We start from the raw sequence: 144,179 nt of genomic DNA, 5'->3' as shown, positions 1-144,179 counted from the left end.
CAGTGTGGGAGCATTGGCAGCCGAGTTTCTTGTGCAGTTTATGCTATCTCTTGCCCTCTCCCTTGCTCACCCTCTCTTTCTCTCTGTGGTGTTAAAGGATTGGAATAAACCTTTGGGGATATTCCACATGGATTCTTTCTGCTGTGTGCAAAGCATACACTGAGAATGCAGCAAGGATTAAATGTGAAAGTGCAGATTTCAAAGCGAGTACAAGAAGGAAGAGTATACCTCAAGGTATCCAGCCAGGATCTACCACTGTGATGGTGGTGACTCAGCATCAAACTATACTGCTCTGATGGAGGTCAGGGAAGAGAGAGCTAGACAATACCTGAGAGATAATAGCCAGAGATACATACTCCTGGGTTGGGAAGGCCAATCCCAAGTGAAATCACAGATTGCTACAATGCAGAAGGAGGCCACCCTCTCCAGCCCTACCACAGCTGACTCTTCAAAGTTTGTGAGAAGATTTGTAGCTCGGGTGCTCGTTGTTGTGGTTCTGTTCGCCGAGCTGGGAATTTGTGTTGCAGACGTTTCATCCCCTGTCTAGGTGACATCCTCAGTGCTTGGGAGCCTCCTGTGAAGCGCTTCTGTGATCTTTCCTCCGGCATTTGTAGTGGTTTGAATCTGCCGCTTCCAGTTGTCAGTTCCAGCTGTCCGCTGCAGTGGTCGGTATATTGGGTCCAGGTCAATGTGCTTATTGATAGAATCTGTGGATGTGTGCCATGCCTCTAGGAATTCCCTGGCTGTTCTCTGTTTGGCTTGTCCTATAATAGTAGTGTTAACCCATGTCCCTCTAAACCTTTCCGATTCAAGTACTCATCCAGATGTTTTTTAAATGCTGTAATTGTACCAGCCTCCACCACTTTCACTGGAGCTCATTCTATACACACACCACCCTCTGCATGAAGAAGTTGCCCCTTAGGTCCTTTTTAACTCTTTCTACTCTCACCATACACTTATGCCCTCTAGTTTTGGATTCCCCTACCCTTGGCCATTAACCCTATCTATGCCCCTCATGATTTTATAAATCTCCATAAGATCACCCCTTATAGATATAAATATGGTTATATTTATATTGTACTATATCACAATTTCAGCTTGTTTTTTTTGAAGTGTTTTCTCGTAATGACACTTGAAGCGCAGCCAATGGCTTATCAATCATTTATTTGCCTCTGGCCACTGACAAGCATTTCATGAACCAGTCCCAAATACTTTTAGAATAACAAGACTCAAAACAATATTGTCACTAACACAGCTTTCCTGCCTAATCAGGTGAGATTGCATCTTTTGCAAAGAACAGATGTGAGGACTGTAACGGAGCTTCTAAACATTACTTAATAAAGAATAATAAAACAAAAGTGAGACTTTTTCAGGTAATTTCTTTTCTCACTCCTCATCCTATAAATTCTGTTGCCAACGATCCTCACTGTTTGCAACGTGATCACCTGGATCTGGATTGATTCTGTTGAGAGATTGCAAAACAGGCACAAAATATTAACAGTGGAACCTCAGGAGAGACCATGGCACAATGCAAAAGGCCATACCACAGTAATCATTTGCATTTGATTAGTGTCTATCCGCCTGCAAAACACTCCCAGGGTCTTTGTCTTGGTGTCAGTTCTCATCCAACTGTGCAGCTGCAAAGAGGAAGATGTTTGTAGACACAGAAGAAAAGGCTTGACCCAAATGTTAGGTTTTAATCAACATCATCAAGAAGGAGAGAGTGATAGAGAGGCAGCCATTCATGGACAGGGAAGTCCCAAGCTCAGGCCCATGAGGACTGAAGGCATGGCTGCCAATGGTGGGATGTAGGAAGTATCAGGGTATGCCAGGAGCCTGGTTTTGGAGGGTAATAGAGTTGGAGGAGATTAGAGGGAGGTGTGTGTGTTGCTGAGTGGGGTGGGTTGGCCCTGGGAGATGCCATAGAGGAAAGTGTATGAGAAGTTTGAAATTGAAGCATTGGCAATCAGGAGCCAGTGCAGTTCAGCAAACGGAGAGGCAATTAGTGAATAAGGGTTTGGTGTAAGATATGAAAAGGGCATCAACATTTCTTAATAAATCACAATGATACACAAGTCTCTTTTATTTTGAAATGGCCAGAAGTTGATCATCTCTAGAAATACTCGTGCTCACAAGCTAGAAATATATCAACCACTGTTGTCTAGTCAGAGAGAAGTTCCCACTGCTAAATGGGTGAAGAACCAAAGGGCCAAAGTGAAAGCGAGCACTCCAGTGCAGTCCTGAGGGAGTGCTGCATTGCTGGAGGTGTCATTTATCAGGTGAGGTAATAGGCAGAGATTTGTTTACACTTTCAGTTTGATGTCTAAAATTCCACCATTTTAAATAAAAACCAGTCCTGGTCAATATTAGTTCCTCAACCCACATCACAAACTATCTAGCCAGTATTACATTGCAGTCTCTGGGAGTTTGTTTTATGTGTTTTCCACATTACTCGCTTCAATACATCATTGGCTCATTCCTTTAGCTAGAAAGGTCTTTGTTACATCCTTTGTTTATAGCAAGTCTTTTTTAATTGGGCTACGTAGATGGAAATTTATATACGGCCACAGAATGCTGCTTTAGGGCTACAGTTAGCTTTGCAAGAAGACACTAGCTAAAACTACGTTTGGTGCGAATGAAGGTGAAATAATAGACATTGACATTGCTTTGACACTGAATGAAATAGGTGTCAGGCAGCTAAAAGCATGGCATCAGTGGTGGGCAGATCAAAACAGACAAATACTAGGGGCCAGATTTTGAGAAGCGCACATACCTTGGGGAGTTGAAGGAGATTACTGAGATAGGGAGCAGGAGAATCTGTGAAGGCATTTGAAACCATGGATGAAAATTTTGAAATTAGGCATTGCTTAATGGGAACCAGCAGGGGCAAACTTCAACAGGTCGAAGAGAGTCCTTGAATATTTAAAAGCTCCAAAAAGCCAAATTCCATAAGCAGTGCTATTTCCCAAAGCCATTTTATTTTAAAGGAAGTTGGATAAGTTAGGAGTTTAAAGCTTTTCTCAACATTCATGAATCTCTTCTGTGAACTTTCCAATGCAAGCATTAGAGACAGAAAATGCTTGTTAGCACACCATGGAAGATATTGTGGTCATACAGCTTTAGGCAATAAATACCTATCATCCAATCAATTCTGATCATTGTCATCAACATGAAACATGAACTTTCTTTCACTCTCCATAATTGTTGCTTGAATGGTTCTGTATTTCATTCTTTCTGTTTTGAACATTGCAGTGAAATGATTGCCCATAAAACTGCGCTCTAAAATATTAACTTATACTCAGTTAAAATTACTCTCTGTCCTCTGTTGGGTTTTAATTTATTTCACAATAATCCCACTGCTGTACCTTGTGTGATAAGGAATTTCAAATCAACAGAATACTATCATAAAATCCAGCAGTGTGGAGGCAGGTTATTCAGCCCATCACTGAACCTCCAAAAAGCATCCCACCCAGACCCACACGCTTATGATTGCCAACCCACCCAACCTACACATCCTTGGACACTATGGGCAATTTTCCATGGCTAATCTAGCAAACCTGCACATCTTTGGACTCTGAGAGGAAACCAGAGCACCTGGAGGAAACCCACCCAGCAACACAGAGAATGTGCAAACTCCACACACAGAGTTGTCCAGGGCTGGAATTGAACCTGGCACTGTAAGGCAGCAGTGCTGAACCACTGTGCTGCCCCCACAACATCATTTCAGGCACTAAGTTGGGTATCTCTCTGCACATCCTACCTGCTGCCTGTTTTTAGTAGACTTGCTTTGGCTCACCTCGTGTTACAATTTCTTTAGAAATATGAAAGGCATCAATGATTTCCTATAGTGAGCAGCGAATTCTGATTGATACAGAATTCTACCTTTTCATGTTCTGTCTTCAGTCTTGGGTGAAAATGCCACCAAACTTATTTTTAACCATTGACTCACCGACTACTGATTCTGTGGCAGCACTTCCAAACTCTGGTCATCACGATCGCTTTCAAAGGGGCACATCCCCTGATGTACAAAGCAGGTGTGACCACTGCATTTAATCGAGGCAGAATTTTCAGAGGGTCTAAGCCATCAGTTCTAAATCTCAAACAGAAGCGTTGTGAGAATGAGCAAATGATGACGTTTAGAAAGATAGGCATCCAGAAGATGAGAAAGCAACTTGCCACGATGATGATGAGGTAGAGTGAGCTTCTCTTGTTCTCTCTCTCTGCCGAGGGTGGCTCTCTTTCCAGCTGATATTTGGCAATCAGATACAGCTTAATGTTCAACCCTATCATGATGATGTATGTTATTAGGTTGCAGATCAATGAGCCAATGCCACTGATTTTCATGCCAATTGTAGAGGTGACTAGGTTCTGTGCGCCAACGACTGCATAGGCGTAGATCCACAGACAGACAATGACAATCCCAGTTTTGGCACGGGTCATTCTCATGGCATATCGAAAGGGCGAGATGACAGCGTGGTATCGGTCAGCTTGCGCTGCCAAGGTGACCAGGTAGGAAAGCCCCATGAAGGTTGGAGCGATGTAGTAGGTCCCATTCCTCGGAGGGAATGCATCCAAGGCATCGAAAAGGCCAGAATAGTACCAGGAAACGCCTGTCCCCAAATCACTTACACACGTACTCAACATGAACAAGAACCTGTTCTCCTTCAGGACAAACCTTCTGATCAGCAAAGCAAGCAGGACAGACACATTGATCACCACTATGCTTGTGGCTAAGCAAACATGGAATATGAAGAGAATTATGTAGCCCGCACCTCCAAACTCTAATATCAATGCAACAGGCATTTGGCCAAGAGAGTACTGAATAATGGCTTTCCTGGATTTTATAGTCATTCCAATCTATTTTTAATCAAACTAACTGCCTTTTGCCTCAATGGAATTATAATTAGTGAACTTCCTTATGTGTGGCTGTCAGTAACTGGAAATTCCTAGTGGGCCAATTAAAGTTTAATATATTTTAAGTACAGACTGCTGTGATCTTGGGGGCAAATTTGCTCTTTGTTTCATAAATCTACGAAGTTAAAGAATGGTGTTTAGGAATATCGCATCCATTCCTTTCCCTCATATTCCTCAGCATTCCTAAGGTCTGAGGATTACAGTTTGGGTAAATTCATCTCCAGTGGATTTATAATGCAACTATTTGGATAGACATAATTGTTCACCTGAACCAGGGGTTTTTGGAATCATCCCTCAGTTTAGGACTTAAACATTTTGCAAGGCTGATACTCCAACTTGTGACTGAAGAAATCCTTCAGATAACATGTTAACTTGAGATCCAATCCGTCGATTCTTTCAACTATCGTGAATGATAAAGATTTCATGGAAATGCCAGAGTAGAATTTGAAGATTTGCCAGTTTCCTAGCCAGCACTGGACGGGAATATGAATACGAGACAGTGAGGATTGCAGATGCTGGAGATCAGAGTTGAGACTGTGTTGCTGGAAAAGCACAGCTGGTCAGGCAGCATCCGAGGGGCAGGAAAATCAATGTTTTGGGCCGGAGCCATTCATCAGGAATACGAATCAGGGTATATGAATAGGGAGAGTTTGGAGGAATATGGGCCAAGTGTTGGCAAATGGGACTAGATTAAGTCAGGATATCTGGTCAGCGTGGACGAGCTGGATTAAAGGGTCTGTTTCCACGCTGTACAACTCCACGACTACTCCCCAAAACAAGACTACCAGTTTAGCTGATCATTTAATTAACTATGGTGCATGGGTTCTACTTTATGCACATCATGGTGTTGACTGCTCTCTCACTGTTACGATGCATAAGATATCACAAATTGGTTTTAGTCACAACACATACCAGTATTTATAACAATTGGTCATTTGTCTTCAGGGAGTGGAACAAGAGGTCTAAGCCACTCAATTCAAATACAAGTTTTCCTGGGATTGATTTTCATTTTATGGCAACTTTTCTTTCTGTTTAGTTCAAACACGGAGCTCCTTAAATTTTCTTGGTCCCTGTCATTTTTGGGGAAGTTCTTCTTAACCAGTTTGGTTCAAAACTCTTTCCACTTGGGGCTGATGGTTCCCAGTGTTGTAAGGTTCTAGCTGCTTCCCTTACAACACTGGGAACCAACAGCCCCAAGTGGAAAGAGTTCCTTTGTTCCCCACTTTCCAGCTGAGTTCTGAAAGAAAAGGATTTTGCCATGAGATAGCTGCCAAAATGGATCTCTCTGCTATTTTCACCTCTTCGCTAAAACTCACACAGGCTCTCACCCGTCTCCAATCCCTTTGAGTGGGACGGGTCATCAGAGCACATCTGTTGAATGCTGACTATATCCATACCTTGAGTATTGTGTGCAGGTTTAGCCTCCTAGTCTGAGGAAGGACATTCTTGCTATTGAGGGAGTCCACCGAACATTCACCAGACTGATTCCCAGGCTGGCAGGACTGACATATCAAAGTAATCTGGATCGACTGGGCTTGTACTCGCTGGAATTTAGAAGAACGAGGTGGGGGAGGTGGTTGGGGGGTATGTCACAGAAACATAAACAAAATGTCCTGATGGGACTGGACAGGCTAGATGCGTGAAAAATGTTGGGGAAGTCAAGAAATAGAGGTCGCAGTCTAAGGTTAAGGGGTAAGCCAAAAAGGACTGAAATGCAGAGATGTTTCTTCACTCTGAGAGCTGTGAACTTGTGGAATTCTCTCCCACAGGAAGTTGTTGAGGCAGTTCATTAGATAGATTCGAGAGGGAGCTGAGCATGGCCCTTGTGGCTAATGAGATCAAGGGGTACGGAGTGAAAGTGGAGTGGGATACTGAGATTGCATGATCATAATGAATGCTGGTGCAGGTTCACGGGGCCAAATGGACTGATCTTGCTCCTATTCTCTACGCTTATTTACCCCACCCCCAGCTGCTTTCTCAAAAGCGATGTCATGTTGTCACTCTGACTCCATAGCAGTTTCTGAAATAGGTACATTCCAGGCACATCTTCATCCAAGGCTGCTGTCAGCAATTCTCAGCTTCACCAGGGTGTGTGCTATTGAGACATCAAGAGGGAGTCAATGAGCATTGCTACGTTTACTGTAGTAACACGTGGAAATGTTATGTTTTGTTGAATGTAGTGTAATTTATTTTTCTTAATAGATATTTTTATTGAAAAAGAAGATTTTAAAGATTTTTTTTACAAAATTACAAAAATAATACCAACTAGTATATTCCATTTTACAATATAATAACAACACCAATATGAGATTTTTTAAAAAACTACCAATCTATTCTACAAACAGCCAAAACAAAAAAAAGGATATCATACATTACTAACAATAAACAAATAGATGAATAAATAACTAAATACATACTCAAAATAGATTTATATCAAATCACAACAAAACCCGTATTTACACAGGATTCCTCCTCCAGCCCCCGAACCAACCAGAACCATTACCACGGCTAAACAAAGGCCCAGAACAATATGGCTGAAATATCTGTGTCCGTACAGTTCAAAAAGGGCTGCCATGTTCTATGTAACCTTTTAAAATTGAGCTAACGTCATAAAGTCATCAAGACACCCTTGCTGACTCTAAACTAATTGCATTTATTTGTGAAATTAGATTAGATTAGACTTACAGTGTGGAAACAGGCCCTTCGGCCCAACAAGTCCACACCGACCCGCCGAAGCGCAACCCACCCATATCCCTACATTTACCCCTTACCTAACACTACGGGCAATTTAGCATGGCCAATTCACCTGACCCGCACATCTTTGGACTGTGGGAGGAAACCGGAGCACCCGGAGGAAACCCACGCAGACACGGGGAGAACGTGCAAACTCCACACAGTCAGTCGCCTGAGTCGGGAATTGAACCCAGGTCCCTGGCGCTGTGAGGCAGCAGTGCTAACCACTGTGCCACCAATGAGAGAACAAAATCCACATTTCCTTTGTGTCAAAATACTTTGCTAAATAATCAGTAACTCAAGGCTGAAACCCATGTTATTTTAGCCAAATGTGAGTTTGTTTGGAAGCCTTTTCACCATGAGACCCAGCAGGTCTTCTCATTGTATTTGACCAAACTCGGACCATTAATGGCCTGCATAGTCCCTCGCGCTCAATTTTAGCCACACTTGACCATGCTTCGTTCCCAGAACAACTCGTCACTGCCATGACATACCAGAATTAATTATCAACATCCTGGTGGTTATCACTGACTAAAAACTCAGTTGGACTCACCAAGTAATTCAACTCCTGACTTCCCAAAGCCTGCCCACCATCTACAAGGCACAAGTCAGGAGTGTGATGGAATATTGCCCACTTGCCTGGATGGGTGCAGCCTCAACAACACTCAAGAAGCTCGATACCATCCAGGACAAAACAGCCTGCTTCATTGGCACCACATCCACAAGCATCCACTCCCTCCACCACTGATGCTTAGTAGCAGCAATGTGTAATATCTACAAGATGTACTGCAGAAATTCACCAAAGAAACTCAGATAGCTTCTTCCAAACTCACAACCAATTCTATCTCAAAGGACAGGCAGATACATTGGGACATCACCACCTACAAGTTCCCCTACAAGCCATTCACCAACCTGACTTGGAAATATATCAGCGTTTATTCGCTATCACTGGGTCAAAATCCTGGAATTCCCTCCCTAATAGCATTGTGGGTGAAGACACATCACATGGACTGCAACGGTTCAAGAAGGCAGCTCACTGTCACTTTCTCAAGGGCAACTGCGGATGGACAATTGTCTCAGCCAGCAACGCCCACATCCTACAAATCAATTTTAAATCTAGCATCCATTGCACACCTACCTTCTTTAAAAGTTGAATGTGCATCTGGACAAGTACCATCAGTTCGGAACTACTTATGGTCCCCATACTTTTTACCTACTTAGGGTCTCCATTGTCAGTTTTTCCTTCTCCCTGACTTATATCAACTATCCCTTTGCTTGCCTAGCTGTAGTTGTCTCTCTCTGGGCTTTGTCCCAATCTATCTGCCCATTCTCTTTCTCCATTTATCACCAACACACATCCTCCCACCCCCTATCTTCAGCCTATATACCGTAATTTCCTAGTTACTATCAGGTCCCTGAAATAGTAGAGTCACTGGAGTTGAAACGTTAACTCTGCTTTCTCTCCAAGAATGCTGCCAGACCTGCTGAATTTCTCCAGCATTTCCCAATCTCCACTGTCCACTGTATTTTGCTTTTATTTGTATCAGAAGAAGGATGTTGGTAATCCAGAATTGGAGAAGAACAGCAATCTCCGAGGGTGGTAGAGCTGGAAGAGGTTACAGAAATGTGCAGGAGTTGGGGGCGGGGGCGGGGTGAGGGGGTGGTGGGGGGAGGAGGGGAGGGGGGGGAGCCATGATTTAATTATAAGAATTTGTTACATCCTTGCAATATCAGGACTGCACAGAATGAAGGGTGGGGAAAATCCTATCCATTTTGGTGCACATTAAAGTGACAAGAGCTGAATGTTTGAGTTTCTGTGAAGGAGCAGCTCAGTTTGGCTAGTCATGTAATGACTTACAATAGTGACTACATCACCCCGCCTACGTGTTGGATACTAACAGGATGATGATGCACTTAGTAGCATCTGTTCCTGCAGCTCTGTAAACCAGCAAGGATCAGCAGAGAGAACATTGTTACCCTGTTTATGCCAAGCACACAGGAGCGATGACGTTACTATGAGCCACCAGACATTATTTGCCAAGCACTCTACATGCAAACTAGTATCGAGTCACTTTGACATCAAGCTCTTAACTCATGGTAACTTCATAGCTTAATAGATTCAAAAGAGTGTCTGCATAGCATTGTGAATACTGTGAGCCAGATGTTACCAATATCTGCTTCTAATTACTCCAAAACATTCCACCTTCCCAAGGCTGACACTAGGTCAAATGATTCATTGTTGATGAGGTCTGGTCAGACGAGTATCTGATGCTGCCTCTGGGAGTTTGTCTGTGGAATTGTCGTAATCATGCACAGCAAACATTTTCCCAAAAGGCATATAAAATGGGTCAGATTTTGCTTTCAGCGATGAACAAACAGTGCCAACTTTAGACATTTCAGGAAAGTTTGGAATTCGCAGTGGTGAGAAAGGCATTGTTAACCTTTACAGGGATTACGTGAAGAAATAAACAACTCTGTGTCTCCCACAACAATTGCTTTGAAATTAGCAGACACCTGGTAAACGTTCCCATTGCTGTTCATAATTATATTGCAACACGCTTTGGCATCTTTCCCTCTCGTGCCACACCCATCCCATTTCTTCACATCCCCCTTAGCTAAGAGTCCATGCCACCTTGTCTTCCTCTGCCATCCTCACCTCCCTTCCATATCTCCCAAGTATTCATCCTCCCAAACCGTTTCCCTGTCCCACTGTCCTACTCCTTGTCCCTTCCTTTCCCTTGCCAATCCTCTCCCACCGCTACCTTCCTTGCAGAGTGCTGGGATGTTGTTAAGGTTATTTGGCAAGGCTCTTAATCATCACTTATGGGATGACATTTAGTGTGCTGCAGTGACCAGCCTCACTCCCCCCCCCAACCATTAATGGGCCAAAAACAATTGTGTTTAGCTTAAATAAAGGGAATTACAATGAAATGAGGACAGAGTTAGTCAAAGTGAACTTGACAGATAGATTAGCAGGAATGACAGTAAGCAAGCAGTGGCAGGCATTAAGGGAAGTAATTCATGGCGGTCAGCAAATGTACAACCAGTAGAGAGGAAAGATTCTAAGAGAGGGCTAACCCAACCATGGCTAATCGAGGATGTTAAGCAGAATATAGAGTTGAAAGAAAAAGAACAGAAGAGGCAAAAGTCAATGACAGCCCAAAGATTGGGATACATTCAGAATCCAATAAAGGAAATTAAAAAGACAGAGAAAATAAATTGCAAGAACAAACTAGTGAGTAACATAAAAACTGACAATAAGAGCTTCTTTAAATATATGAAAAGGAAGAGTGAGGTCAAAATGAACATAACTCTTTAGAAAATAAATCTGGGGAAATAGAAGAGAAGATATTTAAGCAGATATTTTGCATCAGTCTTTATGGTTCGAACATTCAATTAACACAGAAGAATATGGGGAAGGAATTAAGTCAGTAGAAAAGTAGTTTTAGACAAACTAATGGCGCTAAATAAGCCCCCCCCACCCCACCCCCCACCTCCCCAGCTCTAATAGCTTGCATCCTAGGATCGTAAAGAGATAGCTACAGAGTTAGTGGATGCATTAGCTGTAATTTTCCAAAAAAGTTCTTGGAGTCTGGAGAAGTATCAGAGGTTTGGAAAACTGCTAACAATGACATCCCTATTCAAAAAGTGAGAGAGGCATAAAGCAGGTAACTATAGGCTGATTAGCCTAACATCTATTGTTGGAAGAATATTGGAACAAAGTATTAAGGAATTAATAGCAGACTATTTGGAAACTCATAATTTAGTCAAGCAGAATTAGCATGGTTTCATGAAAGGAAAATCATGTCTGATTAATATATTAGAGTTTTTTGATGATTGTGTTGAATAAACTGTCAGAGAAATTGGTGGATGCAGGTACAGTTACAACATTTAAAATATGTTTGGATATTTACTTGAACAGGAAAGATTTGGAGGGATATGGACGAAATGCAGGCAAGTGGACTAGTTTAGTTTAGGAACATGGTGGGTATGGACTGGTTGGACTGAAGGGACTGTTTCAGTGCTGTATGACTCTAAGCCTCAACCAGAATGGATAGAGGTGAACCAATAGATATGTTTTATTTGTACTTCTAGAAGGCGATCGACAAGACACATGCCAAAAGGTTAAGTCATAAAATTGAACCCATGGTGTTGGAGGTAGTACATAGGTATGGATAGCCTTTTGCTAATGGGCAGAAAACAGCAAGTCGGGATAAGGAGTTCTCTTTTGGAAGCAGAGTTAACTTTTCAGGTCCAGTGATCCTCCTGCCTCTGAGTTTCTCAACCAATTTCTTTTTTTCTCATTCATCATCACTGATGTGAGCAGTTGACACACTGTACGCTCTGAAGGTACTGGATTAAGCTTGGAGTCCACACCACTAGGTTTTAAGTAGCATCTTAATGGAGGAGAGCACGTTGATAAGAAAGAAAGGTTTATTGAGATGATTCCAAAGCTTGGGGTCTGGGCAGTTGAAGGCATGGTTGTCAATGATGGAGCCATCGATCTCCTTGGTCACCAGTCTTAATGTCTCCATCTGTGGCTAATATCAAATGTTGTTTAATAAAACCAATATAAAGCATGTTGGCATGTTTCAAGGCATTAATGTAATTGTATGTTAGACTTGTTCTTGGTGACTGCATCGTTGATGTACAAAGCCAGCACAGCATGGTGTTTCCAGAGAGTTGCAAAGCTAGAGGCAGTTACAGACATTTATGAAGGTGAGGTCTCTTATCTAAGGAAAGATATATGTACTGGCATTGTAAGCCATCCATTATAGGGCAGTTCATTAGGCTGATAGCAGGTGTGGAGATGTTGAGTGGATTGGCTTTGCACTCATTAGAATATGGCAGAATGAGAGGCAACCTTATGGCGGCACGGTGGCTCAGTGGTTAGCACTGCTGCCTCACATCACCAGGGACTTGGATTCAATTCCAGTCTCGGATGACTGTCTGTGTGGAGTTTGCACATTCTCCCTGTGTCTGCATTTCCTCCTACAGTCCAAGGATGTGCAGGTCAGGTGAACTGGCCATGTTAAATTGCCCATAGTGTTCACGTGCATTAGTCAGAGGGAAATGGGTCTGGATGGGATACTCTTCGGAGGTTTGGTGTGTACTTGTTGGGCCAAAGGGCCTGTTTCCACACTGTAGGGAATCTAATCTAATCTTATTGAAATGGGTAGATCCAGAAAGGTTGTTTCCCCTTGAGGGAGAGTCTAGGACTAAATGGCATCATCTCAGAATAAGGAATTTCTTTTCTCGGAAGGTGGTGAATCTGGAATTGCTTACCGCAGAGGGCTGTTGAGGCTGGCTCATGAAATTTATTCAAAGCTGAGATAGAAAGATTTGTAATCAGTAAGAGAATCAAGGGTCATGGTGAAAAGGCAGGAAAGTGGAGTTGAGGATTATCAGATCAGCCACAATGTGTTTCAATCATACAGTAGACTCAATGGGCTGAATGGCCTACTGCTGCTCCTATACGTTATGGTCTGGCTAGGGTCATGAAAACAAAGATGAGAATTATAAAACAAGTGTTAATACAGGTCAGTGAGCACAGGATTGACTGGGGCTGATGGGTGAACATGCTGTTGTGTGAGGCATGTAGGGGTAGTAGAGTTTTTAATTAGCTCATGTTTACAGAGGATTAAAGATAGAGGTGAATGAGGAGGGTAGTTTTGTTATTGTTCTACATTTGCACCTTCACTATTCTGTGTTTGTTTGTTTTCAACAGTGTGCAGGATAAAACAGGGTATTTCTGTGATAGGACCAGGATCTCTAAGTCATTTTCAGCTGTATCCACAGGCTTCGAACAGGCTTAAGGCTCATAAATGCCCCACAGTGCCCTCAGCTCTCATGTGTACCCCCAAGCAGCTGGTAGTGCATACCAACGGATATAACTTGGGCATCACTTCAGCTGACAAACTGAGTGAAATGGCAGCATCATCACATTCATCTAGAGTCAACTGGGAACTGACATGTCTCTAAGGACACAAAGGAAGAGGCAGATGACCCCAGCACAATGATAATGGCTTTCAGGATGATCACCAGTAAGATGTGTGATATCTCCTGGCAACTCTCCGAATGTAGCCGACTCATAGCCAGACACATGGAAAAATTGGAACCTTACCATCTATCATTCCCATAGTTAGGGATGAAACCTGCTTATAAAAATGCTGTTGCTTACATTTGTCACACTATTTCATCAACCAGCAGCAAGAGGAAAGGACCTGAAGAAGGAGAAGGCATGACACAGAGGAAATAGCCACATTGTAAAACTATTAGGCTGAGCTGTTTTTCAGTTCGCTTGACTACAGCTTCTGATGTGGTGTCAACTGAACTTACTGAATAAGATGTTTCCGTTAGATATGTGGCAGCTATATTCAGGAAACATCTGTACATTCCAGTGACAAGATGAATTCCATTTTTTTCTGAACTTTGGGAACTATTTAGCTCTGACTGTATTTATTGTCCATTGTGTTACAGTCAGGACTGTTTGAAATAATTGCACAAATTTTAGCATCATAAGAATATAGAAGGATTAAAAATACTGCACTCTTGTCTCAGAATTTGAATGCTACCATCTATTATCCTCTGTCATGATCCCAGGTAATGATATAGCTGAACATGTCAGTCAGAGTGAGACGTGGCTTGGTAGACCATAAGGTTTAATTTTGCAATTTTATCAACAGTGACCAAACATAAGGGGCTGCCGGAATGTGTGTACGTGTGTAGGTCCCCTTACTTCCATCATTCACGTTCATACTCTCCAGCGCTGACCACTGATCAAATCAGAAGACTCAATCCTAAGTGGTGGGACTGGTGTAAAGAATCCATGTAACCTTTGCCCTCCCTGATGCAATACAGTGTCTGTAGTTCAGCTTTCAGCTCACAATCTCTGAGGTGAAGCTGCTTGAATGTCAAAACAATTACTACAGATGTGTTTACCCTGGATTACAATATATCCAGCACTGCCACAATGCTACAACCTCAACACTTCACTTGAACTACCATCCTTAAAACATTGAATTATTTAACTATTTTATTCCCTTATTCATTGCCTTTTGTATATTTCATAAACTTTACCACTAATTGTCTGTGTGGAGTTTGCACATTCTCCCCATGCCTGTGTGGGTTTCCTCCAAGTGCTCCAGTTTCCTCCCACAATCCAAAGATGTGCAGATTAGGGTGAATTGGCCATGCTAAATTGCCGATAGTGTTCAGGTATGTGTAGGTTTGATGTATTAGTCAGGGGTAAGTATAAGATAATAGAGCACAGGAATGGGTTACTCCTCGGAGTGTCAATGTGGACTTGTTGGACCAAAGGGCCGGTTTCCACACTAAGGGATCCTATGATAAGAGTTCTATGAATTCATAACTATGTTAAAACTCAAGAGTAGAAAATACCTTTCTACTGCTTTCCAGTGACTTGGTTATATAACAAGAACCAATTCCAATCAGTTCCAATGAGTTTAGCTCCATATTTGACTGCCTGCCTCAGACTCTTCACCTTGCCTGCTCTCCCATTCTAAAGGCACTGACAATTACCAAGCACAGGTGCTCCTCTGCCAACTCCCTGCAGGAAGTCCGCACACTCACCTCTTAGGAATGCAGCCCAGCTGAATGCGTGACATTCGGGGAATCAGCCTGGTTAGACCTGATCTTGTGCTCTCTGTGAGCATGCTATGGGCAATGAAAGAAAGTGCAAATCTTGCCTCATGTTTTTCCCCTTATCCTAGGGAGATTGAAATCCACTGTTTTGTTGACTGTTTGGGAACAGCTAATTCTGCACAGATTAAAAACAGCAAACAAGGACATTGTGACAGCGAAACCTATAGAAATTGACAGTCCCCAAAACAGGACACCACCAAAGAATGGGGATGATTTACATCCTAATATATACAAGAATCACTCTGAAACCAAGGACTTGTACATTAAAAAACTATAGGCAGCCTTTGATCTGCAAGCCACTTTCCAAGCTGAGGATAATATAGTCGAAAATCTTTCAAGTAGCAACTGTGTGGTGATTGGACGGCCATGCTATCTTTGCTTGCACAGTGTACTTCAAAGGACCTGTGTGGTCAAAGAAAACCACATTTTGACCTAACGAGAAGTGTCTCTTGGAGCTAACAAGGTTTAGTTTATTGCACATTAGAACCTCATTAAAAGTTACTTTGATAAAGTAGGCATCATTACAAGGTGAGGTATTAAGTCTCACTCCTTTTTAGATCTAACTTACTCTGCTGATAAGTTCATATGACATCATCATAGAGTTAAAACTTACTCAAGACCAGGTTATTGTCCAACAGGTTTATTTGGAAGCACCATCATAGTGGATTATTCCACTGGTATTATTCAATCTTTCACACCCATACACAGCATGTCTAAGTCTGGAGACTGTGATGACCCATGTATGGGTGTGAAAGAGTATGGTGACAGGGAGCGCGAGGGAGTATTGCTTTAAATTGAGGGGTGATAGATATAGGACAGATGTCAGAGGTAGTTTCGTTACTCAGAGAGTAGTAAGGTTATGGAATTTTAAGTACATTTAAGTCATCATTGGACAAGCATATGGACGTACATGGACTGGTGTAGGTTAGATGGGCTTCAGATTGGTATGACAGGTCGGTGCAACAGAGGGCCGAAGGGCCTGTACTGCGCTGCAATGTTCTATGTTCTTTATATCATAACTGTCTTCTTCTGTGCCCATGCCAGGACTAAAAGGAAATAAGGAAAAAATTGCATCTATATAGTGAGGCTATATTCTCAACACTGGCAGAAGACTGAAAGTGCTTTCCAGACTATTAAATACTTTTGAAGTGTCATCACCATTATATTGCAGAAAACTTGGCAACTTGCATACATCAAAGCTCCCCAAACAGCAATGAGATAATGAGAAGCTAATCTGTTTTTGTAATGTTGGTTGAGGGATAAACATTGGCTATGACACTAGGGATAACACAATTACTCATTTCCAAAATAGTGCCATGGGATCTTTCATATCCCAAGTAAGCAGATATAGTTTGAGTCTAATATCTCATGTGAGAAAACAACACCTCTGAGACTGCAGTATTCCCGTAACCTTGCACTGGAGTGTCAGGATTAATTTTTGTGTTCAAACCCTGGAGCTAGAAATTGAAGTCAGAATGTCATGGCTCAGAACCAAGCGTGATACCAACTGAGTCATGACCGACATCAAACCTTGAATCATTCAATGCTCCCACTTGCAAAAACAACCTATGGGCAGCACGGTGGCACAGTGGTTAGCACTGCTGCCTCACAGCGCCTGTAGACCCGGGTTCAATTCCCGACTCAGGCAACTGACTGTGTGGAGTTTGCATGTTCTCCCCGTGGCTGCGTGGGTTTCCTCCGGGTGCTCCGGTTTCCTCCCACAGTCCAAAGATGTGCGGGTCAGGTGAATTGGCCAAGCTAAATTGCCCGTAGTGTTAGGTAAGGGGTAAATGTAGGGGTATGGGTGGGTTGCGCTTCGGCGGGTCAGTGTGGACTTGTTGGGCCGAAGGGCCTGTTTCCACACTGTAAGTCTAAGTCTAATCTAATCTAACCTTGCTGTCAACCAGTACCAACAGGTAAGTATGAACCCCATCCCAGACAAACCCAGAAGGTTTCTGTCCCTACACAATAGGTGTGTCATTAGGAAGAGGGTGTGGAGGAGCCGGTGTTGGACTGGGGTGGACAAAGTTGAAAATCACACAACACCAGGTTATAATCCAACAGGTTTGTTTGGAAGTACAAGCTTTCAGAGCGCTGCTCCTTCATCAGATGGCTAGTGGAGTAGGATCATAGGACACAGAATCTTTTGCAAAATATCATAGTGTCATACTCTGATGCGATATATTGAACAAACCTAGATTGCTGTTAAGTCTTTCATCTTTTAGAATGGGTTGCAGATTTCAATTCTTTAAATATATAAATCCCAGATAAGTATATAAATCTTGTAAGTCACATTCCCAAAATAACTTAAGATTTTATAAAAAAAGGTGACATCTCAGCTCAGCCAATGCACTAAAGGTATGATGTCAGAGTTTGTCTGTATCCCAATCTTGAGTCAGACTGGTTTCCCAAAGTAGGAATTTATAAAAGATCACATGGATTATAAGAAATATTGACTGCCTACAGGTTGTGTGGTTTTTGAACAAAGTAGAATGTATCTGTAAATACAATCCTGCAAAAGCAAATTCACCCCATAGACTTATATGTGTGTGAGCATGCGTGTGAGGGAGGCAGAATGAGAAAGAGAGAGAGAGAGCGAGTGTATGTGTGTGTATGCTTGATACTGTACATGAATGTAATGGAGTATATGTCTGTGAGAAGGTGTGTGTGTGTGTGTGCACGCGTGTGTGTCTGAGAGGGAGCATATGTATGATAGGTATGTGTAGGTATGTAAGACTGTGTGTTATGTGTGTGTATGTGCTTGTGTGTGAAAGTGTATAGTCACCTGTGGTGTGACATGAACCCAAGGTTCCAGTTGAGGTCATCCTCACAGGTAGCAAATTTGGCTATCAGGTTCTGCTCAGCCAAACATTGTTGCGTAACCCAAAGTCCGCCTTGGAGGACGATTCCCGGAAATCCGAGGCCAAATGTCCCTGACCGCTGAAGTGTTCCCCGACTGAGAGGGAACAGCACTGTCTGGCAAATGTTGCAGGAAGACAGTCCACTGTGCAAACATCATATAGTTGGTCCGACACATGACACATCAGTTTTGCCATTATTATCTGCTTCTAACAACTTGGCATTGGTACTGCTGTTTGGAGGCTGACTTGAACTTCAACTATTTCTTTATGATTGTGGGGAAATGTTCACAGTACAAACAATGACCATTTTTAAAATAAGCAGACCTGTGAAAATAAGGATTGGTGGTGACAGTCCCCTAGCTGTCTTTGAATTCAAACTTTTACTGTAACAGATTTATGCCCCAGGAAAATCCATGTTTCAAAAACTTAATAGGACTAGAGGCAATAAATCTACACATAGCTTCAAACATTACAAAAGTATACAAGAATTTGAAGCTTTTCATTTTGCACTCATCAGACACAGGCCACAAGAAACAGATGTGACAAAAGAAATGCCAATTTATACAGCATGAGAAGCACGACTGGTTGGGCCATCGTTGACAACGGAGCTGCAGCAGGAGCAGCTAACTGTCTCTCTTAGTTCTCAACCAGGTAGATTGACTACGATTGCTCAGGTTGATGTATGAGAACGCAGCAGAAATTGGCAGTATCCAAGAATCCCCTTCTTCAACTGTAATGATTCAACACATGAATGAATTCCCTTTGCCATATCAAACAGAGTCCTATATATTATTACTTGTGCCTTCCACTATGACAGTGTGTTGTGGAGTACTTGTGAGTTTTAAATCAAATCTCTCTCCCCATTCTCACCACCTGCCCGTAAGCAGATTGTGATTTAACTTCTTTCCCCTTTTAGAAGAGTGAAGGGAAGGGGGTGTTGCCCCCACTCTCTTTGCTTGTGGACTCTTACTCTGTAAGGTCCATATCATCATAAAGCCAAACCTGAAGTGTCACGCAAAGAGGGATGAGGGGGAGTATATCAAAACATACAAGGAAGAGCTTAAATTGGAAGGGAGACAAAGAGATCATTCAATTAGCAACAGCGTTGATCATGCAATAGCAGCTAACCTACGTTTGATCTGGAATCCATGAGATACCATTTTGAAGACAATGCCAAGAAAAATTCTGGGAACCACCATCAAAGAGTAATTAGGGATCCAGAGGGAATAGTGACATTGTGGGAATGTTATCTGACTAGTCATCCAAAGCCCCAGGCTTTAGAGTCATCAGTTTGAATCCCACCATGGCAGATACTGAAACTTGAATTCACTAAAATAAAAAAAGGCTAGCATAATGGCGAACACGTGTCCACTGGTGATTGTTGTGAAAAACCCATTGAATTTCTTTAGAGAAGGAAATCTGCTACCTTTACCCAGTGTGATCTACTGTGGTTCCAGAATGTCCTTAACTCTTAACTACCATCTGGATAATTAAGAATGGACAATAAATACCTTTGAGTCAAGGTAGAACCTCGGAACTCTTACAGTGTGGAAAGAGGCCATTTGGCCCATCAAGTCCACACCAACTCTCCAAAGAGCATCCCATCCAAACCCAGCCCTCTACCATATCCCATAACTCCACATTTACCATGGCTATCCATCTAGTGAACACATTCCTGAACACTATGAATAATTTCAGTATGACCAATCCACTTAACCTACACATCTTTAGAATGTGGGAGGAAACCAGAGCACCCAGAGGAAACCCACACTGATACGAGAAGGTGCAAACTCCACACGGACAATTGTCCGAGACTGGAATCAAACTTGGGTCCCTGGTGCTGTGAGTCAGCGGTGCCAACCACTGAGCCACCGTACCATCCAAAATAATTACGTTTTAACTGACTCAGCCATTAGCTTATACAGGGAATAAAACCTAAAGAACTTCAGATGCTGGCAATCAGAAACAAAAACAGAAGTTGCTGGGAAAAGTTAGCAGGTCTGACAACAGTTGAGGAGAGAAAACAGAGTTAATATTTTTGGTCCAGTGACCCTTCTTCAAAACTCAATTCTGAATCTGTCCTGAAGAAGGGTCAGTGGACCAGAAACCTTAACTCTGCTTTCTCTCCACAGATGCTGCCAGACCTGCTAAGCTTTTCCAACAATTTCTTTTTTCTGAGTTTAGATGGTGCATGTTGCCAAGTTGCAGTGAGCTGGAATAAGCTATTCACACTAGAGGAAACATGGTCAGAACGTTTCTCATTACCTGTGGAAATGTTCATTGAACTTTGAAAAAGAGCTGTAATTTCTTCCTGAGTTATGAATAGGCCAAGACTAGTTCAATCTACAATGATAATCATGTGATTAATGGGAGCCATTTTGTAGCATTCTGTGCCCACTTCAAAAACAGATTAGCCTTCCTTACAAAACATGTGACAATGCAGTGACACAGTTATGACAGAGTGTAGAAGATTGAGCAATTATCTGGTTGAATTGTTTAAAGTGATAAAATAGGAGGATAGATCGCTCAAGAGAAACACTTTGCATGGGCATTAGCTTAAAATTAGATCTCATCTTTTTTTGAGAGCGAAGAGCTGGAATTGGGGATTTCAGGAATCACGTTCCACAAAGTAAAAAACTGGAACTCCCTCCTGTAAAACTGCTGAAGGTGCAGTCAATTGACAATAACAAAATAAGAAATGATAGATTGTTGTTTTACACAAGTTTAAAGGTTACGGAGCCAGGGCACGGAGATGAAGATGAAGATGAAGATGAAGAAGAAGATGAAGTTGAGACACAGAACAGCCATGACCTACTGAGATGGTAGAAGGGGCTTGAGGGGCAAATTACTTACTTTTAATCTTATGTTCCATTTGTTAGTTCCATGTCATATTTGACTGATCTAGCAATGGTCCAGGTTGGAGGGGAAACCTAGATTATGTGCACAAGTTCTTGAGTTCACTTGAGACCATTAGGGGAAAGAATGACCACCAATGGGATGGAAGGAGAGGAGAGACATATTAGTAAAATTCAGCAGCACAAGTTGGAAAAAAAGGCTGGGTTAGTTATGGAGTTCAACTGGGCAAGCTAATGTGGAATTTATCAGTGAGAAGGAATGCTTTGAAATCAGTCTGTTGGAGGATGGGGAAGGAGTGCTTTCCTGGCATAGAAAAGGAGTGGTAAAGGTCTTTGAGTAGAAATGAATACACGTAATGGATTACTACATGATCCTGCAGTTCCAGTATTTTAAGCAATTTCAATTGCTTCAGAATATGGAAGGACACAGTATAACACAAAGTTGAAGGCTTTTATGGTATGAAAGTAGTGCCCATGCCTTTGATTCAGAAGACCTGGGTTCAAGTCCCACCTGCTCCAGAGATATGCAATAACATCTCTGATCAGGCTAATTAAAAACTATCTATAACACAGTCTTTTAATTTTCTTTCTTGACTTGCAATGTCTCAAAAAAACAAAGGTAAAAGTTGGAAATCTGAGACGATGGAAGTAGAGGTAGGATGCTTTCTAAATGGATATATAAATTATTGATGACAGTCTGCATGTGGTGATTTGAAACTCTGTCCACACTGGATTAGTTATGACTCTGACTTTCTCCACTGTGGGTTTTAATTTAAATGGGAATCCAAAAGTGGGTGTGAAATCTGACAGTTCCTTGATTATTAAGTTCTCATTCTTGAGTTCAAATCACACCTGCCTCTCCAAAACCATGGAACATCTTACAGCCACAAAAACTGCATCAGCTCTGGCCTAAGACTGTATGACACAGGGGGAAAAGTAAACCTTTCTATCTGTCAAGTCAGCTCCGAGATCATGCATGATCTGATAATCTCAACTCCACTTTTCTGCCTTATCCCCACAACCCCGGATTCCCATCTGGATTAAAAAACCTGTCTACCTCAGCCCTGGATATGCTCAAAAGACCCAGCATCAACTGCCGTCTGCTGCAAAGAATTTGACAAATTGCTACCCTCTGAGACAAAAAAAATCCTCCTCAACGTCACCTGAAATTGGTGACCCATTACCCTGGGATTAGGCCCCAGTCCTAGATACTTTTGCAAGGGGAAGTAAACTGCATTTAGTCCTGAGAATCTCATGTTTCAGTAATATCTCCTTTCATTCTTCTAAAATCCACTGAATACAAATCCAACCTACTCAACATCTCCTCATACGACAATCACTTCAGAGCAGAAATCAACCAAATGAACCTTCCCTGAAATACCTTCAATGTCACTCTATCGTTCCATAGATAGGATGACTGAAACTGTTCTCAATAGTCTAGCTGTGGTCTGACTGGTTAGTTCTGACCTCCCTATTTAATACTCAATTTACTTTGAAATAAAGGTCAACAATCCATTTTGTCTTCCCTATTGCTCACTGAACTTGTATGCCAGCTATTATGATTCATGTACAAGGACCCAAATACTTGCAGAGCCATAGTCAGAGAGTCATTCAGCAAGGAAACAGGCCCTTCGGTCCAACCAGTCCTTGCTGAACATAATCTCAAATACAACTAGTCCTGCCTGTCTGGTCATGACCCTTATTCCTCCAAACCTTTCTTATTCATGTATTTATCGCAGTGTTTTTCAAATGTTGTAACTGCGTCCACATCCACCACTTCCTCAGGAAGTTCATTCCACACACGAACCACACTCTGTGTAAAAGATTTGCTCCTCATGTCTTTTTAAAATCTCTCTCCTCTAGTATTGCAGCTTTCTGGAGCCTTGCCCCATTTAAATAATACTTAGTTTTCTATTCTTCCTGCCAAATTGCATATCAGCACATTTTCCCATACTATGTTTCACCTGCCAAGATTTTGCCCAATCATTTAACCTGTCTATATCCTGCTGCAGACTCTATGTATCATCCTCACCACTTGTTTTCCCATCTACTTTTATGTCATCCGCAAACTTGGCAATAATACATTCACTTCCCACATCCAAGATGTTAATATGTATTGTAAATAATTGTGGTCTTGGCATAATCCCTGTGACACTCCTTTAGTTACAGATGCCATCCTAAAAATGTTCCATTGATTCTAACTCTCTGTCTTCTTTAAGTTAGCCAATCCTCAATCCATGCTAATATACAATCCCAAAAACCATTTGCACTTAACACTTGCCATAAGTTGTCTTATCAAATGTGTTTTATAAATCTAAATACATCTGATCTATTGGTTCCCCTTTAACCTTCATGCTTGTTACCTCCTCAATAAACTGTAGTAAATTTTATCAGGCATGATTTCCCCTTCAGGAAGTCATGATGAAACGTTGACTTCTCCACCTCCTGATGCTGCCTGGCTTGCTGTGTTCTTCCAACCTCTTGACTGTCTGCCTTGGATTCCAGCAACTGCAGTTTTTTAGTCTCTAACTGGCCTTTTGGTATCTGTTTTTGTCTCCTTCCCTTAATGAATAAGGCAATTTTCCAATCCTCTGGGCTTTTCCCCAAATCTATGAATTCTCAGAGGATCATAACCCTCAGCGGATTCATTATCTCCATTGTGCATTCCCAATTTCCTTCTCTTTATCATTGATTTTAATGTATTCAGTTGGTTTGGTCCTAAGCTCAGGAATTCCCTCTTTCTTCTCTTTTCAGGTGCCCTTTGAAACAGGCCTTTTTGACAGCACCTCGCACGGCTTAATATCATTTTTTTCCTTTGATTTCCTTCCTGAGAAATGCCTTAGAATGTTTTACCACATTAAAGGTGCTGTACAATGACAATTTGTTATTATGTTTAAGTACAATGTATCTAAGCCACAACAGGAACTAGATATATTAAAGGATCTGAGGATGGAATTTGAAGGCAAGGTGAAGACGACTCTGTAAATACAGGGGGATAAATCCTTCATGGGATGTGCTACGTAAATGGGAATACAAGGGAATACAACCAGGCAACATTGTCCATAGAAACAGGCAAGGAGGAAGGCAACAGTGGAAGATAGAGTGACTGGCCATATCAAAGTTCACAGAGAGGACAAGGAAACCTTGCATGTCTATGTTACATGTCCACTCAGGATTCGCATGTGTGCCAAAGAGTAATAACACACTGTGGTCACAATAATGGCTTTGCTGGTGCGTTCAGACATAATGTCTCAGGCAGGATAGAAGCCAAACCAAAGGCATTTAAATAAGGAAGGGACAAGTTTAGTCTTTGCTGAAATCATAAATATAAATATTGGATCAGCTTCATGATGCTATGACTACAATTGTCTTGGATCAACTTCTGAAACAGATATAACAGAGTTTTGAGGAATCATTGCTCATAATAATTAGCGGAGGTTGCTGAGTTGCCACACGGGAGGTAATGATGAATTTGTTTGTCTATGTTTGCCTTTTGTGAAAGGACCCTTCCAGTGTACTGAAAATGGTCTCCATGTTCTAGGGTCTTGCCATTGATTTTAATCAATTAAGACCATAAGACATAGGAGTGGAAGTAAGGCCATTTGGCCCATCGAGTCCACTCCGCCATTCAATCATGGCTGATTGGCATTTCAACTCCACTTACCAATTGAGGAGATGTTGTGAGCATACACAGAATGAAAGATTTTTATTGGATGTTTAGCAATATGCTATGGAGAAGGAGTCAATAATGCTCTGATACAAAAACAAAAATTGCTGGAAAAACTCAGCAAGTCTGGCATTATCTGTGGAAAGAATTCAGAGTTAACCTTTCAGGTCCAATGACCCATCCTCAGAACTGATGGTAGCTAGGCAAATGTTGGTTTTTGTGCAGAAGATAGGTAAGTGGAAGGGCTAGGGAGTAAATTATAGATGAAGATACTGCCTAAAGAGAGACAAGAACTTTCTTGATTTTATGTTATATTGAGATATGCCTCTTGATTAAACTTAAAAATATAAGCCATAAGTATTAATTTAACCTGGAGCAGTGTTTTGTACAGGAATAAGACAGAGCTATTTTCTGGGTCTATAGATTGAAAGAAGCAAAAATGGCCTTTAGTAGAGTGATATGCTCTTCTTGTCAGATGTGGGAATTTAGAGAGAGCTTATATGTTACTGAGGATTATATCTGCAATAAATGCCATTGGTTGCAAATCCTATCAGATTGAATGGATTGGTTGGAGAGACAGTTGAGGAATTTACAAGAGCAAGGGGATGTGATGGATGGCAGTTTTGGAAGGGATAGAATCGCATAGATGGGTTAACTCCAGGTAAGAGAGGTAGGCAGGTAGTGCAGGAGTCTTCTGCGGCTATCCCCATTTCAAACAAGTATGCTGTTTTGGAAAATGTAGGGCGGGGTGAATTCTCAGGGAAACGTAGGACAAACAGCCAAGTTTTTGGTATTGAGACTGGCTCTAATAAAATGAGGGGTATGTTGAGTTCCAAGAGATCAATTGTGTTAGGGGATTCACTAGTCCGTGGTACAGACAGACGTTTTTGTGGCCAGCAGCAAAAAATCAGAATGGTGTGTTGCTTCCCTGATGCCAGGATCAAGGATGTCTCAGAGAAGGTACAGAATGTTCTCAAGGGGGAGAGGGGCCAGCAGGATGTAATTGTACACATTGGCCCCAACGACATAGGAAGGGAAATGGTTGAGATGCTGAAGGGAGATTACAGAGAATTAGGCAGCAAGTTAAAAAGGAGGTCCTCAAGAGTAGCAATATCTGGATTACTCCCGGTGCTACTAGATAGTGAGGGCAGGTGTATGGGAGAAGGATTCACATTTTTGGATCATTGGAATCTCTTTGGGGATAGGCGTGACCTGTACAAGAAGGACGGATTGCACCTAAATTGGAAGGGGACTAATATACTGGCAGGGAAATTTGCTAGAACTGCTTGGGAGGATTTAAGTTAGTAAGGTGGCCGGGCAGAGGAGGTGGGGGTGGGGTGGGTGGTGGAGGAGAGAGAGAGTTGGGGGAGGTCTGGACCCAGGGGGATGCTGAGGAAAGAGATCAATCTGAGATTGGTACAGTTGAGAACAGAAGTGAGTCAAACAGTCAGGGCAGGCAGGGACAAAGCAGAGAACAAGGTAGGACTAATAAATTAAACTGCATTTATTTCAATGCATGGGGCCTACCAGGGAAGGCAGATGAACTCAGGGCATGGTTAGGAACATGGGACTGGGATATCATAGCAAATACAGAAACATGGCTCAGGGATGGACAGGACTGGCAGCTTAATGTTCCAGGATACAAATGCTACAGGAAGGACAGAAAGGGAGGCAAGAGAGGAGGGGGAGTGGCGTTTTTGATAAGGGATAGCATTACAGCTGTGCTGAGGGAGGATATTCCTGGAAATACATCCAGGGAAGTTATTTGGGTGGAACTGAGAAATAAGAAAGGGATGATCGCCTTACTGGGATTGTATTGTAGACCACCTAATAGTCAGAGGGAAATTGAGAAACAAACTTGTAAGGAGATCTCAGTAAGAATAATAGGGTGGTTATGGTAGGGGATTTTAACTTTCCAAACATAGACTGGGACTGCCATTGTGTTAAGGGTTTAGATGGAGAGGAATTTGTTTAGCGTGTACAAGAAAATTTTCTGATTCAGTATGTGGATGTACGTACTAGACCTACTCTTGCAAAACTTGACCTACTCTTAGGAAATAAGGCAGGGTAGGTGACTGAGGTATCAGTGGGGGAGCACTTTGGGGCCAGCGACCATAATTCCATTAGATTTAAAAGAGTGATGGAAAAAGATAGACCAGATCTCAAAGTTGAAGTTCTAAATTGGACAAAGGCCAATTTTGACGGTATTAGGCAAGAACTTTCAAAAGCTGATTGGGGGCAGATGTTCGCAGGTAAAGGGATGACTGGAAAATGGGAAGCCTTCAGAAATGAGTTGACGAGAATCCAAAGACAGTATATTCCTGTCAGGGTGAAAGGAAAGGCTGGTAGGTGTCGGGAATACTGGATGACTAAACAAATTGAGGGTTTAGTTAAGAAAAAGGAAGTATATGTCAAGTATTGACAGGATAGATCGAGTGAATCCATAGACGAATATCAGGGTGGCTCAATCAGGGTGGCTCAGTGGTTAGCACTGCTGCCTCATAGCACCAGGGACCTGGGTTCAATTCCAGTCTCAGGTGATGTCCGTGTGGAGTTTGCGCATTCTCTCCATGTCTGTGTGGGTCTCCTCTCACAATCCAAAGATGTGCAGGTCAGGTGAATTGGTCATGCTAGATTGCCTATAGTGTTAGTTGCATTAGTCAAAGGGAAATGGGTCTGTGTACGCTACTCTTTGGAGGTCGGTGTGGACTTGTTGGGTCAAAGGGCCTGTTTCCAGACTGTAGTGAAACTAACTTATAATTGCAGTAGAAGTATACTTAAGAAGGAAATCAAGAGGGTGAAAAAGGGACATGAGATAGCTTTGACAAATAGAATTAAGGAGAATCCAAAGGGTTTTTACAAATACATTAAGGACAAAAGGGTAACTGGAGAGAGAATAGGGCCCCTCAAAGATCAGCAAGGTGGTTTTTGTGTGGAGCCACAGGAGATGGGGGAGATGCTAAACAAGTATTTTTCATCAGTATTTACTGTGGAAAAGGATATTGAAGATATAGAATGTAGGGAAATAGATAGTGACAGCTTGAAAAATATCCATATTACGGAGGAGGAAGTGCTGGATGTCTTGAAACACATAAGAGTGGATAAATCCCCAGGACCTGATCAGGTGTACCCCAGAACTCTGTGGGAAGCTAGGAAAGTGATTGCTGGGCTCCTTGCCAAGATATTTGTATCATCGATAGTCTCAGGTGAGGTGTTGGAAGACTGGACGTTGGCTAATGTGGTGCCACTGTTTAAGAAAGGCAGTAAGGACAAGCCAGAGAACTATAGACTGATGAGCCTGACCTCTGTGGTGGGCAAGTTGTGGGAGGGAATCCTGAGGGATAGGATGCACATGTATTTGGAAAGGCAAAGACTGATTAAGAATAGTCAACATGACTTTGAGCGTGGAAAATTATGTCTCACAAGCATGATTGAGTTTTTTGAAGAAGTAACAAAGGGGATTGATGAGGGCAGAGTGGTGGACGTGCTCTATATGGACTTCAGTAAGGCGTTCGACAAGGTTCCCTATGGCAGACTGGTTAGCAAAGTTAGATCTCATGAATTACTGGGAGAACTAGCCATTTGGATACAGAACTGGCTCAAAGGAGAAGAGAGGGTGGTGGTGGAGGGTTGTTTTTCAGACTGGAGGCCTGTGACCAGTGGAGTGACAGAAGGATCGGTGCCAGGTCCTCTACTTTTCATCATTTACATAAATGATTTGGATGTGAGCATAAGAGCTACAGTTAGTAAGTTTGCTGTTGACACCAAAGTTGGAGGTGTAGTGGACAGCGAAGAAGGTTACCTCAGATTACAACAGGATCTTGACCAGATGGGCCAATGGGCTGAGAAGTGGCAGATGCGAGGTGCTGCATTTTGGGAAAACAAATCTTAGCAGGACTTATACACTTAATGGTAAGGTCCTAGGGAGTGCTGTTGAACAAAGAGACCTTGGAGTGCAAGTTCATAACTCCTTGAAAGTAGAGTCACAGGTAGATAGGATAGTGAAGAAGGCACTGGTATGCTTACCTTTACTGGTCAGAGTATTGAGTATAGGAGTTGGGAGGTAAAAACAATGACTGCAGATGCAGGAAACCAGTGTCTAGATTGGAGTGATGCTGGAAAAGTGCAGCAGTTCAGGCAGCATCCTTGAACTGCTGTGCTTTTCCAGCACCACTCTAATCTAGACCATAGGAGTTGGGAGGTCATGTTGTGGCTGTACATGACATTGGTTAGGCCACTTTTGGAATATTGCGCACAATTCTGGTGTCCTTCCTATCGGAAAGATGTTGTGAAACTTGAAAGGGTTCAGAAAAGATTTACAAGGATGTTGCCAAGGGTTGGAGAATTTGAGCTACATGGAAAGGTTGAATAAGCTGGGGCTGTTTTTCCTGGAGCGTCGGAGGCTGAGGGGTGACCTTATAGAGGTTTATAAAATCATGAGGGGCATGGATAGGATAAATAGACAAAGTCTTTTCCCTGGGATGGGAGAGTCCAGAACTAGAGGGCATAGGGTTTGGGTGAGAGGGGAAAGACATAAAATAGTCCTAGCGGCAACTTTTTCACGCAGAGGGTGATACATATATGGAATGAGCTGCCAGAGGAAGTGGTGGAGGCTGGTACAATTGCAACATTTAAAAGGCATTTGGATGGGTATATGAATAGGAAGGGTTTGGAGGGTACATGGGCCGGGTGCTGGCAGGTGGGACTAGATTGAGTTGGGATATCTGGTCAGCATGGACAAGTTGGACCAAAGAGTCTGTTTCCGTGCTGTACATCTCTATGACTCTATGAACTGTTGGACAGTGAAATGAGTGGATAACAATCAGGCTAGTGGGATGAATATTTATTAATGGGGTCTGTAAGAGGCAAATAATGCAATCATATATTAACGAGGTCTGGGAACGAGGTTTAGGGTAAGGACGTGGGTGAAGTTCAAACCCTGAAGGTGTTGAACTTGATATTGAGACCAGAAGGCTGCAGGAAAATGGGATGTTGTTCTTCCAGCTTGCGTTCAGCTTCACTGGAACACTGCAGCAAGCCTGAGACAGAGATCTTGGACAGCGAATACGTTGGTTTGTTGAAGGTCTGTAATGCCTAATTTTTTAACTTGGATGCAAAGTAATAAAGAAACAAAGATTTTTTTTATCTAAGATGGTGCAGTGTGAGGTGACATTAGGCACTTTTCAGTGGCGGGCAACTGATACTTAGTTTCTAAGTGGCCATACGCACACAAGCAACGTCTATGCACTGAAGCTCAGTCAATGAAGTCGGAGTGATTTTGCGTTTAGACTATGTTGGATAGTTCTCTTTCTGTTTTGTAAACTGCAGGTTCAGAGAGGGAGAAATAGGGCAGGTAATAATCATATTGGAAAGGTTCATGATAAGGGCATAATTGATTATTTGACAGAGTGATGAAGGTGTACGGCAAAAACATATGAAAACAGGACATATAAAAACACAATAGATCGAGAGGAGATGTAAATGTTGACAGCAGAATAGCAGAGTGGTTGTGAAGTGTGCAAAATCTGACAGACCAGAGAGAGGTCCCATGGCCCTGGAGAGCAATTTAGAATGAATGCAGGATCCTAGGGCTGTGCACCCTCTGACAAGGTAACCAACTCTCATAAAGTAACATAAGGGTCACTCTGACCTTCGAAGGGGTAGAGCTGCAGGTAAACATGGAGTGGGAGCTGGTTTTTTGACAGTGACAGGAGGGGCTGTGAGAATTAATTTGCAGGGCAGAGACTTTCAACATGAGAGTTAGTGGGGAGATGAGTCCACAATAGCTAAGGTGGGTAGAGGAGTTGGGAAGGAATGTTTATAATCAATTTGAACTAACAAATCATTTTGTTTTGATTTGATTTGTTTAGATTGATATAGAGTGAACATTATTATCAGGGTTCTGGTGAAGAATCACTCGACCCAAAATGTTGACTTCGCATTCTCTCCACAGATACTGCCAGGTCTGATGTGTTTCTCCAGTAATTTCAGGTTTTTGCTTTCAGATTTCCAGTATCTGCATGTCTTTGTTTTATTTTATTGTCTTTTTGGAGCCCAACTGACTCACTTGCAGCCCCTGACAAACTACTCAAATTCATCCTGAAGACTCCCAGGTTGTTTCTCAGAGGGAAATAAGTGACAAAACAAGTTCCTCATGCACACAAGACAGATCGCCAAAGTACAGGATGGACTCATCAAAGACTGTTGAACTTTTAACTTAGAATCACAGGTGTATAGCATTGAAACACACCCTTTAGTCCAACTCTTCCATGTCAAGATATCCTAAATTAATCTAGCGTCATTTGCCAGCACTTGGCCCATATCCCTCTAAACCCTTCCTGTTCATATACCCATCCAGATGCCTTTTAAATGCCGTAATTGTACCAGCCTCCACCACTTCCTCTGGCAGCTCATTCCATATACACACCACCTTCTGCATGAATTCCTTTTTTTCTACTCTATATTAAGAAGGACTTTAATCTTAACTATTATCTTTTTTCTACATATTCTATGTAGGTCTGTAATGCTTAATGCTTAACTTGGATGCAAAATAATAAACGAATCAAAGATTTTTGGACTTAAGATGGTACAATGTGAGGTGACATTAGGCACTTTTCACTGTACTCCTATACTTGAGTACACGTGACAATAAAATCTAAAGTCTTCAAAAATAGTACAATTGTTCATTCACCTTGCCTTCTGGCCATGCATTCACCCATGAGATAATCTCCATGCTGAACTCATCAGGCACACGTCCTGTCTCAGTGCCTCTGATGTGATGACATGGATTCATGTCTGCTGTCTGACAGAAACTTGCTGAGATTGAAAATCTAAAATTGTTGAATTTTATTTCTCTCCGCCCCCGGGAAGGTAGAAATGAATATAGTTAAGACTGGGCCTGGCTAGCTGCATGTTAGCCAGATTGTCGGAATGACTGGCAGTATCTGAACTTTCCTGACCTCAGTTTCCTCTTGGCTGCCTTTAGTGCCTTTTTAGGTTACTTTTTTTCCTAGGGCCCAAAACTAACCCTATATTACCTCCCTACCACCGCCACGCGAGTCCCCAGGGGACGGACGGCTGAGTGTTCCCAACACATTCTGCTTCTTCGGAACAAAAATGTTGTAATGTGACCAGCTGCAGTTGCCGGGAAATCCACAAGGTGTCAGGGAATTCGTGTGTTTCTGACAAAGTGGGCTCTTTGGGGGTTGGGGGCGGTAAGGGGTGCGGATAAGTTAGGTTGCATTTCGGCGCTATTGGTTTAAACAAAACGAACAGATCCCATGATCTGCTTGGGAGTATTCAGTCTCTGCACAGTTCTGACAAATCATTGCTAAGACAAAATTGCAGAGGAATGGGTTGAATAGTGTGATCAGCATACGGTTTCACTCTCTCGCTTCCTTTTACCTTAAAGGGGATTTTTGGAAGTGGGGCACAAAATGCGTGTCACTTTATGGGTACTCCTCAGGACACAGTGCTACCCTCCTCCCTTGAATGAGATGGGGGGTGGGGGCATTTTCACCAGGAACTCACGCACACGTGTTTCAGGACAAGGATGGTGCTTTTCAGATTAAACTATCGACAACCCCTCGTCAATTCCACGCGGCAGGCACCAATTTTTGCCACCAAAAGAGAAGTGTTGCATAACATAAAAGGGTGAATGACTAATCCCAAATACGGTGTGAGATTACTGCTGACGATGTGTAACAGATAGTGGCTGTAACCATACACATGAGCCGGAGATACTCAGAGCGCCCAAACAACCAATCCTAGCGACTTATGGGCGGGTTTGCAAGGGTTGGGGGGGATTCAATGATTTCATTTCCGATGGGAACATCTGTGAGCTTATCTTTTGTTTGTTACCGTAAGCACTTCAATAGCCTTTCTGCACAATTACCCCTGCACGCCCCCCCCCACCTTTTCAGCGTTGCTGGTGTATATAACAACCTTTTAGCAAATTAAACAGGAGGGTCAACCTTGCAACGCCTCTACTTATTTGATTTATTTTTAAAGGGCATTGTAAAATTTGTACATGTATGTAAGAACGCCAGAACACTTTTTGTTCCAAACAGCCTGTAGCACGGGATTGCTAAACGCAAAAGAAATATGCAGGTCATGGCATGAATGGTACATTGCAGCTGCCTTGCCCTTGGGAAGTGAAGTTCTTCCATGAGTAGAACTGAATAAAATTAATACGAGAGTGGTGTGTGGTGTGTTTTGGGGGGGAGGGGGAAAGGAAGCCTATACATTTATAATTTCAATGTTGTTTCAGTCCACAGTCCCCGGGAATACAAAGTAACAATAAACAATCCCAAATTTGATACTAAGTAGCAATATTTCTAAGCCGTAACAATGTTGATCAATTGAGGAAAGTTGCAACATTTGCAGATCAGGGTGTCAGCGTCTCATGTTGTCCAACTGGCACAGACGTTTCTCTCTCCGTGTCCGTCTCCTCTCTTCCTGCCTCCCACCTCCTATGTGTGTGTTTCTCCTTCTCCCTCTTTTTTTGCTCTTGGCTTCTATTCAAATATTGGGTCAGGGGTGAGATACCAACGTCACTAGCTAGCAAGATGGCGGTGGAAAGACTGTGAGATGAGACCTGGTGTGGTACACTGAAAACCTGGCGGATGTCTCAAGGTATCCTTTCCAACTTTGCTTTTCTCTCTCTCTGGTCCGGTCTGTTCCTTTCTGCTCTGCTTGCGGCGGGGGCCAGGGGTGTCGGCTTTAGGGCGGCTGAAGGTTTGCTCCGTTCTGTGAATTGGTGTCAGTAAAAGTGCAGGATTCTATCTCTTGTGTTGTGCCTACTCCTGAAGCCAGTAATACCAGCTTGGCAAGCTGTGGTCATCATGTCCTCGGTTTCTTTGCTAACCCTGTTGTTGAACGGAAGAGAATTTTCCCCTCACCCCCCCCCTTTTCGTTTACCCCGTTCCCTCCCCTCCCCACCGACCGAGAGACATTCCATTCCACTTCTTCCCCCCTCTTTTTTTTCTGCATGATTGAAAATCGATCAAATGCAGTTGAAAATTTGGAGATTATTCATTTTCTGACTGAAACAATGTGTTTTTTTAATTGAAATCTATGACGGACAATTTGCTTGAGTAGACTCGAGCTAGAGTGAGCGCCATCATCCAAAGCAAGTATTGATCAGAAAAAGCTTCAAGTATAAACTTTTTTTGCTTCGTATGTTTTCCATTGCCTGTTTCCAATCTGTCGATACAATTTATTTTAAAAAAAATGTACGTTTTTTTAACGTTAAGTACACTGGAATTTTTTTAATCTCCGAATGGCAGCGGTGGTTTTAAGTATAAAATGAAACATTCTCTACACAGAACATTGCAATCGAATGCTTACATTGTTCCTTTTTTTTAAAGGATGTATATAAATTGCTCAATTCGGACAAATCTTGTCCCGTTTTCCTGCTCCACCTCCCTTCCCCCGCCCGCCGCTTTTGAGTTGTCTTCTGTAGCGCACACATTACATCGCTAGGGGAATATACAATGCCAATCAGAAGGTAAAATTATTAAATTCAATTATCTCTCAGTCAGTTTAACCCTGGTTTCTTGGCTAAAGGGCAGCTTGTGTATAATACCTTGATACAGATTACTCGCTTAATCAGATCTTTGGCCAAAGTATCTCACTAATATGGGTGCCTCTTTAACCTTGTGGGACATGAAACTAATATAGTTTCAATAGTAGGATTTAATTTCCCACAAAAGTGACAACAGTAAATCGTCCTTCAACTACTCTTTCATATTGTCTGGGTCAGTGTTGCTATGCATTTTTAAAAATATATATTTTTAGTTGCAGAAATGTGTGACAATATATATCAATATCCAATACTGCAAAATCAGCATTTATAGCTGTGAGGGGAATTCAGAACTTTAGGTTACTGTAGAATGGTGCAAACTTGGAGAATAGCTGTTGAAAATAAGAATTTTCTGAGGATGCCTTTTAAAATTAATTTTTCTATGAGACTTGGGGAAATAAACATTTGTATGTGCTTGTTAAAACTAAAACGTAGCACTTAATGATTTGTATCTAATTTGAAAAATATTTAATTGCAAACCCAAGTTTTATTGCTATCTCATTAAATGTAAACTTCAATAAGAGATGATTGGTTTTTGTTTCAATGTAAAGGATTATGATGAAGCACTATTTCAGCCCTATATCCAAATATTGTTTCAGTTCTCACAAATCACTTTTCATTGCTTCGATCTCCGTAAGGATGTATAACCAAGCTTCTTTTTTCCCTCTGTATCTCATAACTGAGTGTACATTAGATGACTTTCTCCTGGGGAAAAAATTGTTGAAACTCTTGTTAAATTTGTAAAATTATGAGGTTGAGCGCACTTTTTTTTTGAGGCTGAATAATTTGCAATAAAAGTTAAACTTTACACTTTGAAACTCCTGAATCAAGAGATGACTATTTATTGAAGGATCACTAATTGGCTCTTTCTACGACATGATGTGTTAGGTTGTCCTGTGTGCGGTGCTACAGGCGCAATCAATCAGTCAATCAATTCATAAATAAAACACGATTTTAATAATAAATCCTGAACACGTGCCATTTAAAAAAAATCAAATTGGGATTTTCACTTCAGAGGGTTTTTTTAAAATCCATACTCTTGGGATAAGATGCACCTTGTATAAGACTGTGCACAGTCAGAAATTTGTTCTGCGTTTTTGATTGAATAATTCAGTGAATTGCTACATGGAGTATTGACTTCTGCTCCGCTCGGAGTTTCATCTACTGTAACATGTCTTGTGGGAAAACACATTAAAGTTACTTTGTTGTCATTCCCCGGCAAAAGACACACCAACAACAAAATAATTGAAAGATTTTCTAAAAGTCAATTCAGAAAATTTTTAAAATGTTTGAAAGTTATCATCTCATTTTGATTGTTGCAACAATCTTTATTTTAAAGCATGCAATGTGAGCCATCGCTAAAAGCTGACTGGTTTTAAAACATTTCCACAAATATTAAATTAAAGTAGGAGCATACGTATGTGTTTGTGAATATTGGCAAGTTCATCTATTTGCAACTCTGTTCAATTTTTGGATCAGTGCAACTGATTTAAGAGTAGCAGAGAGAACAGCATTTTGAGATTTTTATACTACCTGTGCTTGCTGTTGTTTCTCTAAGCAACATACTTTCCTTCTGTTGTTGTTACTGATTATTAATAAGCATTGCAAGGAAAGGGAGTAACCCAGCTAGTTTGTCATTTACATTTCTTTCAAATTAACTACCTTTTTCTGTGAATCTAACTTTACAAAAGCATGCTCCTGAAATTAAACTGTTGGCACTTTGTGTACTAATATTGGGTATTATTAATGAACATATTTTCAATAAATGCTACACCTGATATGAACTGCAAACTGACATTAGTATTTACAACCAGTGTAATTTTTTTTTGTTTGAAAGTGGCACTTTTTTTATAGGAGTGATGTCCAAATAATTATTTTTTGGGGTGAACAGCAGGCAGTTTTGTCAGTTCAAACCAGATATCTTTCCTTTTGCTACTCTGAACTAAACGTAAGAGTGAATTAGAATTGATGCATACTGGCAATGCTTGGTACACTTGCAGCCGGCGAAAATAGTGGCTAGTATTTTGGATGTTCGGAACATTGGCTAACCCCTTTTCCTATCAGCCTGACAAATGATGGAACAGGTTAAATCTGGCCTTGGTGCATCTGTACACAATTCCATTGACCTGCTTCTATTCCATATCCCTTGTTAGGCTCATCTAACAAAAACCTATTGAGATTAGTCTTGAAAAGTTCACTTTGACCTCCCACAGATTTTGGATTTCCAATATTCTCTATGTGGAAAATGTTTCAGAATTTCACTCCCAGGTAAATAAAATCTTTAAAACCATCTCCCACTTCCTTTATCCCATTTACCCCTCCCCCCCCCCCCCCCCCCCCCCAGCAAATCCCAATGTCACATAAACACCCAATTGGATCCATACTCCACACCACTGCACACTCGCACAATCCAAGCTTCTAACCGAGGATCTCCCAAATTTGGTGTCACAACTTCAGAGAAAATAACAACACTGTGGCAGAGCTCTAATCAAGATGCAACAGGATTGTTCTCCTCCTCTAACAGGCCATGGGTCTCCCAGATCTCACCTCGAAATGGGGTCACAGTGGGAAAAGGTTTGGGAAACACTTCTAACTTTAACTTCAAAAGGATCATGTTAAGTGAATGCAACTTGTCCTCATAAAGTAATCCTTTAAGCCCTGGTATCATTGTAGTTAATCTGTGTTGTAACCCCCTCTAAGGCAACTATTCCTGAGGAAACATAGTAGGTGCGTCCACTAACCTATCCTTTTATGTGTTTAGATGCCAACAGGTCTGCTACTTGTTTCCTGTTTATATTTCCAATGGCTGAACAAATCCTTTTATATAAAAAGGAAAAAATGGCACAAGAAAATAAAATATTGCAAGATAATTCCAAACCTCTCTTTTCCCACCCCCCCCCCCCACATGCTGACAGCTCCACAAAATTACTCCATCTCTCTTCTCCCAGTTCCAAAATAGAATTTGCAAGCTGACCTCTTTAAGCACCCAAGCATAAACCAAATAGGCCACACTTCCCAGTAAACTTTTGTAATCTCACGCAGAATGGGAAATTCCCTCACTTTCCATTTTTTTTAAAATGGCAGTGGCAATCATTCATTTTATTGCACCCTGCTTGCTAGCTATGTGGAGCTATATGACTGTATACTTCTGAAAAGGTCTTCGAAAGAGATTTAGTTGTTATACTCAAATGAAATCCTGTACTTGAATGGAGAGTGAGAAATTAGGATGCTGTTGGGAAAGAATGGAGGAGTGGGTCTACTTGGATACCTCTTTTTAAAGAGTTAGCAGTGGTAGGATGGGCCACGCGATTGTGAAGGCCAACAGAGGACAATATGCTGCCCTCTCATTAGCGAGAGAGGTGGCTGGTGATGAAGTGAACTTGAGGGTCATCAAGCCTCAGGTGGGAGTGTGGAGCCTTCATAGTGACTGCAGCTGGGGTGGGAGTTGAACCTGTGGAATACGCATCCCTTTGATACTTGTAATAGCTGTAGAATTCTGTAAGCAACAGCATTGCTCACTTGGGCTCCTCCTGAAAAGAACAGTAAAACGCAGATGTTTCATTTAAATCAAATTGACTTCCAGTCCAGGTATCCCAGTAAAACTCCTTGTTAATAACATCTAATGTCTCTCAGGATGCTTCACATAAAATAACTTACTTTTGAACCACTGCTGATGTTGACAAAGTACTAATAGTGAAACACATTTTAAAAAAAAATTGGTTTCCCCCTCTGCCCCAACACTTAGCTGCTCAAATTCACACACAAGACTCCCATAAACAAGCTTCAGAAACCTTGGACATATTGACAGTATTCCACTGCACTTCCTTCCCCATTAAATTAATGAAACAATAAATCATTGGATGAAAACAGTAGATTTCTTCATATTAGGAAATCTTCCAACTTGTCACGAGGCAGTGGCAACTTCACTTTTGTTGATAACACTTTTACAGGGAATGACCATTGCCATAATCATGTTGTTTGACCATTGGCTTTGAACCTCGGTTAACTTATCACCAAGTTAGTAGGGCTTTAGGTTAACATTTGCACAGATGCAAACTGACTTCAGGTGTCTCTACGTTGAATACGTCCCACTCGGGAATATGCAGATTCTGTTGAGGCCTGGAGCTAAGTAGTGTATATGTATTCTTTTTCTTTTTGCAATGCAAAAGGGGCTGCGGTTCCTCCAGAAAAAAATGTACTGCATCCAAATATTGGATTTGGAATTGAACCCACTGCCTCGTGACAAGTTGGAAGATTTCCTAACATGAAGAAATCTACTGTTTTCATCCAATGATTTATTGTTTCATTAATTTAATGGGGAAGGAAGTGCAGTGGAATACTGTCAATATGTCCAAGGTTTCTGAAGCTTGTTTATGGGAGTCTTGTGTGTGAATTTGAGCAGCTAAGTGTTGGGGCAGAAGGGGGAAACCAATTTTTTTTTTAAATGTGTTTCACTATTAGTACTTTGTCAACATCAGCAGTGGTTCAAAAGTAAGTTATTTTATGTGAAGCATCCTGAGAGACATCAGATGTTATTAACCAGGAGTTCTTTTTTAGTCCACAACCACAGTGTGTATCAGGTTTTTCTTTAAGATCAGCACTGATGAATCTGACTAAATTTTACTGAATTAGCCATGACGACAGTTGATAGTAGACAATGTGCCAAATTTTTATCTCTTTGGATGATACACATGGGAGGCTAATCATTTTTGTCAAAGATATATCCAGTTACTTCCATAATGCTTACAGATACTCTACTGAAGAGCTGGTGTTGCAGTAGTAACCTCATGTGACAAGTTATCGTGCAGCCCAGGTTCTGAGGAAACTGGTTTGGATCCCATTATGACAGCTTGCAGAATCTAAATAGGATTGATGGAATTGAAAACTAATCTCATGACCATGGAACTGTCAATTGTCTTCAAAACCCACCTGATTCATTTAAAGTGCTTGAGGGAAGGGAACCTGCTATCTCTATCTGATCTGGCCTACACGTGACTCTAGACACATAGCAATGTGATAACTTAACTACTCTCTCAGATCATTCAATAAGCCACTTGATACAAAGGCATTTAGTGGTGGACAGCATTGCTGGTTTTGCCAATTTCATTCACATCCCATGATCAAACAGATTAAAAAATGTATCTCTAGGTAACAGCTCCTTTGTCAAAAAGCTTGCCTGTGTTTCCTGATGGCTTTGGTTAAATACCATCTGTCCTACTGAGGGTCTGCTCATTCAGGAGACGAGAGCAGATGAGGATTTGAGGCACTTGAAGGAAAAGAATGAGGGGGTGTTGCTGTTAAGCCAGTCTTGATTTCTGTGTGTCTCTGTGTGCTTTACAGATAATGAATTACTTCTGAAGTTTGGTCATTTCTGTCATGTAGTAACAACAGCTGGATTGTATACAGTTGTGTTCCCATGAACAGCAATGAGATAAATGACAAAGGTAATCTGCTTTTTTGATATTGATTGAGGAATGCATGTTAGTGCCCTTTCAAGAGCTCCCTGACTCTTCAGAATAGTGTTTGGATTTTTAAGATCCATCCAAGAAAGAGCAGATGGAACCTTGCTTTAACATTTGATCCCGGAACATAATTGAGATTATTTACCATTTCCTGTAATATCAAAAAGACATCTCTTTTCTCCTATTAGTAACGAGATATGATCCACTGATATCCCCTAGCTGTGAATCATTCCAGCTCCATTATTTTACTGCTAAAATGAAAATCCTAGTAAGTGGGAATAATTAAACTTCTTAAGGTAGCTTGCACCCAAACAGCATCTCGTCACCATATGGCATAGCATTTTTCTTTGTTTAACAATCTTTTTCCGATACGTACTCTTAATCGGTGCCTGACATACTTTTTATGACTTTGAAAACGGATCCACTAGATGTCACTTGGGTGGGACCTCCAATAGATTCAGTTTGCAAGCATTGCTTGTCTCAAATCTGTGCACATCTGGTGTTGAATTTATACCTAAATTGGAACCATCTACCTCATATTTGTTTTTTTTTCCTGGCTTATAACAGGACAATGTCCTGAATGAGGGAATAACGTGCCTGACCAATTGTTTAATTTGACTGTACCTACCTTGTGTTGCTTCATGTTAGCAACACTCTTAAGTGGGCAAATGTATTTAATTTCTGGGAAAGTTTTAATTTTACTGTGCTCTCCAATAAGTTAGACTGGCCATTGATTACTGCATGGTGTAGGGTTCGATAGAGATGGCAAACTGCTCGTTTATGGATTAGTGGTGCTGGAAAAGCACAGCAGTTCAGGCAGCATCCGAGGACTAGTAAAATCAGGATGAAGGGCTTTTGCCCAAAATTTCGATTTTACTGCTCCTCGGATGCTGCCTGAACTGCTGTGCTTTTCCAGCACCACTAATCCAGAATCTGGTTTCCAGCATTTGCAGTCATTGTTTTTACCAAACTGCTAGTTTATTCTTGTTGAAGGAGCTAAAAGCTAAGGTGTGTTGAATGGGTGCTCGTCTGTAGGAAACCTACCTGTTTATATTTTATTTAGTCATGGACATCACTGGCCAGAGCTCACTGGCTGTGATTTATTGCCCATCCCTAGTTGCCCTTGAGATGGTGGTAGTGAGCTGCTGCTTTGAAACATTACAGTTTATGTGCTGTTAGTAAACCCACAATCCCTTAAGAGAGAATTTCAGGCTTTTTATCCAGTGCCATTGAAGGAATAGCAATATAACTCCAAGTCATGTTAGTGAGTAGCTTGTGAGGGGAACTTGCAGAGGGTGGTGTTCCTATGTATCTGCTGCCTGTCACTTTCCAAATGGAAGTGACAAAGGTTTGGAAGGTGCTGTCTAAGGATTTGTGGTGGATTACTGCAGTACATCTTGTGGGTGAGAATGAACTAGAATCTCTGGGGGTCAGGCTAGACAAGTGGGGTAGAATCAGATTGGGTTGTCTGTCAGGGTTGTAATCCAGTGATTCCTGTATAAAAGTGCCCCTGATTGAAATGTCTGACTCGGTTGATACTCCCTGTCTCTGGTTACCCGTAATTAATGGTTTCCTTCAAGAATTATGGGACCATACCTCGGCGTGCGTCACTACCTTGAGTAGAGGAGGGGAAAATGTTGGAGGGGATTTAGAGAGAAGAATGAGCTTGATGAGGTGTGAAGGCTTTAGTACAGAAGAGATTAAGTTCCCAGGATGAGGTTCTGCTGTGGTTAGATTGGAGTAGTTAAAGGTTTCCTTAGAGAACCTTTTGAGAGAAGAGTTAATCCAAGTGTTTAAAATTGTGAGGAGTTCAATTGAAGTAAATTGTTCCTATTGACAAAAGGGTCAAAAACCAGAGGACTTTTATTTAAAGCAGTTCACCAAAAAAAAACAAAGGTGATTAAAGGAATAATGTTTTCATGCAGCGAGTGTTCAAGATTTGCAATATGCTGCTTGAGGTGTTTAGGTTTGGCCATTTATACTACACCTTTGCTGCTGGTCCTGTTGGGGTTAGGCAGTGAAAGGCAGACTTGCAACTGCCTTATCAAATATATATTTTTAACAAATGTCCTTTGAGTCATTCAATAAGATCATGGCTGATCTACAGTTTTGACTGTACGCTCCCACACAATCCCAATATCTTTTTAACACTGAAATATACAGCTCTGGTCTCCTTGAGCATACTCAGTGATTGACCATCTTCAGCGATCTCAGATAAAATATTCCAAAGTTTTATGAATAAAGAGAGTTCTTCTCATTTCAGTCCTAAATGATGAATCCCTCATTCTGAGACTGTGGCCCCTAGTTCTAGACTCCGCAGCTAGGGAAACTGTGCATTTTTAAAAAAATCTTGTTTCAGTGAGATTGTCTGGTAGCCTTTAAATTTTAGACTTGATAACTTCTTGCAGGAGAATCCTTTTATTCTGGGAATCAGTCTTAGAAACCCTCAGCGCAATGTCTCCAAGGCAAAAATATACTTCCTTCAGTAAGGAGGACATCTGTGTGGTTCAGTTTCATGTTGCTGTTGCTCCACACTTCCTGGGACGCTACCGGACTCCATTGAATCTTCTAAAGCAGTCCATTATATAGAATGTGGTGAACTGTTATTTAATTTCTTGTCATTATGGGTTTTATTTACATTTAATATTAGTTTACTGTACAGCACTGTTTGGCTGGCCATGGGTTACCTTAATTGAATAGAAATGTAAAAATACATTTTCCAATTTAAAATGGAATAAATATGGATTTACGTTACAATAACTTCTATTACATTGAAGGCATTGTATAAATCTAGGTTCCCAAGGTGCTTCACAGGAAAATATAAAATCAAATATAACAGTGAGTTATACAAGGAGATATTGGGTCAGGTGATCTAAAGCTTGGTCAAAAAGGTGGGTTCTAAGGAATGATTGAAAGGAGAGGTTTAAGGTGGAAATTACAAACTTTAGGGTCTAAGAAAAAGAAGGCAGCCATCAGTGGTGCAATAATTAAAATCAAGATAACTTTGCAGGATTTTATTTCCTTATTCTCCAGCAGCCCTGTTTTGGGAGTTTATTTTTCTTTGTTTTCCCCAGTTTGCAAGCTGTGTGCTTTCTCATGTGGTATTTTAGATAACCAACAACTTATCTTATTTACTAAGGTAAAACGCGCCCAAAATTTTCGCTTGTCTTTCTCCAAATATGTCTGGGATTTAATCCTGAGAAGCACAGGTAATAGACATACAAATGTGCAGTTTGCCTCTTTATTATGATGATTCTCTTTGATACAATGGTGAGAACAGGGTACAAAATTGGCCAAGTTTGGCTGCTGCAAAAATCCAAGGGCAGAAATGCCATCACTCTGGGCAGATGAGATAGCAAAACTTGGAGAGTTAAAGGTGATGCCTTGTATGACGATGACTTGCATTTTGTGGTATGTTTTTAGTCCATCTAAATGTGCAGTGCATCCTTTTTGTCAGCATTGAACAGTCTTAATATTTCACTAGATATTTGTGTAACTTTCCTGTGCAACAATCCAGTTGTTAAATGCAATGTAAAGTCCACCGATTTATGGTTCAAGTTGGACCAGGATTGTGTTAACAACATTCAAAAGGCAGACGTGATCAGATTCAAGAATATTGAACACCAACAGCTTTCTTCTCCAGTGCAATGCTTTGTCTATGACTCCAAAAATGCCTTGAAGTTATTACAAGTGCTGCTGGACTTGAGCATTACAGCTCTCGCTAACATTAGGTGGCTTTGTTCAGGGATGTAGACCATAAAAAAACAAATGCATCACTCCAATCCCAGTAAATAATTGATGTTGCCACTGGAGAAAGAGGGCTTTGTGGTTGTACCACTGCAGCCTCAGCCTAATATATAAGCAGCTATCACCTGTCTGTTTTAAAACAAGTCGTTGTTTTCATCAACTGGATCTGAACCAAGAAGGAGAAAAATTAAAATTGGCCCAGAGGCGCTTCTATAATTAAATGTCTTTTTTTGACAGCAGCTTAGAAATAAGGTTGGCAGTTGTAGTCAAACGTTGACTCCATCCCATCCCCTTTAGTTGGAGATCCATTTATACCTAACTATTTTTTTAAATAAGAAAAGTGTGAAGCCTTTGCTTTGCAGTATCCCGTGAATCAGTGAGGGTTTATTTAGGGAGTTGGTAGGCAATGAATGATTGAAGGAATATTTTACTTTTGCAAGGTTACATTAACTTGCAACAGTCCTGCATTTCTGAAAAATAACAGCATTCAGACTAGAATTGTAATGAAACCACATCAATTGATGGGTTTTTAAGACTGATTCCTTCAGTGAATCTGCAAATAGTTTGAGCCAAGACACCTTTCAAAAGGTATGAGACCGATAGCGTCAAATTTCTTGGTTTTTGTTTGTGTGATTATATTCATGGGTTATTTTCTACATGGCCCCAGGTAAAACACTTTTGAAATACTGTAGTAATTATCAGGTAGTAAATAGTTTGCATACATGAGGCAAAAATAGTTTTCAGGTTATTACAATGAGCTATTTCCTTAATCTTTTTTGCGTTTTCCTTTAAGAACGTTGGACTTCCAAGTGAGAAAATCACTTGGGCTCACATTGGGATTCTCAGCAATGTTTCTTGACCTCACTGTATCCAAAGGACTGAGTATGGGCTACTTGAATCCAACCCACTTGGCACATGGATTTTTTAAAAAATTGCTGCATATGAGAGATTCAAGCTGTCAAAAATACCTGAGCTACAATATGCAAGCAAGCGTACTTCATATGGGAGGGAAAAACGTGACTTGATGGCAAGACTGCACCAGTACATAGCTGCTTTTGGTGTTCCATCATGCTATCTTTGCCTTGGAAGATAGAGACAGCAGGTTCAATTCAAAGGCTGCATCAAACTTGTGCTACTTTCAGAACATGGCAATGCAAGTTAAAGAGCAGCCTCTTTGTAATTGTGCTTTCAGTGAAGTGTGAAAATGTTAATGAGGAACAATTCAGCCATTAGGGTGTTCACAGATATGCTTGAGATGTTAATCTTTTCGTAATTTAGAATGAGGCTTAGTACATGGAAATCTTTTTTTAAATTACAGTCTAATGCACTTCATTATTTTTAAGAAATACTGTGCATCCATTTAAAGGGCATTTAAACCAGAGAGTGATTCACTAGAAGGATGATATCTGGCATGGGAATCTCTAGTTGAGAAAAGATTTGAGGTGCTGGGTTTTCTTTTTGCTGCCTCCAGAGAATTCAAAAAACATGTTTAATATATTCTGTTGTCAAGGTCTAAGATCTTCTGGTTGGTTTTGCCCTTCCCAGCAGCTGATTAGCTACTTTGCCATGGTACTGTAGTGACATGCCATGTAAAAGCACCTCTTCAAACTGTCAGGAGATTAGAAAAGTTGTCTTTTACACAAGAGAATTGTTAGAACTTGCCCTGCTTTGTCACCAGAAGTTGGTGGCAGTTGAGACAACACCCTCTTGTAATAGGGATATTTCAATCTTAAAAATAATCCAATATCCACACTGTAAGTAATCTAATCTAATTTGAAATAGAGGCGAGCTTCAGTAAGTTTTAATCATTTTACAACAACAAAATGTATTTACATAGCCCTTTCCAATATAATACAATACTCCGAGGTGTTTTGCAGGACAATGCCAAACAAAACACCAGGCACCTGTCCACATGAGAAAATATTAAGGCAGATGACCAAACACTTATTTGCAGAGGCATGTTTTAAACAATGTCAAAGAGGAAAGTGACTTGAAAAAGAGAAGTGCCTGAGCATTTGAAGGGATAGTCCCCCTCGTTGAATGGTTGAACACACCATCCTGCTCTAGCTGCAACTTTTTCTTCATGTTCATTGTTCAGAAACACAACATCCATTTCCAAATATACAGTGGTGATGTCTGGCTTTGCATCTCCTCTCCTCGCAATGAAAAGCTGCACTAAGGTCCTGTCTGCCCTTAGGGTTAAGGGATCTTCCACTTTCACCTATTTCAATAAGGAGCAGACCATGTTCTGTGTGATGTCCTGGGCCTAGATAAGACCATACGATACAGGAGTATCATTTAGTCTATTGAGTCTGCTCTGCCATTTGACCATGACTGAGATGTTTCTCAATCCCATTCTCCTGCCTTCTCCCTTGATCCCCTGACTAATCAAGAACCTATCTATTTCTGTCTTAAATATACTCAATGATTTGGCCTCCACAGCCTTCCACAACAATGAATTCCACAGATTCATTATCTTCTGGGTTGGAAAAATTCCTCTTCATCTGATTCCTAAAGGATTATCCCATCATTCTGAGGCTGTGCCCTCAGGCCATCGTCACTTGCTTGTGGAAACAACATCTCCATGTCTATTCTATCTAGCCTGTCGGTATTCTGTAAGTTTCAATAAGAACCCCCACTTCATCCTTCTAAAATCCATCGAATACAGATGCAGTGTCTTCAACTTCTCCTCATGACAGGCACTTCATTCATGGGGTCATTCAAACCTCCTCTAGATCCCCTCCAACACCAGTATATAGGTCGTTACACACAGGCCCCAAAACTGCTCTTAATATTGCAAATGCAGCCTGACCAGAGCCTTACACAGCTTTAGCAGTATATCTCTGCTCTTGTGTTCTACCTCTCTTGAAATGAATGGTAACATTGCATTTACCTTCCTAGCTGTTAACATTAAGAGAATCCTGAACTAGAACACCCAAGTCCCTTCAGATTTCTGAAGCCTCTCTCCATTTATAAAATAGTTTACACCTCCATTCTTCCTACCGAAGTGCTTAACTTCTTTCTTTCCCATGCTGTATTCTATCTGCCACTTCTTTGCCCACTCTTTAGCCTGTCCTAGCCTTCCTGCTCCCTCAACACTGCATGTCTCACCATTTATCTTTGTGTCATCCGCAAACTTAGCAATAATGCCCTCAGCTTTGACAAAGGGTCAGTTAGACTTGAAACGTCAGCTCTTTTCTCTCCTTACAGATGCTGCCAGACCTGCTGAGATTTTCCAGCATTTTCTCTTTTGGGTTCAGATTCCAGCATCCACAGTAATTTGCTTTTATGCCCTCAGTTCCTTTGTCCAGATTGTGAATGTATAATATGAATAGTTGTGGTCCCAGCACTGACCCTTGCAAAACTCCACGAGTCACTGGCTGCCATCCTAAAAAAGATCCTTTTTATAACTACTCTCTGCCTTCTGCTGGTCAACCAATCTTCTATCCATGCCCTGAACACTAGAGACTCTTACTTAGCAGCATCCTGTGTAGCACCTTGTCAACGGCCTTCTTAAAATCCAAGTTCACCATATCCACCAGCTCTCCTTTTGTCTAACTTGCTTATTATCTCCTCCAAAAAATTCTAACAGATTTGTCAGGCATGTCCTCCCCTTGACAAAGCCGTGCTGACTCAAGTACTCCTCAATCTCGTGCTTAATTACTCTCAAATCTCATCAATATATTTATTCCTCGATCAACATCTCCAGAACAGGTTAACCTGTGCCACACAATTGCCAAGCAACAACTCTCTGCACTGAATCTAATCACTGAATACTAACAACCAACATCCTACAGTTACTATCGTTGAGAAAGTGGACTGGACTGACCATACAAATACAGTAACAGGAAGAGCAGGTCATAGGCTAGGAATTTTGCAGTGAGTAGCTTGTCTTCACTTTCCCCAGTTCCTGTCTATTATCTTGAAAGCAGGAGCCAGGAGTGCAATGGAATACTCTCAATTTGTCTCTGAGACCTTGGATTTCAAGTTCATAACTCCTTGTAAGTGGAGTCACAGGTAGATAGGACAGTGAAGAAGGTGTTTGGTATACTTTCCTTTATTGGTCAGAGTGTTGAGTACAGGAGTTGGGAGGTCATGTTGCAGCTATACAGGACATTGGTTAGGCCACTATTGGAATATTGCGTGCAATTCTGGTCTCCTTCCTATCGAAAAGATGTTGTGAAACTTGAAAGGGTTCAGAAAAGATTTACAAGGATGTTGCCAGGGTTGGAGGATTTGAGCTATAGGAAGAGGCTGAACAGGCTGGGGCTGTTTTCCCTGGAGTGTCGGAGGCTGAGGGGTGACCTTATAGAGGTTTACAAATTTGAGGGGCATGGATAGGATAAATAGGCAAAGTCTTTTCCCTGGGGTCGGAGAGCCCAGAACTAGAGGGCATAGGATTAGGGTGAGAGAGGAAAGATAAGAGACCTAAGGGGCAACTTTTTCACACCGAGAATGGTACGTGTATGGAATGAGCTGCCAGAGGATGTGGTGGAGGTTTGTACAATTGCAACATTTAGGAGGCATTTGGATGGGTATATGAATAGGAAGGGTTTGGAAGGATATGGACTGTGTGTTGGCAGGTGGGACTAGATTGGGTTGGGATATCTGGTTGGCTTGGATGGGTTGGACCGAAGGGTCTGTTTCTATGCTGTACATCTCGATGACTCTAGGACTCCGACAGTGACTCCAATGACACTCAAGTAGTTCAATACCATTCAGGTCAAAGCAGCCTGCTTGACTGGCATCTTATCCACCACCTTCCAACATTCACCCATTCCTTTCACCACCAGTACACAGTGGCAGCAAAATGCACTGCTGTAATTCACGATGCCTCTTCCAAACAAGATGTCTCTCAGTTTTGAAAGTCAAGAGCAGTTGATGCATGGGCGCAGCACCTGATGCGAATTCCCCTCCAAAGTGTGCATCATCCTGAATTGAAACTGTCATTGTTTCTTCACTGCTGGGTAAAAGTCCTGGAAATTACTATCAAACAGCAGCATGGGTGACCCTGTATCCCATAGACTAGCAGTTCAAGGAGGGACCTCATCGCCATCTTTGGGCAATTTGAGACAGGCATCAATAGAGATACTCACTAGAGATGCCCACATCCCATGAACCAATAATACACTTTTTAAAAAAATTATCTGGTCATTATTGCTTTGTTATTTCTTTGGAGCTTGGTGTTTGCAAATTGACTGCCTTGTTTCCTCCATTGTAATAGTGGCTACATTTTGAAAAATAAAACGTGTTTTGGGATTTCCTGAGGTTGTCAAAGGTACTATCGAAATGTAGGGTTTGCAAGAAGTTGGTATAGACAGTGTGGTGAATAATTTCCTCTTGTGCTGTAAACTCACTACGATTTTGGATTCTATAATTATGACTTTTCTTAAACAGTTCTTAAAAAAAGTTGCATATATCCAGCTAACTTTGGACATTCGATCCCTTCAAGGCTTTCCACTTTATCTTTGTGCATGTATTTTGTATGCTTTTGAGTCTTATTATTTAAGGAAATTAAATGCAAGCTTCAGTGTTATGCATCTTTCATTTTTAACAACTGGCTTTGCTTGAATGTTTCAAATAATCGTTATCAAGGGTGAGGTGTTATGCAAAAGATAAATTCAGTTGTTCGTGAATGTTTCTGTATACTGTATTTATTTTACTGAATCTGGTATGTTGAACCATTGTCAAGTAATTTTAAATTTTTTTTAAAAAAAGACAAAAGTGTTGCACCTACTGGTTTATTTGACATTGCATACGTTTGTAGTCAGAACTGGACTGTGAAATTCATGACCATGTTGCTGTGGTTGAGACAAATAACATAGATATTTTTAAAGGGAAGCTTGATGAGGACATGAGCAGGGGGAAAGGAAGAGAGATTTTTTCACTGTGCATGCTAAAGTAAACTAACGCTTATTGAGTTTGAACACCAGAGAGATCCATTGATTAGAATGGTCTTATTTTGTGTTGTGAATACTATATACACTTGTGTTTTGAGCATTAATTTCATTTTCAAGGGAGGAAAAGTCAGGATTGAAGTTGATATATCAACAAGTAGGAAATAAATAAAAGGGGCTTTTACTGCAAGGGGTAAGCAGTTGGTAGTAAGTAGAGGCTGCCAATTCTTTAAAGAGATTTTGGGGTTTCTTGGTAATTGGAAAAGGCTGGGAGTGCTGGAAGGCTATCAAAAGTCTGTGCCCATGAGGTCAGTTTGTCAGTCCGGTCTGGGGACAAAATAGCTTGCCAGAAGTTGAGGAGTGGATACATCTGACTAGCCAGCTGGCAGGTAGGTACGGGATGTCTGTCCTCCTCTGCTGTCCTCACGTCATCTGATGCATTGGTAGCTCTTCTGAAGAGGCTAAGTTGCAAATGTGTTGCTGGTCAAAGCACAGCAGGTTAGGCAGCATCTCAGGAATAGAGAATTCGACGTTTCGAGCATAAGCCCTTGAAACGTCGAATTCTCTATTCCTGAGATGCTGCCTAACCTGCTGTGCTTTGACCAGCAACACATTTGCAGCTGTGATCTCCAGCATCTGCAGACCTCATTTTTTACTTGAAGAGGCTAAGTAACTAATGCTGCCATGCACCATTCTCAGACTACCCTCTCTCCAGCTTCTATAATTGGTGAGTGCTGGGCAATAAGTGTAACTGTGCCACATTGCCCACACCCTGAGAAGTAAAAGGTTAAACTGTTGTGAGAATTTGAAGTGGAATTTCCCAGTGTTGTTGCAGGTATATACGTATAATTGCTCCAGTGTGGAGACCTGGTGTTCGGCAGTTTGTTTAAATGCTGCTTTGTAACTAGCAGAAGTTTCTAGCTTGCTGAAATCTACATGCAGACTTTTAATTCTGGCCCTGCAGAAGTTGAGGTTTCAGTGCTGCACCTATATTACATTTTTAGTAACTGTATCAAGGCAGCTTCTTCTCAGCTTGACCACTGTTTTCATGTGTTCATTCTGAAATTCTCCTGTTAACTTCAATTCCTGGTGAAAGTGAGTCAATGAAACTGCCATCATGCTATGGATGTACAAGCAGCAGGTACTGGCTGTTGGTTTGCAGGTGTCAGCCACCCAATTTATGCAACTCAGAACAAGATCCCACTAACCACATGGTGAGTCTACAGGACCCCACATTGTCTGTCCTGGTTGTTTATTTGAGTGTGCTATCCACGGGTCTGTGTGAGAGCAGGAATCCAGCAGCTCTATGCCTGACTGCTGTGTAGGAGTCCATCATTGCTGCTGTCCAGCCCTATTGTTAACCAGCTTTTGTTGCACTTGACCTGAACCTGTAGTGTTTTGATTAAAGCCAGAAAACAGTAACTGGGTAGGAACTGGAGACCTGCTGACCTCCGTTCTCTACTTTTCCCCCCTCTCTGCCTCTACTCTAGCACAGAGTGAACAATACCAGGTGTTACTACATCGGCCAAAAGTGCAGGGGGGCTAGGAGAGTTGAGTTAAATGTCTTATTCATTGGTAAGATCTGGGCGTTGTTGACTAGCCAGCATTTATTGCTCGTCTCTTGTGCTTGAAGGTTCTTTGTAGTGATTGGTACAACAGAATGGCTTGCTAGGCCTTTTTCAGAGGGCAATTGAGAGTGTGGGTCTGGAATCACATGTAGACCAGACTAGGTGAGAATGGCAGATTTCCTTCCTGAAGGACATTAATGAATCAGATGGAGTTTTCCAACGATTGACAATGGTTCAATGGTCATCAGTATATTTGTAATTCCAGGTGTTTTACATCGCAATCAAGTTCTGTTGGTGGGATTTGAACCCAAGACTCAAGAATATTAGCTGAGTTTCTGGATTAATAGTCTAGTGATATTTCCACTAGGCGTTCAAAGTTTGTGAGAAGATTTGTAGCTTGGGTGCTCGTTGTTGTGGTTCTGTTCGCCGAGCTGGGAATTTGTGTTGCAAATGTTTCGTCCCCTGTCTAGATGACATCCTCAGTGCTTGGGAGCCTCCTGTGAAACACTTCTGTGATCTTTCCTCCGGCATTTGTAGTGGTTTGAATCTGCCGCTTCCGGTTGTCAGTTCCAGCTGTCCGCTGCAGTATTTGGTATATTGGGTCCAGGTCAATGTGCTTATTGATCGAATCTGTGGATGAGTGCCATGCCTCTCGGAATTCACTGGCTGTTCTCTGTTTGGCTTGTCCTATAATAGTAGTGTTGTCCCAGTCGAATTTGTTGTTTGTCATCTGCGTGTGTGGCTACTAAGGATAGCTGGTCGTAGCAATTTCCACTAGGTCATAGCCAGTGGGGCGGTTCGCACTGTCCTCCCCCCTTCGCGTCTCAGTGAGCATTTTGTAAAAATTCGTACAGAAACATGTGTCATTGGCAAAACCTGCATTTATTGCATTACAAAATGCCTGAGAATTTGCTAATCAGCTGTTTGCTGAAACTGTTATACTGAGGCCAGTCTAGGGGTTTCTCATGCAGCCCAGTCTCTGGCTGACCCTTTCCAAAAGCAGGTTAAAAGTGAAGCACTTGGTGTGGATCTAAACATACAGGATAGGCCAGAAAGGGTAAAGGTAGCAGATTTCTTCCCCTCAAGGACACACGAGTGAACCAGATGGATTTTTACAAGTATTTGTCTCATGTCACCATTACTGAGATGAGCATTTTTATTCCAGATTTGTTAATAATACTTTCAAATACCCCAGTTGCGTAGTAAAATTTGAAATTGCTGATTATTCAATGAGTAGCAAGCCATTATATCTAGCGGGTGGGCCCTGCTGCGTATTCAATTTTTTTTCCTATTAATTTCAATCAATTTTGAATGATTTTAACAGGATATGAAAATAAATAGGAAATAGATTTAATTTTAGCATGTGTATTGACAGCTTGATAATAAAATAGGTCCTGGAGAGAAGGCCTGTTTCTGAATTTGAAATATGCTTTGAATCTATTCAGAACATGATATGCAGCTCCACAAATGTTTCTTCCCCATGTGCTTCTAAATTCAGTCAGGTGTCGGAGGGAGGGAAGAAAGGCAAGATTGAAATCCGATCATCTACCCCGGCAAATGGTTAGTGAGTGACGCTGACAAAAGGTTTGAACTGGAGGAGAAGCGGTGGTGGATATTTGTGTAGCACCTTGAAACCATATAGCTGCGAAATCAGCAAACGTCTATAACAGAGAAGTCAGTGCAGATGACAAAGTCTGGTTGTAAATGGCTTGTGGAAGCGGTTGAAGGCGGAGGTGATACTGAAGGGTTTTGGGAGGGAATTGCATAGAGCATAGCCCAGTTGTCTGTAAACATTGGGTTTGTAATGCGAGGTGGTCCCTCAAGCGAGGCAAGTAAGTTCAGAATTTTTCTATTGTGGGAGGATTGAGAGGCACTGGAAATTAACAAGGATTTGATCCAAGTGTGAAACTGGTCTCGAGCAGTAATGTTTCAAGTGGAAAGCATTATCCTGAGGATGGAAATGGAGGCCATTAAGTTTTTGAGGGAGTAGAGGATGTGTGTATATACAATAAGTTGAACAATTACTGTTTACAGCGTTCTTCTCTTGACCTTCTGTTGAGACTTCTCACTCTTTTTACTCTGAGGAATGTCTACCACTGAAGGGAATGTTTGGTATTCGGGGAAAGGTGAATTCAAGGATGACCAGAATTAACTAATGTTGGTAGGCAGGGGTGCGTACTCATATGCTGGAGATTAGAGTGGTGCTGGAAAAGCACAGCAGGTCAGGCAGCATCCAAGGAGCAGGAAAAATTGATGTTGCGGGCAAAAGCCCTTCATCAGGAATGAGCTTCCTGATTCCTGATGAAGGGCTTTTGCCCGAAACATCAATTCCCCCCCCACCCCCTGCTCCTTGGATGCTGCCTGACCCGTGCTTTTCCAGCGCCACTCTAATCTTAACTAATGTTGGTGTCTAAATATTAAACCGGTGGCATTGCTGTCTGAGATTACCACAAACTGTCTGTGTGGTGTTTGCACATTTTCCCCGTGTCTGCGTGGGTTTCCTCCGGGTGCTCCGGTTTCCTTCCACAGCCCAAAAATGTGCAGGGTTAGGTGAATTGGCCATGTGAAATTGCCCATAGTGTTAGGTGAAGAGGTAAATGTAGGGGAATAGGTCTGGGTGGGTTACTCTTCGGAGGGTCGGTGTAGACTTGTTGGTCCGAAGGGCCTGTTTCCACACTAAGTAATCTAAAATGAAGCCATGCTATGGGAACTTACCTAGTTTGGCTTATAATGTCAGAAGAATGGTTTCTTAACAATAATTTGTACTGTACAATATTTATAATGAGTGAATGGGGTTTGATGTGAATTAGGATACATACAGAAGAGTTTTGGTTGAGCTCAACTTGACAAAGCTAGATTCTTCAGTGTCATGTCTAAATAGTTAAGCTTCATGTGCTAGCCTAATAACGTATTCTGAGAACCCACCTTCCAATGACTTCTTCCTTCCCAAAGCTTCATCCTAAAATTCCACCAACTCACTTGCTTACAAGTCCAGGTATGTGGAGGCCAAACTTGGTTTCTAAGGAATTAATGAAAGACTAAATGTTCATTTCATATACATTAATGCCTCATTACCTCAAAATCTTAGCAGGTATAAATTCCAAAGGTGCTATGCAATAAAGTAAATTGAATGTGTCTTCACTGTTGTAATGTTGGAACGTGGAACAGCCAGTTTGCAGAAAGAAGTGTCTGCAAATGCTTCATGATCAGGTGATCTGTTTTATAAATGATAGTTAAAGAATAAATATTGACCAAGACACTGGGGAGCATCCACCTGCAAAACTCCCAAAATTCAGCTAAGAAGTAAAGTTTAAAGTGTTACAATTTGCTTTAGGAAATCCTATGATATTAATTAAAAGCAGGAAATTCTCATGATCAAGATCTTTTGTTGACCACGAGACATTTGCAGTAATTGACCTGAATTGCACTGTGTACCAAACTGTACAAATTATTCAACTTTGCAGGAAGATGCATTTTGAAGATGATGATTTTGGCAATTGTATACATTATTGTGGTTTCAGATAATCTTTAATACTACTGCATCACCTGGCTATTCAGCTAATGTTTGTATGTGTGGGAGTTAACATCTCACTAGCCTTGTGGTCATTCTTTCCTGGAACACTTTGCAGTGTGATTTTTAGCTATTTTAGCCCAGCAGGTTTTCTGTTCTCCATATTCCCTGACACAATATCTGTTATTGTATCTTTCAATTCTCATCTTCCATGGCATACTCTCTCAAATGTCTTGCATGCTTCCACTTGTCATTTCTGCTGTCAACCCTCAGCCATGCATGTTGGAGGAGCATTTGTACATGTGGTCCACACAATAACAACTTCCACTGATGTAGCATTTTGAAGCACCCATGGTGACTAATAGATGAGAGTGTGGTGTTAGGAAAGCACAGCAGGTCACGTAGCATCTGAGGAGTAGGATGTCGCCCTCACTAACCCCCCACCCCCAAAAAGCAAAATGCTGAGAGACACAGTATAGTATTACCTCTTTCATGTTTATTCCGGACTCTGGAGGGAGAGAGAATGATCACCCATGTGCACAGAGACGTGAGTTCACTGTCTTCTCTGGATTAGCAGTTTCTCAATGAACTATATAGTCATTTTACAGGGAGGAGCATCCAGATAAGACAAAATACATATTAATTGGGTGACCGTTATAATCAGCAAGTATCGATAGTAAAGATTAAGCCACCTGCTGTTACGCAATAAATAACTGACTTCATATAATGAATACTTTTCACTTTATTAACTGATGTTACATACTGAATGCTACCTCATCTTGTTGAATGGCTCTATATAATGAATGCTTTTCCACCTTGTTAACCCATTACCTTTTCCTGCAACACCCCATTTTTAATTGACATTCTTATCTGATCTGAGTCATGCTCAGCTGAACCTGTTGTTTCACAAAACTCAGAACTTAACTTTTTATAACCCTGCCTGCTTATACCCTATATGCATTCTCGAGGAGAATCAATGTTTCGAGCATAAATCCTTCATCAGAAAAGAGGCTTGTGGGTCGGGGGCTGAGGGATAAATTGGGAGAGGGTGGGGCTGGGGAAAGTAGCTGAGAATGCAATAGATAGATGAAGGTGGGGGAGAAAAGGTGATAGGTCAGAGAGGAGGCTGGAGCAGATAGATGGAAAAGACAATGGGCAGGTCAAAAGGGCGGTGCTGAGTTAGAGGCTTGGGACTGGGATAAAGTGAGGGGAGGGGAAATGAGAAAAGCAGTGAAATCCACATTTGATCCAGTGTGGTTGCAGGGTCCCAAGGCGGAAGATGAGGTGTTCCTCCTCCAGGTGTTGGGTGGTTAGGGTTTGATGGTGGAGAAGGCCTAGGACCTGTGAGTACTTGGTGGAGTAGGAGGGGGAGTTGAAGTGTTTGGCCACAGGATGGTGGGGTTGGTTGCTGCGCGTATCCCAGAGATGTGCTCTGAAACAACCCGCAGTTGGTGTCCCCTTTCCCCAGTGTAGAGGAGACTAAATCGGATGTAACGAATACAGTAGATGACATTTGTGGACGTGCAGGTGAATTTCTGTCAGATGTGGAAGGATTCTTTTGGGGCCTTTGTCGGAGGTGAAGTTGGAGGTGTGGGCACATGTTTTGCACTACTTGTGCTGGTGGGAGAAGGTGCTGGGAGTGGGGTGTGGGCGGTGAGGGCATGTTGATCTGACAAGGGAGTCATGGAGGGAATGGTCTCTCCGAAATGCTGATAGGAACGGGGAGAAAATATGTCCCTAGTAGTGGGGTCTGTCTGTCTGCGGCGGAAGATGTGAAGTATATAGAAGTTGGCAAGGTGGAAGGTGAAGACCTGTGGAGGTTCTGTCCTTGTTGCGTAAGGAGGTGTGGGGTTCAAGGACGGAGGTGTGGGAAATGGAGGAGATGTGTTGGAGGGAATTGTTGACCACGTGGGAGGGGAAATTGTGGTATTTCAATAAGAAAGCCATCTAGGAAGTCTATGGTGGAATTGGTCATTCTGGGAACAGATGAGGTGGAGGAATTGGGAATAAGGGATAGTGTTTTTACAGGAGGCAGGGTGGGAGGTGATGTATCCAGGTAGCTGTGGGAGTAGGTGAGTTTGTAGTAAATGTCAGTGGTTAGTCTGTTGCCGGAGATGTACATGGAAATGGAGAGGTCCAGGAAGGGGAGGGAGGTGTCTGAGATGATCCAGGTGAATTTGAGGTTGGGTGAAAGGTTTTAGTGAAGTTGACCTGTTCAACCACCTCATGGGAGCATGAGGTGGCGCCGATACAGTCATCGAGGTAGTGGAGGAAAAGGTGGGGTATGATGCTGGTGTAACTGCAGAAGGTGGGTCACAGTGAAGGCCTCCAAGCCCACCATGTCTGGCTTTAAATGAACACAGACTGGCAAGTTACTCATCCAGCCACACTTAAAACTGGAGCCATTTGCTCTGTTTAGTTGAACCATAGTCTGTTGCTAAGACTCCAAATGTTGTTTACTTAATACTTGTGCACTTAATATCACTTCAGCAAGTGCACAGTGTCTCTTGGCTGTCACTGCACCTTTTGCAGAAGCAAAAACCTGTCTTCAAAACCTTTTTAAATAGTTCAGTCAGCTGGATTGTGACGCAGTGATGCCAACAGCGTGGGTTCAATTCATGCACTGGCTGATGGTACTATGAAGGTCTCACCTTCTCAACTTCAGGTTAAACCTGCCACCAATCATGTCTGTCTGTCTGTCTGTCTCTCACAAACTCTTTTTTTCAAGCTTTCACAGGATGTGGGTGTTATTGGCTGGGCCAGTAGTTATTGCCTTCTAGACAGTTGAGTCAACCACATTGCTATGTGTGGGGAGTCACATGTAGGCCAGACCAGGTAAAGATGGAAGTTTCCTGAAAGCATATTAGTAACCTAGATGTGGTTTCCTGACTATAGACATCAAGATTCTTTAATTTCAGATTTTTCTTGAATTCAAATTCTACCATCTGCCATGATGAGATTTGAACCCAGGTCCCTAGAACATTACCCGGGGCATTGATAGTCTAGCAATAATACGACTAGGCCATCACTTTCTCATGGTCCTCTGGGATTTACCCAGTGATATGGAACTGCCTAAACCTGATCTGCATATGAAACTTGACAAAACATTCCTGAATGTAAATACCACCCTCCACCATGCCCAATGCCCAAGGTAGTCTTGATTCAGTGCAATCTCTATTCAGGTACTTGCTTCAGCCTAATTGCATGAGAAATGAAGAAAATCTGTCTTTCCTGAAACAGACTAAAGCATTTATTTCAAGAAGTAGAGCCATTACATGCAGTAAAAGCTGAATATTCTTACAGTCCAGCAACAGACAACTGGTTGCAGTTTACAAGTTATCAAAATTTTTCTGATAATGCTTCAGTATTTTTGCTGAATATGTTTGAGAAATACAAGTTCATGTGTGTATGTAATGCCTTACAAAGTAGAATATATTTTGACTTGCCTGAGTTTCTCACTGAAGATTTTCACAAGCCTTTTCTTGTGCCTTAAGTTAAAGATTAGTAACAAAACCACTCTTGGTGAACCAGAAAACCACAGAGATATGACATCTAACCTATTGGAGCTCTGACTAGCAGGCAGGTAGAATGTGGCATCAAATAATGATGACTTGCTCATAAACCCTTGATGAAACGAGAACTGCTTAAACCCTTCCACCAGCAGGGTACAGGCCATTTTTCAGCAGAAATCATCATGTTTTCAATCTTTCCATCAGGCTTTGTCGTCATGCTAGAATTAGCTTAATTTCACTGATCACGTTGTCATTCTTTGCTTTACTTTGGAGATTCTGCAGTGTTGTGCCCCCATCTCCTAAGGCCACTTGAACTGGATGTTTTCCTGGGATGGCAGGACTGAAGTATGAAGAGAGACTGGGATTGGTTAGGATTTGGGCTCACCAGATGCAGAAGAAAGAGGGGAAGTGGGTCTCCTAGAAATACACAAAAAGTTTAACTGATCTAGACAGGTTAAACACAAAGAATGTACCTGATGTTCAGGCAGTCCAGATCCAGGAGTTAGCGTAAGAATATAGGGAAGCCATTTAGGACTGAGCTGAGGAGAAATCTCTTCACCCAGAGAGTGGTGAGCCTGTGGAATTTTCTGCAGCAAAAAGTGATTAAGGCCAAACATTGAATGTTACCAAAAAGGAGTTGGATCTAATTTTAAGGCTAAAAGGGATCAAAGTATATGGGGAGAAAGGGTTAGATGGCCTACCCAGCTCTTTTGTTTCCACATAACCTTGGTACTACAAGTTAGGGCTCTTTGTCCCTTCATTCTTCTGTTAGTGTTTGAAAGAGAATTGGTTAGTTCCATTCCTCTACGTTTTTCTTATAGCCCTGTGAGCTTTCCTTTGTATGTATATTATCCTTGGTTTTGAAACAAAAGTTTCCACTTTTGTCTCTACCAACAACTAACTGCTACAGTACCAGAAGTTTTTTTTTTAGGTTATGTTTTGCCTCAAAAGTAACACATGTCTCTGATTATCCTGTGCCTTCCTGTTTTCACTGAAGGGTTTTCTTTGTCTTGTGTGCAACTTCCGTCCACATTTGGTCTCTTGGTCTCCTATGCTGTGGCAGGTCTGTGGATTGCAGGCAGTGAATATTGTTGGCTAATTCGAAGATTATCCAGGAGTCCCTTTAGCACGAAGCTGTTGGAAGCTTTCTAAAGCGTCCTGGTTATCTAACTGCCACATACCACAGGTAGCAAGAAATGGATAAGTATTGTATCAAGTATGCTGGTTAGCCGTGAGTTTGTGATTCTTTGGAGGTAACTATTTGTCTTGTGACACTAAACAGTTAATTCTGCACGCACCCTGTGACAAATTTAACAATGAGGTTACCTTATAATTTAAATACAACTTGTATTTTTTTGTCACCTTCAGTAAAACATCGCGTCATGTGAGTAGTACCAAATAATATTGGATGCTGAGCAACGCAATTGGGTGTTAGAGGTTGATCAGAAAGCTAGTTTTCAAGGAGCATCTGAAAGAAGGGAAGAGATCTTTAGCAAGAGGTTCAAGGTCTCGTCAGGTGAACACACAATAACCTCTGGAGGAGCAGTGAGTACTGGAGATTATGTAAGAACCCAGAGTTGGAAGAGTCCTGGTGTCTCAGAGTTCTAGGGTGGCAAGAAGAATGTCTTGAAAAGAATTAAAAACAAGGATGAGAATTTTAAAATCCAGCTTCTTAATAGAGTATTTCAAACATGCCTACATGTGCTGGCTGCAGGTTAATAGACTATGTCAGACTTTACAAGAGCAATGCGAACACTTGGGTAATTACTTACAACAGTTTGGTGTTCATTTTATTTAAACTTCAGTGAAATTAATCTTCTGAATGACAGCAAGCTTTCCAGTTCCTTTTCTCAATCGAGACAGCACATGGCAATTGAGACAAGAATATCGAGAAACTCGGATGAATGTAATGCAATGAGGGCAAGTCTGGTCAGTTTTATGTGCTGCAGTAACGTGTTACAGTTCACTCAGAATCCAATATGCTGTCGCAGTGTCCATGTGTTGTTGTCTGGAGCCCTGAGTAGTGATGGGAGAGGCTCCAGCTTCCCTGATCAGCCACATAATGAAACCAATCTCTTTTGCTCTTGCCACTAGCCATTGACGAGTGTTGAAAAGATTTACAGGTTGATACTCAACCACATTAAGAATGCACCTTCCCTAGCCTTTAAGCCTTGTTTGCCTTTTAAAATGTAGGAAAATCAACGTGCAGCACAAGTGAGTCAGGAAGGAATTAAAACCAACCCTGTAATAAGTAATTCACAGTATGATTTTTAAAAAAAAACTAATTGTATCAGAGGACTGCATGTACTGTAGGAAAACTGGTCAGCTCTTGTCTTGTGAAATCTCTTTGAATATAAACTTTTAAAGTTATGAGTGAAAAGAAAGGTTGCCTAGTTTATCTCTTCGAGGAGACAGTGAGGTCTGCAGATGCTGGAGATCAGAGCTGAAAATGTGTTGCTGGAAAAGCGCAGCAGGTCAGGCAGCATCCAAGGAACAGGAAATTCGACGTTTCGGGCACAATTCCTGATGAAGGGCTTATGCCAGAAACGTCGAATTTCCTGTTCCTTGGATGCTGCCTGACCTGCTGCGCTTTTCCAGCAACACATTTTCAGCTAGTTTATCTCTTCCCCTCCCTCCACATTTAATATGCCCGTGAGATCAAAATTATAAATAGTTTTTGTCATTTTATTGGTACAGTTTCTACAAATAGTAAAGATACATTAATGTGAGGATAAGATCAGTCAATTTATTATTGAAGATTTTGACTATTAGTTTTCTGTCGATACACATGTTACTTTGAATGTGGTTCAGAATGTTTTTATTTAAACATTTCTTATTACTTGGCTGATCTAGGGGCAATTTTCAGATACCTGCTGCAAAAATAAGTTGCTTGTATTTATGTATTGCCTTCAGTGCAGCAAAGCAATCCAAAGCCCCTGCAGAAAAGTATTATTAATCAAAGTTTGACACAGAACTGCAAAGGAGGTGTCAGGTCAATTGACCTAAAGCTCAGCCAAGGAGATTTATTTGGAAATCTTGGAGGAGGAGGAGGAGGAGGAGGAGGAGGAGGAGAGAGAAGTAGAGAAGGCGAGGGAAGAATTCCAGAGCTTAGGGTCCAGACACCCATTGGTGGATGATTAAAATTGGGAAAGTTGGAATTGCTATGACTACAGGAGGAGAGGGCTGGGGGACTGTAAAGATGGGGGATATTACAATCAATAGGTATTTGTATTATCAAATGCTGCTCCTTCATCTCACTGACAGGAATTATTCATATACCTAAAGAATCTAGATGCAGGGAACATAGATTAAAATGCGCGAAAATGCACAGATTTTTAAAATGGATGTTCTTCTCAAGGCTCAGACCACAGCTTGGTGGTCCATTCTGGTCAGCAAGACCCAGGCTTAGCTCTTCATTGTAGCACTCTTCGTACATCTCATTCAGCTGCTGAAACTGATCATGCTCCATTTACCTCTTATGTTCCTGCTTTTTTGTCTCAGATGGGAAAGGCGCTGGAAAACGTTCAGCTGGTCTGGCAGTGTTTGGAGAGAGTGAGAGAAACTAAGGTGGTGTGTCTCTGAATGGTAGAATTCCAGCAATTGCTTTCATTTTTAAAGAATGGTTACATCATAGAGGGTGGTATGTTGTATTCGCACTGGTTCTCTGCAAATGCAATTTAACTAATCTAAGTTGTTTCCCTTAACCCTGTGATTTTTTTTTCCCAGTTAGTTATGCGATTCACTTCTTAAAAGCCGCAATTGCATCTACCTCCAGCATAGATGGTGATCAGATCACAACCACTCTGTTTCTGTGCAGAGAGTTTCCCACCTGTTGACTTTTTTGGTCCTTTTTGCTTTTCACTTTGAATCGGTGTCCTTGGTTCTTGTCCTTTTCCATCAGTGCGAACAATTTCTCTGCGCTCTCTCATGCACGTGCTCACTACATGGTGCTTTCCTGATGAAGTACTTTCGCCCAAAACGTCGATTTTCCTGCTCCTTGGATACTGCCCGACCTGCTGTGCTTTTCCAGCACTAGATTAGATTACTTACAATGTGGAAACAGGCCCTTCAGCCCAACAAGTCCACACCGACCTGTCAAAGCGCAACCCACCCATACCCCTACATTTACCCCTTACCTAACACTACGGCAATTTAGTATGGCCAATTCACCTGACCCGCACATCTTTGGATGAAAAAAGTCTTTGGACTGTGGGAGGAAACCAGAGCACCCGGAGGAAACCCACGCAGACACTGGGAGAATGTGCAAACTCCACAGTCGGTCGCCTGAGGCGGGAATTGAACCTGGGTCTCTGGCGCTGTGAGGCAGCAGTGCTAACCACTGTGCCGCCCACAATGGCAGAATTACTACTCTAATCTTGACTCTAATCTCCAGAATCTGAAGTACCCAGTTTTGCCTAGACATCATACTTTCCACCAGGTGTTCAGCCTCCCCCATCTCCCATCCAGTCATAGAGATGTACAGCCCTGAATCAGACCCTTTGGTCCAGCTTGTCCATGCTGACCAGATATCCCAATCCAATCAAGTCCCACCTGCCAGCACCCAGCCCATATCCCTCCAAACCCTTCCTATTCATATACTCATCCTTTTAAATGTTGTAATTGTACCAGCCTCCACCACTTCCTCTGGCAGCCCATTCTATACACGTACCACCATCGGTCTCTTTTATATCTTTCCCCTCTCGTCCTAAACCTGTGCCCTCTAGTTCTGGACTCCCCCACCCCAGTGAAAAGACCTTGTCTATTTACCCTCTCCCTGCCCCTAATGATCTTATAAACTTCTATAAGGTCACCCTCAACTCTCCAAGGAAAACAGCCCCAGCCTATTCTGCCTCTCCCTATAACTCAAATCCTCCAACCCTGGCAACATGCTTGTATATCTTTTCTGAACCTTTCAAGTTTCACAACATCCTTCCGATAGGAAGGAGACCAGAATTGCACACACTATTCCAAAAGTGACCTAACCAATGTCCTGTACAGCCGCAACATGACCTCCCAACTCCTGTATTCAATACCAATGAAGGAAAGCATACTAAACGCCGCCTTCACTATCCTATCTATGCGGCTACTTTCAAGGACCTCTGTCTCAAGTATTTTCTGCATCTTGTCTGATGCTATTCTCTCTAATAACTCCTTGTTGGCTCTTGGTGTCATGTTCTGATTCATAATACCCCTGAGAAGCACCATAGAATGTTTTGTATTTTTGTATAAATTTTAATGTAGCAAGTTATTATTGTGAAGTGTTTTCACAGGCAATTACAGCAATAAATAGCAATATGATAATGACCAAATCTTTTCAATAATATTTGTTGAGGGCTAAACGTTGACTGGAATACAAAGTAGAATGTCTGTCCTCAAGTTTGAATGTTGGTAGTGAGGCCTTTTGCATCTACCTGTGGGAGATGGTGCAACGCCTCAGTCGAGCGATGACTACCTCTTGCTATGCAGAGCTATGTGAGGGAATTGACCTAAATTCTTGTGCTCAAATGCTGACCACTGAACCATGTGGACTGGATGACTGACTATTTCTAGAAACCTTATTGTGTTTCTATGTAACACTGTCCAGCATCATAGGTTTTAAAGCACTTATTTGTAAATGGCGAGTGGAATGCGGTGTAGTGAGGTCTCAGTTACTGTGAGTCAAGAAGAGCAAGACTGTAATCAGGATGAAGACCGAGATAAAAGACAAAAGGTAAATTTGCCATAGTCTCAGAGAACCATAGGGCTCATTGCTGTTTGGGGACAGAGAGACACAGAGAGAGAGAGAGAGAATTGGTGATGGTTTAACCCGTCACCTTATGTCCAGTGAGGGGCAAACTTAATCAGTGTAGGAATTGAACGCCTGCTGTTGGCATTCCTACATCTCAAAGGCAAAAGTGAGGACTGCGGATGCTGGAGATCACAGTCTAGATTAGTGTGGTGCTGGAAAAGCACAGCAGGTTAGGCAGCATCCGAGGAGCAGGAAAATCGATGTTTCGGAAGGGCTTTTGCCCAAATCGTTGATTTTCCTGCTCCACAGATGCTGCCTGACCTGCTGTGCTTTTCCAGCACCACTCTAATCATCACTACATCACAAGCCAGCCATCTAGCTAACTAAGATAACCGACTCCTGTAAGGGAGAGGTATCACGCTCACAGAATTTTTCTCCTCAACCTGATTCAGGGCTGTTATTGCACATCTCTGCAGTAGATGAGAATTGAACCTGGGTCTCCTGGCTGAGGGGTGGGGACACTATTGTGATGTCAGATAAGGATGTCTGGTCAGCACAGATGAGTTGGACTGAAAGTACTGTTTCTGTGCTTTGTGACTCTCCAACTACCACTGCACCACAAGAAATTTATATGTTCAGCATTCATCACATGTTCAACAATTAGCTTCTTCAGTAAAGCAACAGAGCATATTTGGCATGTAGTTTCCAAAATGCCATTAAGATATTGAAGCTACAGTGACCACTTCCCTGAGATCACAGAATATTATAATAACTAAAGATTGGGAGTTTTTTTTAACCTGGTACATGCAGATTCTTTTACACCTGCTGTTGTGCAGTTTCTCTTATTCAGACAGTGGCAGTGTGAAACAGCAGTTCTTGAATACTACGTTTTATTTCCCTGGCCAGTCTACTTCAGCAGACTTGATTTGTTAATTAGTGAAGGGTAGTTTTGCAGGAGGCCTCATCAATTATGCATTTTTTTGTATGCATTTGATTGTTTCACTGAAATAAATTAATTTCTAAAACTTACATTTTGACAATGTGTGAAATACATCACAATGTTGGCTGTTGCACTGTCTCAGTCCATAGGCCCACACTGAGAAGAGTTCTACTTCCCACTTTCTCAGATGTAGCGACTTATTGAGGCTCTGTTACTGTTCATCTGCCTAAAAAGGCAGCAGCTATTTTGTACAGAGCCTCCCCGTTCCTCTGCGGCTTTGTTTTCCATTTTGCTGTTGGTTGAGAGAAAATTGTAGGGTAGGGCCATGACAGAATGTGTGACTCTGTATTGAGCCATGCCATGGATTCTTTCACTATTCACTCAGGCAAATAATTGGAGTATTGGCAGTTAAACTGCCAGTGAAGTAGGATGTCCCCATTCCTCCACCCCCTGCTGCTCTCCCCAGCCCCCGTATACAATTCAGTATGCTGTTCCCAGAAATTGATCAAAATTCCACATGATCTTTGCATTTCACTTCCTGAAGTGGATTAACTGTTGACCTTCTCGTGCTTGACACACAAGAGATATCAGCTGATATTTTCCAATATTTGACTCACTTTCCCCTCACTGCTCTTTAAAATCATTGTTACTGGTTTCTCCCTGGAAGTTGCTGACTCTGTTTGGTTTCAGTTGGTAGCAAGTTTGCCCCTGGGTCAGAAGGTTCTGGTTTGAACCACTCCCAGAGTCAGAGGGAGAGTGCAGCTCATCTGGTGGGTGCAGTGTTGCCTTTGCATTTAGCTGTCCCATGAAAGTGGTTGGTCAGTGTTTGCTGCAAATGTGTTGCTGGTCAAAGCACAGCAGGCCAGGCAGCATCTCAGGAATAGAGAATTCGACGTTTCGAGCATAGTGTTTGCTCCCTATTTGCTTTTTTTTTAACCATGTACCACAAGAGTAGCACAAGTAATATGAGCTTCTTTCCAATCTGGTGAGTGACTACAGGAACTTTGGTCAGCTTTTTGAGCAAGGTAACATTGAGTCCCAATCTGCTCCCTCAAGTGGATCTGAATGTTTGTATGAAACTATATTTTTGAAAAAGAATATCGACACTGTTACCTAGTGTTTTGAGCAATATCATTGTCAACATCATTTTGATTTTAAAAAATTATCTGATTATCATTATGTTGTTTATGGTAAATTCCTAAACACAGAACCCAGAGTTTTTTAAAGGGTCACTGGACTCGAAATGTTAATTCTGCTTTCTCTCCATAGATGCTGCCAGACCTGCTGAGCTTTCCCAGTAATTTCTGATTTTTTGGAAGGGTTGGGCTGATATTCCTGTTGCTGTGAATTATATGATTGGATGATTGAGTGTTGCAAGTTACTGTGGTCCTTTGAAAGATTTGGACACTTTGGATGGATTCCAGCACTTTGCTCAAGCCTCCTCTCCAATAAGAATAAGTCAGATTATTAAGTGCAGGAAAAGTATTGACCATTCCAAGGGGGTCAAATAAATGTATGGTCTTCACCTGCCCTCCCAAGTCACACTGAAGAATTAACAAAAGTCCAATTTTCTTAGTGTCCTTTTGAGGAACCCTCAACTTTTCACAGAAAAATATCACCAAGATTAGAATTGCAAATGTGATGCAGGATATTGGGCATCACTTTTTGCAATGTCCTGGAGTTTACCTATTTGTTTGACCTGATTGCAGATAACACCAAGTAACTCCACATATTTGTTCTTCTCCGTTCTGGACCCTTGGTTTCTCCCTAGCTTAACCACAATTGATGTATTTCATACCTTTTTTAATGAAGTGTTAGGATTATGACTTTGGAGTCTCAGTCTAAAGGTTTGTCACCAAGAGTCCTAAGCACTGGATTTCCATCATAAACCACACTGTTTCGTGACCTCAACCTCTTTACTCTGAAGATAGGTTTTATGAAGTATCTCTTAGCCTAATAATTCCTGACGAAGGACTTATGCTCAAAGTCGATTCTCCTACTCCTTGGATGCTGCCTGACCTGTTGTGCTTTTCCAGTGCCACACTTTTTGACTCTATCTCTTATCAAGCTTACTGTCATCAAATATCTCTCTTTCGGGAATGGTCTCAGTGTGAAGTATTGCTGGTAAAATCACCAGACCAGCTTGAAAACATACTGGCACACTGAAGATGCTGTATAAATTCAGCTTGTTCCTTATTTCCTCACAAAACCTGGACAAAAGTTTGTGCAATCACCAGAAGGATTGTTGTTTTAAGTCTCTGAGGCGACCCTCATAGAAGTTTATAAAAGTAATGAGAGGTATAGATAGTATTAATGGTATTTGTCTTTTCCTGAGGAGTGGGGGCTTTCAAGACTGGGAGCACATTTTTTAAGGTGAGTGGAGTAACATTTAAGAAAGATGCGAGGGGCAAATTGTTTGCATAGTGTGGTTCGTGTGTGGAATGAACTTCCTGAGGAAGTGGTAAATGGGGGTACAATGACAACATTTAAAAGACATTTTGATAAGAAAAGGTTTGGAGGATATGGGCCAGGAGCAGGCAAGTGGGACTAGTTTATTTTGGGATTACGTTCAGCATGACTGGTTGGGTGGAAGGGTTTGTTTCTGTGCCTCTCTATGACTGTGTTCTCTTCCCACCTCCTTCAATATTTTTCCTCTGTTTTTTTGTTCAGTTCCCTGAATTTGGTTTTCAGATTTGGGCTCTATGAATGCTAAAGTAATGAAGATCTTGCAAAATAAACCTAGAGCATATTATATCTCCCACTGCCTCCACCCAACTATGAACCTGACCTGTCACATGGAACAACATCTTGTCATTCTGGTTAGTGGGCAAAGTACAGGTTGTGAAATATGTGTTTGAAATTGCACTGACTGGTTGCTTTTTTTTAACAAAAGTTAATCATCCTGTTTAGGATTAACTAGAACCAGGCATTTACATAACTTTCTGAAGGTCTATCACTCCCTTACTGTTCATTTTGACAACCTTGCAACCTGATTTCCTTTCAGCTGCCTTTGGCCTTGACCTCTGATCTTCTGTCCAAAAGCATTCCTGATTCTCTACTTCTATTTTTATTTTGGTGGGGATCAGTGGTGGGGGGGCTTAAGTTTTTTTTAATGAGCATGTTATTGTCTCACCTGTCCTAATTATTATTTACCTATCTGGTGTCAAAATCTTATTTTGGTAAACTACGCCTGGGGACATTTTGCTATTGCGAAGGTGCTATGGAAATGTAAGTTGTTGATCTGTCGGATGCTTCATGGCACCACAGTCATTTTAGTTTTGATGTGGTTGTGTTTTACTGTAGCTCAGGTGGAATGCTGTTCAGTGCTGTCCTCTCTGTAGAACTGCTGGTGGGAAGAATGCTTCTGCAACACTGACCATCCTGAATGATGGTGGACAATCCAGTCCAGGAACTGGACAGTAAGAGGAGTGTGGGAGGCATATGCTACCTGACTTTGCACAAAGTGATTGGAACTTGCTAATTGTCAGGTCCATCTGAAGTTGGTTATAAATTAAGGGACAGGCCCATTGTTACTATATGCCTTGCAATGAGTCAGTTCTAGAGAGAAAACTTTCCAACAAAGCAACATGCCCTCAGCAAAACTTTGTTAAGCTCATAGTCAATATTGTTCTCTATTGGAAAAACAACTTGTGAATGTATCAAGATAAATGTTTAATTTGTGTGTATATATTTTAAAGGTGCTTTTATATTCTTTGTGTTACTGCTTTGTTGCTAGTGTGCTGACTGAGCAAACCAAACAAATTTTACCCAATGTGTGAATGCCTTAAAAAGACAACTTCTGCCCATGTTCCGTCTTCCTTCCTTCTCCCCAGAACAGCTATGATCTGTACCCATGTGAATAGACTGAAGTCAGTAACTTATCAACACAGCATCACACTTTCAGGTTGCCCCTAAATTGTAATGCACTTCAATCCAACAGATAATTTGCACACAGCAAGTCCTGACAAGTTCTATGTGAATGCGTAACCAGTTGGTCTGTTTCTGACTAAGTATTAGGGAGGAAGATTGGCTGAGACCCTGGCATGCTGATGGAGGTTTACAGGAAGGAATAAAACCTGGAGCATTTTGAATGATACAACTCATCCCACACGCTTTAAACAGCTTCAGCCAGTAAAAGAGATGGGAGGATGTGGAGGGATACTTGTTAGCCTGCCATGAATATTTAATTTGGCAAATTCTTAACTGTGGTAGAGTTCCTGCTACACTGAGCAATGCCAGGTATCTGATGACCTGGGCATGTTTGATTAAGGAGTGGAATCAAAGAGGCATTTCTCAAAAGACACTTTTCTCTACTTTGTCAAAAATCACACAACACCACATTATAGTCCAACAGGTTTATTTGGAAACATTAGCTTTTGGAGCACTGCTCCTGCATCAGGTGGTTGTGGAGTGTAAGATCATAGGACGCAGAATTTATAGTAGAATTTATGTCCTACGATTTTATACTTCATACACCTGATGAGGGAGCGGCGCTCCGAAAGCTAGTGCTTTCAATTAAACCAATTGGACTCTAACTTGGTGCTGTGTGATTTTTAACTTTGTCCACCCCAGTCCAACACTGACTCTCTCCTTAGGTGTCTCTCCATTTGTGTATGACTCTATTCTCTCTCGCTGTTTTTCATTGCTCTAGCAAATGGAGGAAGCGTGAATTTAGCTGTTTGTTCAGCTGTTATGAATGTGATGTTCAACATTACATAGATTACTTAAATTTGAAGAGAATTTAATTTTTGATTGATTTTAAAAAGGCTGCATTCCAGTGAAGGCGGAGTTAATTTAAAATGTTGAAAGATTATTGTGGTTCATAAAGAATGAGAAGTCTGAATGAAAATTGTTTGAATTTTAATGTAATATACTCAAGATATTTAGTGCATAGAAGGAATTCTAAATGTTTTTGTCTCTGCAAGCTCAATACCAGAGCATTGGTTCTGACTGTCCACTTTTTCCATCACTTTATTCTACTTCAAACATATATCCTGCTTAGGTTGCAATAATCTCTACCCCAACTGTTCTCTATGGTCAAGGGCATGAGGCAGTTCCATGTAAAGTAACTTTTCGCAATATGTCCCCCCGCTCTCGGTAACAATTTTAAATATCTCCTATTGCTGTGCTCCAGTCTTCAGTTCCTGATTTGCAACTTGAGAGCAGCCAACGCTGCATACAGTTGTGTAATGTTTATTTCCCGAGTGATCATATTTCAGATGCAACTTGTTGGTTATAAAGTGGATTGGGAGATGTTAAAGCTGTAAAAGGTGCCTTTAAAACACAAGTCAAGATTAGAGTGGTGCTGCAAAAGCACAGCAGGTCAGGCCACATCGAGGGGCAAGAAAACCGGTGTTCTGGGCAAAAGCCCTTCATCAGGAATTCACCTTTTCCAGCACCACTCTAATCTTGACGCCGAGCTCCAGCATCTGCAGCACTCACTTTTGCCTACAAGTTCTTTGCAGTCTGCCCAATGTTTTGTACAATGTATTCTATCACTGCTTTTCATTCATAACCTCCGTCTATTAAATATTTTTGAAGCAAGTCACTGTTGTCAAGTAGGAAACATGGGCTACCACTTTGTGACAGGACACTAGGAATGGCTCCCATGCTGTATGTTTGAAATAGTGTCCATGGATCTTCTACCTGCAACTAAGAGGTTAGATAAGATTCCTGTCAGCTACTCAGCGAGCACACCTCCTATATACCTGCAGTGAAATATTCCTTCAGTACTGCAACAAACCTCAACAAGATTTCTGTGCTCAAATCCTTGGTGTGGAACTTTAACCCAGCGCTTAATTCTGGAGAGTCCTGCCCGGTGATCCACGTTTGGCATCTTTTAATCCAAGTCCCCATTCATGAATAAAAACAGGAATTGCTGGCAATACCAGCAGTGTAGCAGTATTTGCAGAAAGTGAAAAGAGTTGACATTTCAGATCAATGACCCAACCTCAGAACTACTGAAAATAAAATATGGGCTTTATTAGCATTCTTTAATAATATCAGCGCTTGACCAAAGTATTGCAGTTTGTAACCCAAACAGCCTTTATTCACCCATGCCCTGTGGTAGCTTTCCATGAAATGTGTCTTCTATTCATTTGTTTCTTATACCTACTGTTCAATATTCTCAGCTGCCTTTTTGTTTGCATTTTCAGAAGGTGGTGTAATGCCTCTAGATATGTTACAATGATTAAGAAGTCATCTACGAGAGGGAGTGTGGCAGTTTGTTTCAAATTGTAAATTACATTGGATTGACCGTAATCCTCCTCTCTGACACTAGTAAAGCAAAAACCCTTACTATCTCCGCCCTCTGCTACCTCCTCCCTGATCACTTTCAGCACTTCTGGTGCATTTCATCTGAGCCCAGTGATTTCTTCACTCTCATCAGTTCTGCTAATTATCAATGGAACCAATTTTCTCTCTCTCTCGTTATTGCTGATGTTTGTTCCATATCATCATCCTCCCAGTACACCTACGTTCTCTCACTTGCACTATTATTTGTAATAACTGACAAAATATTTACCTCATAGCTCTGCCATAGCTTCATCCTTTTTTTCATCTGTGAGTGATTCCTTTCAAGATTTTAAATCAAAAGGCCCCTCTTTATTTTTTATATGAAATGGAAAAGCCTTTCTTTAAATTAGGTATCACCCATGTCAAGTCATGTGTAAAGAAGGAAGCAATTTTCCCAATGACTTGCACGTTGACTCAGTGGTTGGCACTGCTGCCTCACAGCACCAGGTACTTGATTTTAATTCCACCCATGGGTGACTGTTGGTGTGGAGTTTGCATGTTCTCCCCTTGTCTGTGTGGGTTTCCTCCGGACTTTGTGGTTTCCAGTCCTAAAATATGCAGGCTGGGTGGATTGGCCATGCTAAATTGCCCCATGGTGTCCAGGCATATGTAGACCAGGTGAAGTACCCAGGGTAAATGCTGGGTTACGGGGATAGGGTGGGGTCTGGCTCTGGTGGGATGCCGTTCGTAGGGTCAATGTGGAGTGGATGAGCTGAATGGCCTCTTTCCACACTCTAGGGATCCCATGAATGCTGGAGCATGTGAAAAAACACAGACTTCACCATTATCTGTGGAATAACGTCTCCATCAGCAGTTTGTGTAGCTTCAGAAATGGGATATCTTGACTGACCAACCTCTCCTAATTTTTTTGAGGATGTGACTTACGTGAAACTTAGGAAGCCCCCAGCTTGGTGTAATTGGGTTTCAGTTAAGTAAGTAGGTATTTAAGGCAGATGTTGAGACACTTGATAGAGGGCAATAAACCTTCTGGTTTGGTCAGCTAGGCATTTCAGATTTCAACCTGGAAAAATATGAGGCTATGCTCTTGGAGACGGCTAACAAAGGAAGTGATTATACTCTGAATGTTAGGACCCTGGACAGTAGTGAAAATCCAAGACCTTGGTGCGCAAATTCTCAGATCTCTGATGGTAGCAAGACAGGTAGCTGATACAGTTAGGGTGACTTGTGGGATATTACCTTTATTGACCAAGGCACAGGATACAATAGCAGGGAGATTGTGCTGGAACTGTATTAAACACTAGCTGGACCACACCTGAGGTACAGTGTACAGTTCTGGTAATCACATTATAGGATGGACAAGAAGATGCAGAGGCAGCTTGTCTGGGCTGGAGGCTCAGCATTAGGAAAGAATAGATAGGCTGTTGTTTCTTCCTTTTGTAGCAGTGAAGTTTGAGATGGGAGCCTCATGGATGTGTATAAAATTATGAAGGGCATAGGTGGGGGGAATAGGAAAGGGGAGATGGGATGGCTCTTGTTTGTTTAATAAGTTAATAACCAGGGGCATATACTTAAGCTAAGAGGTTCGTAACAAGGAGGGAGTAGTGTTAATAGATTGGCCCACTAAGTCCATGCCAATGGGCCTCTTCTGTGCTGTGTGACTCTGAGAGATCAGGACAACTTTCTTCACTCAGAGCATAGTGGAAATCTGGAACTCCCTGTATGTAAGGTTGGTAGAGTCAGAAACTCTTATACGATTTAAGTAATATTTTAGATATGTACTTGCATTGCCCCAATGTCCAGTAGTATGGACCAAGAGTTGGTAAGTTGGATTAGCACAGTCACATCTTTATTGACTAGTATGGACATGACCAGGTCAAATGGCTTTCTTCTGTGCTGTAAGCATCAAAGCCAATGAAATATTAAATACTTGCCAAAGGAGTTCATCGATATCTGGAAAGTTCCAATCCATTTTCCAGATGGAGGTAATTTCCATCAATAATTTATAGAGCTGTTGTGATATGGTGGTAGTTTCTCTGTGTCTGAGCCAGGAGGCCCAGGTTCAAGTCCCACTTGCTCCAGAGGTGTGTCCAAATATCTCTGACCATGTTGATTAGAAGAAAATAGCTACACCAAAAACTTGAATTGGGAACTTCCCTTGCAATGATAATTGAATTTGCTGATGCTGTCAAACATTGAGCTGCCGTAGAATTGAAAGAGGAAGATCCAAAATTACAAAATGAGTTGGAGAAAATATATACGTGGGCAGGATAATTCTGAAACTTAACGCTGACAGAAAAGAATAAAATGGAAGGCATGTTTACTGTGTGTTAAGGTTTAAAAATAGATTTTAACCTGAACGAGCAAACTTGGACTTTTTTTTTAAATTATTAACTCCTGGGGCACAGGCATGATTATCCTGAGAGAAGGTGGTGTGTGGATGAGCCACATCCTTCAATGTAACTGGTTTGCTCTGCTATTCCTAAGGATAGCTAAGAGTCATGGAGTCATAAATTGGCCACAATGAAAGACTATAGACTTTCTTTCATTGTAAATTTGCCCCATGTGAGGAAGCATTCATACCATGTCTACTTGGTTAGTCCCCTTGAGCATCTTGCATACCTCAATTAGATCTCCTCTCATTCTTTTGAACCCCAAAGAACTGGGCCTAAACTCTCATTACTGGATCGTTGTCCTGGTAATCTGGATTACTGATCTAGCAATGTTAACACTTTGTTGTTGTCATCCCTCTATGTTCAAAGAGATGTCAACTGTTTCCTTGGCCTGACCGTTTGGAAATACGATGTTAGTAGGTCCTTGCTGGGGGCAGGTTGCCAGTAATGTTTGCTCATGTAACAACAAGATTACACTTTTTATAAAGTACACATTTAACTTCTGAGGACTTTGAGACATCATGAGGATGTGAAAGGTGTGATTTAAATGTGAGTTTGTTATTGTTGTTTTCTTGCCAAAGGAAGTAATTTCAGAAACAAAAGTTGCTGGAAAAACTCAGCAAGCTGGCACCCTCTGTGGAGAGACAAACAGGGTTAACGTTTTGAGTCCAGTGACCCTTCAGAGTGGGTTCTGAAGAAGGGTCACTGGAGTTGAAATAGTAATTCCACTTTCTTTTCACTGATGCTGCGGAGTTTTTCCAGCAATTTCTGTTCTTTTCTGATTACCAGCAGTTAGAAGTTTTTTTTAAAATTTGTTGACAGGTAATTTTCGGAGTACTGTTTGGACTTGATGAGGCTCCATCACAAGGAATGTGACGTTTTGGACTTAATCCCCGCATTACTTTAAGCGAGTAGAACTATTGACGAGGATACTGAGGGTAATGGCAGACTGCTGAATTGTGAGAAAATGAGGATGCGGGTCAAGTTAATGGAGGCCTTTAGAATTTTCCAAGCTATACTGAAATTAAATACAAAAGTTTTGCATCAGGCGCTGAGAGTTGAGGATGAGGTTAAAATTAATGGCATGAAAGAGAAATCATAAACTTTAATATATAACGAGGAAGTGTTGGGATTATGAAACAGCATACATGGCAAGGATAGAAAGTTTTGACAGGACTGCATTAATTTTTAGATGCTATGGAAGAGAATAGAGTTTTTGGAGCAGATAAAAGCATGGTTAACTAGGAAGTTAGTGAAGGTAGCTCATGAAGAGAGCAGACAGATATACAGTCAACCACCTTGTGTCTGTACTTTGGTATCAAATATGCTATATCATTACAGGAGCTTATTTATAAGTTTGACGGAAACCGATAGTTTCCAATGAGTTCCACCCAAATGCTGAACATTATCTTGCCCTTTCAGGCATTCATTGGCCTGCTGTGCAGTATGGCCAAAAATATATATTTTTTTAAACCAACAGTCCAATGTTTAAGCTCTTTTACAAATACTGATAAGAATCAGCATGCCGTAGTTTTAAACCCTTTCCTCTCTTGAGTTGGAAGGTTGTAGATGCAAGGTCCATTTCAGAAACTTGAGCATGTTATCCATTCTAACGCTTCAATACACTGGTAAGAGTGTTCTGCATTGTGTCAGATGTTCCAGTTGACCAAAGTACTGTCAATCTCCCAAGGAAGGCACAACAGGCTTCAAAGGGACTTTGCCTGAAGTAGAGAAGGGAGTTGTCCTGCTGTCTTGGTCAAGGTTCCTCCCTCAATGAAACAGATTAACCGTTGGCCTCATTTTGTTGCTCTTTGTCAGACTTCCCACACACGTATTGGCTACTGCATTTGCTTTTTACATTTGTGACTGACTGCACCTCAAAAATAATTCATTTTAAGATACCCTAGAACAAGGACATCATTCAGAGGTCATCTATGCCTCTAAACTTGGCATTTCCAACATGCTCTTGGCTAAGCCGTTGTACCCTTCAGAAACTTAAGATTATCTGGAGCTCTGTGTTGTACTCCCATCAAGTCCCATTCAGCCCTCTGGCGTCTCATATTCAGTGACCTACATTTAACTCCTGGTTAAAACACTTGATTATTAAATTTTTAAAGAGTGCATGCTTGTTTTTAAATGCCTCTGTTACCTCCACCCCCTCTGATTTTACTGTCATAGAGATGTACAACACAGAAACAGACCCTTTGGTCCAACTCGTTCATGCCAACCAGATCTCCTAATCTCTTCCTATTTGCCAACATTTGGCCCATGTCCGTCTAAACTCTTCCTATTCTTATACCCACCCAAATACCTTTTAAATGTCATTGTACCAGCCTCCACTACTTCCTTTGGCAGCTCATTCCATACACACACCACCCCCTGCATGAAAACGTTGCCCCTTAGGTCTTTTTTATATCTTTCCCCTCTCGCTCTAAACGTATGCACTCAAGTTTTGGACCCCCCCCCCCAGGGAAAAGACCTTGTCTGTTTACCCTATCCATGCCCCTCATGATTTTATAAACCTCTATAAGGTCACGTCTCAGCCTCCGATGCTCCAGGATAACCAGTCCCAGCCTATTCAGCCTCTCACTATAACTCCAACCCTAGCAACATCCTTGTAAATCCTATCTGAACCCTTTCAAGTTTCACAGCATCCTTCCGATAGGAGGAAAACCAAAACTGGCCTAACTAATGTCCTGGAGAAAGTGAGGACTGCAGATGCTGGAGTATCAGATCTGAAAATGTGTTGCTGGAAAAGCGCAGCAGGTCAGGCAGCATCCAAGGAACAGGAGATTCGACGTTCCTGATGAAGGGCTTATGCCCGAAACGTCGAATTTCCTGTTCCTTGGATGCTGCCTGACCTGCTGCGCTTTTCCAGCAACACATTTTCAGCTCTAACTAATGTTCTGTACAGCTGCAACTTGACATTCTAACTCCTATACTCAATATTTTGACCAATGAAATCATACTGAACACCACCTTCACTATCCTATCCACCTGTGACTCCACTTTCAAGGAATCTGTTAAAGGCTGGTGGGGAAAAAAAAACTTGTCACTCCTTTCCCATTGTCAGGGAATTCCAGATTACTGATGACTTGTGTATTACTTTTGGGCACTCATTTTATTGCCAACATCTGCAGCAAAGGCCAAGAAACAAGCAGGATAAAAGATCAGTTGATCATGCTATGGCTAAGCGAGTAATATTAAACTTTATTTCCTGCAGAACACTGACTTACTATGCTGTAAGTGACTTTTCACTATCTTTGTAAACATGTGAAAAATCAGTGTAACTAGCCCATATCTTCCGTGGGAGCCTATGTGGCACACTAGGTAGTGCCTTTGCCTCTGAGCCTACAGCTCCAAGTTTGAACCCTACTCCAGAACCTGATATCCAGGGAAGATGTGTTCGCAAAATGGCTAAATCCTTCCAGTACACGCTAATAGCAGACAGAAGGAAAGGTTCTTCTCCTTTTGATTTTGAATCAGTTTCCTTTTTCTTTAATTCATAATGTTCCCTCCCACATTTGGTCAGTAACCTATCTGGGAATACTGGCTGTGGTTCAGCAAGTTGCAGTCTCACCTCAGAGTCAGAAAGAAGGTTCCAGACTGGCGCACTCGGTGCTGTACTGAGGGAGTGCTGCACTGTCGGGAATTTCCGTCTTTTAGAATGCAAAGTTGAACATTTTGAGAGGGCAGACAGGGCCATGGTTTAGCATCTGATCCAAAAGATGGCATCTTTGGCTGTGCAGCACTCCTGCAGTTCTGCACTGTAAGTGTCCACCTGGATTATGTATGTTTTGTACTGGGATTTGGAGCTGTGACTTGACTCAGAGGAAACAATGGAATGTGACATAGATTGACACACAAACAAGGTCAGGCTGAGTGATGCAAATTAAGAAAGGATGCACACAGTGAGAAAAGAGAAGTCTGCCTACCATATGGATTGCTGTTAATGTGCATTCCTACCAGTTCCAATGTTTGGTCAAGAAGCTCCACTAATGGAACAGTGGTCATTTCTTCTCTGAGCAGGGTCTCAAAAACTGTGCTAATCCAGTGAAAAGATGCCAGCAGTAAGTTTTTTGCTCCCTCTCACTACTGGAACCCAAACAGGATTTGCACCACCCTCCGTAGAACACAGAACATTACAGTGCAGTACTGCATGAAAAGGTTGCCCCTTAGGTCCTATTTTTAAATCTCCCCCCCCCCCCCCCCCCCCCGGCCTCGCCTCGCCTCACCTTAGGTCTAGTTTTGGACTCGCCTACTCTGGGGAAAAGACCTTGACTACAGTCCTCTGAGATACCTGCGCCCATCTAATTCTGTTGTCTTGAGAGTCACTCCAAGTTACTTAATCCTCCACAGGCCATGTCTTTGACTGCTTAAGCTTGGAATTCCCTCCCTGCCCTCCTCCTGACACATGCCTGAAAACCATCTCTTTGACGAAGCTTTTGGCTGATTGCCCTGATATCTCTTTAAATGGTTCAGAGTTCAACTTTGTTTCACCTTGCTACTGTCAAGTGACTTGGGTATTTTATTGGTTAAAAGTGTTTGCCAAGTAGAAGTAGTTCTATATATTTAGCAAGTGTTTTCTATAATACATGCCATACAGGGGCAGTGCAGCAATTCAGGGTTCTGGGGAGTAGGTGGGTAATTGGAGCTGACTCCGCAAAAAGATGAACCGTGATCTTATTGAAGGGCAGAGCGGGCTCGATGGGCCAAATGGCCTGCTCCTACCCGTTTCTTATTTTCTTTGTTCTCACTCGTTATAAGAACATTTCTCATCTAGGAAAGTTAAAATGATTACCACCCTTTTGAGTTAAATGGCAGAGCTTTGGACTAGTAATGGGTTATCAGGACAAAGGTAAACGATCACGTAATATTGACAGTTTCTTAAAATAAATTTTATCATTTGTCTGAAGTTTGCTTACATGCATTCATGTTCCATGTGTTGCAGGCTGGAATGAGAATGTGATTTCTCCATTTTTAAAAAATATATATTCTGTCAGAGGATATGAGTGTCACTGGGCAAGTCCAGCATTTAATACCCATCTCTAGTTGTTGTTGAACTGGGTGTTTTTGCTTGGGTCATTTCAGAGGACAGTTCTGAGTCAGCCATATTGATGTAGGCCTGGAGCCACACGTAGGCCAGACCAAGCAAGGATGGCAGATTTTCTTCCCGAAATAACATTGGTGTACTAGATAGATTTTTGTGCAAGTCAACGTTAGTTTCATGGTTGCCATTACTGAGACTATATTTCAATTCCAGATTTATTAATTGGATTTTAATTTAAATTATACACTGCACTTAAAATGAAACTTCTCACCACGGTACATGTTTAAATTCAGGAGCGGAACTAGCTTTTTACTTTACAAGTGAAACCAATTGGTTTCCGTAGAAGATGTTTTTAATGTTTACTGGTACTGTTTTAAAATCCCTTTTTTTAGTGTACATTCTAGTCACTGGAGTCTCTGTGTCCAATTCCAGCTCGATTGCTTCCGAGTTGCAATTCACCAGGCTCCAGGTACAAGTCCCGTTTCAGAGCTTATACACAGCTGTAGAACTCCAGTGCAGTATTAAGGGAGTTGCAGCAGGCACTTTTAAATTGAACTGAATTGAATTTATTGTCACGTACTGAGGCACAGTGAAAAGCTTTGTCTTGCGAGCAATACAGGCAGATCACAGAGTTAAGTAGCAAAGGTAGTAAATAATAGGTAGACAACCGCAAAAACAAAGGGACAGGCGAATGCTAAGAGTTTGAGAGTCCATTCAGTATTCTAACAACAGTAGGGTAGAAACTGTTTTGAATCCAGCTGGTGGATGTGTTCAGGCTTCTGTACCTTCTCCCCGATGGTAGAGGTTGTAGAAAAGCATTGCCAGGATGGGATGGATCTTTGAGAATGCTGGCGGCCTTTCCTTGACAGCGGGGCCTGGTAGATGGATTCTATAGATGGGAGTTTGGCCTTTGTGATTGTCTGGGTTGAGTTCACCACTCTCTGTAACCGTCTCCGATCTTGAATGGTACAGTTGCCATACCAGGTAGTGATACATCCAGACAGAATGCTCTCTGGCGCACCTATAGAAGTTGGCAAGGGTAATCGCCGTCATGCCAAATTTCCTCACTGCCTGAGGAGGGTTGTTAATCCCCAGACTCCATCTGCCTATTCAAGCAGATGTAAAATAGAGCTTCCTAAAGTGGGAGTTCAGATCCCCAACTCTGAATAGCAATGACAGCCATGGAGCTGACTTCAAGTAGATTTACCAGGATGTTGCCAAGACTGGAGGGTTGAGTTAAAGGAGAGGCAGGAAATTTTTTTCCCAAGTATGGAAGGTTGAGGGGTGACCTTTTTATAAGAGATTTATAAAATCATTAGGGGTATAGATGAGGTGAATGGCAGGTGTTTTTTCCCTCGTTTTAGGGATTTCAAGACTAGGGGAGCGTATTGTTGAGGTGGGAGGCGAAAGATTAAAAAAAAGACATGAGCAATTTCTTTTTACACAGAGGGTAATCCGAGGGTAGTTCGTGTGTTGAATGAACTTCCAGAGGAAGTAGTGGATGCAGGTATATTATGTTTAGAAGACATTTGGAGAAGTTCATGAATAAGAAATGTTTGGAGGGATATGGGCCAAGCGCAGGCAGGTGGGACTAGTTTAATTTAGGATTATGGCCAGCATGGACTGGTTGGACCGAAGGGTCTGTTTCTGTCCTGTGTGACTCTAATTCTCTAACAGCTATTCTACTACATTTTATCAGCCTCCTGAGCTTATAGCACCCCTGTTCCACATTGTCAGTTCTCATTGAGATTGCAATAATTTTCAGTCATAATATAGGGTCTTAATATGAAAAGGTTTGGGAGGAATTGCTATAAATGATAGTACTTTGGAAAAGAGCATGGAATTCTAGCTGGTTTCCTAGTTGATGCGTAACCCTTGTAATATTGTGGGTAATTGGATTTGCTGTTTGTTACCATGTTACTGGCTGCAGGAACTTGCTGTGAGTAAATCAGCAGGTGCATTTCCTACATTACAACTACAGCTTCACTTCACATTGGGCTGCATGGTAGCCCTTCCTCATAGTGCCAGGGACCCAGGTTTGATTCAGCATTGAGCGACAGTGCAAACTCCAAGCAGACAGTCGCCCCATGTCTGCGTGGGTTTCCTGTGCATTGTGGGAAGAAACTGGAGCACCCAAAGATGGATTGGATGTGCTCAATTGCCCATAGTGTCCAGGGATGTGCAGGCTGGATGGATTAACCATGAGAAATGCAGGGTTACAGGGACTGGATGGGGGAGTCTGGGTGGTATGGTCCTCTGAAAGTCAGTTTGGACTCAACGGGTCAAATTGCCTGCTTTGAACTCTGGAGGGATTCTGTGATCCAATGAAGATCTCTTCATTGACTATAAAATGCTTTGGGAAAATCAGTGGTTGTGCCAAATGTTTTAATAAAGAGCACTTGCTCTTTTTTTCAGGTTTAGAACACTGCTTGAGCTCCTTCTGTGCGTCCAGCAGCTTGTAAGAGCAATTGGAATAGAGTTCGTATTTCAGAATGTGTTTGGAAGTGTACTGGTTGGATTCTGTCATTTAGATTTCTGCTATAATTCCTTTGCATGATAATGAACTTCAAGTCTTTCATGAACCAATGGAGTTGAGCAATATATTGCAATGTAATTGTTTCATTCTTCTCTCACTAATTCCTTGCTGAGTTTAAAAAGATAACTTAGTTAAACTTTATTAATTCAGCCACAAATCGATTAATGGCCAAAACTAAACCCTGTTAATAAATGTCTACGCTTCCAACTGTGATAAACCTAGCATTGCTTCACTGACAAAGACATTGAAAACTATCAAACAAGAACTGTTTAATAGTTTTATCAGTGTACACAAGACTTTTTTTCCTGAGTAATATAATGAGTTTTTGTTCTTTTTAAAGCTTCCAAGATGTGCCCTGTGTCCCTATGAAGGAAGGTGTTTTTTTGCTCATTTTGAAGAGCTGACTTGAATCTGTGTGATTGGCAGAGTGTGTCACCTGGCCTTGACTGGGGCCTAATCATTGCAAGTCGAATCTTGGACCAGCGCTGAAATAAAATCATGGAAAACAGACTTGCATGTCATTTTGGCATCACTCGCTCATGGTTTAAAATTTTCCTGACATGTTTACACCAGTCCGACTGATTCTGAGGGGATTGCATTGCTGTTAGCAGGACACATATTGCAAAAACCAAAGTGCTTGGAGTGCCCAGGCCAACCTCCAGAAGATCAGATTTGTCTCCTTGTCTTCTGTGTAACCTGCTGTGGACAAATTGACTGCTGCGCATGCATCCACAAAACTGCTCAGAGATCTACCGAGCGCTTTATGAAGTTCCTTAGGGCATTTTCAGGGATGTAAAGTGAAGATTTGCTGGTTCTTTATTGAAACCTGTGGGCGTAATTTGGCAAGAAGCTGCTTTGACAGGCCCTTTTGCCCAGGTGCAGCTGAAAGAGTAGGGAGCCACACATCTTGCTTTCAGCTGCACACTTGATGTGTAAAATAGTTTCTGAATTAATTCCTGGATGAGAGGAAGGTAATTATGTTCACAGATAAACATTGTTTTATCTGCAATCTGTCCTTTAATTAATAAAAGGAATGTTATGCACAGAAGTGGCGCATTTGTTGCTAGATCTTTTTTGCTGTTAGTGATTTTTGTCTTCTAGAAGTAGATTGTATGATTTAAGACAATGCATCTTTGTAAGAAAATTTTCAAAAAGGCAATAAGGTTCGGGCCTACCTTCTATAATAGTGTTGGACATGACAGTGTGGTTTGGTGATGCTGTCTGTCTCTGCAATGTCTTGCCATGGTAACAAAATCCAGCAACAGACAGGTGGCAATGTGAAACCGTAGTCTTCAAAACTTCCATGCTGTAGCTAGTTACCCGGTTGAGCAAGTGGCTTGCATTGTTTTTGATGTTCTACAGCATAACATAATTGCACCACTAAATGTGGTTGAACAAGAGCAGTAGATACAAGCGAATACCACCATCTGGAAAGCTTCCCTCCAAGCCACACAATATCCTGTCTTGGAACTCTGTCGCCTTCAGTGTTACTGCATCAAAACCTTGGAACTTCTGCCCGAACAGCACCATGGGTCCAAGCATGCCACGTGGACTGCAGCAGTTTAAGAATGCAACTCGCCACCATCTTCCTCGGAACCAGCAGGGATTAACAACAAACCTGTTGCCCTTGGAATTGGCAGCCAACATGAGGTCTCTGAGACACTCCCTAGCCTGCCTGTCTTTTGGGAGTCATAGGATCATAGAATTCAGGCCAAATCATCCATGCCAATGAGATATCCTAAATTAATCTGGCTCCATTTGCCAGCATCTGGCCCACATCCCTCTAAAGTGTTTTTTTTCTCTATTCATGGACCCATTCAGATGCCTTTTAAATGTTGTAATTGTACCAGCCTCCACCATGTCCTCTGACAGCTCATTCCATACATGCACCAGCCTCTGCGTGGAAAAAGTTGCCCCTTAGGTCCCTTTTATATATTTCCTCTCTCACCTTTAAACCCATGCCCTCTGGTTTTGGAGTTTGCTACCCTGGGGAAAAGACCTTGTCTATTTATCCTAACCATGTCCCTCATAATTTTGTAAACCTCTGAGGTCACCCCTCAGTCTCCGTTACTCCAGGGAAAACAGCTCCAGCCTGTTCAGCCTCTCCCTGTAGCTCAAACCCTCCAACCCTGGCAACATCGTTGTAAATCTTTTCTGAACCCTTTCAAGACACTTCACATCTTCACCGTAGGAAAGATCAGAAAGACCTTCAATCAGTCAGCTTTTGATATGATTTGGTAGATGTGACCTTTTTTTTTATTTTTGACAAGTGATCTACTACTAATCGTAATTTGAGATTGGGAGATCCCAATTTGCCAAGGGTTGAGGTATGAATCTGCAATATGGCATTGTTCAATTTTTATCCTTTGTTATGTAATAACTTTTAAATCGACCTGCATTGGTCATGTTATGATACATCTTTCTGGAGAAGGTGGGACTTGAAAACAGGCCATCTGACCCAAAGGCAGGGACGCTACCACTGCTTCACAATAACCTTTATAAGTCTTGAGGCATTTATTGTTGATGTCAGGCCTCTGGAAACATGTTGGTCAACTGAAGACCAGCAATCATTACCGTAGCTCATTAAATCCAGCAAGTCAAGGTCTTTACCCAGAGAATGATTGGAATGTGGAACTTGATGCCGATATGAGTAAATGTTTTTATCCTTCAAGGTGATGTGGGTGTTTCTGGGCCAGCATTTTGTTGCCCATCCCTAATTTGAGAAGGTGTTGGTGAGCTGCTTTCTTCAACTATTGTAATCCATGTGACTTAGGTAATGTGTGGTTAGGGAGAGAGTTCCACAATTTTGACCCAGGACCAGTGAAGGAATGTCAATTACATTTGCCTAGCATGATGGTGTGTGGGTTTTGTTGGGAATAATTGTGGCAAATAGTACTGATACATTCAACGTGGAGCTGAACACGTACATTTAAGGAGGAATGAATAGAAGAATATATTGAGAAAAATAAGTGAAGTTTGAGGGAGTTCCAGTGTAAGCATAAATAAAGGCATAAGTGGACCAGATGACCAATTTCAGTGGTGCAGATTCTAAGTATTTGTCATATCAGTGAGTTTGCGTGTAATAAATATTAGAGCATTTTAAAAGGTGCAAGTTTGTTTTTCTGCTTTCTATATCTTGCTTTTATGTATTTCTTTTCTTTCTGTCTTTTTAAATTCATGGGCATCTCTGGTAAGGAAAGAATTTATTGCCCATTTGTAATTGTCCAGAGTCCACCACATTTCTGTATATTTGAATTCACATGTGGGCCAGATCTATGTGGTTGAACATGGCAGATTTCTTTTTCCCCAAAGGACATTCGTGAAACTTCTTTTTTTAAATGACATTTTTCATTGGCTGCATCGAACTTAAATTCCATCCTGTCGTGGGATTCGAACATGTCCCCAGAACATTAGCTTAGGGTTCTAGTTACTATTCTACCATCTTCCCAACCTGTGCTCCATATTCACCTCCCCCGTATCGGCACAGAACCTGCCCTTTGACGCTGCCCACTCCCACTTATGCTCCGAGAAAAGTATCAACAGGTCTCAGATTTGTTTTCCATCATGACTGAGCCTCACCCTGCTCACCTCAAAAGCAACATGGTTATAGCAACACCCTTTTCATCACTCGAGAGGTAATTTCCTTCCACTCCCCTATCAGCGTTCTGGAAAGACCACTCCCTCCGCGACTCCCTCATCAGGTCCACACCCCTCCACCATCTCAACCTTCCCCTGCAACCGCCAGAAATGCAAAACTTGCACCCACACCACCTCCCTCACTTCCCTCCAAGGCCCCAAGGGATCCTTCCATATCCACCACAAATTCACCTGCACCCCCACACACATCATTTATTGCATCCGCTGCACCCGATGTGGCCTCCTCTACACTGGGGAGACAGGCCGCCTACTTGCGGAACATTTCAGAGAACACCTCTAGGACACCTGCACCAACCACCTCGTGGCTGAACACTTTAACTCACCCTCCCACTCCGCCAAGGACATGCAGGTCCTTGGCCGCTTCCATCACCAGACCATGGTAACACGATGCCTGGAGGAAGAGCGCTTCATCTTCTACCTAGGAACCCTCCAACCACAAGAGATGAATGCAGATTTCTCCAGCTTCCTCATTTCCCCTCACCCCCCCCCCCCCACCTTATCTCAGTCCCAACCCTCAGACTCAGCACCACCTTCTTGACCTGCTATCTTCTTCCCAACCTCTCCGCCCCCATCCCCTCTCCAGTCTATCACCCTCACCTTAACCTCCTTCCACCTATCGCATTCCCAATGGCCCTCCCCCAAGTCCCTCCTCCCTTTTTATCTTAGCCTGCTTGGCACACTTCCTCATTCCTGAAGAACGGCTTATGCCCGAACTGTCGCTTCTCCTGCTCCTTGGATGCTGCCTGACCTGCTGCACTTTTCCAGCAACACATTTTTCATGTGTTGCTGAACCTTCGTGAGAGCACATCTGGAATATTGTCTGCAGTTTGGCCTCCTTATCTGAGGAAGGATATTCTGGCTATGCAAGAAGATCAACAGAGGCCTTCCAGGGTGATTCCTGGCAGAGCAGGACTGACGTATGAAGAGAAACTGGATTGGTTAGGACTATATTCACTGGAGTTGAGAAGAACGAGAGGGGTCTCACAGAAGCCTGTAAAATTCTAACAGGACGAGATGAAGTATCCTTCCTGCACTTACCCCCCAGTGGGATCGGGTAGTCCAGAAGCGGAGACCATTGTCCAGGGATATGGGGTTGGCCATCTAGGACTGAATGAGGAGAATTCTGTTCGCCCTTAGAATGGTGGAATTCTCTGCCACAGAAAGCAGCTTTGGCCAAAACATTGAGTGTCTTCAAGAAGGAGTTGGATTTACTCGAGCTGAACGGATCAAAGGGTGTGGAGAGAGAGCAGGAGCAGGATACTGGGTGGATGATCAGTCACGATCCTAGTAAATGGCTGAGCAGACTCAAAGCACCAAATGGTCTAGTCCTCCTATTTCCTATGCTTCTAAATTAGATTATTTGGTGGTTCTCTCACTACTGGAAGGACGTGGATGCTTTGGAGATGGTACAGAAAGGGTTTACCAGAATGTTGCCTGGTATGGGGGATTGTAGCTACAAACAAAGGTTGGATAGATTGGGTTTGTATTCACCAGAGCACAGAGGTTGAGGGGGGACCTGATCGAAGTTTGAGATTGTGAAAGGCATGGATAGAGTGGAAAGTATGAGGCTTTTTCCCAGGGTGGACGGGTCCGTTACTAGGGGACACAGCTCAAGGGTCAGGGGGAGGGGAAGAGTTTAAAAATACATACATGTGCAAGGCATGTTTTTCATACAAAGCGTAGTGAGTGCCTGGAACAAGCTGGGAGAAGGTGGTGGAAGCAGACACAATAGCAGCATTCAAGAATCTCCTTGACGAATACATGATTAGGAAGGGAATAAAGGGATACAGATCCTAGAAGTGAAAACAGTTTTAGTATGCAGGGCAAAATGTGTGGGCGCAGGGTAGGGGAAGGGGGCAAAGGGCCTGTTTCTGTGCTGTTATTCTTTGTTCTTTTGCACTGAGTGCAGCCAAGTTGCTACAATTTTCTACGGTAACCAGAGCACCTACTTCATACTTCATTTGGCCTTTATCGGATATCCAGATATCATAACAGGTGTTACCTAAATGCAAGTCTGTCTTTGATTTGATGGAACATTGCACAAGTTGGCTACAGTACATTGAAACAGGTGGATGTGAGGGTGAGGGAAAGGCTGTGGTGAAACTTCATGAAGTCTGCTTGTGCCCTCGTTCCCCAGCTGAACAGCGATGAACTATAAACATTTCATGGCAGCAGTTTTTAACCACTGACCCCTTCACCAGAACTGCCTATGGAAGTAGGGAAGGAAAAAAACTTCCCTTAACAAAACATCTATTGGCTTGGTTTTTGAAATGACCAAAAATAAAAAAGTTGTGGGCAGGGGAAAGGGCAGATGAAACCGGATGAAACTGGCAACACAGCGGCTCAGTAGTTAGCACTGCTGCTTCACAGCACCAGTCCAACCTGTGCAACTATGTGTGTTGACTTTGCACGTTCTTCCCATGTCTGCATGGGTTCCCTTTCGGTGCTCTAGTTTCCTTTTACTGTTCAAAGACGTGCAGGTTACATGGATTAGTAATCCTAAATTACCCATAGTGCCCAAAAGCATTGCCTTAGACTAAAGGGAAGACCTTTTGGAACAGAGATTAGGAGAAATGTCTTCAGCCAGAGAGAAGGGAATCAATGGAACTCATTGCCACAGAAGGCTGTGGAGGGGGGCCAGGTCATTGATTATATTTAAGACTGAGGATAGGTTCTTGAGTATCAAGGGTTATGAGGAGAAAGTGGGAAACTGGGGTTGAGAAACTTACCAGCTATGCTCGAGTCTGCTCTGCCATTCAATGGGACTGACTTATGATATGCAGGCTAGGTGGTTTAGCCATGGGAAATGCTGGGTTACAGGAATAGAGGTAGCAGGGGTGGATCTGGGTGGATGCTGTTTGTGGTGGGATGGGTTCATGTGGTCTCAATGGGCTGAATGGCCTGCTCCCACGCTGTAGTGGATTCGATGATTCTGGTCTATTGAGGACTGAATCGGCAGTTAGCACATGAAGAGCCAGCAAATCCACAGTCAGCCAAGTGGGCTTCTATGCTGCAGTTTTAACAAGCAGCTGAAATCGTCTGTGTGCTTTGTCTCTTTTCAGTCTTCCCCTCAAAGTTATCTACGTGCTTCAACTCTATCAAGAGGGTGCAGCCACTGTGAGCCGCAGTGCTTTGCACACACAAGTCTCGGAAGGTGGCAGAACAAGTTGTTAAAGCTGCTATATTTAAAAACAATTTTTGGTATTTTGTTAAAAGGTGAAGTACAAAAATGAGGAAGCGGGATTCAACCTTTTACAAATTGTTTGGTCAGTCCTCCTCTCGTTTGTCCAATTCTGAATACCACACTTTTTAGGGAAGGGAGGTGTCAGTTTAATGGTACTGTCACCTAAATTACTAATCAAGGTGAAGTACCTTGGTCTGAGCAGACCAGAGGGTTGCATGCTCTCTCTTGCTCATTAGAGAGACGTGACTGGTGTTGGATTTAACCTGAGAGTCACTATACCTCCAGAGATTGAGAAGGAAAATTCTTTGTGGTAACCCCAGCCAGTGCAGCAACTGAATCCAATCTGTTGACATTAGTCTGCTTTGCAAGTCGGCTAACTAAGCTAACCAAACCCACTATTAATCCAGAGACACAACCTTGGTCTGGGCACGCAGGCTCAAATCCTCCCATAGCAGATGGTGGATTCTGAGTTTGGTTAAAATCTGGAGCTAAGAAGTCATCATTGATAAATTCACCTGGTTCACGAATGCCCTTTAGGGAAGGAATCTGCCATCCTTACCTGGTCTGGCTGACATGTAGCCCCAGACCCATAGCAAATGTGGTTGACTCTGAACTGCCCTCTGGGCAGTTGGGGATAGCCAACAAATGCTGGCATAGTCCGTGATGCCCACATCCTGTGATTGACGTTTTTTTTAAATAAAGAATTCAATGTTTTTGATTTCAAAACATCGTTGGAAAAGTTTTTAGAAAAGGAGAAATTCACACCGCTACATGCTAGCAGCGAGTGAACATAGCCAACTGTCTAGCTTTTTGAAAGAGCTAATGAAGGTGAGATAGGATGAATGGCCTCTGTCCGTGCCATCAGCTTTTGAGAATATATTCTTTTGTTCAAATGACTAAAGCTGACTGAAGAGCAGGCTGAACTAATATAACCAAGTACGATGAAGCAGCAAGAGTGGTTCATATTTTAGATCTAAATTAATTTTAATCTGAATAAACAGGAGCAAGTGTTTTGTTGAAGTTTGCACTCAATTATCCAAACCTGTCTCTTATCTGAAGCAACATCAAACAATTTGTTGTGTCCGGATTCACTCACTCCCAGGGGGGCATAACCGCATCCAATTGTTGGATTTCTGATCTGTGATCATCATAAATTAGCGTCATAGAGGTCTGCAGGGCAAAGGGGGACTGTTTGGCCCATCAAGTCTGTACTGGTCATGAACAGCCACCAATTCTAAGCCTATTTTCCAGCACTTTGCCCTTTAGCCTTGCAGGCCTTAGCATCATAAGTGTACATCTAAATACTGCTTAAATGTTGAGGTTTTCTGCTTTACCACCCTTACAAGCTATGAGTTTCAGATTCTCACCACCTTTCTTGGTAAAAACATTTTCCTCACCTCTTCTCTAAACTTCCTACCCCTTCTCTAAACTTCCTACCCCAACCTTAAATTTATGCCCCGCACCACCAAAGGGGAAAGTTTCTTCCAGTCTATTCTGTCTGTGACCCTCAGTTTTATACATCTCAATCATTTGGTGAGTGGGCAAATCAATGGCAGATGCAGTATAATTTGGATAAATGAAAGGTTATTCACTTTGGAAGGAAAAGCAAGGAGGCAGATTACTACCTGAATGGCTATAAACTGGGAGAAGGGACTGTGCAGTGGGACCTGGGTGTCCTTGTTCACCAGTCGCTCAAGGTAAGCTTGAGGGTGCAGCAGGAGGTGAAGAGGGCAAATGGTATGTTGGCCTTCATTGTGAGAGTTCAGAGTACGGGAGCAGGGATGTGTTGTTGCAGTTACACAGGGCCTTGGTGAGGCCACATCGAGAATATTGTGCGCAGTTTTTGTCTCCTTTCTGGGGAAGGATGCTCAGTGAAGGGAGTGCAGCGAAGGTTTCCCAGGCTGATTCCCATCCATGGTGGGACTGATGTATGAGGAGAGATTGACTAATGAGGTTAGGATTGTTTTAGCTGGCGTTCAGACAAATGAGGGGAGATCTCATGGAGACTTATAAAATTCTAACAGGACTAGACAGGGTAGATGCAGGCGGGATGTTCCCAATGGTGGGGGTGTCCAAAACCAGGGGTCACAGTCTGAGGATTCAGGGTGGATCATTTAGGATGGAGATGAGGGGACATTTCTTCACCCAGAGAGTGGTGGGCCTGTGGGATTCATTATCACAGGAAGCAGTTAGTGCCAAAACATTGAATGTATTTAAGGAGCAGCTAGATATAGCACTTGGGGTGAATGGGATCAAAGGTTATGGGAAGAAAGCAGGATTAGGTTGTTGAGTTGGACATTCAGCCATGATCACAAAAAATGGCAAAGCAGGCTCAAAGGGCCCAATGGCCTTCTCTTGCTCCTATCTTCAATGTTTCTATGTCCCCCTCAGTTTTCTCTGCTCCAAAGAAAACCGCACCAGTCTATCTGATCTTTCTTCATAACTAAAACTCTCGAAACCAAGCAACATCCTGGTAAATTTCCTCTGCACCCTGTCCAGTGCAATCGCATCCCTCGCAGAATGCACATTGCACAACTCCATGCAGTGTGCTTCCAATTAAACCTGTTGGACTATAACCTGGTGTTGTGTGATTTTTTTATCTTTGTACACCCCAGTCCAACATCAGCATCTCCAAATCATGACATCATCTTTGTTGAAAGTCTTGTCTGCTTCATGAATGTCTTGGTGGAAAGGAAATTTGCAAATTCTTTGGTTGACTCTTTAACAGTTAACCTGACAGGCTACTCAGTTCTGGGTTAATTAAGATGGGCAATAAATGCTGGTCTTGCCAGCAATGCCCATATCCCATAAATTAATTATTAAAAATTACGCACTACAAGCTATCAAACGCCAGTGCAATATTGATCTGTTTCAACGGTGTTTGATTGAGGGATAAATATCAGCCTGAATTCTTCTGTTCAACAGGTTCTTGCTGAACGTAATCCCAAACTAAACTAGTCCCACCTGCCTGCTCCTGGCCAATATCCTTCCAAACCTTTCCTCTTCATGGATCTATCCAACTGTCTTTTAAACTTTGTCATTGTATCCACATCCACCACTTTCTCAGGAAATTTATTCCATATACAAACCACCTTGTGTTGAAAAAAAATTGCCTCTTGTGCCTTTATGTCCACCTGGAAGTTGACATCTCACCTAGAAGGTATCATTCCTAAATAGTGGCACATTCCCTAATTGTACTGACCCTGACCATAAACTTCAATTTTGTATTCACATGTTGAGAAGGGGGTTTGAAGTTTCAACCCTCCAGTTCCGTAACTTGATTGTGGCCAGCTACAATGCAGTTGACATCTGTAAATGTAACATGTGGGTAGCAATGCGAAGAAGGAAACTCGATCACTGCAAGAACTGATGGAAAAGCAGGAGACTGCAACTGCTGGAAATCTGAAATAAAACCAGATGTTCATCAGCACTGGTCACCACTGTGGATAGAAGAGGAAGAGTCAAATGTTTCAATCTGATGACCTCTGTTTCTGATTTGTAACAGAAAGATATTGATCTGAAACACTGTCTGTCTTTCTCTCCCCACAGATGCTGCTTGACCAGCTGAATTTTTTTTCCTGATTTCTGGCTTTAAGCCCAAACCAAGATTTGCCTCACTTTCATTTTCCTTGTCAATTGCTGTCTTGCCACCTTTTGCATGCTCTGTTTGGAATGAGTCGATTAGGAAATTTGTACTTTTGCACCTTTAGCAGCTATGCGCAAACAGATCAGGATTGATAAATTCAAAAGAGAAATTGATGATTATCCTAAAGAGAAACTTGCAAGGTGATGTGAAAAAGGTGGCAGTGAGACTAATTGAATTACTGCCATTCCCAGACAGAACAGGCTAAATGGCCACGTTCTGTGCTGGGCACTCTACAAACAGTCCGACCAGCTGTGATCTTATCGGAGTGTGGAGCTGGTTCAAAACGCCAATAATTTAAAATGTGTGAAAATTGTTAAGCAATTCTCTACTAATTTGTTGGAGGTTAATAACCATTTCGAAGTAGTGTTGGTGCCCATCCAGCTTTTCCCAAGGGCATAGAGTCAACTACAAAGTCATGCCAAGTGAATACAGAAAAGCATTGCCAGACTATGCATTGCATCAGGAAGCCAAATTTGTTTTCTGATCACTTAACCCTTTTCATTTCAGTTCCATCACATTTTTGCTCTAGTGCCAACCCGCACAACTTTGCGTGATGAGATTTGAACTGATTTCTAGATTATGATTGGAGTGATGTACTTCCTAGGCTGCAGTATAGTGCACAGACAGGTTTTCCCTTCCGCTTCACCATGCGGAGTACCTGGCAGGATTTCACATCCAGAGAGAGAGTCTTTCCTATATGAGTGTTTATATTAGATTCAGTGCTGGTCTGTTATTCCACGTGATGGCAATTTAGAAAAAGGATGAGTTTAACAGTTGCATTCACCTTGAGTTGAGAACATTTATGAAGTTTTATACAATGGACCTGGAAGGAGCAGGTTAGTTTCAGTTTATTACTTGGTTTGGAGAAACCCTCTGACATCATCATGATTCATGAGTATGATTCTTGTTACCCTTCACTGATGTGTGACTTTAGCCTGACAAATCATGAGAACAGTGTTGTAAAAATGTGTAATTCGTTGTTTGTGAATATTAATAAACCATCGTCAGTTTAGTTTTAGTTTGCAGAAGTAAATCATCCCAGATGATTACTAATAAATTACTAATTAATTGTTGATCAAAATTCCAGGCCATGACCATCTGCAACAAATGATAACCTGATATTTTCTAATCAACCTGTCCACTGATATTATTACACACCTCTGGAGCAGATAGGACTTGAACCCAGGTCTCCTGGCTCAGAGTCAGAAATCAAATGTCATCAGGTTATAGTCCAACAATTTTTATTTGAGATAGCAAGCTTTAGGAGTGCATCAAGAGCTTGTGATTTCAAATAAACCTGCTGGCCTATAACCTGGTGTCACATGCTCCTTGATGCCATACTTGGTCCAGTGCTACCTAGGTGTCAGGGCAGGAGGTTGTGATTACACCCAAAAAATCAACTTCTCCACCTCCTGATGCTGCCTGGCTTGCTGTGTTCTTCCAGCCTCCTGCTGCCAGGCAGCATCAGGAGGTGGAGAAGTTGATGTTTTGGGTGTAATCACAGCCTCCTGCCTATCTACTTTGGATTCCAGCATCTGCAGTTTTTTTTTGTTTCAAGTTATCGAGGGCAGTAACTGTCCCTTCCATTCTGGTGTTTCCTGATTAGTTTACAGTTAAACCAAGGCTGGAATGAGGTCAGGAACTGAGTGGCGGCCATGTCCTTTAGGAATTTGTTAGCTTGATCAGGAGAGGTGCCACCAAATCACTAGCTGATGGACATCCTCCAGGGTATTTTCTGTACCTTTCCCACCTTCAGTGCTTCCTCCATCTGAATGGTGTTCAACATAGAAGACTGATTCATCAACTGAGACTTGGGGGTGCGCCGGGGTGTGGAACTGACAAGAGATGGTAATCAAATCTTTTTGCTAATGTTTGACCTGATTCCATGAGACTACATTGCATCCAGAGTTTATATTATAGAATGCAAGGGCAGCAATTTCCCAACAGTGTACTATACTATTACCCTGTCCTACCAGTGGAACAGGACCTACCCAGAGATGATGATGAATGGTGTTGCCTGAACATAGCAATATACACTGAAACATACATTTTATAGTCAACATGAGGCTATTGCTTGATTAGTCTGTGGGACAACTCTCCCAATTTTAGCATCAGTCCACAAATGTTGGTAAGGACTTTACAGGGTCGACCGGACTGTAGTTGCTGTTCTCATTTTCAGTGCCTTGGTCAATGTCAAGTGGTCCATCTGGTTTCCTTTCTTTATGTATTGTTGTAGTTTGATTCAATGGTCTATTGCTGGGGCATTCCCAAGGGCAGAGTGAACATTTGGGATGGCAAGCAGGATAATGTATTGAGCTGCTTTGCACTGAATGTCGTTAAGCTTCATGTGTTGCTGGACATGCATATATCCAGGCCGGTGGGGAGTATTTCATCACACTCCTGACTTATGCCTTGCAGATGGTGAACAGGCTTTGGGAAGTCAGGAGGGGAGTTACAAATTTGAGAATTCCCACCCGTCTGATCTGCTGTTGCAGCTGCAGTGGCTGCACGGCTGCTGATTACTTTCCCTGTAAACCCTGTCAGAAAAATAAATGTTTGTGGACGTTTGGATGAGGAGGAGGGCGTGGTATAGCAGTTTGCTGTTGCCATTTGAATTAGTTATGACCTCCTTGAGTAGTCATCTTGTGACCATCTTGTGAGAAATAAATTGGTGTCAGAGGACTGGGTGGTACACATGAGCCTGTATAGCTGGGGGATATCTCTGTGATGCTGCCTGAACTCTGCTAAGTTGTCTTTCCATCTCCTTTTAACTTTTGTGTCTTTCCCGCAGTTGCACTGAAGGGCAACAGCTGTCTTGTGCAGAAAGATCTTGACAGGAAATGCCACCAGGCAATTTGTTGACTTCAGTCTGAAGGACTTCCAACACTGGAGTGAGAAACTATTTCCTTCTAAGGGAAAATCCAGCTTGCTCCAGGACAGATTATGTTCCGCATCTTTTTACTGTTTGGTACTAAGACTCCTGTTGAGTCTCAGTGATCTTGGGGGTTTCTTACATACTGTGATCATCAAACTTTTATTCCAGCATCAATTACCTGGTGGCCTTCAAACTGTCAGGAAAACCAGGTCATTTCCCCCTGCCCCACCTGCCATCAATAAGACAAATAAATGACCCTTTAAAATTGATTCACACGAATGTAAGCATCACTGGGTCAGTTAAGAGTCAACCACATTGGTTCTAGGACTGGAATCATGTGTAGGCCGAACCAGGACAGCAGATTTTATTCCTTTAAAAGACATTAGTGAACCAGATGGGTGCTTTCCAACAATCGCTTCATTAGACTCCAGATTTATCCTTTTAATTTATTTCAAATTCCACCATCTGCCATGGCAGGATTCTGTCCCTGGAACGTTACCCAAGACTCTGGTTTAATAAACGTTCAATTGTTCCATGAGGCCAGCCTTCCTCCACCTTTTTTAAAGCCAAAACCTTGTCATTTCTTATTGTTGATTTACTTCCTTATTGATTGTGACCTGAGGGCAGCTCACAGTGCCAGGGACCTGGGTTCGATTCCCGCCTCGGACGACTCTGTGCTGAGTTTGCAAATCCTCCACATCATAGAGTCATAGAGATGTATAGCATGGAAACAGACCCTTTGGTCCAACCCGTCCATGCCAACCAGATATCCAACCCAATCTAGTCCCACCTGCCAGCACCCGGCCCATATCCCTCCAAACCCTTCCTATTCATATACCCATCCAAATGCCTCTTAAATGTTGCAATTGTACCAGCCTCCACCACATCCTCTGGCAGCTCATTCCATACATGCACCACCCTCTGCGTGAAAAAATTGTCCCTTAGATCTCTTTTATATCTTTTCCCCTGTCGCCCTAAACCTATGCCCTCTAGTTCTGGACTCCCTGACCCCAGGGATAAGACTTTGTCTATTTATCCTATCCGTGCCCCTCAATTTTGTAAACCTCTATAAGGTCACCCCTCAGCCTCCGACGTTCCAGGGAAAACAGCCCCAGCCTGTTCAGACTCTCCCTGTAGCTCAAATCCTCCAACCCTGGCAACATCCTTGTAAATCTTTTCTGAACCCTTTCAAGTTTCACAGCATCTTTCCGATAGGAAGGAGACCAGAATTGCACGCAATATGCCAACATTGGTTAGACCAATGTCCTGTACAGCTGCAACATGACGTCCCAACTCCTGTACTCAATACTCTGACCAATAAAGGAAAGCATACCAAATGCCGCCTTCACTATTCTATCTACCTGCGACTTCACTTTCAAGGAGCTATGAACCTGCACTACACGGTCTCTTTGTTCAGCAACACTCCCTAGGACCTTACCATTTAAGTGTATAATTCCTGCTAAGATTTGCTTTCCCAAAATGCCCACCTCGCATTTATCTGTCTGTGTTGGTTTCCTCCAGGTGCTCCGGTTTCCTCCCACAGTCCAAAGATGTGCAGATTGGGCAGTGTAGTATGGCCAATTCACCTATTTTGTTCGGTGCATTAGTCACGGGTAAAGGTGGGCGGACGAATGGGTCTGGGTGGGTTGCTTTTCGGAGGGTCAGCGTGGGCTTGCTGGCCCGAAGGGCCTGTTTCCATGCTGTAGAGAATCTAATCTTTCTTCTTTCTGCTAGGCCCCCAACATGGACTGCTCAAGCTTACCACCAGGGAGTCGTAGGCATGTCAGAGAATGTTGCAATTCCAAATTGCTTTTGTTTTGTAGTAAATTAGATTCAGAAGCCACTGGAGAGGGGACCCCCAAGGAGAACACCGAGCCTGTCCCGTCAGCACAGTGGAAACGTGGAAATAGCAGCTTGAGATGAACAGTCTGGTCAGGTGGAGAGGATTGGGAGAGCCAAGGTTCACAAGTGCAGTACAGAATTATACAAGTATACTACTTCCTGCCTCCTGGATGCTGACATGTCCCGGCCACAGCAATTTCTCGTTAATCACTAACCTCATTCCTGATCTCAGCCGCTGCTAGCCCTCGTGTGCACCAGAGAGAATAGGGAACGGCCTCAGCACACGCGTTATTTCGTATAAGCCGTGCTGTGAGTTAACTAGTTCGGCTGGTTCGACCAGAAAACCCTAAAGCTGAGCAGCGAATGAAGGAGGCCTTCCCCCCCCCCCCCCCCCAAGAGTTCTCCCTGCAGTACAAGGCAGCGCCTCTCCCTCTGAGCTGCCGCTGGGGTTTAAATTGTCCGCTTCAAGTTTGTTTGTATTTTAGCGCTTTTACATCTGCTGGAGGGAACAGTTGCTTCAACTGGCTTTCGGTGGGGAGGATTTTACTCACTGATAGATCACCCACTTCCTCACGTCGCCAGAGTGAGTGAAAAGTTAAAAACGACTTTGGATTTTAATGTGTTGTGCACTGACTGAGTGAGTGAAAGTCGTTCAGGATAGTCTGCAGTATTTATAACTCTCCCTGAGTGTGTCCCACTCTCCTGACTCGCCACCACATAACAGATGAAGCCCGATTATCTGTCCAGTCGCTTGGTTCTGTGCAGTCGCAAAATGACATGAACACGCCAACGTGCTGGAGAAAGTCGACAGGTCAGGCAGTTTCTGTGGAGAGAGGAAACGGGGTTAACGTTTCAAGTCCGGTATGACTTCGGTTTTGTTTTTCTCTCTCTCGTTGATTTTTTTTTTAAATACAGGATAGTTGTGGTATCTCTCCACACTCCCACACTCCTCCCCGCCCCGCCTTATTGCAGAAATCAGGAGGGGTGGGTGGTACAGAGCCTGAGCAGACAATTGTAGTCAACAAGAAACTTCAGCTGTGAACGTAGTTTGGAGAAATTAGGACTGTGCAGTCGTAATGCCCCGACCACCGGACCGGCAGACCTGAGTACAAGTCCCACCTGCTCCAGAGGTGTCTGATAGCAACTCTGAACAGGTTGATAAAAAATATTTTTTTTAATATACATATAAACCTTTTTAAGGGGAGCTTTGGCAGGAGTTGTCAACTTACCGTGGGGTCTGGACAGAGTAGGTAGGGATAAACAAAAAGAGTATACGTATGGGATGAATGGAAGGATATGGATCTAGGGCATTATTTTAATTTGCCCTTGGTAGTGTTCGGCAAACATCGTGAACCGAAGGGCTGGACCGTTTCCTGTTCAGAAATTGCTTGGAAAAAATTCACTTTGTCTGACAGCATTCAAGGAGAGAAACCAGAATTAGCAATTCAGGTCAAGTGACCCTTCCTCAAAACTGTCTCTGATTTACACCATCCGTAGTTCCCTTGGTTTACAATTTAGGTAGGGAGAAAGGTACTTGTTCTTGACCATTGCATAATCGATGGGCCAAATGGCCTTTTTCTGTGTGTTATAGACATCTGAGACTCCAGAAAACGATCTAAAATGAGAGAGCGCAGCTATAAGGAAATTTCTTGTGAGAAGAAACATTGGGGGATGGAATGCATTGTTTGGAAATTTGGTGGAGGCAGTTTCAACCGAGGCATTTGCTCGGGTATTGAATGATTATTTAAATGGAAACAAATAAAAAATTGCTTCACAGGTCTTTCCCTCATCAGAAGCAGTCTGGGGGGAAAAACACGTCACCAAATCTATTCCTTCGTGAAATGAAGATACACCCAAAAGCTTTGACAACTTGTCAGTTTTTCACAAGGCTGAAGTTCTGTACTACCAATTTATGTATGAAGAACAACATTCATGGCTGAAGGGGAAAAGGTAGGAGAATGAAGCTAAGTCAATGCTCATTCAGAGAGCCAGTCCAGACTTGATGGACTAAATGGCCTCCTTTTGCACTGTAACAGTTCTGTCGTGCCTTGCACACGTGAATTTAACTGCATGTGAATGGCATTCCTTTTCATTTATAATTGAGAGATTTTTCTGTCCCACTTTGTTGTGTTTCTTCCACTCCCTTGGATTCCTTTCTAACAGGTCATCGGTCCACTGCTGGTCCACAGGCAGGTAGCAGGAAGAAGGTGCAAACTCCTGAGCTGTTTTTTGTTTTAATGAGAGGCAGGTTGGAGAGAGTAATTATTCTTCATGATCCACCGTCAAAGTTGGCTAAATCCCATTGTTGCTCATCAGTTTGCAATAGAACGGTGAACACTGAGAGTTGGCTCTGATCTGATCCCTGAATCCTGCATTGCTTGACAATTCGATCTCTTGGGAGGCTTTTGGAAAACATTCTGTAGCTCTTGGCTTTAGAGATCTCCCAGGAGAAAGGTTCAACAAAGGTGCCTCTACAGCGTAATGAAACATCCCAAGACACTTCAGAAAAGCATTAGCAAGCAAGGTACACTGCCAAGCCCCATTAAAGGAGTACCAGGGCAGGAAAGAGGAAGACTTTAAGGTGCAGAACAGGAAATGATGGGGAGGCTTAGGGAGGGGGTTACAGAGCCTGAGGCTGAGATGGCTGGAAGCAAAGCTGCCAATGATGAAGCCACTGAAGTTGGAGGTTCAATCAAGATTTGGAGGGGCTGGAGGAGACAGCAGGAATAGGGAAGATTGGCATATCATTAAAAGGGAGCAGTCGTCTTTTAGTTCAAATTGTTATTGATCCTGTTACCTTCTGAATTTTAAGGCTTTAATTTCAAAACCTTTATACTTCATCATACATAGATAAATGCCTTTCTTCAAAGTATTAATGTACCAAATTGCTGTTGGGAATATTTTGGTTCACGTTCAAATGCATAATTACTGTCAGTTATTAAAAATAACTATAGAAAAGCACTGATAAATCATCTTGCTTTGCTGTCAAACTGTTAAATAATTGAAGGAGGGGTTCAAAATGCCACAGGGAAACCTATTGAAAATAATTTTGCAGAATTGCCAACTTTAAGTCCATTAACTTTAATTATCTGGGAAACCAACCTGCCAGATACTAAGGATCATAGCAAGCATCTGGCATATCCAGCTCAGTTTCAGCGTAATATTTAACTTGTTTCCATTTTTATGTCTTTTTTTTTAAGAAAGGCATATTGCTTGTGCCCACATGTCAACTTTTCTCTGTGAATATTCTTTGTTTTCTTCCTCTGCTCCATTCAGTACATCATAAATCATGGGATGATTGTTGAGATATAGTATCAATGCACCCAGGTCCCAAGATATCGCAGAGAGATGTGATAACTAACTTCATTACAACGTTGAGTTGAGGTTTGCGTTGATAATGTAGGGTAAACGGCACCGTATGGGTGTATGTATATGTAGGCTTTTAATGTGGACACGCCTGTGCCCCCAGGACAAATATCCATTTTTTTATTTAATATAGTGCCATGGTATCATGTGCATGGGTGGGTGTTGCAGTGGAATGTCACTGGACTAGTAAGAGGCCCAGGGTAATGTTCTGGATGCACTGTTTCACTTCCTGTGGATAAAATTAATTAAATGTAGAATTGATGACTATTCTAAGCAATGGTAACCACAAAATTGTGGTTATAAAAACCCCTGAGAAAGAGTCACTGGACTCAAATGCTAATTCTGATTTCTCTCCTCCAGTGCTGCCAGAATTGCTGAGCTTCCCCAGCAATTTCTGTTTTTGTTGTTAAAAGCGATGGGTTTTAGGAAAGGAAATCTGCCATCTTGCCTGGTCTGGCCTTGACTCCAGACCCACAGCAATGTCTTTGGCTTCTCTGTGAAGAGGCCCAGCAAGCCTAGCAATCTGGGATGGCTTAAAAACTGCTGGCTGGCTTTGTCCGTGACTCACATACCCCATGAAAGAGTTTTTAAAAGGTACATGTGATTCTGTGAGTGTACAGTAATGTGTAAATGTATGGAAGCCATGACTCAGTGGGTAACTCTCTCTTTCTTAGTCAGAAGTTTGTGCTTTCACATTCCACTCTGCAGACTTGAGAACGACAATCAGGGCTGGCATTCAGTTGAACAGAGAGAGTTCTGAATTGTCAGTGGCTGTCTTTTAGATGAGATGCTGAACTGACGTCTTTCTGCTCCCTGCTGTCAATGTAAAAAGTATTTCTTTGACCAGCTGGGTAGTTCTCCATGGCGATCGAACCAATGTTTCATCATCTAGCAACACCATGAGCAGGTGATCTCTTCTTTTTATCACATTGCTGTTACGGGATCTTGCCATGCTTCCTATAGGTAAACAGTGACTGGCATTTCAAAAGTGTTTGCTGGCAGTGAAGTGTTTGGAAACCTCTTGTGATCATGAAAGGCACTATATAAATGCAACGCTTGGTACATATATGTACGTATTGTTGCACAGATTTTGTCTGTCATGCATGTGAGGGTATCTGTAGTTGTCACAGGTAAACATAGCCCCATGAATTGTTGGGTGAAACGTTTTTGTAAGATTTGTTTTGAGGAATCTTTTGGGTAGCTCTTATAGGGCGACTGAATGAGTTTTGACAAGAGTGCTTCCTTGTCTGTTAACCATGTGATCGAGTTGTTCAGCTTGAGAAGAGAAGGCCTTTTGATTGATCAGCCAGTACTACGACGCAGTTCAATGGCAGTTTTGTGCTTCATTCAAAAATTTAAAATGAGAGGAACCTTTTTTGAGCATTTTACTTTTCAGTTGGAGTATTTCATGCATGGTGTGCGTATGCGTGTACGCTCTTTTATGGACCGCCCGAATTTAAAAATCTTTACAAAATTCTATGCTTCTGAAATTATTTCCGACATCACCAAAAGCACACCAGGGCTGTATCAGTGCTTTTAAGAAATACTTCTTTTATATTGATATGCTTTCACCCTCTGGCGATGCTTGTCATATTTTTAGGCTGATAAAATGTCGAACATGCTTAATTGGTTAAACAATCTTTTTAACTCTTTATATGCAATGGTGGATGGTCAAAAAAGCTGCAGTCCTGTGTCTGTTCCTGCCTTGTGAGGCAAGATGAATATGAAGGATCCTTGCCATGGTTCAATGATGTCTAAAATGTCTTGATTAAATTAGAGAAGAAACATGAAGATGCTGGCTGTTTTGGAGTTTTTTCCTGTGGGGTTTTAGAATCGTCAGTGAAATTACTGATTCTACATTTTCTTAACTTCAGATAGGATATTCTGCACCAGCATGTCTGTGACAGAGCAAACCTGACTCAGCAAGAAGTTTTAGCTAACACCATAAAAGGCTAAAGAACAGCTGAATTTGTTTCCGAAGCAGCAGTCTTAATTAATTAATCCCTGTTGTCTGAAAAGGTGTCTAACAGGCTTGTACCCTTCTCCTTCCCCACCCTGTGTCTCTGCAGTTTTCACGTTTTTGGGAAGGTGAGGTCTGTTACTCAGTTTTGAAAATGAACATACGGATATTGCTGCTGGTGATTGGGAGAGTATATCGTCAGCCTCTGCTTTTGATATATTGATGGGTTAGATGAGGAAAGTAGCAGGAGGCTTGTGTGAAGCATAAGCTCCAACACAACAGTCTTGGGCTGAGAAGTCTGATTGTGTTGCAGAAGTCAGTAAGATACATCCACCTCAGATGTTGTGGATGCAGACATAACTGGAGCTTGTGTGGGACAGAACTGGGAAACCACAGCATCATTTGATTTGCAGTTTTCACGAGGCATTAAATTTCTGACTGTTCCAGTTGCTATGGTTGGGGAAGATGGCAACCCCCAAAAGATTTCTGGTAAGGAAGTGCTGCTGGGAATCAATTCTAAAAATGCTGCAACTCTCCACCAGCCTGACAGCATCTGACATTAGTGCGTACCAGAGTGTTTCCAGCATTGAGAGTTTTTTTTTTAAATTTCAGTATTTCTCTAATCTAGATCAATATTCTTCCCTTGACCAATGTCACTGCAGAAGTAAAATAATTATGGGATCTTGCTGTGCATGTTTTCTGACACTGTACTCAGTCACTATGACTTGGTTGTCTGCAAAACACATTGTCCTGTGTCTCTGAACCATTTCTGTTCTTTGCAAAGTACCTATTTATTCACCGATTTGGAAGTTCATTATTAAATCTGATTTAATTTTAAAAATATTTGTTTGGTGATGGAAAGCATTTCCACTATGACTAAAACTGATACTCTTGGTTAACCATAGCATATGTACATGTTCTGAAGCAACATGAAGTTTGTAAGCTGAACTGTTTCTTCCCCCCCCCCTCCTTTTTAAAAAGAATCACAAAGGCACATTCATAACATCCTCTGACTCCATCCCTATCTCTGATAAACCCTCATCCGTGACTTTGCAATCTCCACACTTGGCTATTCCAGCACTCTTCTGAATGGTCTCTTGAATTGTCTATACCAAGGGCCATCCTTCACTAAGACTTATTTTAAAGTGTAGTATTCCCTTTTTGTAAAGTAGTTATCCTTAGTTACCCAAAACTCTGTGCTACCCATATTCTAATTGGAACTAAGGTCCATTCACATTTGGATTTGTCGACTACATCAAATCCTGGTTAAGCATTTCCTCAACTTCACATCCTCATTTTCAAATTCCTCCAAGGTTTTGGCTGCTTTTTCTTGATAATCTCTCCTTTTGCGATACTGGGATGTCCATGTGCCTCGAATTCTGGCCTCTTGAGCATCCCCAATTTTAATCACCCTACAATTGGTCAACAGCCAAGACCCGGGTTCAATTCCCGACTCAGGCGACTGACCGTGTGGAGTTTGCATGTTCTCCCTGTGTCTGCGTGGGTTGCCTCCCACAGTCCAAAGATGTGTGGGTCAGGTGAATTGGCCACGCTAAATTGCCCGTAGTGTTAGGTAAGGGGTAAATGTAGGGGTATGGGTGGGTTGCGCTTCGGCGGGTTGGTGTGGACTTGTTGGGCCGAAGGGCCTGTGTCCACACTGTAAGTAATCTAATCTAATCTAATCTAATCTAAATTTTGGAATTTTCATATTACACCTTTTGCTTTACTGTATGCTTTCCCCCTGTGCCATTCCTTAGCATCTAGCTCTCCTGTACCTAATACGTCAAAACCTGTATGCTACTGCTTTCACAAAATACCTCGGCTCATTTTGCTATCTTTAAAGGCACTTTATTAACACAATTTGCTGATGTTAAATTTGGAGCATGTGATTTGTAAGCAGTTTTTTTTAAAATATAAATTTACTGTCCAACTTTCAACTTTTTTGGGGTTTTTTTTGTGGGTGCAGCTTATGGTTTATGGGTATTCAAGACGGAGTTGTATTACCTTAGTAAGCGCTTCAAAGATTTGAAATCACATCACATAAGGGAAATACTTTCCCATTTGCTAATCTACTACCATGTCCTAAATAAATTCAGAAGCATGTTCCCTGTTTTGTAGGAAAGAGAGTGACCATTTTGAACAGACTACAGTCCGGTAGGCAGCGGTGAAGTAAATAACCATTCGATTTTGGTGCATTCATGAAGAGAGCTGCTGATGTGTACATAGCAAGAGTCTCTTAATGAAAAGTGCCGTGGTTTTTGTTTACATGCACCTCGTTGTAGGGTCTCTTTGAGATTTCATTCAGTGCAGTACTCCCTCAATAATAACAATCAAAAATTTTCACATATCTTGTGCCTTCAATATAAAACAATAATCTGCAAGTTCTCCACAAGGTAATGATCGTCAATAAATGTGGAGAGGTACAGAACGTGAAGAGTAAGCTGGAGATGCTATAGCTTGATCAGATCAGTAAGATGGCACCAAACAAGGCCATTCATTGAGTTTGAACTATGAAAGACATGGCTGCATGGTTGACTAGTGTAATTTAACTGTCTGAAAGCTGTGGGGACGTTCGTGTATCCCATTGGACTATCTGATTCTGTTATGTGCTGAAGTCCTACAGTAGGCCCAGCACCTCCTGCTGACATGGCATAGGTTTAAGGTGAGAGGGGAAAGATTTAAAAGGGACCGAAGGGACAACCTTTTCTCACACACAGTGGTGCGTATACAGAATAAGCTGCCAGAGGAAGTGGTGGAGGCTGGTATAATTACAACACTTAAAAGGCATCTGGATGGGTATATGAATAGGAAGGGTTTACAGAGATATAGGTGAAATACTGGCATAAGGAACTAGATTAATTTAGGATATTTGGTCAGCAAAGATGAGTTGGACTGAAGGGTCTGATTCTATGCTGTACATCTGTGACTCTGTTTTGAGCAACGATTTACATAAGCTATCTGATTTAAAGTAACCGATACCGAATATTGGAAGAAGACAGGGACCCTTCCACTATAAAAACCGAAAGAACTGTGGATGCTGTAAATCGGAAACAAAAAGAGAAATTGCTGGAAAAGCTCAGCAGGTCTGGCAGCATCCGCGCAGAGAAATCAGAGTTAACATTTCAGGCCTTGTAAACTGATGGTAGCTAGGAAAATGTTGATTTTATATGCAGAAGGTAGGGTGGGAGTAGGGGCTAAGGAGTAAATGATAGGTGGGGATAGAGCCCAGAGAGAGAGAGGAGAACAGTTGGACAGACAAAGGGTTTGATAATGATCTGGCAAAGAGAGTGAGTAGCTGTTAGTGGAGACCGTCAGTGACTAACAATAGGTAGTGTGTAATGGCAGGCTGTGTGATCACTAGGCCTGATGTGTGTGGGATTGGGGACTAGGGCATGGGAGGATTCAGGCCCTAAAATGATTGAACTCGAAATTGAGTCCGGAAGGCTGCAGGACCCCAAGTGGAAAATAAGGTGGTGGGTCCTCCAGTTTGTGCTGAGCTTCTCTGATGTACTGCACCAAGCCTGAGACAGATGTTGCTCTCAGCTGCCTCCTCATCATCGTGGCCATACAATCCCTTTCTGTGCCCATCCCCCACCAGGATGGTCTCAGGTCCTGGAGCAAAGGCCTGAACTGTCCCCAACCCCTCACCATCACCCTCTTTTGGCTAAGCTCCTCCTCACCCTCAACAACTTCTCTTTTAACTCCTCTCATTTACTCCAGACCAGAGGGGTGGCCAAGGGGACCAACATAGGCCCTGGGTTATGCCTGTGTAAAAGTGGCAGGCAACTAGCAGCTCTTTTTTGCAGATGGAAACATCGATGTTCTGTGGAGTGGTCACCCAGTCTACACTTTGTTTCCCTAATGTATAGGAGACCACACTGCGAACAGTAAATACAGGAGACTAGATTGTGGGAAGTGCAAGTAAAGTGCTGCTTCTCCTGGAATGTGTGTTTGGGCCCTTGGATACCGAGGAGGGAGAAGGTAAATGGGCAGGTGTTACACCTTCGGTGGTTGCGGGGAAGATGTGGGGGGCAGTTGGGAGTAAAAAGACAAGTGGGCCAAGGTGTCCCGGAGAGAACGGTCGCTGCGGAAGTCAGACAAGGGAGGGGAGGGGATGGGAATCGGTGTCTGGTGGTAGAAATGGCAGCTGATGATCTGGATGTGGATGCTGGTGGATCTGGTAGGTAAGGATAAGAGGAACCTTATTGCTATTGCAGGAAGGAAGAGAGGGGGGTGAGGGCAGAAGTGCAGGAGATGGATCAAACCCAGTTGAGGTTCCTGTCAACAACGGTGCAGGGGAATCCTCAACTGAGGAAGAAGATGGACATTTCGGAGGCTCCCTTGTTGAAGGTGGCATCATCGGAACACACGTGACAGAGACTGAGGAACTGAGAGAATGGGATGGACTCTTTACAGAAAGCAGCGTGTGAGGATGTATAGTCCAGGAAGCTGTTGGAGTCGGTGGGTCTATAGTGGATATTAGTGGGCAGTCTATCCCCAGGAATAGAAACAGGTGTTGAGGAATGGAAAGGAGGAGTCAGAGAGAGACCAGGTGAAGGTGGGGTGGAAACTGGAAGCAAAAATCCAATTCTGGGCAAGAAAGGGAAGCAGCACCAATGATATCATTGAGACATGGGAGAAAGGGTTGTGGGTGGGGCTGGGATTGTACTGGAACAAGGAATGTTCCACATACCCCATTGCTCAGACAGGCATAACCAGGGCCTGTGTGGGTCCTCTTGGCCACCCCTCTGGCCTGGAGTAAATGAGAGGAGTTAAAAAAGAAGTTGTTGAGGATGAGGAGGAGTGTGGTGGGGGGTGGGGACAGTTCAGGCCTTTGCTTCAGGACGAAGCAGAGAGCCCGGAGACCATCCTGCTGGGGGATGGGCTTGGAAAGGGATTGCATGGCCATGATGAGGAGGAGGCAGCTGCAGCCCACAAACTGGACATTCCAAATGTAATTTTATACAAAGCATGTGGAGTTAAGCTGAATAACTGAGTATTTAATTTTTCATTTGGTAAAATGAGATTACACTGTGTATTTCTGTTGGTTTATTGCACAACCATTATTCTTCAAAGCATTTTCTAGAAAGCTGTCTATCTCCGTTCTTCCTAATCTGCAGATGATATCCATGTGCATCAATATATTTATATCCTGTTTAACTCCATATTGCCAAACCTTTTGGTGATATTTATTTCAACATTTGAAAGTGTCCAAATTTTGGATGGAAGAAAGTTGAGCTAATCAATGGTGTGTAATGATGTAGTTACAGGTACAGGGTAGTGGTGGCAGTGGGGAGAGAGTTTTCAGTGTGTCTCCTTCCACCTTCCGATCCATCACTAAATTAGTGGCCATAAAATCACCTCCTTCTATTCTGCCTGATCAACTTTGGACACTTTTAGGAGAGGTTTGGCCATTCAGCCCATCGAGAACCTGTGCAGAGATGCTACTACACACCACTGGAGCAGGTGGGACCAGAACCCAGGTATTTAAGCCAAGAGGTAGGGACAGTACCACTGTGCTGCTGCTGTCGATTATTTATAACCAACCGGTTCAGATGTGTTATGATATTCCTCCTGAATTTGGTGAGACTTGAACTAAGGCCTCCTGGCTTAGAAGCAGGGACTCTACAAGAGCCCTTCAGTTCTTTTCCTGCCAACACCACATCAACATCACATTGATTTTTCTTTTTCCCTGATACACTTCTGGGGCAAGTGGGACATGAACCCAGGTTTTCAGGCCCAGAGGTGGGGAAGCTACCACTGTGCCATAAAAACCTTTCAGCCCATCATTTTTATTAAACATTGTGAGATTGGGACAAGTAAATTGGTCCCTTTTTGGAAGAGGCATCCTCAGCACTACCTTGGCCCAAAGTAATAATTAAGAGTGTGTTGCTGGAAAAGCGCAGCAGGTCCGGCAGCATCCGAGAGGCAGGAGAATCGATGTTTTGGATAGAAGCCCTTCATCAGCAATGTGGTCCCTGATGCTGCCTCACCTGCTGTGCTTCTCCAGCGCCACACACACCCAACCCTGATCTCCAACATCTGCAGTCCTCTCTTTCCCCAAAGTAATTACTGTGCTATGCAGAGGAAACTGAATGTGGTCGACATTGATGAGCTATCCTTAATAAACATGCATTGATACCTGCAGGTAAATGATTGACGTATCTGCCTATCTGCCACTCCTCACAACAGCAAGTATTGGGGAACACCAACTCGAAGATAGGGCATGCGCATAAAGTCTTTTCAATGCTTTTTCTAATAACCTTTAAGCATGTTTGTTATTTCGCTTTTATTTTCCAGGTGGTTAAAGTTTGAGGAATTAGAGGTGGAAATGGAGCTCCCAAATCACGCCAAACAACTGCTGCTGCAGCTAAACCAACAGAGAAGCAAGGGGTTCTTCTGTGATGTTATCATTGTGGTGGAGAATGCCCTGTTCCGTGCCCACAAGAACATCCTGGCAGCCAGTAGCATGTACTTCAAGTCCCTCGTGCTCCATGATAACTTGATCAACCTGGACACTGATATGGTCAACGCCACCATCTTCCGACAGATCCTCGATTTTATCTACACCGGGAAGCTCCTGGGCACGGACCAGGCCAGCGAGCAGAACTTTAACGCCCTCCTGACGGCAGCCAGCTACCTCCAGCTCCACGACCTCGCCGCCGTGTGCAGGAAGAAGATGAAGCGCATCGGCAAGACTTTGCACGGCAAGCTGATGGGCCCAGGCCCAGGGAAACCCGGGCGAGGGCACAGGCTGCCCTCTGCCCCTGTCATCCAGCCGCGCTACTCGGGCTCCCCCGAGGCGCTCCAGAGGCTCCAGGCTGGGGAGCTGCACCGGGTGGAAGTCACCGGGGAAGAGTTGTACCTCGCTAGCTCGAACAAAGGAAACCCTCACTCTCTCGGCCAGAACGGCGGCACCAGCAAAAGCAGCAATACTAATAACAGCACCAACAGCAACAAGGGGGAGCACGAGCAGATGCTGGGCCTGGACCTGTCCAAGAAAAGCCCCTCGGTCCCTCCCCACATGTCTCAGGAAGACATGCAGCTCGGAGAGTGTAGCCAAGGCAGCTCTCCGCATCCTGCCTCTGTTTCTACCACCAACAGTGCCCCCTTCGAAGACGGCGCCGCCAACCCTCACAAAGCAGAGAACAGCGAGTGCCCGGAGAGGAGTGACCTGGCCTCTGACGCCCAGATCCTGGCCGACACGGGGCAGCCCAAGGGCTTCCGCCTGGCGGTTCGGGGTAGCACCCCCTGGCTGAAGCAGGAGAAGGTGTACGGCAGGCCGGAGGGCGCCAACTGCCGGGACGAGGGAGCCTCACTCCTCAACGGGGTTATCATGGGTCCCCTGGTCAAGTCGCTGGAGCGGGATTCCGGGCGTCACTTTGAGCACACCGTGCGCTGCAAAGAGGAAGAGGATGATGAGGTGGAGGAGGAGGAGGGAGGGGAGGAGGAGAACGGCAGAGAGTGCAGCGAGGACAGCGCCCAGAGTGGTGAGGAGGACGCGGTGGCCGGAGGAGGAGGCCACGGCTACAGGCCGGGCCAGGACGGCTTTGAGCCAGCGGGGTACGGCGACAACCTGTACGTGTGCATCCCCTGCGGCAAGGGCTTCCCCAGCTCGGAGCAGCTAAACGCCCACGTGGAGAGCCACACCGAAGAGGAACTGTACCTGAAGGAGGAGGTGGACGGTGGCCTGGCTGCCCCCAACCCGCCGTACCCCAGCGACTCACGGCCCTACAAGTGCTCAGTCTGTGAGAAGAGCTACAGGGACCCCTCCACGCTGCGGCAACACGAGAAGACCCATTGGCTGTCCCGGCCCTTCCCGTGTAACATCTGCGGGAAGATGTTCACCCAGCGGGGCACCATGACCCGCCACATGCGCAGCCACTTGGGCCTGAAGCCTTTTGCCTGTGAGGAGTGTGGCATGCGTTTCACACGGCAGTACCGATTGACCGAGCACATGCGGGTCCACTCGGGCGAGAAGCCCTACGAATGTCAAATCTGTGGTGGCAAGTTCACGCAGCAACGCAACCTGATAAGCCACATGAGAATGCATACCTCACCAACATAAGCCAAAGACTCCAACCTCAATTATATATTTTTTTGTGTGAGTGTGTGTGTGTGTGTGCGTGTGTGTGTACGTTTCTTTCTCCTCTCCCACATTTCTCCAGCCTCCTTTACAACATGTTTTCAATGGGAGAAAGAGCAACGGGGGTGGGTGGGTGGTTGATTGATCGGGGAACGGGGTCTTTAGTTTCCAATAGTTGTTTAGGGGAAGAAAAAGAATCCTCGAAGCTTCGAGGTGCTTGTTTTATTAAGAAGTAAGGACCTTTTGTAACTTTTATGTGAATGTTTAAACTGGAAAGTTGAGGATCTAGCTGGGGTAGTTTGGTGTAGGCTGGACTTGCTGTTATTTCCTTAGGTACATTTTTCCTTTTGTATTTCCTCCCGAGTTTAGCTCCTCTCCCTGTGCTGAACAAGTCTGGTTGAAGTGACTTATCAGCTTGCTACCTCTTCACAATGATAATTTATAAGGAAAAAGTACTAAATAAAAGGTTTAGTCAAATAATATTGCAAGGGAAAAGGGGGATAGATCTCTTTAAAAAGTAATAACAATGAATTTAAGATTTAGTATTTCCATTTTGACATTGTCCATCCCAGCTCTTTTTTTTGATTCTATCCAAATGTTGGCTGATTTTTTTTTCCCAAACCAGACCAGATAAGACTTATACGTTTTATCTGCCTCGACCAAATTATCTAACAGTGTACAGTGTTTTGAATGTTGAGCCATACACTCGAGAAGTCATGACTGCTTCAGAGTTGCTGCAGTCATACTGGTTAATGGCCAGTTCCGTGGTGAGGGTGGGGAAGGGTGTGTGGGGTAGGGGAAACGGGGCTTGTATTTTCAATAGCTTTTTATTGGTGAGCTGCTGAACCCAAGAGAAGATGAACTGCATGGCGTGGAAAGAGTTAAACTGGTGTTTACATTAGGTCTGCTAGCCAGTAAAGGCCTACCCATTATTATTAGCATGGTACGGAAGTTATAGTGAAGGCAGCAAGGTGTGAGGATAATGAGCTTTTTGTCTCTTAGCTGTACATTCCTGATGAAACCAAATTCACAATTGCTGCATAGAAACAAAGACTATAGTGAATCAGGGCATGCGGAGGCAGATTTTGATGGCTTTGATTGGAACAGATTTCCAACTACTTTGGAAAAGGTTTACAATGTATCTGTCACAATAGCGCCTAAAATGCCCTAATACAAAGATACAGAAAGCTTTTTTAAACAAATATAAATATATATATATATATAATATATATATAGGGCTGGTTTAGGGTTTTTGTGTTTCTTTTTTTTAAATGATAATTTCACGTTTTGATAATTGATTCAGTTCGAACATTGTATGAGTCCTGATGGAAAAATATCTTTTTTTTTGGTTACACCTCTCAAACCGAGTATAGGTACGGAGGAAGGAGGGGATTCACAAGAAAGGGGCCCCTTTCTTAAATGAACCAAGTTGAGTCATTTATTTTTGGCATTTGGGGTGACAAAAATGACTTGGACAGCACATGATCATATTCCAGTTTGTTTTACTGAGGGGACACTGGAGCAAGTCCATAGATGGTCTTTCCTTATTTCCCAAGATTTTTTTTTGTTTTCTTTTTGTTTTAAATATATATATTTAATATATATATATGTTGGGATGAAACGAAGATCTAAACTAAACTAGTGATTACAGCTTAAACAATTGAACAGAGTGCAGTACCGTTCTCAGCACTTAAAACGAGTATGACATTATGTTTGTGTACAGCGAAGGTATTGTACAGGAGCTTTCCTTTTCGAGTAGTTATGTAGAATTGCAGTTGATAGATTTTTATTCAAAGGAAAATTTAAAAAAAATTTAAAAACGGTAAACTTTCCAAACTGTGACAATAAAAGGTTCATAATTCAGGGATTGTTCAGCACCTGCACAGTGCAGTAATCTCAACTACATTTATATAATGTCATAATGTATCGAGACATTTTCTGTATTTTAATGAGAAGCAGAACACTAGTTTCATATTTAAGATTTTGATGGGGTGGGGAGGGAGGGGGTTTTTTTTTCAGATACACACAGAGCCTCGGATGAGGTTTAGGCAGCTCATGCAAAAAAAGTAAAATATAGGCTGTAGTCATTCGTTCCTGTTGATGTTTTTTTTGTGTTCCTTTTTGTTTTGAAAGTTATCAGAGTTGTATAAAAAATAAAGCTCATACCCAAATTCACAAAAAAGAAACTATTTTTAAACCAAAGCACATTTTAATGAGTATAAAAAAACCTCATGTGACTCAAAAATTATGTATTTATCTCATTGTTTACATGTAAACTTTCAACAGTCTCAGACCTCAGCAGAATGCTTCTTTCTGACAAAAATGGTGCAAACTTAACACTTTTTTGACAGTGTTCTTTTTATCAATATATGTATGTATTTGCAGTAATGAATGTATTTATTTCTTTTTTGAATCCTGTACACACTGTTTGCATTTAAGTTTCAGTTCATATGCAAGAAGCTGTATAAGTTGGACCTTTTTACAGAAAAAAAAATCTCAGAGACTTACCACATAGCCATAAACCGCATAACCTGTGAAGACATTATTTGCAAAAGACTGGACAATTTTTTTCCTCTATTGGCTTTGCATTGAAGATGTAATATGTTTGTTGTATTTAATACAATGTGTTTCTTTCTTGTCACAATGCACATTCATCCTAAGTTACTGCATGGCAAGCATTCCACATCCTGCCACTGCGTAGCTTGGGGTAACAGTATTTATCTTTTTTTTTGTGTTCTGAAATCGTCACTTTCTCGCGCAAAAAAAAAAGCTAGAATTCAGGTCAGGGCTGCATTATTTGCAGCTCAAAATTGTCATGTGTCATATAATAAAAATAGACAAATGTATGCTGAACTCAGCATTCAGAAATGTTACAGTCTTAATGTACAGCAATCAAACTCTTATTTTACAATCTTTTCATTAAAAGCTTGACTGAAAACCATTCCTGTCTCTTGTCCTTCACTTTAGCAGCATCCCAGGTGGAAGTAATGTTCATATGTTTGTGGTGGCAGGTGGAGGTAATGCTGAAGTATTGATCTGAGTTTTAAGCACCAATGTTTGATGTGTGCAGCCTCTTTGGTAGATCACCTGAGGTGCCTATAATGGGTGTTTTTGTCTCCTATTTTGCACCATATTCCAGGATCTGTGAGTATTTAGGTTTAAGAAGGGCCACGCAGTTTGTGCTTGTAACTCTACCATTTCAAGAAGAGTTAAATCTGTTGCCCATCATCAACCTTATTAATGTAAAAGCTTCTAGGTTCCTCAATTATTGTGAAGGAATTTGCAGTTCTGAAGGTGATTTGTATGCTTTTTTTGCGGGCCCTTTGCTAGGACCATCCAAATTCATATCCACTGGCTTTGTGTTTGACTTTTAAAGTTTTCATCCATCTTCTCCCAGAGGATAGAATGTGACAGGAAATGGCTGAAGCAGAGATCAATATTGAAACAGAAATTGCTAAAGACACTCAGCAGATCAGGCAGCAACTGTGGAGAGAGAAACATCTCAATTCAATATGGCTGCTTCATTGAACTCTAGGGTTAATTCTATTTATGTCTCCACACTTGCTACCAGACCTACTGAGTTTCTCTTTTGATTTCAGATTTCCAGCAGCTGCAGTATTTGACTTTGAACATTTTTTATAACCCTGTTGCAACAAACCATCAACTTTTAAAATGCAGGCCACCTCTGTCAAACACTATTGATGACCTTCTTCTGTTATTGACATCCTAACGAGCAGCAATGACCTTTTCTGTATTCATGTCTTTATGACGTTCAATCATTTTAAAGCATAACTAAAATCTGTGCTTGACATTGTTTATTTGTCAACACTGTACAGTTAAGGCAGTGTGGCGTCACCTTGCTGAAACTCTGTATCTGAAGACATTGCCATTGCATCAATCAGTTACACCAGTAGAAGAGGCCACTTGGCCATCACATTTGTTGGCAGTCTACAGAGCAACTTGGCTAGTTCTCCTGCCCTGCAACTTCTTTCCGTTCAGATAATTGTCCAAATCCTTTTTGAATACCAAGATTAAATCCCAATGCTGTCAGTTAGTGAACTCCAGATTAGATCAGATTCCTTACAATAGGGAAACAGGCCCTTTTGGCCGAACAAGTCCACACCAACCCTCTAAAGAGTAACTCACGCAGACCCATTCCCCCTACACTATATATGCACCCCTGACTAATGCACCTAACACTGGGCAATTTAGCATGGCCAATTCACCTGACCTGCACATCATTGGATTGTGGGAGGAAACAAGAGCACCCACTGGGAAAATGAACAAATTCCACACAGATAGTTGCCCAAGGTTGGAATGGAACCCAGGTCCCTGGCGCTGTGAGGCAGCAGTGCTAATCACGGAGCCACTGAACCACCTGCCATTCTGTGTAAATTTCGTTTTGCTTCTATTGCCATTGATTCTTTTACTTCAATCAATTTCCACTAGTTCTCCATCCTTCTGCTCTCAGAATGGTTTCTCTGTTCAGACCCCCTCATGATTTTGAATACCTTGATTGCATCATCTCGCAGATTTCTCAAAACAATAGCCCTAGCTGCTCAAACCTATCTGTTAAAGTGAAGTCCCTTCATTCCTGGAACCATTGGAAATTATAGTCTTCCATTATAACTGTATAGGTTTGTGTTTATAAAACTATAAGAATTAGGTACAGGATTAGGTCGTTTGCCCTGAAAACCTGCTCTGCCATTCGATGGCTTTGTGGCTAATCTGACATTTCTCCCATCCACTTTCCTGCAGTTTCCTCATAGATTCTGGTTGAGTCCGGAAACCAAGAGCTATCTATCTCTTAGATATGCTCAAATACTCTGCTCCACAGCATTCTGTGGAAAGGAACCCTACTCAGAAGAAATTCTTCCTCATCTCAGTCTTAAATTCGCACATCTTTATTCCTATTTTTGCATTCATTGGGGGGGGGGGGGGTGGAGGAGAAGGGAAGGGATGCAGCGGCACGGTGGCTCAGTAGTTAGCACTGCTGCCTCACAGCTCCAGGGACCCAGGTTCAATTCCAGTATCGGGCAACTGACTGTATGGACATTCTCTCTGTGTCTGCGTGGAACTCCTCCGGCTACTCCAGTTTCCTCCCACAGTCTAAACATGTGCAGGCCTGGTGAATTGGCCATGCTAAATTGCCCATAGTGTTAGGTGCATCAGTCAGAGGGAAATGGGTCTGGGTGGGCTACTCTTCAGAGGGTCAGTGGGACTGGTTGGGCCGAAGGGCCTGTTTCCACACTGTAGGGAATCTAATCTTGTGTACTGGATCCTGTTGTTGGATGTTAGCAAGAAAATGCTATAAATAAAAGGCTTCAGTCTTCAGGTAGTTTGTATCAAACAGTCGAGTGTTATTTAGTTTGGACTGCTCTGTTTGCAATGCACATTCTCAGCACTTTCCTGTGCCCTGACCTAGTCACTCGATGCTATTCAATTGCCTTCAAGATGAGCAGTGTAATGTTTTTTTTGCTTTTCCTTGGAAGTCAGTTTGGAGTGCTTGAATCAGCAGATTTGCAACAGTCCAATTTGAGTCCTATTGATTGTCTCTATAGTTTCAAACCTCATGAAAGGAGCTAAGCTTTTAAATTCTAAATAGAGATTGAGACAAATGATTCTGTACCATTTCTACACACGACCATATTGTAAACCACCTCCAACTTGGCTGCAAACTATTTTTTTCAGTCAACAACATTGAAAATCTCACACCTACAGACCAATTAAGTGATATTGTCATCCTAAATTCAACTTCTGGAATAAATAATCAAGTCACAATTACATTAGCTCTCTGTGTTCCTTGATGTCTCAATTTCTCCATAGCTGCAGAATCACTTCCTTTGGCAAAACATGCTCATGTTGTGGTTCTGCAAATGGTCAATAAGTGTTGTTCTGTCCTTTGATCATTTCAACAGGTAATTGTTGGTCAAGACCCCCAAGAGAGAATATTCAAGTGCTAATTTGAGATAGCTGAAATCCACTTGAATAGGCAATGTTGCCTTCTCTGCAATGATCCCAAAGTGTTAGCTCCACATCCTGCTGTGGAGCTGTATATCTCTGAGATGTGGAATAGTGTTTCCACAAAAACAAGCCAATGTTCCTTTTCCTTTAAGAGCATAGGTAGGAATAGGTCTGTTCTACTTTCTAAAGCAGCAAGGCTGATCCTGTACCTTTATGCTACCTTCCCACAGTAACTTCATACCTCTTAAACCCCTTTGCATCCAACAATCTGTTAATCTGACTTGAATATACAAAACACTGAACATCTCTCAGTTAGAGTATTCCAGAGATTCACAGTGCTTTGAGTGAAGAAATTTCTCCTCACTTCTGTTCAAAATGGCCGGTCCTCTATTTCTTGATTTCTTGGGATGTCTATGTTGTCAAAAATTTCCTATGCATCTATGTAGTCATAAAGTCATAGAGAATGTATGGCTTAGAAACAGACCCTCTGGTCCAACTCTTCAATGCTGACAAGATACCCAACCTAATCCAGGCCCATTTGCCAGCATTTGGCCCATATCCCTCCAAACCCTTCCTATTCATATACCCATCCAGATGCCTTTTAAATGTTGAAATTGTACCAGCCTCCACCACTTCCTCTGGCAGCTCATTCCATACCCGTACCACCCTCTGTGTGAAAAGGTTGCCCCTTAGGTCCCTTTTATATCTTTCTGTTCTTACGCCAAAACTATGCCCTGTAGTTCTGGACTCCCCCACCCCAAGGAAAAGATCTTGTCTATTTATCTTATCCATGCCCCTCACAATTTTATAAACCTCTATGCGTCACCTCTCAGCCTCTGACATTCTAGGAAAAACAACCCCAGCTTTCAGCCTCAACCCACAGTTCAAAACCTCCAACCCTGGCAGCATCCTTGTAAGTCTTTTCTGAACCCTTTTAAGTTTCACAACATCATTCTGATACAGGAGACCAGAATTGCACACAATATTCCAAACATGGCCTAACACTTTCCATTCAACTAGTTAGAGATTCATAAAATCATGCGGGGCATGGCTAGGGTAAATGGACATGGTCTTATCCTTGGGGTGGGGGAATTGAGAACTAGAGGGTGTAGGTTTAGTAAAAATTTTAAAGGGACCTAAGGGGCAGCTGCCAGAGGAAGTGGTGGAGGCTGGTACAATTACATTTAAAAGGCCATCTGGATGTGTATATGAATAGGAAGGGTTTAGAGGGATATGGACCAGGTTCTACAAATGGGACTAGATTAGGTTAGGCTATCTGGTCGGCGTGGACGAGTTGGACTGAAGGGTCTGTTTCGATGCTGTACAACTCTATGATTCTACATTCCAGGGAATAATTTCCATTCCATCTTTCCTAGTAGGGCAATCTCTGCATCAAAACTCTCCTGTGTAATAGAGCTACATCTGGTTTGGTTTTTTTTTGCTGCCCACAGCTGTGTATGTCCTGACTGACCATTTGTATTCACAAATTTTAAAACTGCGTAGCTTACTTGTCTCATGCTACAGTCACCACAGTGTTTGCTTTTCCAGGTTACGAAAGGTTTTCTGTAATAATTGTACTGACCGTTGTTAAGTAGCTAGAAATGATTCCTGCCCATTTCACCCTCTTGGAAGCTCCTACGCAGCTCTCTTTTATCATGTAAATTTACATAAATGCTGAATATATTTGGATCCTGTCACTGCAGTGCAAGTATTGATTTCTGATAAAGTAGATATATAAGAACCAGGGTCTGATGGGCCAGATATTGACATTTTGCCATTGAGAGCAGAGTTCAAATCTAACCTATGCCAAGCATGCAAATAAAAGTGTTGTGTACACTGACTGTGAAAGATATTTTGTGAAAACAGTTTGGGCACTCAACCAGTTCCAGGTAAATTAAATAGGACCAACATTACGCTGATGTATTCTCATGCCATTCTAAGATTGAGGGCAAAGTGGTGCTGGATCAAAGCTATACTTGTTCTGCGACAGTATGGTGCTTCTACTGAGAACTTGAATTAGGGTGAGTTCCATTTCACAGGATGGTTGCAGGAATGAAGACAGGTATTCAGCCTGACATACAAGTGCCTCTGCAAGAGCAATTCGCCCAATGCAACTTCCTCGTCTTTTTCCTGGAGCCCTGAATATGTTCCCTCATCAGATTATCTCTCACAGTTGAATCTGTCACCATTGCATCCTTTTACTGGTCCCCTCAACTTGGTATCCAGCCTGAAGCCCCAGCATTGTGGGAGGTGCCACCTTTTCGATAAGCTATTAAACTCGAGTTCTCCATTTCTCCTCTCTCCTAATTGTAGAAACAAATTAATCCTGCAGTGCTATCCATTTTTTGTAATGGATTGCGAGGATCACTTGCATGGCCAGTATTTAACTTTCTCTCCCTTGAGAAGGTGTTTGCAAACTAAACTCTTGAATAAAACTGTGCCGCTTGCAAAGCCATTTCGTAGGACATTGGTGTCAACTAAAGGAATGATCAACGGATAGCAGTGGATGTAACACATCTAGATTTTCTGAAGGCATTTGATATGCCACTTAATAACAATCCATGGTGTTAGAGGTCCTGTATTATTATGGATAGAGGATTGACTGACAAATAGATGCCAGCGAGTTGAGATATAGTGGGTATTTTCATGATGGCTGTAACTAGTGGGGTACCACAGGTATTAGTGCTATGGCCATAACTAAAAATATATGTTAACTTGGATGAGGAAGATAAATTTACTGTTACAAAGTTATCAGATGACACAAATGTACATGGGAAAACAAGCAATGAGGATGAAGCAGAGGCTCCAGAGGGGGGTAAAAAAGTTGAGTGGGCAAAAACCTGGCAATATAATGTGGGGAAATGTGAAGTTAATCATTTTAGCTGGAGGAATAGAGGAGCTGAAGGTTATTTAAATGTGATTCCATAATGCATAATAAAAGGTGGAAGGGTTTGTTAAAACTATCTAAGGCAGTTGTCAGACCACAGCTGGAGAGCTGTGAACACGTTGAATGGATGCTCATGTGTAGGAGACCTACCTATTTATATTTTATTTAGTCATGGGCATCACTGGTCTGGCCTCACTGGCCCTGATTTATTGCCCATCTTTAGTTGCCCTTGAGATGGTAGTAGTGAGCTCAAAATAAAAGGATAATTTGACAAGGCACCTCACAAAAGGTTGAGTCATGAGACCCCAGGGTGTTGAAGGTGGGATATTGGCATGGATAGAGAATAGGCTCATGGGCAGGAAACAGTGAATGGAGATAAGGGGGTCTCTTTCGGGTTGATGACTCGTGACCTGTGCAGTTCCAGAGGGATCAGTGCAGGGACTGCAATTGTTTATAATAAATGCTAAGGAAGGAAGTGAGAGTACTGTGGCCACGTTTGCAGATGACACTAAAATAGATGGAAAGGTTGGTTGTGAGAGGGATACAACCAGTTTACAGAGAGATATTGATAAGTAATGGACAAAAGGTTGGTAAATGGAGGAGAATGCCAAGTTGCTCCTTTTGGAAGGGAGAACAAAAGGGAGTGTTATTTCAATAAAAAAAAACCTGAAGAAAGCAGTAGCACAAAACTACTTAGGGGTCCTTGTGCGCAAAACACAGAAAGCTATCTCATAGGTGCAGCAAGTAATCAGGAAGGCTAATGGAATATTGGCCCTTAATTCAAGGGGATTGGTTATAAGAGTAGGGAAGTCCCTGCAGCTGCACAAGGTGAGACCATATCTGGAGTCCTGAGAGCAGTTTTGGTTCCCCCCACCCACCCCACCTCCACTCCCACCTCCACTCCCACCCCCACCCCCACCCCCACCCCCACCCCCACCATATTGGAGATGGTTCAAAGAAAGTTCACCAGGATGATCCGTGATATGGAGGGATTTGTTTATGAGCAAAGGCTCATGCTGGTAAATGCTGAGAGAATGTTTCCCTTATGGGAACATTTAGGACCAGAGGGTATAGTCTCAGAATAAAGAGATGACAATTTAAGACTGAGATGAGGAAGAATTTCTTTCTTCTAAGGGATGTGAGTATTTGGAATGACTTGCCACAGAGAGCTAGGGGGTGGGGCAGAGTCTTTGCGTATACTGAGATAGATAGATAGATTCTTGATCAGAAGGGGAATCGAGGGATTTGGGAAATGGCATGAAAGTGGATGAGAGTAACTTGGATCTCCAATGATCCTATTGAATGGTAGATCAAGCTCAAGGGGTCCAACGGCCTCCTCCTGTTCCCATTCCTTATGACTTTATGGTCTTCAATGCTTGTTTATGGTTTATTCTGAGATTATTCCATGACCACAGTGCTTCTATTTACTTGTTTGTAAACTCTTCACTCATTTTTAATTAAAATGAAATTATTCCAGATATTTTTGGGTCAAATGGTGTTTTATAGGTTCTGAACTCTCTCAACTTTTGCCAAAAGAAAGTTTTGGAAAGGATATTTTCTTCTGCTCACCCATAATCAATGGTAAAAATCCTAGCCTGTAGATACCTAAAATTATGATACTATATCTGTTGTAAATACTTACTTGGATTGAATTGCAATGAAGTGCATGTGTGGTAAGAACTAACTACAACTTGGCACAGATTGTGATAGACATAATTTATGAATAGGCAGGTAGTACCAGGTACAGTCACATACCACACCTCTGTGTGAAAATGTTACCTGTTATACCTTTTTCATCTCACCTTAAAAATGTGCCCTCTAGTTTTGAACACCACCCCCACCCCCCAACCCACCAAAGGGAAAAGACCTTTGCTGTTCATCCTACATATATATGTTGCCAATTTATGTTATAAGAACATTCAGGCAGGCAAAGGTGAGGACTGCAGATGCTGCAGATCAGAATCTAGATTAAAGTAGTGCTGGAAAAGCACAGCAGGCCAGGCAGCACCCAAGGCACAGGAAAATGAATCATTCCTGATGAAGGGTTTTTGCCCGAAACATCGATTTTCCTGCTCCTCGGATGCTGCCTGACCTGCTGTGCTTTTCCAGCACCACTCTAATCTAGACTTCTATAAGAAGATTCAGGCAGGATTTGCTTTTGAAGACCTATTTTCTTGTAACTGTCTGTGCGCACATCAGCCATGCTTTGGATGAATTGTTAAAGCCAGAACCCATTGACCATCTCAGATGGACATTAAAGAGCCAGTGGCACAATTCTGAAAAAAGGTCAGAGAAACATTGCCAGTTGTCCTGGGCTAACATTAATCCCGAAACTAACTTCAACTCAAGAATGGATGGTCTTTTCACGAACTCAGCACAATTTGTGGGGCTTCACTGGATACAAATTGGCTGCCATGTTACTTCTGTAACAGTAATGACAACATTTGAAATGTATTCAGAAGATCATGATGTGCTTTTGTACTTCCCAAGGTTGCAAAACGGAGGCTGGGAATTTGCAACCGAAAGCAGGAAATGCTGGCTATATTCTGGTCTGTCAACATTTCTGATGAGACAAACAAGTTAACATTTCAAATCTGTAACATTTCATCAGAACCATCGTAAGTGCAAGTCCTTAACAGATAAAGAGCCATGATTTTGAAGCTGTTTGAAGTAAAGCAATATTGAATTATTTAGCCTTGAGACTAACTCATAGAATTAAAGAAAAAAGGGGCTCATTAATAAAAATAGCTATTTTGAAGAACAATTGTATTGTGCACCTAAATTGTACAATGTACCACAGTAATACTGCTGAAAATGTGTTGCTGGTTAAAGCGCAGCAGGTCAGGCAGCATCCAAGGAACAGGAAATTTGACGTTTCAGGCATAAACCCTTCCTGAAGAAGGGCTTATGCCCGAAACGTCGAATTTCCTGTTCCTTGGATGCTGCCTGACCTGCTGCGCTTTAACCAGCAACACATTTTCAGCTCTGATCTCCAGCATCTGCAGGCCTCACTTTTTACACCACAGTAATACTGTCCACCAAAGCTGATCCTGGCAATTGAAATTTGTTGCTGTGCTTTACTTTTGTTCTAAGTTTGTCACCTGTTGTCATTAACGGAGCAAATCTTTTAAAATAAAATGAAACAAATTTAACAGGAATTGCGTCAGTTGATTAGGGTAGAATTAACCTCAATTGGAATGTGGCTATTGAGGACACTGGTGAAAATGGGAAAAAAGAAATCAAGTTTGACAGGGATATATTCCCGACGGTAGAGTTTGAGCAATGTATAGGAGGGTTGCTGGGGCCTGTGGAACTAAAACACAACGTGAGAGGAGACAGAATTTTCAAAAGAGAAAAGAAGGAAGTAGGTGAAAAGAAAAAAAGAAAAAAGCCACAACTTTAAAAAGAATGAATGTATCTAAAGAAAGAGGCACCAGTTTAGTTGACACGGTAGTTCAGTGGTTAGCATTGCAGCCTCACAGTGCCAGGGATCTGGGTTTAATTCTATCCTTGAGTGACTGTCTGTGTAGAGTTTGCACATTGTCCATGTGGGATTTCCTCTGGGTGCTCCGGTTTCCTCCCACAATCCAAAGATGTGCAGGTTAGGTGGATTAGCCATGGGAAATTGCCCAAAGTGTCCAAGGATGTGCAGGCTAGATGGATTAACCATGTAAATGCAGGGTTACAAGAAAAGGGTATGGGGGTGGGTCTGGGTGAGATGCTTTTTGGAAGGTCATTGTGGACATGATGGGCTGAATAGTCTGTTTCCACACTCTAGGGATGCTATGAATTGCCATTAGTCCTTTATAATTCCCAATGGAAAACTATAAATTTATTTCTCCTGGTAACGGACCCATGCTTAAATTTGACACTGATTTGGTTTATAAACAGAGGTTTGGGGTTACCATCATAAAGTGCCTCTCATCCCCATCCCTCACAATTGCTCCCCCACCAACTGCCAAGTGCTCCTAATAATCAACAACTCTACTCAGGACACTCATTCAGAGGAACATTTCTGAAAAGCACAGTTTTTGTGGTGTTCCTAGGATGTTTCTCCCAGTATTTGCTCACAGTCTTGTTCTGAATCACACAACAGAAGAGGTCCTTTGGCTCATCAAGTCTGTACCACCAAAAATATATGACTGTCTGCACTAGTCCCACTTTCCCACACTAGATCCATAGCCTTGGATGTTATGACATTCATCAAGAGCTCATCCAAGTACCTTTTAAAGAATAGAAGGTTTCACTCCTCAACTCCCCTCCCTGGCAGTGCATTCCAGATCTCCACCACTCTCTGGGTGAGAAAACTTTTCCTCAAATCACCTCTAAACCTTCTGCCTTTCACTTTAAAAATATGCCTCTTTGTCATTGACCCTTCAACTAAGAGGAACAGCTGCTTTCTTTCAGGCCCCTGTCCATGACCTAAAGGTTAATCTTTGATACTCTGAATGAATTTTGAAGTCTGTGGCATTGGGGCAGGGGAAATGGGACTGACTGGGTTCGTCTGTACTGATCCAGCATCAACTCAACTGTCTGCATCGACATTTTCTGTCTCACAATGTCTCTATGATTCCAGGCATAGCATTTCTTAAGAGGACAGCAGAGATACCTCCAAATCTTACTGCAGGAAGACTATTTTAAGAGACAGCGAGCTGCATACTCAGCAATAGTCAACTTCTAAACAAATATCTTCACAGTTAAATTGTACAAGTTTGTTCTAAGTCATAAATATAAAGCTCTTGAGGTAACCAACAAGATCCTAGATCTCAACAAGTAAATGTTCTTATCTAGGCAGGTTCAATTGAGATATTCAAGATAACATTGGATAATTATTGAGATAGAAAGAAGGGTATGGGGAAAAGAAAGAGATTGGCACTAGGTAATGATACTCATTTGATGAGCTGGTATAGGTATGGTGGGCCAAATGGCCTCCTCCTGCGTCATAACAGTTCTGTGATTCTATGTGAACAGAAAGGAGAGAGTTTGCCTTTTAGCTGTCCCTTCAGAAGAGTTGGTCACCCTGGAGAACACAGGTATAAGGATGGGGTCATACTTGGCAGTGACTCCCCCATAATCAAGGCCCTCAGACCCTCACCATCTCCGTCTACTGTCAGTTGGGTCAGATATGAGTGACCAACTGGAACCGGAGCAACACCCCAGCTAAGGTCAGCCAAATGAGTATGCTGTCAGATTCGAGAAACAAGAATTGGGGGCAGATTAGGCCCTTCAGCCTCATGAACCTTCTTCACCATTCAATGCAATCGCAGCTGATCTGGTTGTGGTCTCTCCTCATAACCCTTGGCTGCCTGGTCAATCACATACATGTCTAACCCAGCCCTGAATATGTGGAATGATCCAACCTCCACTGTTTCTGGAGAAAAAAATTCCATAACAGTTGTCATGGACCAGTCCCAACCTCCTCAAAACAAAGGAGATAGTCTAGACCCTAACGTTTATCATATTTAGAGATGAGTGTAAGACACTGTGTTCCAGATGTGATTTGATTGATCAAACTTCTTGGTTTTATGCAAAACACACTTTAATCTTAGCCGGAAGTGGGTACTGCAGATGCTGGAGATTAGAATCAAGATTAGAGTGGTGCTGGAAAAGCACAGCAGGTCAGCATCCAAGGAGGAGGAAAATCAATGTTTCGGGCAACTTTTATTCTTACACCACAGTTACAGTACAAACATAAAAAGAATAATTAACATAACTCTAACTCTGTTGAAATACTTAGAGTCATAGAGATATACAGCATGGAAACAGACCCTTCGGTCCAACTCATCCATGTGGACCAAATATCCCAACCTAATTTAGTCCCACCTGCCAGCACCCGGCCCCATATCCCTCCAAACCCTTTCTATTCATATTCCCATCCAGATGCCTTTTAAATGTTGTAATTGTACCAGCCTCCACCACTTCCTCTGGTAGCTCATTCCATACATGTACCACCCTCTGCGTTAAAAGGTTGTCCCTTAGGTCTCTTATATATCTTTCTCCTGTCACCCTAAACCTATGCCCTCTGGACTCCATCACCCCAGGGAAAAGACCTTGTCTATTTATCCTATTCTTGCCCCTCATGATTTTATAAACCTCTATAAGGTCACCTCTCCACCTTTGACCCTCCAGGGAAAACAGCCCCAGCCTATTCAACCACCTACTACTCATCAACTGCTCCAATATAGCAACATCCCATAACATACCCTTGGTAAAGGCAAATTCAGAAAAAAACTATTTCCCTCACTTTCTATCTCTTCCAGTCCACAAGAAGGAACACTCACAGAATGAATTTGGCAGCAGAGAGGAAACTCAAGCTTTTAGAAGCAGCAGAGAAAGAGCTGTATCTAGCAGCTTTAACTCTTCAACAACTGAGAGCAAAACTAAAACCCTGGGACTGACTCCACCCATTCATTTTTTTTTGTCTAATTTTTTAAAAATGCAAAGCTATTTGCTCTGCTTATCATGGAGCAGGTTTATTTGGGAAGTACTGGCTTTCGGAGCACTAGTGCTTCCAAATAAACCAGCTGGACTATAACCTGGTACGGTATGATTTTAACAGTCCAACGCCGGCTCCTCCACATCATGGCTACCATGGAGCAGACACCTCAGCAACAGGTTTACAACACCTCTCTTCAAGAGAAACAGGACAGAAAAAAGGCACATATCATTACACAATCCTCAAACAGAAAAAGAAATTGCCTTTTCTCTGAGTTAAATAAAAGACTCTTAACTTGTTATCTGTGCCTCCTGTTTCTGGATTCTCCCACGGGAACCTCCAGAGAAACATCTCTGTCAGGTCCATTCAGGATTTTTCTTTATTCATTTACAGGTTGAGGGTGTCACTGGCTGGACACTGGCAGCATTTATTGCCCAGAGGGCAGTTGAGAGTCAACCCAATTGCTGTGAGTTTGGAGTCACACGTAGGCTAGCACAGGTAAGGACTACAGCTTCCTTCCCTAAAGGACATTGGTGATGCAAATGGGATTTTCCGAACAGTCAACAATGGATTCATGGTAATCATTAGACTCTTAATTCCAGATTTATATTGAGTTCAAATCCTACTGCTTGCCATGGCAGGATTTGAACCCAGGGTCTCTGCATTAACAATCCAGCGATAAAGCCACTAGGCCATCACCTCCCCTCTTGCATCATTTGGTCCTCAAACTCCAAAGGGTGCAATCCCAATCTGCTCAACCTTGCCTCAAACCATTCACGTTCAGCTCAATACTCTTCATCTCAAGTGTTGGGGGTATCCCCCCTGGAAAGGCTTCACCGAGAGACTGTCAAAGCAGAATGGCCTTTCATAGCCATGACGAGTAGAAGATCCACAGGATTCTTGAGTGGGGTGAATGTGTATCACATTCTGGAGATGACATACGGAAAAATGCCTCAAGAGAACAGGCAGAACACTGAGCAAACATTAAAAAACGAGAGCCCATCAACCACTGAAATGTCACAGAGGCAGTGACTTGCAGGAAAGGAAATGCTGATTATCATGAACTAAATATTTTGTAAATTAAAATACAGAGTCTACCAGTTACATTGCATAAGCAAAAGTTGCACTCAGTTTTGTGGTCTTGTTTTCTTGAAGTTTAATTATTTTTTGCAGTTTTATTATATTCACAGAGACATCTCAGTTTCTACATAACATCAATAACTACACTTCTATAGTACTTTCTTGGCTGTAAAATGCTTTGGCACATCCTGAGATTGTATAGGCTGCTCTAGAAATGCAGTTTATTCTTTCTTATGCCACACATAGATATTGCATTAAGTTGATTCTCATCTGCTTTTAACTAAAACCTAATGTTGGCCCAATTTGAAAGAAGTGTTTTTATGACACCATATTGTTGTAGACTTGAGGTCAATCCCAGCTTTATGCACTTATGAGGCATCCTTTTTGTCTTCACGAGACTCCAGATGTTTAGCCAAAGAATGTGCAAAGCACTGTTGATATCAGAGAGTGTTAACATGAAAGGATAGGGAGGGAGAGGACCAGGGTGGTGATGATAATATCAAGAACACAGCCGGTGGGGGAGGGAGGGGGAGTTGGGGGAGTGGTGGGGGTGGGGGAGGCAAAATGGATAGCAGGAGTCACAGAAGAGATGGTTGCAGTGAGTAATCTAAAGCACAAAGTCACTTGGGAGTTCTAGTTCAGATATGCTTAAGGCTAACTTGGAGGTTTAGTTGGCAGTTAGGAAGGCAAATGCAATGTTAGCATTCATTTCAATAGGGCAAGAACAGAGATGTTCTGCTGAGGCTGCAGAAGGCTTTGGTCAGAGTGCATTTGGAATATTGTGGGCAGTTTTGGAACCCCTGTCTAAGGAAGGATGTGCTGGCTTTGGAGGGAGTCCAGAGGAGATTTACAAGAATGATCCTGGGGATGAAGGGCTTGTCATATGTGGAGTAGTTGAGGACTCTGGGTCTGTACTTGATGGAGTTTAGTAGAATGAGGGGGGCTCTGATTGAAACTTACAGAGTACTGAGAGGTCTGGGTAGAATGCACATGCAAAAGGTAATTCCACTAGAAGAGAGTCCAGGACCTGACGGCACAGCCTCAGAGTGAGGGGATGACCTATTACAACTGAGATGAGGAGCAAGTTCTTCAGCCAGAGGGTGGTGAATCTGTGGAACCCATTGCTTCAGAGAGCTGTGGAGGCGAAGTCATGGAGTGTATTTAGGACAGGGATGAATAAAGGATTGAGGGTTGCAGGCAGCAGGCAGGAGAATGAGTTGAGAAACATATCGGCCATGATAGATTGGTGGAGCAAATTTGATGGACCGAATAGCCTAATTCTGCTCCTATATCTTGTGGTCTTATGATAATGAAATAGAGTGGACAATACAATGGGACAGGGCCATCTGCAACTAGAGACAAGGTGAAACAAAACAAACAGTGATATCTCATCCTGGAATTGCAAACAGGAAGTGAGTGAAATCAAAATAAAATCCATTGTTCAACACTGACTTTTCTTTTTAAAAAAGATGTTAGAATAAACAAAAACTGACTCTTTCCTTGGCTTCAAGTGAAATTTCATCAGTCACATGTTAACTCCTAATTGGTAGAAACTACAGTAGACCCCAATATCAGGAACAGGTGCCAACCATTCAGCCCCTCCAACTCATTCTGTCATTCAATGATTCAATGGCTGGCCAATGATCTAATTCTGTACACACTCCCCTTTCCCTCTTTCCTTCTTATCTTTAATTCTCAAAAATCTTATCAGCCCTGGATTTTAAAATTAACCGTAAATTTACCGTAAATAATCACTGGTGGAATTAAGTTCCAAACCTCTTCCGATTTTTTTCCGTGCATCCAAGTGTTTTCTAATTTCACTCCTGAAAGGTCTGAAGTTTAGACAATGCTTCCTCTCACTCTAAACTGTCCCAGTCAGCAAAAGAAGTTTCTCCTTATCCATCTCTCTGATCCTCTGCTTATCTTTAAAGTTCTAATTTCCAGGAAATGCAACCTTACTTGCTTGTCATCTCTCTTCACTGTTTTATCCTTGGAAACAGATTCTGGTAAATCTACACTGCGCTCCAAGGCACTTTCCAAAGTGTGTTCTCCAAGGACTGGAGAAGGTATTTGATACTGGGTTTGCTGTGGTCTGAAGACTGTTTGCTGCTACACTGGCTGTTTCCTGCCCTCTTGCAACTGACTTGCTGCATCTTGCAATTATTTGTGTGCAGCTAAGGCCATGTTCCTGTCAATGTGACACCCAAATTAGAACGCACATTTCATTTACAAATGTTAGGCAGGCTCAAACATGAACCCCTTTAGTATTCCATTACCCCATTTCTCTTAAACCTTTTACTCTTAAAGCAATGATGTGCTGGGCACTGTTGGCAAAACTGATGGTCCTGATGATTAGCGCAGCGGTTGTGGACCTTTGTTGATACAGCCAGAATACCGCAGTTTCAAAGACCATCCCAGAAGCTCTGGTCTGACACCCCAGGGATTTACTCAAGACGTGGTGTTGTGGTGAACTGTTCACTCAATATCTCATCCAGTGGGAACCAGAGATCCTGTTGCAGCCTTGCAAGGAAACAGGTGTCAGGAGAATTCTGCTGGTGTCGTGTTTGACAATCAACCTGCAAACAATAAAACCGCTGATAAAAATCAGATTGAGCTAGAGATTATTCTGGGTGTTGGAGAAAGGTCAGGAGTTGTCGCAAATTAGGTCAGTGGTGTCATTTAAATCAGGGAAGCAATAGCTAAGTGTTATTATCATTAGACAATTAATTCAGAGACCCCAATCATGACCAGGGTTCAAACCTTGCCATGGTAAATGTTGGAATTTGGATTCAATTAGATGTTTGGGATTATGAGTTCCCCTTTTAGCGAATGTTCCTGTGGAATCTGATCCCTTTCAGTCCCAGATTGCAACAACAGGATGGCACCGTGGCTCAGCGGTTAGCACAGCTGCCTCACAGCACCAGGGACCCGGGTTTGATTCCACCCTCAGGTGACTGTCTGTGTGGAGTTTGCACATTCTCCCCGTGTCTGCGTGGGTTTCCTCCCACAGTCCAAAGATGGGCAGGTTAGGGTGGACTAGCCATGCTAAATTGCCCATGGTGTTCAGGGATGTGTAGGTTAGGTGCATTAGTCAGGGGAAATGTGGAGTTGGGGAATTGGTGTAGTTGGGTTACTCTTTGGAGGGTCGCTGTGGACTTGTTGGGCCAAAGGGCCTGTTTCCACATTGCAGGGATTCTATGTCAATTGTGATGAAAAACCCATCTGGTTCAATAATGTCCTTTAAGGAAAGAATCTTCCATCCTTACCTGGGCTGGCCTACATGTGACTCCAGACCCACAGCAATGTGATTGACTCTTAACTGCCCTCTGGACAATAAATCCTGGAGAGGCCCGTGATGCTTACATCCTGTGAATGAATAAATCAAAATCTAGATTTGGTGGCAGTCCATTTCTTTAAGGGGTCAATGGTTATGATATGGTTTGGGGTAGCTATCACAAAGGATGCTATATAATTGCAAGTTTTTTCTTCCCAGTGTTGAGCATTCAATTTGTCACTACGACATCAGATAGACTGACGGTTCTGAGATGAGTGGGATTTGTTTTATGCAAAATACTCGCCTCCTTTATAACAGATGTTCATGCCTCCAGAGCAACTTATTGTAACAGAAATATGCTATATGATGCCTTTTGAGAGACCACTATTTGAATACAGTTCTACAATATTCACATTAGACAAAGGTAAAGCATTGCATTTTAATAGCATCTTTCAAAATTGCAGGACGTCCCAAAAACGCCTTAATTAGAATGCTTTATGAAGAGCCAATTCGGTGCTTTTGAAGAGTGCTCACCCTAAGGGGTCACTTAGTTGGATGGCTGGTTTACAACACAGAGTGATGCTAACACCATGGGTTCAATTCATATATTGGCTGGTATTACTACATAAGAGTATCCTTCTTAACCTTCCCTCCTTGCTTAAGGTGTTGTGACCCTCAGTTTAAACCACTGCCAGTCGTATCTCTTTGTCTCATGGGAGAACAGCCCTGTGTGTTTTTGCTTTTACTGTGTATCATTGTTGTGATATAGGAACAAAAGCCAAAGTTAATTCCAATTCAACAACATCATTATGATCAGATAACCCTTGATTGAGGGGTAAATATTGGCCAAGGAGAAGTGCAAGTCAGCCATGCTGAAATCCCCTGGTGCTCACCTTCCACCCTACCAATCTTCACACAAACCAAATCATACGCCGACATTTCCGCCACCTCCAAACAGACCCCACCACCGGAGATATATTTCCATCCCCACCCCTTTCTGCCTTCCGCAAAGACCGTTTCCTCCGTGACCACCTGGTTAGGTCCACGCCCCCCCCCCCCCCCCCCACAACCTACCCTCCTTTCCTGGCACCTTCCCCTGCCATCACAGGAATTGCAAAACCTGTGCCCACACCTCCTCCCTCACCTCCATCCAAGGCCCTAAAGGAGCCTTCCACATCCATCAAAGTTTTACAAATATCATTTATTGTATCTGTTGCTCCCGATGCGGTCTCCTCTGCATTGGGGAGACTGGGCGCCTCCTAGCAGAGCGCTTTAGGGAACATCTCCGGGACACCCGCACCAATCAACCACACCGCCCCGTGGCCCAACATTTCAACTCTCCCTCCCGCTCTGCCGAGGACATGGAGGTCCTGGGCCTCCTTCACCGCCGCTCCCTCACCACCAGACACCTGGAGGAAGGATGCCTCATCTTCCGCCTCGAAACACTTCAACCCCAGGGCATCAATGTGGACTTCAACAGTTTCCTCATTTCCCCTTCCCCCACCTCACCCTAGTTTCAAACATCCAGCTCAGCACTGTCCCCATGACTTGTCCTACCTGCCTATCTTCTTTTCCATCTATCCACTCCACCCTGCTCCCCTAACCTATCACCTTCATCCCCTCCCCCACTCACCCATTGTACTCTATGCTACTTTCTCCCCATCCCCATCCTCCTCTCAGTTATCTCTCCACCCTTCAGGCTCTCTGCCTGTATTCCTGATGAAGGACTTTTGACCAAAACGTTGATTTCGCTGCTCCTTGGATGCTGCCTGAACTGCTGTGTTCTTCCAGCACCACTAATCCAGAATCTGGTTTCCAGCATCTGCAGTCATTGTTTTTACCATGCTGAAATCTTGCCTTGTGTCTTATATCTTCAGCTCCCACCACTACCAGCATCTTACGTTGTTGTGGTCAGCTACCTAAACCATTTGGGATGTCCTGAATAGTTTTATTGCCACCAATCCTTCATGCTAATGGTAGTCTAAGTTACTGATAGTCTGTGGGAATGGATACCCACATGAGACTGGAGAAAGTGTATAGTCTTGATTAAATAGAATATGTATAAAATGTATTACTTAATAGCTAGTTACGTTATATCTAAGGTGTGTTATTGTGTACAGTTTAAGTCTCCTTATCCCAAGGATGGAAGTTCTATGACTGGTTTCCCAGCATGTTTCTTGGAATGGTTGGACTTGAATATGAAGCGAGACTGGACCAATTAGGGCTATATTCCCTGGAGCTGAGAAGAATAAGGTGGAAATTCTCATGGAAATGTATAAAATTTTAACTGGTCTAAACAGGGTAGACTAATGTTCCCAATATCAAAGGAGTCCAGAACCAGGGCTCACAGTCTGAGGATACAGAATAGTCCATTTGGGGCTGAGTTGAGGAGAAATGTCTGCACCTAGAGAATGGTGAATCTGTGCCATTCTCTGCCACAGGAAGCAGCTGAGGCCAAAACACTGAATATTTTCGAGAAGGGGTTAAATATAGCTCTTAGGGATAAGGGGATCAAAGGGGATGGGGAGAAAATGGGAATAGGATAGTGAGCTGGATGACCAGCCATGATCATATTGAGTGGTGGAGCAGCCTCGAAGGGCCAAATGGCCTCCTCCTGCTCCTGTTATGGCCTCCTGTGACACATCAGATTCAATTTAAGAGCCAGCAGCAGATCTGTAGATGGACTGAGGACAGTTTAGTTTCTCCCTGGAACAGTTCCTCATATTCTGATGGGTGGAGCTTATTTTGTGATGTCAATTAATTCTTTTAAACCCTAAGCACCTTATACAACATTGTGGTCATTTACATCCTGCGGAGACTTAACTGGGTTCAAATGCAAATGATAATTGTGCCCCACCATTCACAACATGTGTACAGTCCCAATCAAACTGCTAAGATGACCAATTTGTCTGATTGACTGCTACCCAATAGGAAAACAATTCCCTCTAAGTTTCATCATTAATAGAAAATAACTATTTATCATAAAATATAATTTTAACAAATAGTGCAGAACATAAAAGAAAGCATTACTAATCTATTATTTTGCAACTTAAATTATACCCTTTTAATACCCTAAATGTACACACACCCATTCATGATTAACTCAGACAAATGCCAGATGGTTTGACACATATTATAGTTGGAAAAATATCAGCAAGGGAAATAAAACTCGGAAGATCAAAGGTTCAGAACTCAGGGTGGTTTAAGTTATCTCTCTTTTTGATTTTTAGCATTGATGACATAGTATTGTCTCGAAATGAATGGATGTTCTTCACTTTTAATAGTTGTTCCAGGGGACATTACATTTTTTTTCCATTATGTTTTCTCAGTTTTTCTGTCTTTTTACTAAGTCCAGGAGAAGAAAAGAAGAAGAGGAAGAGAGAGAGAGAGAGAGAGGGAGGGAGGTAGAGAGTGAATGGTTTCTGGAGGTCTTTGTTTGCTCTGCACTTACAGATTTGTGACAAATTTCAGTTTAGCCAATCCAAAGGCTTTCATCAGGCAGTCTTTTCTTAACTCAAAGATTCTTGTGCCACTTTGTCTCAAACTAACCTGCTTCTGCTTCAAAAGTAACATTTTCTTACACGGTTGAGAAAGTACAGCCTTTGACTTTTCCAACTTGAAAATTTTTTCTGGCATTTTGGAAATATTGCAATGTCCACTTCCATCCCATGATATCCATAAAGGAAAACAAAGTGTCATCCTTTACAGAAAGCAGACAGAACTTTGGTTTAATTTTCCACCCAAAACTTGAAATCTCTGACCATGAAACGGAGCCTCAGTATTATTCTGAGTGTCTGATTAAATTTTGGACTCAAGTCTTTTGAATGGGGTTGGAACTCACTAACTTCTGACTCAAAGGGAAGAGTATCACTTGAAAGGAAAGGACTAGAGGAGAGAAATTTCAATTTTCTTTATTCCTCCAGGTGACGCAAACACTGTTGCTTCAGAATACCTATACAAAGAAAAGCATTTTGGTTAATGACACTACAGGGAGATTTAAACAGTTTGTGACTAACACTTAAAATCAACAGGGCAGGAAAAGATCAGCTGGTCCAACACACCATGATGGATTAAGCAGAATAACTTGGTACTTATTTCCTTCCCTGATTTCTACTACTCAACTTCCCACCATTAAGTGCTGCCCTGTTAAAATAAGTAATCAGAATATACAGGCTGGAAGTTATTCAGCATTTATACAGAATTTCTTTTGCATCTTTCCTCAAGTAGTGATGAGAGGATTAGCTGATGTATAATGTGGATAAATATGAGGTTATCAGCTTTGGAAGAAAAAACACAAGAAGGCAGATTATTTACTCCAAGAGTGGTTGGTGTGTGGAATGTACTGCCAACAGTGGTAGTAGAGTCAGATACATTAGGGACATTTAAGCAACTCTTGGATAGGCACATGGAAGATAGTACAATGAAGGGCTTGTAGGTTAGTCTGATCTTAGATCAGGATAAAAGGTTGGCACAACATGAATGGCCTGTACTGTTCTATGTTCTATGTTCATTATTATCTGAATAAAGTTAGATCAGGAAAGGGGAGGTGAAACAAGACCTGGGTAGGCCCTCTTAGACCAGTCACTGAAAGTAAGCTTTAGCAGATGAAGAAGGCAAATACTATGTTGACCGTCATAGTGAGACAGTTCGAGTGCAGGAGCAGGGTTCTTTTGCTGTCATTATACAGGACCTTGGTGAGACCACATCTGGAAAATTGTGTGTAGTTTTGCTCACTTTATCTGAGGAAGGATGTTTTGGTTATGGAGGAAGTGCATCAAAGGTTTATCAGATTGTTTCCTGGGATGCCAGGACTGATGTATGAGGAGGGATTGGATCATTTCGGACTACATTCATGCAGGCTAGAAGAATGAAGGGGGGATATTAAATAAACCTATACAATACTATCAGGACTTGACAGGGTTAACTTGGGAAGGATGCTCCCAATCAATGGGGAGTCCAAAATCAGGGTTTACTGTGTAAAGTTATTGGTAAGGCCATTTCGGACTGAGCTGAGGAGAAATTTCTTCACCCAGAGAGTGGTGAGCCTGTGGAATTCTCTAACACAGAAAGTGGCTGAGACTAAAACATTGAATGTTTTCAAGAGAAAGTTAGATATAGTTCTTAGGGCTAAAGGGTTTGGGGAGAAAATGGGAATAGGATAGTGGGTTGGATGATCAGCCATGATTGTGGGGTAGGCTGGAAGGGCCGAATAGACGGTTCCTGCTTCTATTGTCTATGTTTCTGTGAGAAGGGAATCACAACGGTGGAATAAATGTTCACACTAATTGACATTTAGTCTGTTACAAGTTTAAGTTTCAACAAAGCTCCAGTTAATGTATCACTACCTTTAGAGCACTATTTAGTGTCGCAGGTTTATGGGAGGTGAAATCTGACTCTTAATTTAATTTTAATTAGTATAAACTGGCACTTTTATTGTTAATGAAGAATGGATCATTATGGTGTGTAATTGAAGCAAGAGAGAGCCTGGGGACATCTTTGTGCCAGGACCTGGCACCATGCCCACTATCATCAAATGTTGATGGAATCAGTTCCTGTAATTAATTAATGTGTGGAGTAGGAACGATACGCCAATTGAAATCCCTAGAAACAACGAACACAACTGGTGCAGTTTATTTCTGCTCCACCAGCGCTGAGGCTGTACATATGTTTTTATTATTACTGTAATAATAATGCCTTTTGCACCACATCAAGAGCACAGCTCCAGTCAATGACAATGGACACATCTGAGGGTAATTATAACCTGGACAGTGCTTATTCTGTTATACTGAGCTGTCAGCTGGAGTTGGATGTACTCCTAGATGCTTGACCACACGACCTCCTGCTCCTCTCCCCCCAACCCCGACCATTCTGCCCCTACTAACTCCCTCTACCCTCCCACTCCAACCATTGGTTGCCTGTCTCATTCTATCCTTGCAGTGCTTCATTTTCCAACTGAAAGCATGAAGACATTGGATAATTAAAGACATACAGTCCCACAGCACAGAAACAGACCCTTCGGTCCAACCAGTTCATGCCGAACATAATCCCAAACATACTCCCATCTGCCTGCTCCTGGCCTGTAGACCTCCAAACATTTCTCATTCATGAAGTTATCTAAATGTCTTTTAAATGTTGTAACTGTACCCACATCCACCACTTCCTCTAGAAGTTCATTCCACACACAAACCACTCTTTGTGTAAAAAAAATTGTCCCTCTTATTTTTAAGGTCTTTCTCCTCTCACCTTAAAAATATGCCCCCTAGTCTTGAACTCCCCCATCTTAGGAAAAAGGTACCTGCCATTCACATAATCTATACCCCTCATGAGCATATAAACCTCTATAAGGTCACCCCACACCCTCCTACATTCCAATAAAAACAGTCCCAGCTATCCAGCCTCTCCTTATAACTCAAACTCTTCATTCCTGTCAACATCCTAGTGAATCTTTCCTGAACCCTCTCCATTTTAATTATATCCTTCCTATAACAGGGGACTAGACCTGGACACATTACTCCAGAAGAGGCCTCACCAATGTCCTGTACAACCTTAACATAATTCTTGACTGTATCAGAGAATTTTGATGGTACAGAAGGCCATTCAGCCCGTCATGTCAGTACCAGCTCTCTGAATGTTCATCTTATCTCAATGCCATTTTCCTGTCTTTTCCCTATATTACTTTGATTCAAATAATCATCCAATGCTCTCTTGAATACACTAATTGAACCTGTCTCCACAGGTTTCAGGCTGTACATTCTAAACCCTAGTTACCCGCTGTATGGAAAGCACGCTTCACACATTGTATTTCTTTGCTTTGCAAACTACTTTAAACCTGTGCCCTCTGGTTCACGATCCTTTTATGAACGGGAGCAGTTTCTCCCTGCCTAAATCCCTTGTAGTTTTGAAAAATTCATTTTAGCGTTCCCTTCTCCAATGGAAACGGTCCTAACTTTCCTGATCTAACTTTGTAAACCTCTTTTACACTCTCTCCAACGTGTTGAAACCCTTCCTGAAGTGTTTGGTGCTGAAGACTGAACACAATACAGGCTCACCATAGCAAAGGTCTAACTAGTGTCTTATAAGAGTTCAGCGTAGAGCAGTGACAGTCAAGTGGTCCTTATTGCCATCTTCAACATTTTCTAACTAACCATCTGAAGTATTCAAAGCAACTGGAAATTAACACATCATTTTTATTTCCAATGTCCCCAGAGGATTTCCCCCCAAATGTTGCCCATCACAGGGTCTAGGTGATTGAAGTTTAATTTCTGGTGATGCCAGGGTAATCATGGAGGGCTGGCATCTGGTCCTTCTTGAGCAACTCATAACTCTAACAACTGACCTCAGTCCACATCCCTTCTTTACACCAGAGAGCAGAGGACTCTGACCTTCTTCTCAGGGGAGAGCAGGGAGGGAGGGAGTCACCTGGACTGTGTTGACATCATTTCCAGAAGGCCAATGACTCACAGCTAGTGGGATTTGATTCATTACAGATCAACATGCCCGTAAGGTCATACTTTTGTAGTTAATTCATTCACAGGATGTGGGCATCACTGGTAAAGTCAGCATTTATTGCCAATCCCTAATTAAGAGTTGACCACATTGCTGTGAATCTGGAGTCATGCGTAGGCTAGACCAGGTAAGGACTGCAGATTTATTTCCTTAAAGGGCATTATTGAACCAGATGGATATATTTTGACAATTGACAGTGGTTACATGGCAATCATTAGACCCTTAATTCCAGATTTTTATTGAATTCAAATTCCACCATCTGCCGTGTTGGGATTTGAACCTAGGTCACTGGAATATTTCATGGGTCTCTGGATCAATAGTGATTGATAATACCAGTAAGTCACCTGAAACCTTTTCCAATTGTGATCTCGTTTTAAACTGAGGAGTCTCCAGACTAAAGGATAGGGGTGGGCCAGGATGGATGGAGTTTGGTGGGGGGGGAGCAGTTGGGGAGGGTGACATTGTGCAAGTGTGCAGGTGGTGTGGGAGAGAGTGGGAAAGGAGTTGTGAAAATGGGAGCTGGTGGGGCGGTTGTGAGGGTGGGACAAGGAGGTGGGAGAGTAGGGGAGGTGGATGCGAGGATCAGCAAGGGACTTTTAAGAGTTGAGGGCAATTTAGGGTGGAGATTAGTTGTGGTGAGGGAGGGGGGAGTTAGTGGTGGGGCTTACGCTATGGTTTTGAGATCCTGAGTTCTGTTGAAATTGATTCCCAGTAACTGATGGTGAATTTCTCCCCTCTCTCACTCACTAGTTCCCTCCTTTTTTGCTAATTCTTACAGTTGCCACCATGCTGCTCTAATTTTCTTCTTGCCTCATCCCTACCAGACCCTGATTGTCCCTCACAACCCAATGCCTCTTTTTCCCAAACCCTCTCTCAGACAATGACCGGCATAACGAGGGTAAGTGATTGAGGGAGTGGGAGAGGCAACAGATGGGAGTGAGAGCAAAGAAATGTTACAGTGTGGGAGTCTCATGGCAAACTGCTGGTGTCCCTACCTCTGAGCCAAGGTACCCAGGTTCAAGTCCCACCAGCTGCAGAGGTATGTAACAGTATTCCCTAAACGGATCTAAAAGGACGATGATCAGCCCTTCGGAGCAAGGTGGTGAGCGGGAGTGATGGCAGTAATGGGGCCCCAAGTAAACAAAGGGCCCCTAGGGCAACATAGTGAATATTCTCAAATGAAACTCAACACTACAAAATGATGAAGGGCTCCTGCCCAAAACGTCGATTTTCCTGCTCCTCAGATGCTGCCTGATTTGATGTGCTTTTCCAGTGCCACTCTAATCTCCAGCATCTGCAATCCTCACTCTCACCACAACAAAATGATAACCAGCCAGATGCTTGTTGCAGGCATGCTGCAGAGTTGGAGATCTTCCAAAGAGATCAACTCCAAGAGTTTCACTGGAGCCTAGGTTCACCTACACAGTGATCGTCATTGTCTTACAAGAGGGGAAGACGTTTGCTGTGCCCAATGCCCCGCAGTAGCAGTCACAACTCAAGGCATCTTCTGCTCTGAGGCCTTTTCTTCCACATTAACATTTGTTTTCCTCTCTAACTTTCTCTCCTCTCACTGTGGTGTGGCCCTCTATTTCCTCCTCGTGAAGGGTTGCCAGCTTTGGGGCAGACATACTCCTGGAGACTTGACCATGTGACTTCCCAAATCCCTATACCTGCTGTCGGCATTGGCCAACCAGAATATCCATCCTCCTGATGCCCGGGACCAAGTGTGTAGCGAGTAGATTGATTGGATGTTTCCCAGCTTCATTTAAACAACATCAGCAAGGTTCCATCTTATAACAAAGAAGCAAAATTGTACAGAGACAATTTGAAAATGCAAGTGATTTTCCTCAAGCTCTTCAATGTATTTTTTCCCACATTGCAAATGGCTGCATCCTGAAAATCAGTCTTCAATTCCTCGGCAGTCCGGAGTAATTTTGTAAAGTTGTCCAGCCAGTCAGTCACCACAGGAGTTAAAACCAGAGCTCAGGACAAGGTTACCATTTCTCAAAGCTTCTGACAGGACACCCTGCAATATTAAGCCCCTACGTTGAGGAGAGATGAACTGGCCCTCCTTTAGTATTCACCCCCCCCCCCCCAGACGCTCGATTAGTTCCCTATGCCTTTCTCCCAAACTAAGTTAATTTAATGTTTTAAAATATATCAACTTAATCAGGCTTACTTGAGTTAACAAAAGAGTGAGTTTATTAACTACTAAATGCTTGAAGAAAATAATAATGCAACACACATGTGTGCAAATTAGAGATAATTGATGTGTCCAAAAGAAAATTAAAATAACGTATGGGCTCATCGCTGTTTCATTAATAAAGGTTATGGCTATTGCATTGGATGTTACCAGTGACATCAACTTTGGTAATTAGGCAGCTACTTTTGGGGATTGTGGCTTTGCAGGTTGACTGAAGTTCTTTTGACTTGCTTCCTTTCAACAGTGCTGGCAGCAATTAGAGGGAAAAGGAATATTGCTTCTTCCCCCTGTGCTGCCGACAGGATTGGACGGTTTAAGTTATAGGGAGAGGCTGAATACACTGGGGCTGTTTTCCCTGGATCATCAGAGGCTGAGGAGTGACCTTATGGAGGTTTATAAAATCATGAGGGGCATGAGTAGGGTGAATAGACAAGGTCTTTTCCGAAGGTTGGGGGATTCCAGAACTAAAAGGCACAAGCTTAGGGTGAGAGGGGAAAGATTTAAAAGGGACCTAAGGGTCAATTTTTTTCATGCATGTGTGGGATGAGTTGCCAGAGGAAATGGGCATGGCTGGTACAATTACAATGTTTAAAAGACATCCGAATGGGTACATGATTAGATGGGTACATAGAGGGATATGGGTCAAACACTGGCAAATGGGACTAGATTAATTTAGGATATCTGGTTGGCATGGATGAGTTGGACCAAAGGGTCTGTTTCTATGCTGTACATTTCTATAACTCCAAGACTGTTCCCAAACTGTGATATTCACAGAACACTAGTACGTCAGACCACTAATACACATAGACCATCGGTTGTAAACAGTTAACCCTTTATTTATTAACACAGCTATATCTGCACCAGATAGTTTCCTGCTGAGGTGGTTGGAATGGCTAGTCAGCCTCTTGTTATCTCTTCCTTGTTGGTCTTTCTGTTTGAAGTTTCCTTAGCTCTGTATGGTTGTGATATTCCATGGGTCCACAGAGGATTCTGCCAGACAAAGACTGAATTTAAACCCACTAGTATTTTTTAGCTGCAGTAGATCATCAGTAAAGCAATGGAAGGTGTCATCAACAGTGCCTGCTCAGCAATGACCTGCTCAGTGATGCCCAGTTTGGGTTCACCAGGGCCATTCAACTCATTACCTCATTAGAGCCTTAGTTCAAACATGGACAAAATAGCTAAATTCCAGAGGTGAGAGTGACAGCCTTTGACATCAAGGCTGCATTTGACCAAATGTGGCATTAAGCTGTCCAAGCAAAACTGGAATCTATGGGTATTGGGGAAAACTCTCTGCTGGTTAGAGTCATACCTGGTACACAGGAAGATGGTTATGATTGTTGGAGGTCAGTCATCTCAGCTCCAGGATATGTCTGCAGGAGTTCCTCAATTAGTGTCATAGGCCCAACCATTTTCAGTTATTTCGTCAATGACCTTCCTTTTGTAATAATGTCAAAAGTAGGGATGCTCACCAATGATTACACAATGTTCAGCACCATTTGTGACTCCTCAGATACTGAGCACATTCAACTGCAACAAAATCTGGTTAATATTTAGGCTTATGCTGACAAATGGTAAGTAACGTTCATGCTATACAAATGCCAGGCAGTGACCATCTCCAATAGAGAAAATCTAACCTCTGCCTTTTGACATTCAGTGATGTTACCATCAGTGAATCCCCCACTAGCAACATCCTTGAAATAGCCATTGACCTGAACTCACTACACAGTAGTGGACAAAAACAGGTCAAAAAGTAAAGAATACTGCAGCAAGTAGCTCACCTCCTGACTCCCAAAAGCCTGTGTACCATCTACAAGGCACATTCATGAGTGTGATGGAATACTTCCCATTTGTCTGGATGGGTGCAACTCCAACAACAGTCAAGGAACTCAAGATCATTATATCCACAAGTATTGTGGGCGTCTGATTCATTTTCATGACACACTAATTAAGACCTTGTGTTTTATTACAATATCTTGACTACCAAAGCCAGGGTATAATCTTGTCCACGTGAGGATATTTGCATTCAAAGATCATTCAATAAGGATCAAGAACTAATTGGGATTCCACTTTGTCCAGGCCCATGGTTATGAAAAAAATTGGCAAATGGAATGTAATATGCAACAATGTGAGCTTATGTATTTTGCCAGGAAGGATAGAGGAGCTGAATTTTATTTAATTGGAGACAGACTGTAGGAAGTTGCAGCACAGAGGGATTTGGGATGCTGGCCTATAATAGAAAAGGAACAGGGTATAAAAAAAGGAGATTTTGCTAAAACTGTCAAAGATCTGCTTGAGAATATTGAGAATAATTTTTATCCCCTTATCTAAGGAAAGACATGTTGGCATTGCTGATGAAGGGCTTTTGCCCGAAACATCAACTCTCCTGCTTCTCGGATGCTGTGCTTTTTCAGCACCACTCTCTCGACTCTGATCTCCAGCATCTGCAGTCCTCACTTTTGTCATGTTGGCATTGCTGTCAGTCCATAGACATTTCACTCGATTTATCCAAGGCATTGAAGGATTTTCTTATGAGGAGACATTGAGGAGGTTCGATTTTACTCATTGGAGTTTAGAACAATGAAAGGAAACCTTATTAAACATAAAAGGTCCTTATGGGGTTTGACAGGGTTGATTCAGGGAGGTTATTTCCCTTTGTGAGAGAGTCTAGGACTAGGGGATGCAATCTCAGAGTAAGAACCAATCTCAGGGCAGAGATGAGGAGAATTTTTCTCAAAAGGTAGTGAATTGGTGGAATTCTTTATCGCAGAGGGCTGCTGCGACTGGGTCTTTACATATATTCAAGGTTGAGGTAGACAGAGTTTAATCAATAAAGGTTATGGGAAAAAGGCAAGAAACTGGATTTGAGGATTTTCAGGTCAGTCACAATCTCATCGAATGGTGGAGCAGACTTGGGGGGCTGAATGGCTCCCATCTCTTATTGTTATCCACAGAGTGTAGTGACTTGAGGATCAAATCTGTTTGTAAAGATGTAGAAAGGGACTGGTCCATCATATTGTCCGAAACAGTCATCACAAAACTCAAGGAGAAACTTTCCATGTATTATGAAGGCATTCAAACATCCACCCACCATCCATCTTGCAATCTTCCTAAGAAGATTAAAAGAACATGGTTACAACTTTGAGAGCAATTCAACACAACAGCTTGTCTTTAAATAACACCTTTAACCCAGTAAAACGTGGCATTTCACAGGAAAGTTATCAGATAACATTTGACCCAAACCCACATAAAAAAGAAGTTAGGAAATATAACCAAAGACTCAGTCAAAGAGCAAGGTTTGTCACACTGACGTGTTGGTGAAAAGAGAAGTGGAGTTGAGAGTTGAGAAAGGGGATTCTAGAGTTTCGAGCCCTGTTGATTGAAGGCGACCAGTGTCAACGACAGTGAATTGAAAATTGGAGAGACACAAGCGGCTCAAATCGGAGGAGTGTGAAGATGGTGAAGAAGAGATTACAGAGAGAGGGAGTGGGCAAGGTCTTGGGGGGGGAGGCGGGGGAAGACTTTGAATGCGAGGGTGACAATTTTAAGACTGGGCCATTGATTTGATTTGATTTATTTATCATCATGCATATTTTATTACAAAATACGATGAAAAACGTTGTAAAGTCTCGGCATTCTCCGGTGCCATCTTAAAACCCAGAAAAATAAATCAAAACATAGAATATAAAGGCAGAAGAATAAAGAAATAAAGAAGAGGAAGAAAGTTAATTTGATGGGGCGTGGAGCCCTGATGGTGAGCATAAGGCTGATGGATGAATGGGAGACCAGCTGTTGGTAAACATCTCAGACCTTCCTTTCTGAGCCCTGGAAGGTGATGTAAGTTGAGATCACAGTCATCATGACTTACCTACTTTAGCACCCAGACTTAACAGCCAGAAACCCATCTTTTGAAATTGTTGCAACTCGCTCGTGACTTGCTCCACATGTCGACAACATTCTGTGTCAAGAAAAGCCTCGCAACATCTAGCCGTGTTCTACATTTGCACAACCTGTACCCTCAACCCCATTGTCTGCCCCCAACTGATCAAGTTCAAATGCTCAGTCTGCAGAGACACAGTCCAGTCCCCTCGCCATTTCAACCTTGCCAAAGCCAGGGTAAAGTGAAAAGACCCAGTTTTCTAAGCTGAGGTAAAATATGTCGGTTTTTAAGACCATGAGAAATAGGAGTGGAAGTAAGGCCATTCGGCCCATCGAGTCAACTCTGTCATTCAATCATGGCTGATGGACATTTCAACGCCACTTACATGTACTCTCCCCGTAGCCCTTAATTCCTTGCGAGATTAAGAATTTATCAATCTCTGCCTTGAAGACATTTAACGTCACGGCCTCCACTGCACTCCGTGGTAATGAATTCTACAGGCCCACCACCCTCTGGCTGAAGAAATGTCTCCGCATTTCCATTCTAAATTGAACCCCTCTAATTCTAAGGCGGTGCCCACGGGTCCTAGTATCCCACCTGACAGAAACAATTTCCCAGCATCCATTCTTTCTAAGCCATGCATTATCTTGTAAGCTTCTATTAGATCTCCCCTCAACCTTCTAAACTCTAATGACTACAATCCCAGGATCCTCAGCCGTTCATCGTATGTTAGGCCTACCATTCCAGGGATCATTTGTGTGAATCTCCGCTGGACACGCTCCAGTGTCAGTATGTCCTTAGCAGGGATTTGTGTTCTCATTCACCCTCATTCATCTCCAGCTCAACAATTTCAACTCATCAGTAAAAAGATTCTTGAGTTACACCCTGGAGTTTCTCAATAATTTCATCCCATGGACCTGGTTGAAGAGTTCAGGAGGCTAATGGAATGCCTGTTAGGGAAGTATGCACTAGGACAATTCTGTATGTCATCTCTGCAGCCTGCAACCAATCTCAGCAAATGCCTCATGATGGGTATCCAAGGCAAAGAGACCAGGAGCGGGTGCAGGGTCATACAGGACACCTGTCATATTTGCAGGAATGTGGGTAATGTACCATTAGGTTAGTGCAGCCAAGGTTCCCTTGTGACTCAAACAACCAAACAACATCCTGATCAGTACCTGCAGGAGGAAAGAGAAAGGGTGGTCTATTCATCTAGGAGGAAGAAATTAAGCCTTTTTAACAATGAGATAGGGTGGGAGACAAGTTGACCACAAGAAAGCAACACTTGAAAGAAAGAATGCGCATTTATATTACGCTTTTCACTATATTTCAAAGTCGCTTTTCAGCCAATGGAATAGTTTTCGAATTGTAGTCACTCTAGCACTGCAAGTTAAGGGAGAAATATTACACTAGTAACCAAGGTCTGCTTCAAATCTTTTATGTTCAGCTGAAAGGCAGA

The 144,179-nt window shown here is 42.4% G+C and overlaps 2 protein-coding genes across 6 annotated transcripts; one reads left to right on the top strand and one right to left on the bottom strand.

Annotated features, from left to right (window-relative positions):
* Nucleotides 1–3,945: 3,945 nt before the first annotated feature.
* On the bottom strand, nucleotides 3,946–4,803 carry LOC132827440 (melanocortin receptor 5-like). Its single transcript, XM_060844128.1, has one exon. The coding sequence runs from the start codon at nucleotides 4,801–4,803 to the stop codon at nucleotides 3,946–3,948; it is 858 nt and encodes a 285-aa protein (XP_060700111.1).
* Nucleotides 4,804–33,243: 28,440 nt separating this feature from the next.
* On the top strand, nucleotides 33,244–111,490 carry hic2 (hypermethylated in cancer 2). Of its 5 annotated transcripts, none has more exons than XM_060843459.1 (2): nucleotides 33,244–33,329; nucleotides 107,705–111,490. In XM_060843459.1, exon 2 carries the CDS (start codon nucleotides 107,736–107,738, stop codon nucleotides 109,470–109,472), a length of 1,737 nt encoding a protein of 578 aa, XP_060699442.1. In that variant the 5' UTR covers nucleotides 33,244–33,329; nucleotides 107,705–107,735; the 3' UTR covers nucleotides 109,473–111,490. The 5 variants fall into 5 exon arrangements, with proteins under 5 accessions (XP_060699442.1, XP_060699445.1, XP_060699443.1 ...); XM_060843462.1 differs by lacking the exon at nucleotides 33,244–33,329 and adding an exon at nucleotides 92,174–92,197; XM_060843460.1 differs by lacking the exon at nucleotides 33,244–33,329 and adding an exon at nucleotides 96,511–96,939.
* Nucleotides 111,491–144,179: the final 32,689 nt, after the last annotated feature.

This window comes from Hemiscyllium ocellatum, chromosome 24, assembly GCF_020745735.1.
Source record: "Hemiscyllium ocellatum isolate sHemOce1 chromosome 24, sHemOce1.pat.X.cur, whole genome shotgun sequence".
In the NCBI taxonomy this organism is placed as follows: Eukaryota; Metazoa; Chordata; class Chondrichthyes; order Orectolobiformes; family Hemiscylliidae; genus Hemiscyllium; species Hemiscyllium ocellatum.
This window is presented reverse-complemented; position numbering and strand designations above follow the sequence as displayed.

What these genes read in the sequence shown, in the direction of transcription:
- LOC132827440 (XM_060844128.1), bottom strand. Translation starts at nt 4,803, where the DNA reads ATGCCTGTTGCATTGATATTAGAGTTTGGAGGTGCGGGCTACATAATT.
- hic2 (XM_060843457.1), top strand. Translation starts at nt 97,991, where the DNA reads ATGTATGAAGAACAACATTCATGGCTGAAGGGGAAAAG. An exon ending in TCATGGCTGAAGGGGAAAAG is followed by an intron (nt 98,029 to 107,704) that starts GTAGGAGAATGA and finishes TTTATTTTCCAG; the next exon opens with GTGGTTAAAGTTTGAGGAAT.